At 55.4% G+C, this 134,792-nt stretch overlaps 8 protein-coding genes across 18 annotated transcripts; 6 read left to right on the forward strand and 2 right to left on the reverse strand.

Moving 5' to 3' along the window:
• The first annotated feature begins 13,778 nt into the window (after nucleotides 1–13,778).
• XBP1 (X-box binding protein 1) lies at nucleotides 13,779–15,746 on the forward strand. The gene is given in 6 exon segments (XM_032229832.1): nucleotides 13,779–14,071; nucleotides 14,157–14,253; nucleotides 14,343–14,447; nucleotides 14,523–14,615; nucleotides 14,618–14,731; nucleotides 14,868–15,746. Coding segments are annotated over 6 exon segments (1,209 nt in total). The 5' UTR covers nucleotides 13,779–13,793; the 3' UTR covers nucleotides 15,390–15,746.
• Nucleotides 15,747–16,808: 1,062 nt separating this feature from the next.
• CCDC117 (coiled-coil domain containing 117) lies at nucleotides 16,809–20,105 on the reverse strand. 2 transcript variants are annotated; one of them, XM_032229016.1, is made up of 4 exons: nucleotides 19,716–20,105; nucleotides 19,457–19,624; nucleotides 19,227–19,373; nucleotides 16,809–19,071 (listed from the first exon to the last, which is right to left on the reverse strand). In XM_032229016.1, exons 1-4 carry the CDS (start codon nucleotides 20,090–20,092, stop codon nucleotides 18,816–18,818), a joined length of 948 nt encoding a protein of 315 aa, XP_032084907.1. In that variant the 5' UTR covers nucleotides 20,093–20,105; the 3' UTR covers nucleotides 16,809–18,815. The 2 variants fall into 2 exon arrangements, with proteins under 2 accessions (XP_032084907.1, XP_032084908.1); XM_032229017.1 differs by having other exon boundaries at nucleotides 19,457–19,815.
• A 16-nt stretch (nucleotides 20,106–20,121) lies between these two features.
• Nucleotides 20,122–28,075, forward strand: LOC116516497 (solute carrier family 2, facilitated glucose transporter member 11-like). Its single transcript, XM_032229015.1, has 12 exons — nucleotides 20,122–20,206; nucleotides 22,041–22,139; nucleotides 23,148–23,308; nucleotides 23,659–23,783; nucleotides 23,965–24,094; nucleotides 24,180–24,328; nucleotides 24,699–24,886; nucleotides 25,254–25,364; nucleotides 25,471–25,572; nucleotides 25,781–25,853; nucleotides 26,447–26,574; nucleotides 27,672–28,075. The coding sequence occupies exons 1-12, from the start codon at nucleotides 20,150–20,152 to the stop codon at nucleotides 27,870–27,872; spliced, it is 1,524 nt and encodes a 507-aa protein (XP_032084906.1). The 5' UTR covers nucleotides 20,122–20,149; the 3' UTR covers nucleotides 27,873–28,075.
• Nucleotides 28,076–28,348: 273 nt separating this feature from the next.
• Nucleotides 28,349–30,131, reverse strand: HSCB (HscB mitochondrial iron-sulfur cluster cochaperone). Its single transcript, XM_032229002.1, has 6 exons — nucleotides 29,953–30,131; nucleotides 29,755–29,851; nucleotides 29,584–29,673; nucleotides 29,348–29,492; nucleotides 29,193–29,240; nucleotides 28,349–29,026 (listed from the first exon to the last, which is right to left on the reverse strand). The coding sequence occupies exons 1-6, from the start codon at nucleotides 30,129–30,131 to the stop codon at nucleotides 28,935–28,937; spliced, it is 651 nt and encodes a 216-aa protein (XP_032084893.1). The 3' UTR covers nucleotides 28,349–28,934.
• Nucleotides 30,132–30,183: 52 nt separating this feature from the next.
• CHEK2 (checkpoint kinase 2) lies at nucleotides 30,184–37,106 on the forward strand. Of its 3 annotated transcripts, none has more exons than XM_032229011.1 (14): nucleotides 30,184–30,481; nucleotides 30,596–30,720; nucleotides 30,815–30,962; nucleotides 31,687–31,777; nucleotides 32,067–32,175; nucleotides 32,684–32,740; nucleotides 33,012–33,073; nucleotides 33,507–33,606; nucleotides 33,956–34,042; nucleotides 34,180–34,343; nucleotides 34,730–34,845; nucleotides 35,840–35,925; nucleotides 36,399–36,479; nucleotides 36,961–37,106. In XM_032229011.1, exons 1-14 carry the CDS (start codon nucleotides 30,253–30,255, stop codon nucleotides 37,057–37,059), a joined length of 1,554 nt encoding a protein of 517 aa, XP_032084902.1. In that variant the 5' UTR covers nucleotides 30,184–30,252; the 3' UTR covers nucleotides 37,060–37,106. The 3 variants fall into 3 exon arrangements, with proteins under 3 accessions (XP_032084902.1, XP_032084903.1, XP_032084904.1); XM_032229012.1 differs by having other exon boundaries at nucleotides 32,687–32,740; XM_032229013.1 differs by lacking the exons at nucleotides 35,840–35,925; nucleotides 36,399–36,479; nucleotides 36,961–37,106 and adding an exon at nucleotides 35,077–35,307.
• A 203-nt stretch (nucleotides 37,107–37,309) lies between these two features.
• On the forward strand, nucleotides 37,310–68,855 carry TTC28 (tetratricopeptide repeat domain 28). 2 transcript variants are annotated; one of them, XM_032229377.1, is made up of 22 exons: nucleotides 37,310–37,493; nucleotides 39,264–39,542; nucleotides 52,673–52,820; nucleotides 53,003–53,275; nucleotides 53,640–53,770; nucleotides 54,941–55,448; nucleotides 56,715–58,056; nucleotides 58,270–58,793; nucleotides 59,051–59,160; nucleotides 59,247–59,376; nucleotides 59,616–59,834; nucleotides 60,090–60,252; nucleotides 61,209–61,337; nucleotides 62,119–62,272; nucleotides 62,716–62,895; nucleotides 63,329–64,049; nucleotides 64,379–64,503; nucleotides 64,609–64,840; nucleotides 64,921–64,997; nucleotides 65,463–65,592; nucleotides 65,764–65,871; nucleotides 66,348–68,855. In XM_032229377.1, the coding sequence occupies exons 1-22, from the start codon at nucleotides 37,395–37,397 to the stop codon at nucleotides 67,937–67,939; spliced, it is 7,374 nt and encodes a 2,457-aa protein (XP_032085268.1). In that variant the 5' UTR covers nucleotides 37,310–37,394; the 3' UTR covers nucleotides 67,940–68,855. The 2 variants fall into 2 exon arrangements, with proteins under 2 accessions (XP_032085268.1, XP_032085269.1); XM_032229378.1 differs by lacking the exons at nucleotides 37,310–37,493; nucleotides 39,264–39,542 and adding an exon at nucleotides 46,466–46,564.
• A 461-nt stretch (nucleotides 68,856–69,316) lies between these two features.
• PITPNB (phosphatidylinositol transfer protein beta) lies at nucleotides 69,317–77,744 on the forward strand. Of its 7 annotated transcripts, XM_032229383.1 has the most exons (12): nucleotides 69,324–69,394; nucleotides 69,584–69,614; nucleotides 69,783–69,928; nucleotides 70,300–70,391; nucleotides 70,887–70,894; nucleotides 71,660–71,734; nucleotides 72,312–72,395; nucleotides 73,580–73,657; nucleotides 74,460–74,570; nucleotides 74,773–74,895; nucleotides 76,219–76,311; nucleotides 77,095–77,744. In XM_032229383.1, exons 1-11 carry the CDS (start codon nucleotides 69,339–69,341, stop codon nucleotides 76,264–76,266), a joined length of 852 nt encoding a protein of 283 aa, XP_032085274.1. In that variant the 5' UTR covers nucleotides 69,324–69,338; the 3' UTR covers nucleotides 76,267–76,311; nucleotides 77,095–77,744. The 7 variants fall into 7 exon arrangements, with proteins under 7 accessions (XP_032085271.1, XP_032085275.1, XP_032085276.1 ...); XM_032229384.1 differs by lacking the exon at nucleotides 76,219–76,311 and having other exon boundaries at nucleotides 69,319–69,411; XM_032229385.1 differs by having other exon boundaries at nucleotides 69,320–69,411; nucleotides 76,219–77,744.
• A 12,723-nt stretch (nucleotides 77,745–90,467) lies between these two features.
• On the forward strand, nucleotides 90,468–108,992 carry MN1 (MN1 proto-oncogene, transcriptional regulator). The gene is made up of 2 exons (XM_032228850.1): nucleotides 90,468–94,226; nucleotides 108,599–108,992. Exons 1-2 carry the CDS (start codon nucleotides 90,806–90,808, stop codon nucleotides 108,781–108,783), a joined length of 3,606 nt encoding a protein of 1,201 aa, XP_032084741.1. The 5' UTR covers nucleotides 90,468–90,805; the 3' UTR covers nucleotides 108,784–108,992.
• The last annotated feature ends 25,800 nt before the right edge of the window (nucleotides 108,993–134,792 follow it).

A 134,792-nucleotide genomic window follows, 5' to 3' on the forward strand; every position in this document is an offset into this window, starting at 1 on the left:
CAGTATTCCACTCTTTCCATTTTTAGAAACAAACCAATCACCATAAATATCAGCAATTTTAATTTCTTTATATTTCATTTTCCTCTTTGATTTTTTGGATTTTAACCGCCACTTTTTCCATTTGATGAACATCTTCAACATCTCCGTCATATTTTACTGTTAGATGCACTAAGTAATCCAACTTCTTCTCTATCCTCTCACTTGTATTTGATAATTTCTATATTTCCGAGAGTATCTTTTGCAGATTTAAAACTTCTTTCTGGTGTTGAAATTGTGCCATGTTTTCAAGCTCTAGCTTAGAAGGTTTTAACAAAATTAAGCATCACAATAACATTTCACCTTTCTCTGGTTAAAAATCTATTTCAAAGGAACATCTGTGTGCTTTTCTTCTTTTTATCACTCTCTATAAACAAGCTGTGAGTCCTTGAAGTGCCAGGATAATCAGTGAAAAAAGTATTTCGTTTCCAATACACAAACCTCTAGCCTCCGAGTAGCAGTGTTACAATATTACAATGTTACCATTTGTTTCTTTTTGTATCTTTTTGTATTTCAAGTTTTAAAAAAAGTTTTGATTCTTAAATGAGTTAGAAAAACACCCACAGTAATGAAAGAGGAGAGTTTTAGTCCATAGATTACAGAGAATAGTCAAAGAAAAAAAATAGAAGGAAACCTTAATCCGTTCATTTTAAAAGGCTTGCATAAATTCCATCTGTAAAAATAGCATTTAAAAAATAAGATAACCCACTGTTCAAAACCAGTCCAAATTTAATTCCGCCGCTTATTTCTTCTGTTCTCCAATTTAAATTAATTTTAAGGTTTTTTTATAGACAGTCACTTTTAAAGGTAAAAATTCCTCACCAGCTGAAAACACTTTCTCGTTCCATATTCTTCTGTTTTGAAGCCGCACCGACTTCATCAGCCATTTGGCTGGATTTTTTGTCACCGGCTTGAAGAGCTTCTCTTGGATCAATCAGAGACTTTGCGATGTCCCTGTGAACAGCAAGATGTATTCTTCCTGTTCAAAGTCTCTGCGGGACGGTTTAGGTCCGTTTGGACCACCAGAGACAAAAATATCGACTGCGATCTCAGAGCATTGAGATCGCACGTCGTGTCATTGTGACTTCGGCTCCTCCCATCCGCAAAGACTCTTTTTTGAAGCCCCTGCACAAAGCAGCTTTGAAGGAAAATATAATACAATGATTAATCACTGCTTGCCTCACAGAGCTGCGGACGTCCCATCGCTGGAGGTTTTCAAGGAAAGGTTTGTCCGAGATGCAATAAAGTCTCCTCCTATCTTGGCCAGAGGGTTGGGCTAGAAGGACTCCAAGGTCCCTTCCAGCCCTAGGGAGTCCACGGCAATTTTCCCCCTCATAAAATCTAGGCACAGGCAGAACCTAAACATTTTACATTTCTTGAACGATATGACTTTGGGCATTCGGAGAAGGTGCATCCCAAACCATGTGCCTTGAGACAAAGTTGCAGGCAGAAGAGCTGTGCTTGGAAGTTGGGGTCAGAACAGAGGTGGTATTCAGCAGGTTCTGACCAGTTCTGGAGAACCGGTGGTGGAACTTTTGAGTAGTTTGGAGAACTGGCAAATACCACCTCTGACTGGCCCCGCCCCCATCTATTCTCTGCCTCTCAAGTCCCAGCTGATCAGGAGGAATTGGGGATTTTGCAGGATCCTTCCCCTGGAGTGGGGAGGGAATGGGGATGTTGCAGGAACCTTCCCCTGCCACGCCCACCAAGCCGCGCCCAGAGAACCGGTAGTAAAATTTTTGAATGGCATCACTGGGTCAGAGGCTGCCTGCCTTCTCCTCTGACGCTGGTCTATTTGGGCCCTCGCCACAGGAATTTCCAAGTGGGTAAGACCGGCTGCTGCCGCCAGGGATTCCAAGCTTTGCTTTGTTTTGAATCCAATTAATTCTCAATCGACTTTTTACATAAATGAACATGATCATCCTCGATTGTTTCTGCTTATACAACCTTATTGCCATATAGGATGGCCCCAATTCTTTTCCTCCCTTCCTTTTTGTGATCTTGCTTTGCTATCTAAAGCAGCCCTGATGGCGGCGGCTGTTTGTCCAGAGGGTTCTATCTGCATTTGTGTGCAGCCAACGGACATTCAATTTCCCTTGACCCTTTGGATCAGATGATCCTCCCTTCCAGGCTGTTTCCTTTGCAGCGCTAGAGGAACTTTCGTTCTCTAGTTGCCCTTCCCTTCTCCTTCTCCTTCCTTTTTGAGGTGGTTCTTGAGAACCCCAATTTTTCACCTTCAAGCAGCAGTTTGAAATCATCAGAGCCACCCAGCTGAAGTAGACCAAAGGCCTTGGTTGCTAACTTTATTCTTTCCCATATGGCATTCAGGTTTTAAATGCAGCCACCAATCCCCAATTGCAATGATTCTTTTAGCCCATTTAACTGGCTGGTGGCTTTGCATAAAAAGTGAGATAATGGAAGATTTTAATCTCTAGATCAGCAATTCTCCATCATTTTGAAGACTGTGGGGACCCCTAAGAGCTTTGGTTTACGTGACCTAGAACTATCAATATTTAATGATTTAGAAATTAAACTGAAACATTTTAAAGTATCTATTTATTTGACTTTGCAGACCCCTTGAAAAAGCCTCAGGGACTTCTGGGGGTCCCCATATGACACCCTGCTCTGGGCAGTGACTTCTAACCCTTCCGAAATTGAAACCCTGAAATAACTACATTTGAGTTCCAAAAACTATCAATACTCAACGGTTCAAATTAATATATTTTCCATATCTTTTTTTCAGTCAGTCACTAAAGCTAAGCTGGGAGATAATTTGAAGGAAAGTGGGAAAATGCAGAATTGAACTGGCTTGAAAGCCGTTCTCATCCCTGTCCTCAGCATTAAACAAGGGGGATCGAATCAGCCAAGGCCACCGGTCGCTTTGGATTTGAGCTTTGGATCTGGGATAGGCAGACAATCCCTTCCTTGCCTTGCTTTACAGATTTATCACATACCCTCACACACCCCTCCCCCATCTCACCAGCCCTACCCACTGGGGTTGTCCTCTTCCTACGCCTCTCCCACCAAAAACAGAACCAAAATATTAGACAAGATGCTTCTAGTTCACACCATACAATCACAGTCATTTTGTCTGCCCATCAGGAAACAGTCATGCAGAATGCTGCTCGAAGTCCAAGCCCTCAGAAAGCACATTCGGTTAGAAAAAGGAGTGATTTGCTCTGAAAAGGGCACGCTGTACAATTAATCCACAGGCCATCCTGGATTATACAGATCAAAGGGTGCAACTGAATTGAAGATCACAAGATTCCTAAAGGCTTAAAGTACATTCAGAAAGGACGCACAACTCAGCCAAAATCTAGGTCCAGACTACCTTGTCCTTTGGGAGGTGATACCCCCAGGCAAATATGCCAAATATAGGGGGAAGGGGTGGCTTGCTCTCCTATTTGATAAGCAAGTCTTTGCGGATCAGACTGCAAAAGATGGGAAAACCCCCTGAATAGGCATCCTCAACCACTGTCCACACCCCCACCACACCAGTGGTGGGATTCAAAAATTTTTACTACCCGTTCTGTGGGCGTGGCTTGGTGGGCGTGGCAGGGGAAGGTTCCTGCAAAATCCTCATTCCCTACCAATCAGCTGGGACTCGAGAGACAGGTAATAGATGGGGGCGGGACCAGCCAAAGGTGGTATTTACCAGTTCTCCGAACTACTCAAAATTTCCACTCCCAGTTCTTCAGAACTGGTCAGAACCTGCTGAATACTATCTCTACCCCACACCCTTGTTCCCCAAAGTCCACTGATGGCACAGAAGAAGAGTCAGGGTTTAGGAAGGGAGGAAAGGCTACCTGGGCTTCTCAGGTGTCAACAAAGTTTGTTCTTGAATACCTGTTTTGTTTTTTTTAACAGATTCTAAAATTTAACTTTAGCACAGGGAACAAATACTTGGGAGATATGGCCTGGTAGATGTTTGCTATTTTTTTCTGTGTATTCTGGCAAAATATGTTCAAACCATTAATAAAGCTGAATTATATGCCACCCTCCTGGTACCATTCCAGAGCATGCACACCTGCTATGACCTGGCCAATGTCCCTTCTCCACAAACACACACACCATTCTGCAGTTTGCCAGGTGGTGGAAGAGTCCTGTTATGCAGGGAGGGGGGAGCCAGAGGCACCGGACACCACAGCAAGAAGATGCAAGAGACACACATTTGAACTGAGGATCCAAATCAAAACATTTAAACCTTTCTTTCTGGGGACACCCTTGCTTCACCTTAGAAACCAGGGCTGCAGATGCCCCCGACATAAGTGAGCCAGAAGCAAACTCGGGGCAGAACGCCACCCAGACTGTTCTCTTTCAGGTCCAGCCAGAGTCACAGAAAGAAAAGGCTCCCTCCATGGACCGTCGGTGACTTGGGAGCCTAGCAGGTACTCCCTCCTCCCTGCCCCCTCTAAAGCAAACAAGGATGTCTTTGTCTTTCCCTTTCAAAACCCAGAAACCAGTCTCACAAGCTGCTGTGATTGCATCAGGGAGCGCTCTCTGTATCATTCGGCCTACCTGGCTTTGAAGTGCCTCGGCCACAGTGGCGGCCAGCTTTGATCCCTGCAGGGCAAAGAAGTGGGCGGAGAGCTGATAGCATCTCCTCTGCCGTGGGTACATTGCCTTGGGTGCACCCCAGGAGCAGCAGGAACAGCACCCATCCATTCCTGCCGGCCGAGTCTGGGCCGAATCAAGCTTGGACAGGAGCTCCCCACCTGCAAGTAAGGATCATGGGCCACACGGTGCTTTGGTCTCAATTTGGTAAGGGTGTCAAAGCGACAAGCAACCTATTTGTGATGAAACAAAATAGCTACATTTGTTTCCAAGATGGTGCAGCTGAAGCAGGACCTGTACAGCGACCGCTCTTGTGGAGGGATGCTGGCGTCAAGATTTGTAATCCCAGACTTTCTGAAGCAGCTCCTCTGGACCAGACCCAAAGAACTAAATGGAAATAAGTACTTATACACAAACTGCAGAATTACTGAGATGCCATAGACAAGCTTTTCCAGTACGACAATTTACCTAGGAGCCTTTGAGCTTTAAGCTTTGCATCGCTGACATGTTTCCGTTCTTCGGAGTTTAAACAAGGAGTATTTGAGCTAAGCACAAGGCTCTTCACACACAGCCCAACATGTTCCGCACTCGTTCCTCACATCGGAGGCCTTACAAATTCTATCTGGCCAGTTCAAGGACGCCCCCTTCCGATCTCCAGACAGAGGCAGCTACTGAAAAAAATGAGGAAGGCCAGCTGCAAGTGGAGTTACAATGGTGTCTGCCTGGGGAAGGCGGCAGAAATTCCCTCCAGATGCCCAGCTAGAATAGGAAAACCCCTCAGCTACTTAAGGCAGATGAGGGCAGTGAGGCAAGAGGGCCTTTAACCTCTCCAACGTGGACCCAGATCATGGCAGCCGTTTGCTGGTCTTGCTCTGACTTCCCCACAGTGGCTGAAAGGAGACTGAGCCAGGGCTGAGCCACAGTTTCGCTGCTCCCAGCTCCATTCCTCCCTTCCGTCTGCCAAAGGAGCTTCAAGCAGAGGCAGAAACTGGCCAGTCTCCCTCCCTGTAGATCAATTCGCAGCACAGACACTCCTCTTACCCCGCCAGGACCACCCCAGCAAGGGGGAGGGAGCACCCAATGGCAAAGACTTTGCTGTTCCACCCAATACCTTCTGAACCGAACCAACTTGCCCGTTGTCCTAATCAAACTTTTACTGAAATTCACCCCTGAGACGAAGCTTTGATTAAAAACCTAAAAAAGAGCTGCAGGACTGCCAAAAGCTTGGCCCTCAAAATCAGTTCTTCTCCAACAAAGAACCACAAGCCAGTGTCACTCATGGAAGCCAAGAACAGTCTAGTGGCCACACTGGGCTTGCTGGGAATTTCTCACTATTGTTCTAAGGAACAGCACTGCCTGGATGTTAAAAGAAGGCGGCAAGTCATGGGGGAGCCGAAGTGCCCCAGCCGAAGAAGCTCAGAAACGGATGCCTGGATGATGCCAGCATGTGGGGAGGTCGGGTTGGGCCAACAAGCTTGAAAAACCAGGAGGGGGTACACTGACAGGCCAAGCCACCCCTTGCACCACAAGAGACCCTGCAACCTCTCCCAGCGAAGCCCTGGGGTTTAAACCTCATCAAGAACCAGTGCAGAAGCCAGATCTTCCCCAGAGACCCATCAAAAGAAGAGGCAGGCAGGCTGACTCCCAAAGGCGCTCCATGCTGCTCCCTCCGCAGGAGCCTTGCCACCTCCCACCAATGGGCTTCCCTGCCAGTTCAGACAGAAGAAGAGAGGGAGCCGGAGGAAGGAAGCTGATGCTTTGGGGCGGCAGCATCTGGTTCAGCCTTGCCAAGGGTGGAGGCAGCCGGGAGTCCAGTTCAGTCCAGATTTTCCCCTTATCCACCTCCGACTACACATCAAAGCAGGAGTATTTTTGTACAGCCCAGCAAGGAGCGCAATGGGCCAGCTGCTTGCAAAGCACAGGGAGGAGTTAACCCTTTGGACGCAGGCATCTTCCAACCCTGCCAACACTAGCTAGGGAGAAGTAAAAGCGGAAGGCGGCTGGGGAGCCTCCAAAGAGCCACCCTTGGTGTGGCTGAAAAGCCAAGCTGACTGCCCACGCTCTCACCAGGCTCAGACACTTGAGGTGGTGCTTCAGGAATTTGCTTGGTGACTAAGGCAAGAGACTCGGTTCCTGCAGAAACCCTCTAAATAGCCAGGCTGCCCCCATTCTGTGGGTCCCGTGCCCAGGTCCTTTGGCTGTGCCTCGTGTTGCCCACCTCACCATCAGATGGGTGGGTGGCGAAGATTCTGGGACGCCCAGAGCAAGCCAGGAGAGCTCTGTGTGTCAGGCTAATCTTGAAGCTGTGGGGGCCCTTCCAGTCCAAAGCCAAAGTAGGGCCCTTGCGCCGTGGAAAGGCAGAGAGAAGACAAGCAAGAGGCCAGGCAGGATTCCTTGACAAGGGGAGGCCACATCTTCTTTTGCTAGGAGACCGAGTGGCACTGGAGATCCAGAGGAAGCCCAAGGATCATATGCTACGGTCTCATCATGCAGCTCTCTCCCCTCTCCTGGCAACACGCCAAGAACCAGGCTGACAGCAGAAGATCGCCCAGGAATCAGCTCATCAGTAAGAAGAAGATGCCTTCCTGGGTAACAGAAGCGGGCGGTGCAGGGAGCAAAACTAATGGGAAAAGCTTGCACCAGAAGAACATCTCTCAACAGGCTCTGTCCTTCCTTGGCTTACGGAAGTAGAGAGCTGAGAGGGCTCATTTCCCACCAACTATCTCTGTACTCAAGACATTCTTTGTCCTGCCTTTGGGGGCCATGGAGAACAGGGACCGTCTCCGTCAGTGTAGCATCCCTTTGGCCTTTTGAAGCGCACTGCATTTTCCCCTCCGTCTTCCAAGGCTAAGCACGGCCAGCTCCTGTAGTCTCCCTTCACAGGACTGATTCTAATCTCCTACCCTTCTTCTCTGCCTTTCCCTGAACTGGGGGCAGTTTGTCCAATTCTTTTTATAGCATGACATCCAAAACTTAGTCTGATCTAATCAAAGCAGAAATTATTGTTATTGTTAGTAAAATGATTTACTCCCACCTCAATTTAGGGGAAATCTAACTGATTTTAGAGACATTAAAAGTAATAAGCAATATTAGATTACAAGAATAATAAACAAAATCTATCACTTTTGTATTTTAACTTTTGTATTATGTGTTTCTTTGAATGTTGTACGCTGCCCTGAGTCCTTGGGAGAAGGGCGGCATATAAATCGAATAAACCTAAATCTAAACCTAAACCTATCAATCAATATAGGTACAGTTGTTTCCACAGCTATTATTACTTCCCATTATCTGGAAACTAAACTGAAGGTGGTTGCTGTTAGGGCTACACAATTGTTAAAAAAACAAATAGTCCCAATCCAGAATATGTCTCTGTCCCCAGCATACTGGCAAAACCACTTGGCCCCAGAATTTGCAAATCTGTTCACACCATTAGGGAAACAGATTCCACACCCAGGCCCTCAGGGCTCAGTTTAATTAAGAGTTTTGTGCAGCTCATGGACCCCCTCCTCCCCTGCCTGCTACTGAATGGAGTGAAAATGCCTTTTAGCTCTCTCGGGAGGTTCACATCTATCAGATAAGTGGCTGTGGGGTAAGGTTCGGGCATCAAGTATGGGCACTGGGCACAGACTTCCCAGAACCCCTGTGCAAGTTTCTCAGGATGCTTACCACTTCATAAGGAAACCCTTCATTTTAACAAGTCTTAGCCAGCCCTCTCCCCCCACACCAATGTGTGGAACCACAGTGCATCCAGGGGCTTCAAAGATTCAAGGTAAAGAATTTTAGAAATCCCTGCCTTTGGACACAACCCCAGACAAGGGATTGCTCTGGACCTCGAAGCGAAGACACTGCTGCAGTAGGTCTGCCTCACCGCTACTGGCACAGCTGGTTCTCTTATATTAGATTGCAATGCCCATCTGTCTCGCTTGCGGAATCAGCACAAGCCCCAATACGAACCCCGTGCCGCTACTGTGACAGAATATATCCCACTCCACGCAGCCACACAAGAATTTGAAGAATCGCTTCTCTTGCACACATCAGCCTTGGAGGCCTCGCCGAGCATCTCTGTCATCAGGACCAATGGAAACGGTGAACAAGAAGCCAGGAGGAGGGCGAGGCTGGTGGGAGGCAGCACCCTACACCCCACATCTGCAGCACCACTTGCAGGAGGCACCTGGGCACTTTCCCTCTTCCCAGAAGTCAGGCAGAGACTTTTTCATTCTCTCCTGCCCTGCAAAGCTCCCCACTTCAATCCTTGAACTGTACGTTAGCTCAGTGGTCCCCAACCTTTTTATCGCCGCGGACCAGTCAGCCTTTGATAATTTTACCGTGGCCCGCTGAGCGCGCGCAGGGGTGGGGGGGCGTTGTTTGCGATGACACATTGATTGTTTATATATCACGTGCGTACCAGCGCGGGGCTCTCTTCCCTGGAGCCTTTGCGCACAGCCCAGGAGCTTTTGCGCACGGCCCAGGAGCCTTTGCGCTGCAGCGATCATGGCCCCCAGCCGCTGCAGCGATCATGGCCCCCGGCCGCTGCAGCGATCATGGCCCCCGGCCGCTGCGCGGCCCGGTGCCAGGTACTCCACGGCCCGGCACCGGTCCGCGGACCAGGGGTTGGGGACCACTGCGTTAGCTGATCAAAAATATTGTTCATGTCGGGAATGAAAAAGACACGAGGATATTTGACCCACAGTTAAAAAGTGGGAAGGACTATAGAGTCTAGGCTACACTGGGTTGCTTCTAAGATTTCCTGAGCCACAAATTCTGGCTTACAAGCGGCAACAGTTGAGTTCACCCAGTGTACTAAGTCAAAGACAAACCAACAACATCTGGGCTTAGCTGAAGGGAACTCATGAGCCCAGCCATGCTTCAATGCTCCTCCTGCATGACAACAAGCTAACAGAAAGCTGAAATTACTTTTTCTCCACATCTGACCTGACATGGCTGTTGGGGGAAAGAGATGGATGACTTCCCAATTCAAGCCAGATTCCCAGAGCAGAAAGGGGCAGGGAAAAGTGCCCCCTCTCCTACCCTACCCCAGAAGGGGTCTCTTCCCTGGCACCTCAATTAGAGCAGCCAGGACTTGTGCTGTTGCTGCCAGCCACCTTCCTTGTACTGATGATATTTAAGGGGTCGGCCTCCATTTCCTGGGCTGGCTCAGTAGCAGAGGGGCCTCGTCTGCAGCCCTTTGCCCTCACAGCAGGCCTAGTTAGCCCCAACATTCGCCTTGCCACTGATGCAGCCTCAGGGAAACCCGGGTCAAGCAGCCAGTAACATCAGCTTCAGGGACATGTACATAACCTTCCTTAACCAAGCCCAAAGCTCCAGCAGCCCCTAGTGGGAAAAACAAGGGGCCTTCCGAAAAATCCAGGACTAGATTCAGGCAGCCATGTTACTACAACTCAGAGGAGCTGAGTATCTGTATTCAAACACAGCCATGCTTGCCCTTGCAGAGGATATAGTTTTGAGAAAGCCTTTTGCCTTGTTTTCATCCTTGCCTCTGCTTCCATTTTCCACAGCGCCCAAAATAAACAGCGTTTCCACAAAGGGTTCAAGATGAAAGAAGGAACTTCAGTTACAGTATAAAGAAGTACAGGCTGGAGTGATCTGAGGCTGCCTATAAATATGCAAGATCAAAGCTGGTCCTGTTAAATTAAAAATGCTGTCACACAGATAGGAACTAGCCTCTAGCACTGCTGGCTTCAACATGTGAGCCTCTGATCTGAGGCAGAGCGAAAGAGAGGGGGGAGGAGAGCTGAGCACCCATAGAAGCTGCATTCACTATAAGCAAAGGAGGAGGAGGAGGAGGAGGGTGAAATGAAAAGAAGGTTCGCCAGTAGCAGACCAGTTTTAATAAGACGATTACACGTTTTTCATGCACATTGTTAGAATTTAACCGGCAGCTCTGCGAGGGACACTTCTGGAGCAGCCCTTGTGAAGCGGCCTCTGGCAGTGACTTCCACGCCAAGCCCTTCCTCTGCAGACCTGAGTTCCACACACGCGCGCACGCAGCCCGCGTTTCCTGCTCCCAGGGGGAAAGTTCCATCACGCGAGGGCAAATGCTGCCCATCAGCCTTCGGAAGCCCCCGTGCGGACACCATCGCCGCATCAACGCTTCCACTCTGGCCCGTCCCACGCGCGTCTGCGGGGCTCGCTTCCCTGGAATGGAGCCCGCAAACACACACGCAACTCCCGCGTCCTTGACCCGAAACCCACGTTCAGCCAGGATGGCTACCCGAGCAGAGCAGCAACTACCCGCGGGCTGCCCTCGGCCTTGTGCACTCCCACTGGCCCCATCCTCTTGGTTCCGGACTCCCGAAGGCGATCCGGGGTTCGAAGGGATGGAAGCGGCCTCTTCAGCCCGCCCGCGGTTGAGGAGCAACAGCCTCTGCGATCCCGTCCACGGAGAGGCGCTGCCTTCCTGGATCGGGCTCCAGGTCTCGGGCCAGACCCCCGAGGGCGGCCGAGCAAGCCGAGACCGTCGTTCCCGGGCAGCCCGGGTGATTCTCGGCGGCCCACGAGCCGCCTTCTCCCGAAACGAAAGTCGGCGGAAAGCGCCGGGGAGCTGCCGTTCCTGCCCGGGCGCCACGCGGATCCCGGGCCCGTGCGCTCTGCAGATGCTCAGGGGGCGCCGCCGCTTTCCCACCGTAGCCATTTTGCGCCGCCACCGCCGCCACCGCTCACCTGCACGATCTCGCCCTCGGCGCTGAGCGTGGCCCCGGCGCGGGAGAAGCGGCCCTGCAGCCCCGTGGTGTAGGTGGTGTAGTCGCCGCCGGGGCTGGACTCGAAGAGCACCACCTCCACGAAGGCCGCCTCCCGGCCCAGCGCCGCCACCGCCGCCGCCAGCGCCACCAGCAGCAGCGGCCCCGGCCCCGGCCTCATCGCGCCGCCGGCCCCCCCGCGCCGGCCCCGGGCAGCGGTGGCGAGGGGGGCGCCCGGCCGGGGTCGCGCATCGCGTCGCGGGCGCCGCCGGGCCTCTCTGCGGCTTCTCCTTCTGCCCGGCCTCCGCCTCGGCCTAGCGTCGTCTCCCGGCGGCGGGGCGGCGGGCTGGCGGCAGCTCCCTCCTCCTCCTCCTTCTCCTCCTCCCGGCCCAGCCGCCGCGTCCCTTTCATCCGCTCCACGTGACGGGGCTGCGGCTGTCCCCGCCTCCGGCCGGGCCCGGCCCGCCTCGCCGCCGCCTCCTGGCCGGGCAGCGCGGGACCTGACGGGTGGCTTCGTCTGGGCGGGGCTGGGGGAGCCGAAGCTTCGGCAGGCCCGAAAAGGGTGGACGTGGGGGTTTGCGCCTCCGGGCAGGGTCCTCCAGAGTGAGGCCCACCTGGCAGCCGGTGGCCGGCTAGAAAGCCGGGTAGGAAGGCGGCTTTCGGGTCCCCGCCTCCTCCTGCCCAGGAACTGTGGTCCCCAACCCCCGTTGGAGGAAGGACTCCCGTTCTTCTTCCACAACACGAGAGGAAGAGGAGCTTGCTCGCCGCAGGGTGCGGCCCGCGGACATTCGAGGGGAGCCACTTAAAGGGTTTGGGCGAAGCAAATTTGGATTATCAGAAAGCGGGGGGCAGGGAGCCAAGAAGGGGAGGGAGCTGCCCTGACGGGCGGCCGACTTAAGCGCGAGACGGGGCCCCGGTGCAGTTCTCGGCTCTTAGCAGCGGAATTTGCAGGCTCTCGGAAGGGCCCCTCGCAGCACCCCTTATCCGGCCAGCAGGCAGGAAGCTGGGCTGCAGGCCTTCCTGAGGCCCCGGAGGCGAAAGTCTGCCTCCTTCCAGCGCGGGACCCGCAGACTCCTCCGGGCGCCAGAAGAGCGCTGGCCATCAAACCCGAAGGAAGTTGAGAGGAAGGAAGGAAGGTCTGCGGGCGGCTTGTGGTCTTACACCAATTCTGTTGGCTGCCCGAGTCATCTGCTCCCTCTGCTGGTGGCTAAAAAGGGAGAGCTACCGGCGGAAAGCCGCTCAGGTTGCGTGTCGGCTACGGCTCCGTAGCCCTCTTGTTCTGCCCTGTTCCCTCGAGTAGCCCTGTATGCTCCCGCCCGGAGTCCACTAACACGCGGCGGGCTGTAAATACGTGGAGGAAATATTCGCTAGATAGGCGGATAGCCTAGCAGAGAGCAAGGGCTCTTTCTACAGAGGCCTGGTTGTGCCCGCGAAGGGGAGAAGCGTCATTAGCCGTGTTCAACTGCTTCAAGCAACCAGCGTTGGCTGTACAGTGGCTTCTGCTGTGGGGCTGCAAGATCGCTAGGCAGATTTCCCCGGTCCTTTTAGATTTTGCAAATTTTTAAACCTCCTTTGAAACACCATAAATGGCGGGTCAAATGCAGCAAACCAGAGCTCAGAGGAATACGGGGGGAGTTTCAGTAAAATAGAATCTGAAACAGCTGGCTTAGAATTCAATATGCTTTTGAAGCGGGATCCGCCGCCAATTTCAGACAAATCCCAGGAGCGGCGGTTCAGGACCAGAAACTGGCGACCGCCAAGGCTAAGGCCCTTTTCGCTGCTCTGTCGCTCGCCCGTCGGAACCTACTGCTGGTCGGAGGGCGGAAGGATCCCGGCGCCCGCCCACCGCAGCAATCTGGATCAAGCGCCTACGACTCGTGCCTGTTGCGCTTCCGCGGGTTCAGCCCGAGTCACAGACCTCCCGCGATGACGGCCACCGTCCAAAGCACTCCCTGGCGGCGGCGGGATGCTGCCCGGCAGAGCTCGGGGAGAGGAAAGCGCCAGCACTTGCCGCGCCGAAGTTCAGCGGCTGCGCTCTTCACTGCGCTGCGCTTTCCTTCACGCGCTTAATTTGGGGTTCTCCTCCTTGCTACGCATCGGGAGCTGCGAAAAGTCCCCGGTGCGTAACGAGCTGGAATTCCCCGGACTAAGCCCGTCGCGTCGCTGGCTACAGGGCACCCCGCCCAGCCAGGATGTGCGGAGGCCGCCGCTTCCACGAAGGAACCTGTTCCGCGAGTTCCGGCCGAGCCCTGCTCGACGCAGGGAGGAAACGCTCGCTTTCACCGACGGAACACCCCCCCCCCCAAATCGGCTTCCTCGCCGGCGCCATTCTGCGGCTGCGCGGGTGCGGGCGGCCAGCGTGGCGCTCAGCGAAGGCCAGAGGCTTGCGTCAGGCGCACCTGACGCAATCGCGCCCCGCCCCTCCCTGCCAGGGGCCAATCGGCAAGCGTCCCCGTGGGGGTGTCTCCTGGCGGCACCCAATCAATGAGAGCCACGACGTGAGATATGCGCGGAAGCCGCGGCGGACCGCAAGCGCAGACGCCCGGACGCACCGTCGGAGCAGGTTCCTTTCGGGGCTCGTCGGTGGTGAAGGAGGAGGCCGAGGCCGCCACCGCCGGTGGGATGGCTCCTCTGCCGGGCCCTGCGGCACCGCCGCGGCTCCTCCTGCTGCCGGCCGCATCGACGGCTCCGGCGGCCGCTCCAGGGACTCCCTCGCCTTCCCCGCCGCCCCGTAAGCGGCAGCGGCTGGCGCACCTCAGCCCGGAAGAGAAGGCCCTACGCCGGTGAGGCCGGGACCGGGGGCTGGGCGCTGCGCCCTGCGCGGTGTCACGCGGGCGCCTCTCAACCGCCGCTCTGTCTCCTCCCCAGGAAGCTGAAGAACCGCGTGGCGGCGCAGAGCGCTCGCGACCGCAAGAAGGCGCGCATGGGCGAGCTGGAGCGGCAGGCCGTCGAGCTGGAGACCGAGGTGGGGCGCGGAGGGCTGCCGGGTGGGGAGGGCGGGCGGGCGGGCGCCCTCTCACCGCCTGCCTCTCTCTCTCTCTCGCTCTCCCGCAGAACCAGAGGCTGCTGGCGGAGAACCGGCGTCTGCGGGAGCGCGCCCACAGCTTGGCGCGCGAGAATCACGATCTGCGCCTCCGTCTCGGGCTTCCGGCGCTGAAGGTGAGGGTCGGCAGGCCGAGGGGCCCCACCGGGCCGCCTGCCTCCGCCAGTCTCACCACGGACCCTTCCCCGCAGGTGGAAACGCAGGAGGAGACAGCAAGCATCGCCCCTGAGGGGGCAGAGACCGGGTCTTCTGAGTCCGCAGCACTTAGACTACGTGTTCCTCCGCAGAAGGGACAGGCCCAGCAGTCTTCTGCCTCCCCGGTGGGGGAGAGGAGGAGGAGGAAGAGGACGAAGGCGGCCTCCTCCTGGGCACAGACAGCCTGGCTTCTTCAGATGCTGAGGTGCGTGGAAGTAGTTGCTGCCCTTCCTGTTAATGTCCAGCTAGGAGCAAATGTGTGTGGGGGGGGGGGGGGGGGGATCCTCTGAGTCACCTGTTCTAACCAGCAAAATGGGGGGGGTGTATCTGTTCTCTTACAGTCTGATCTCCTCCTGGGCATTTTGGACAGTCTGGACCCAGACATGTTCCTGCACTGCAGCAGCAGCAGCAACTCCCAGGCAGCCTTCCTGGAGAAGCTGCAGCAGGAAGTGTGTGGAGAAGCAGCTGTTCCCTTACCTGCCTCCACCAGCCCCTCCGTGGGGCCACCCAAGCAAGACGCCATTAATGAACTGATCCGCTTTGATCACGAATACACCAAGCCATTCTTCCTGGAGATCGTATCTGAGTCGGCCACCCAGGAGGAAGTGGTGGCTTCTGCTCCCCTGCCAGCCCCCATCCGTGTGAAGGAGGAGCCTGCAGACACCCTCTTGCCTGACCTGGGCCTCTGCCACCTGCTCTCTCCAGACCAGAGGCCCCCCTCTCTGCTGGATGCCGCCAGTGACTCCGGCTACGAAGGCTCACCCTCCCCCCCGTTCAGTGACCTGTCCTCTCCTGTGGACGCAGACTGCAGCTGGGAGGAGGCCTTCGCCAAGGAGCTGTTTCCTCAGCTGATCAGTGTGTGACACCTGCTTAGCTTATGGACAGGCGTTTTGGAAGGACGTTCCTCTCGAAAGTGTTGCATCAGATCCCCAAGTATTGCTTTTTTTGTATGTCTCCTCTGCCTGCCCACCTGCCTCATCAAGGTGTTCCGTGGCCCTTCCAAGAAACGAAACCGCCATTCGAGTCAGCTTGGTTGGAAAGAAGGGTTCCTGCTTAGGGAGAAATCGCTAATCCCTCTCAGTAGCTTCTCTTCAATGTGTAAATAAAGGCGGCGGTGGGGGTGTGGTCAGATATTATGTAAATATACACACTGCTTTTTTTGAAAGTTGTTTTCCTGCAACCTATTTAAACTTGCTGTAATTAAAATGCAGAGCAAGTGATATCTTTTTCCTACCTTTGTTCTAAAGTGCGAGGGAGGCAGTGGTGGGTTGCAGGCGGGGTGCCCTGGTACAGGTGTACTGGAACCTGCCTGGAGCATCGGATACTGTTCTGGTACGGTGCTCCGGAGGCCTGCCCACCCAAGCTCCTTACCTGTCTTTTAAGGCTTCGGTGCGCACGTGCATGGCACGTACAGCACCTGTGCGACGCTCCGCAGAGAAGCTGGAGTGTCACAGAGGCACTAAGATGCTTGCTCATGCTGCGCACGTCCATGTGGACACCGCCGTACTGGTTGGAACGGGATCCGGAACCCACCACTGGAGGGAGGTAACAGTGGAAGATCATTCAGAAAGAAGGAGAAATGTATTGGTCCATTTAAGGTTCTGCACAAACTCTGCCATTCATATTAATTTGGCAAACTAGTTCAGTTAGCCATAGGTAAATACACATGCATTCTTTGCCCTATTTCAAGCAATAGTTTACATGGCTATCTAACCCAGTGTGTGCAAAATTTAGGGAAGGTTAAACCTTGGCTAGCCATCACACAAAAGTACGAAGTTCTATTCTTCCTGTCCTCCTGCTACTAGCTCCTGAGTGATAGGTAGTGGTTGCCTCTGAATGCTTGCTGCCCAATTGTATACTTGACTGTCCTTAAGTGGGAAGCAGTTCCATTCTTCACTGATGGAATGCTGGTTACAGACCTGCCAAATATTACAGAAGCAGGAAGGAAAGTTCTCATTTGAACCAGGGAACCATAAGAAGCATACAACTAAAGCTTCCACAAGCTGAGCAACAGAAGACTACAGTGCAAAGTTGTCATTCCTGCATGTTGTGTGGCCTTTATCTGCATAGGTGTGGAAAAGGGATTTCCTTGGAGGGTCTCTGTACCCTTGGCTATAGACTAAAATGCTCGATTACATCAGAACTTTCTGTGTTACTGGCAGCTCACAGTGTGTCAAAACAGACCCAGCAGACATCAAAGGGATTTTGTAGCCCCAAAAGTAATCTTAAAACAGCAAAGTAAAAGGTATTGACAAATCTTTAGTACTTGTTAGCAATCTGCATCATTTTACACATGCTTTTAAAAAAAATGTTTATTGACATACAAATTGTGATTTGGCCCAATGGCAGACAGACCACAATGCAGTGTTGCTGGTTTCTATATTAACTATCCAACAGAAACACTCCCAGAATTCCCATCTCTTAAGCCCGTGATGGCGAACCTATGGCACACATGCCACAGGTGGCACGTGAGCCTTTGCCCTATGTCAGCTCCAGCACGCATGCGTGCCAGCCTGCTGATTTTTGACCTCTCTGGAGAGCCGGGGGAGGCAGTTTTGGCTCTCCCCACTCCAGGAAAGCCTCCGGAGCCTGGGGAGGACAAAAAATGGAATTTCCTGGCCTACTGGAAGTTCAGAAACAGACTGTTTCCAGCTTCTGTGGAGGGCCTCCGGGAAGACAGTCCATTTCCGAACTTCCAGTAGAAGTTCCGTTTTTCACCCTCTCCAGGTTCTGGAGGCTTTCTTCACACAATTTTGGCACACAAGGACAGAAAGGTTCTCCAGCACTATCTTAAGCAATTCTTTTTCCACCAATGGGTGCCCATCCATCCCTCAAAGTTACACTTTTGGATACACTCGAAAGATTTTTTTTATCCCTCCATGAGTGAGGGAGGGTGGGTAATTTCAAAGGCCAATCCAACAATTGGAGAGGTTACTTTATGTACAATTGAAGAAACAGACATCCTTTTTTCCTTTCTTATACCAGAGCAAAATCTAACCAACATAAACCTGAAACAGCTGTGATAAAAGTCAGATTTCGGTTTTGCAGATTGTAAGCAAAGCCAATTCCCACCTGTGGTTGCTTGGCACTTGCTGTGCTCTCCCTGGGAGAGCTGGTTTCTGATCTCAGCACACATAAGGGTTGTCTGGCTCCTTCCCTAATTTAAGATTACAAACTTTTAAGAGTGACGCCAGCTTGCTACTCAAACAGAAGAGAGGCACTTGCTAAATGAAAAGGTTACTTAAAAGCAGAGGCAACTTCACAAAGTAGCAATATAAAGAATTGAGTTGTAAACAGATTTGTTGAGATCTGCACAATGTTAAGTTTCAACAAGATTATTAGCTATGAAAGCTAATACTATTAGCTATGAAAGCTAATACGGTTTGGAACCAAGAAAGTATCTGCAGAAAATTGAAAATAGAACTCAAAATGCAGAAACTATCAATTGTCCTTCACAGGGGGGAAAACTTGATGTTGCCTTTCTTGGCTTTCTCGTAGGCAGTGTGTAAAGCTTGAGCTTTTCCTAGAAAAACTATTTCCTATAGATAAAAATTCCTGCAATAATTTTCATTTAGAGTGGTGCTGCAAGAATTTCAGAGCACTACGCTGCCAATTGGCTCCTTGAACACAAGAAGCTAAAAAGTGCATAATATGGCAGCTTAGGCAGTCTGATGTTTAACTGGCACATTACCAATAGCTGTGCTCAGCTAGGTTGCCACAACCATGATCTATTACCCTCAATGCTACTAGTGCCCACTGAGATTCTCAAGAAAGGAACCACAGGGCACAGAGGGCTTTTTGTGAATCACTCCTGACTCAATGGTTCACATTTTCTGTTCATACAACAGTCTGCAAGTCAATGACACCGACTGATCTTGAGTTGGTGGAGACAAATCTGCATCCCCGTGCCTGAACAGACATTTCTTGCCAATAGCTAAACCAAAGGAACCTCAGGCTTGCCTACTCAGCTCAAATTTGAAAGGCTGTAGCAGAATTCTGTATTTGTCACAGGCAATCAAATTTCTTAATCAAAAAGACCCAAACTCTAGACTGGAAACACGGCTTCAGGCTTAATGGGCATAAAGGATGGGACATAAAGTTTGGCATCTCACTGTGTAAAAAGATGACAAGCTGCACACAAAGAACCAGGCACCTTATTTCAGGAGCCCCAAGTGCCTTCCCCACACCTTAGATTTACAATTAAGCCCGTGGATTCCTATAGAACGGCACCTTTCCATCTCTGCTTGTCCCGGAAGTAAAGGTAAAGCAACTTGCTTTGTTCCCTTCTTCTACAGCTCCATCTCTTCTTCCGCAGGCCCACTTGATCCAACTGCCCCGAAGTGGGCCAAGGGCATTTCTGCTTGCTGAGACTGTGTCAGGAATTTGTCTGTCTGTGAGGGAAAGGCAGCTTCCAAGGCTGCTAGCTTTCCAAGGTGTCTTTGTGGGACCGATGGCTTGTAGCTCTTAATACAAGCCGGACGTTCTTTTTCAGGGAGAAATTCAGGGAGAGGCTTCCAAAGCACCAGCTCCATTGATGGACGGCTCCTGAGAGAGAGAAAGCACCAGGGTCAAAATCAATCTCTGGGGAGCAGCCCTTGCCCAGGCTGCTCCTGGCCTCTACTCTACCCAAGAGGGCAGCTGGGAAGATGGCTGGGGTTCCATCCCCCCCCCTTCCCTGTTGGAGCCACTGCTAGACGTACATGGACTCAATGATTTTCTTGGTCAAGATTCCTTCGTAGTCTTGCTTCAGTCCGGTTTGCAGTGTGTGGGACAGGACCAGGGTGGGCAGGTGGCCCTCGGGCCGGCCTGCAAGTCCCTCCTCCTCCTCCTCCTCTTCTTCGGTGATCCTGGCGGGGAAAGGAGGAAGCCCCGTGAGAGGGGCGCGGGTGGAAGGCGGCCTCTATGGCGGGAGGGCGGGCGAGCGGCTCACCTGTCCTCGATCTCCTGCAGCCTCCGACGGGCAGCCTCGCACTGCTGCTCCGCCCCGACCTGCTCCATTTCCTCGCAGGGCGCTTCCGGCGGGCCGGGGGTCGCCCCCGAGCAGCACGGCCATGCCGCCGCCGCCGCCGCCGCCGCCGCCCTCTTGCCCGGGGGGCACCTGGGGAGGAAAAAGCGAAGAGGCTGGCACCCGGCGCCGCGACGGACGCCCCGCCTGCCTGCCTGCCTGCCTGGGGCCCGGCCCCGCTCACCCCTCCGGCTCTTCCTCCATCCGGTGCTTCCTCCATAGGCGAGGCGGGGCGCCGCCCGGGCTGGCCGACGAGGCCCGCGCGCCAAGCAGAGGTCTGGCCGGCCCTAGGGCGGCGAGGCGGCGGGCGCGGGGACGCGGGGCCAGCGGCGGCGGCGGCGGGAAGGCGCTGGGCAGCGGCCCGGAGGCCATGGCGGTGCCGGCCGCTCCGCTCGGGGTGTGTGGAGGGGGCCGCCGCCGGGCGGCCTCGAGCACGTGACCCAGGCGCGCCGCAGACGCCGGCAGGTGACGGAGGCGCGCGCGAGGCTTGCCGGGAGTCGTAGGCGCTGTGCGGGCCGGAGGCGTGGGGGGTTGGGGGGAGGATGGGGGCGGGCCCGGCATAAAGCGCGCTGCTCCCCCGGCTGCTTGTGCGTAGCCCGGGCGGCTCGGAGGGCGAGCATGGAGCGGCAGCCGCTGGTCCGCGGGGCCGAAGCCCGCCGGAGTCCCCGGCGCCAGGTGAGGGCGGGAAAGACTCCCGATACTCCTCGGCGGGACGGCGCTCATTGGGTTTCCCCCGCTGGGAGAGTCTCCGTCTCCTTTGGCTGCGGGTCGCCGGGAGCTTCCAGCAGCCCCGTTGTCCGGGCGGCATTGGAGCCGTCCTGCGGCCCCAGCGTTGCAGCCAAGTCTTAACCGAGGCTGGGGGCTTTTGGGAGGGTGGTGGGGCGGTCACAGCTGCCCGCTCTGTCCCTTTGTCTGATTCTTTACCTTTACGACTTTCTAAGGAACTCAAGGCAGTGAACATACCTAATACTCCTTGCTCCTCCTTTCCCCACCACAACAACCCCGTGAGGTGGGCTGGGGCTGAGAGAGAGAGAGAGAGAGAGGGGGACTTTCCCAACATCACCCAGCCTCCTTTCATGGCTGATAAGATGGGTCTCCCGGTTTCCAGCACCTTCATCCCTGGCTGTTCTCCTGGGTGACCCCCCTGCGCTCTCCAGCCTGAGGGAGGGGGAAAGTGTGCCATTTTTCCCATCCTGGGCATCTTCCTTTCTCCCTCCCTCTGGTACACACATCTCTGATTTGCCTTATGAGAAGGGAAATGCCCCCTGCTCCATTTACAGCCCTGGATGGTGTTTCTTGCCAGTGTCTTTTCTTTCTCTCTCTCAGCTCCATCGTGTATTTCTTCAGTTGCTTTTGCCAGCCCCCTGCCAGGTGGATAGGAATAGTGGTACTTATTGTATTGCCTCTGCATTAAGGATTCCTGGAAAAAAGATCGAGTGACTTTAGACAATCCATCTGCATCATTACAAGCAGGCGTAATGGGATTGTTGTCTGGTCTTGGGAAGATGGTTGCTTGAAATGCTGGTGGGCAGGACACAGAAGGCTTGCTGCTTATCAGGGCAATGATGAAGCAAGCCTCACCTTCAGTTTTGGCTTCTGCAAATTCTCCATGGGGTTCCCTCTGTATCACTTTCCATGAATTAGTCAGATGGAAAAGGTATCAAAATGAGTTTCTTGGGAACAGCTGAAGCTTTGGGATTTTCTAAGGGGGAATACCTCTAACTGTCCGCCTTCTCACCTTTCATCTTTTGAAAAATATTCTAGCAGGCAGTAAAAGGGAGGTTGCCTCCAACCTCCTGCTCTGCCTGCCATCCGAGAACTCTCCCAGCAACCAAAGAGGTTTGAAAAGGCAAAAGATTTGGGTGTCCAACTTTTAGTCTAGACTGATCCAGGAGGAAAGCTACTATGGGATAGAGCGTGAAGGTTGCTGCTGAGTAGTAGTAGTAGCTGAGCTCCCGTTACTTGTCCCAGCTTCTGCCAACTTAGCAGTTTGAAAGCACGTTAAAAAATGCAAGTAGAAAAATAGGGACCACTTTGGTGAGAAGGTAACAGCCCTCCGTGCACCTTCACCATTTAGGCGTGCCAGCCTCATGACCACGGAGACATCTTCGGACAGCGCTGGATCCTCGGCTTAAAAACGGAGATGAGCACCGCCCCTAGAGCCAGAAACGACTGGCATGCATATGCAGGGGAACCTTTATCTTTAATGTATTTTTAAAAAGGTTTTTTTTTTAATTGGCTTTCAACTTTGTAGTTCAGATCTGGCGCTGTTACTGATGGTCCATCCCCAAGCTGTGACTTTCTTCTCCCCATGCTTCTTCCTTGGCTGGGGAAAACAACAGCTCAGAAACAAAACGAAGCCCCGTCTCCCCCACGGCTCACAATGGGTCTGGCAATCTTACGCTCTGCCAAACCCAAACATCTTCTGTTTGAGACAGAATGGGCGCTGCCAGTTGCCAGCAGTCCAGGCCTCCTTGACCAAGTCATTGGGGACTCCCTCTTTCTATAGCTCCCAACCTGGACCCTCCTTGGTACCGTGTGTGCAGCTGGCATTGGAGGAACATTTCAGTACGGATACAACGTTTCTCTCATCAGTGCCCCCACTCAGGTAAGCTCTCCAAAGCATCTTGAAGGGCTGTTTGTGGCTGCTCTGCTGTAGATTCTTCTCTTCACACTTGCCCAGCTCAGAGGAAGCCAGGTAGAAGGGTGCATGAACCAGCACAGACTTCTCATTGTCCGGCTCCATGTGCAGCTGGGCTGAAAATGCCCACGGTCCATTGCCTGACGATGAAGGAAATGGCAGGAGGTATGGAATGGCTGCCAGGACCCACATAAGTGAAGCTCTGCTCGGATGCAAGAGACATGGGATCCCAGAAGGTTTGGGCGCAAATATCTCCCACATTGTGAGGAATACTGTGTGGGCATCACTAGCAGGGCAACTGAACCCGCTTCTGCTATGGTCCCCCATTCTGGTTCATCTGGCCATTTTGGGGGAGAAATGCCAAGCCGTGGGATGCCATCCTTTCGTGGAGTAACACCTACTTCCCCAGCCCCTGCACTACTACTTGACAAGCCTCCCTGGAGTAAAGACCAGAGCAACAAAGCCAAATGGGTCTGGTGTGCCAAGGCAGCTGACTCTTCCAGTCTCAGCTGATTCCCTTGCTAATTAAACTGTGCAAGATTGATTTAATGCAGTGTTTCATGCTTCCTAAGACAATTAAAAACAAAGGCAACCGTGGAGGGGCAGCAGCATATGCTAAACACATGGGTATGCGTAGTTCACACTGAGATGGAGACTGACAGGCTGAGTTGCAGTTCAGGAGATCAATCATAATACAACTGGATGGGATCTTGGAAGTCATCTAGTCCAACCCTCTGCTTAAGCAGGAGAGCCTGCATCATTTCGGGCAGATGGGGAAGGAAGCAAAGAGACGGATTCCTAGCAACTATTTGGCCTCTTTCTGACAAGAGTTGTGCTGCCCTGCTTCTGATTGAGGGTTTGTGTGTAAAACCCTTAACTGGGGAGGCTGAAATGCTTGCCCCATACTGCCGATGGGAAGTAGGCAGCACCACCGTTACCGTCCCCCACATTATTATTGTCCTTTTGGGTTTTCAGCACATCCACAAGTTCCTCAATGATACCTGGCTGAGCCGTTACCAGACCAAGCTGAGTCCCAGCGTGCTGACTCTCCTCTGGTCCACCATTGCTTCCATTTTTTCCCTAGGCGGGTTCTTTGGGGCTCACCTTGGGGGCGTCATGGCTGGTTTGCTGGGCAGGTGAGCGTCGTCATTCCTAGAGCTCCATTCCCTCTTGGGCAATCCCTTCTCCTCCAAAGAGTCAAAGGACGGACGTGGACAGGCTGGTCTTTGCCTGGCCCGGCTTGACTTTCCCTGGGAACCGCCCTGTCCTGGGAGGGAAGAGACATTGCAGGGATCAGTTCCGTGCTGTGGCTGGAGGGAGGAGAGCCTGAGCAAATGGCAGCCATGCACCGGCCCCTGCAGGGAGAAAATCTCTTCTTTGGAAACCCTGAGTCGCCACCCGCTGTTTCTGCTGGCTGACCCTCTCGCAGCCGCCAAGTCCTGCTCCCTTCTCCAGTGGCTCTTCTGACCCCCGTCTCCTTCGGCAGGAAAGGAACTCTGCTGATGAACAACCTCCTTGCCCTCTTTGCTGCCACCCTGATGGGGGCCAGCTTCCCAACGGGGCTCTTTGAATTGCTGATCGTTGGGAGATTTCTGATCGGAATGAATACAGGTAAAGCATTTGGATTTGGTCTCCGGATCCATCCCTGGTTGATGAATGGGGGGCTTCCTGGGAGAGACCGAGCTGCACCAGGTGTGCAGTTCATTGAGAACGGCGGCACTTCTATCAGCGGCAGCCTCTCCGCCACAGGTCCTTTCGGAAACGCATGGGAGAAACCCTCTTGTGTTTTCAGGCATTGGGCTGTGTGTGCAGCCTCTCTATATAGGTGAAGCTGCCCCTAGGCACCTTCGAGGGGCCATGGCAACGGGCAGTTCCATCTTCCTGACAGGAGGTATTTTGACAGGGCAAGTGATGGGTCTAAGGTGAGTGTCGAATTCTGGGTCACTGGGGCCCCAGGGTAGGGGGCAGCTGGGGGCCTGAAAGCTGCCTTTGTGCTGCTTCCCACAGGGAGCTGCTGGGGGGAGAGGAGCGCTGGCCCCTCCTGCTCTCAAGCTGTGGCCTGCCTGCCATAATCCAACTCCTGAGCCTTCCCTGGTTTCCAGAGAGTCCCCGTTTCACATTGCTAGACCAGGGGGACGAGGCCAAAGGCGTGAAAGGTACAGTGGATTCCCGCCTTCGGCAGCCTCCCAAACCTCCAGGAGGGAACTGGGCGCATTCTTTCAGGCCAGGGAGCAGCTCCAAGCCAGCCGCTCCTTCTGCCCACTGGGGTTTTAGCTGGAAAGAAAGGCTCCCAAATCTCGCCCTTGTCTGCAGGACAAACTAGGGGTGGGGGAGCTCTAGGCAAATCAATCCCCATCCAGCTCGGTAGAGTCACACCCAAGGAGGAGAGTAGCAGCTGCGGAAGGTGAACTCAAGTCAGAGGTTGCAGATGCTTCGCCTCCTGCTGGACGTGCCGAGGGGCCTCAGGTGGGCCTGAACCCCTCTCCCCCCCCCCACCCCAGAGGCTGAATCCTGTTTTCCTCCCAGCACTGAAGCGTTTCCATGGCCCTCTGCGCTACCACAAGGAGCTGGAGGACATCCAGAGAGAGAACATTGCCCTCGGAGGGGAGAAGGCAAGGAAGCCCTGGGAGCTGTTTGCCGACCGCAGCATCCGCTGGCAGCTGATTGCAGTCATCTGCCTGACCATGGGCCAGCAGCTCAGTGGGATCAACGCAGTGAGTGCTGGGGCGCCCTTTGGCAGGAGCCTCCGTCCAGCTCCTGCCACAGGCAGGGAGATTCCCCGACAGCTTGGAACCAACAGCAGGATGGGAATTGGCCACGTCCCAGTTGGGTGCCCAGTTCTTCCATGCAACGGCATCTCTCCAAGCAGCTCTGGCCGAGATAATTGGAGGGAGTCGGATCTCTTTGTGACCATTGCAGCAAAGTGCAAAGGCAGAGCTGAGGTCTTTGGTGCGCTGCAATGCAGAGCTGGTTCTGTGGACTCGGACAGAGCTGTTCCCTGCTGGTGGCCCTGTTGGCAAGCGAAACGGGTACCCTCTTGCAGTGTCTTCCCTTCCTCATGGAGTTTTTTTGTACTTTCAGATTTACTTTTATGCCAGTTACGTCTTTGCAGAGACAGGGATTTCCCCCGAGAAGATCCCCTATGTAACTTTAGGTACAGGGATGTGTGAATGCCTCACTGCCCTCACCTGTGTAAGTAGTAGAATTCAGGCTTTCTGTGTGGCCACAAAGGGGCTCTTTTCTCACTGAGTGAGCAAGTGGCTTTACTCTCCCCCTCCTCCTCCTCCTCCTCCTGCAGGGCTTGCTAGTTGAATCCTTGGGGAGAAGAGCTTTGATCCTGGGAGGCTACTGCCTTATGATGCTTTGGTGCATCATCCTGACCATCTCCCTGACCTTCCAGGTAATTGGGGGACCTCCCCTTTTCCAGCTAAGGGGGTGAGCATGTCCATTGCTCACAGCACCCACCTGCAGGAGTTTTTGCAGCAGTGGCTGTAAATGCTGAGCATCACCTACTACTGGCATAGCACTAGAAATGCCGCCACCCCTTGGCTCACAGACTTTTTCCACTAGTTAGGAAATAGGTGACCTGTCCTGTGCTTTCTCCTCAGGTGTATGCATGGGCACCATATCTGAGCATGGCTTGCATATTTGCCTTCATCTTGAGCTTTGGCCTGGGACCAGGTATCCCTTTTATGATTACAGTGAAATTCATACTAGGGAGCCTGCAGGGCCGCAGAGTTGAGGCTGAGGAGGCCTACCTTAAGGAAGCCGTGTTTGCAAGGGGATTGGGGAGGGGGGAACCAAACCAGGAGCTCTTGCTTGTTTTTTCAGTCCGGATAACACACGTATCATCTTGGAATCCCCAACCTGGAGGTACTGCATGCATCCATTTATGCTGGTCTGACTATAATAAATATTTACTTTTGCATGCTTGCCTAAGGAGTTAAGAGGTGGACCTTCCAAGGTGTTCGCTGGCCAGATGGATTTACACAAGGTGTCTTCAGACACCTCAATTCAAAACTTTTTCTGACACGGAGCCCAAGATGGCAACTATTGAAGTTCTTTGCTCCGCTCTGGAATAAAAAATGAGCTTTATCCATCTTTCTGCATAGACCTGAAATCAACTTCCCCCAACAGGCAAACCCATAATCTGTTAGCTTTCTGTTTTATGTTCCACCATGCCTGCCAGGAGGTTGAACTGCCCTATGTTCTCTGCACCATGCCTCTTACATAATTCACCACTTCCTCTGTCTAACAAGGGCTCCTTCCTTCAGGTGGCGTGACAACCATTTTGACGACCGAATTGTTCATGCAGTCCTCACGCCCTGCCGCGTACACCATTGCAGGATCAGTGAGCTGGCTAAGCTTCTTCACTGTTGGCATGCTCTTCCCATTTATTGTGGTAGGTTGGTCCATTTCATGAGACTCTGGTTCCAGCCTTGTCCTTTGGATTATCACTTGTGGTTGAAGCTTCCTAGGAGTGTGAGGGGTTGACAAGATCAAAACACTTCCTCTGCACTTTCCTTCAGAGGAAAGGACACCAGAACAGGGGGCTGGACTAAAAGACCTCCAAGGTTCCTTCCAGCTCTGTGATTCTATGACACTATACTTTCTGGAGATAATTTTAAATTTTTGATCAAGAAGTTGATCAGGTCCAAGTTTAAATAATAGTCAGCCTACAATCATTCGCTTTGCAAAGTTGGGCATAAAGTGAATTGAAGCTTGACACCCGAGAAAAAGGATCTGCTTTGATCCTTATCTCTTTCAAGGGAAGTTTTGGACCTGCCACAACTTAAACCTCTAAATAGAAACGATCCCTGGCTCCATTTGTTGCAAAAGGTATATATAGGTTATTAAAGATCAAGTGTATTGCAGTAGTGCAAAGCCAGAACTTAAAATCTCACACCAAAATCTATATTTTTCTCTCCTTTAACTGTCTCTCGTTGCTTACCGCAGCGCAATCAATCTGGTTCAGGCAAGATGTTTTCTTAATGGACAATCCAAGCATAGTTTGGTAGGTGGACCACTCCTTCCAGCGGCTGGTGACCTTGAGGCGGTTTCCCCAAGCATTCACCCTCCCCACAGTTCATGGCAGTCTGTCACTGCATAGCAGCGAAGCACAAGGAAGCATAATAAGGTGGCATGTGACAGTAGGCCTAAAATAGGCTTTGGTGGAAATGGTGCCATCTGTGGGCATCTTTGACCAGAAAAGTTTTGGTTGTGGGAAAGCCACCTCTCCCTTCTGCTGTTAGAAGCCGCTCTTAAATTCACTATAAAAGTTTGACAAGCAGGTCAATGAAAACGTATTTGTGAAATACTACTGCAGAAATGTGATGCCTCTACATTTTGAGGTGATGCCTTGGACCAAGACAGGAGGCCTGGCTGGCTGCAGCCAAAGGTTATAGTTAACACTAGTCCAACTTGCGGAGGGGGTTGGGTAAAATGGAGTCATTCTGTTTTTTTGTGGTCATTCACATTTTGCTTTTTTGCTCTTTTCAGAAAGGCCTGAAGCACTACTGCTTCATTGTGTTTTTGCTAGAATGCAGCGCAGTGGCCACTTTCATTTTCTGTGTTATTCCCGAGACAAAGAACAAAACCTTTCTAGAAATTAAGAGGGAATTTCACAAGCTCAACTTCAGGAGAGTCAAAGAGCCGGATGAAGAATTGCATGAGAGACAACGGTTTTGCCTAGAGGTCTAGGAGCTGGTTTAGAGTTGGGCAATCAAGATGGCACCCCAAGAGGCTCTCCGACGGCTGGGTCCAGAGGAGTTGCACCTCTCTGAGCCCACCAGCTACCCAGGCAGACCCTGGCGGAAGGCAGGGGAGTCTGTGCATCGAGCATATCCCTCCCCGCGCCTTCTAGAGAGCAGGGCCTGCTCAATAAAGGGCTGCTTTTCATATGCCTCCTGTCTTCACATTGAGAGCATAGCTGAGCCGTGCCGGTCAAGGGGATGAATGCAGGAAGAGCCACTGGGAGTAACGTTGGCAGGGCCGACATGGCAGTTAGCCTCCAAAATACCATTCACCAATCAGGTTTGTTGCACACAGTAGGAACATCGGGGAGAAAATCAAGAGGGAGAGGCTCACCTCGGAGAATACATGTTAGGGAAATAGCACTCCACATATAATATGCTGCGTATAATATGGGAAGCTCTTGGGTAGTTCTCTGGGCATAATTAAATCTCACACCATTTTAATTAGGAAATTGTGAAGGAAACAGAGACTTTTAAAATACGTACAACGTGGAAAAATTAACAGTTGTGAGACCCCCAACAGGAGGGGGGGGCCCACATCTTGCTTGAGCGAAGCCAGTCTTCAGCCCCGGTGTGGCTTCAGGGCTCGGGTCGCTCAAATGGCATTCAGGGGACACTTGAGAAACTTTCCTGAGCAGTTTTAGCCCTTTTATTCCCTGCAACCCCTGTGAATCCACCCCAGCATGCCCCAGACTCCCGGCTGTAGGGAATAAGGGTGGGGCAAACAGCCCCTGCTCCCCTGCCCTAATGCCTACCATCCTGCAGGGCAGTAAAAAGTCTCTCCAAGCACAGTCGGCCCACTTCTGCCAAGAGAGATGCAAGAAGCAGCCACCATCTTGGCCAAGTGCCTTTCTTCCAGACAAACGGAAATGGATCCCCAGAGCGCCTTTATTTTGTTACCGGCAGCATCTCTTCCACAAGCAGAGCACAAAGTTGCTACCACCCCCCCCCCCCCCCATTTCCCTGAGTCTCAGAACGGAGGAAGCGCCTCAGGGGTTGCCTTAAAGGGTCAAGAAGGGCCTTTCTTTTCCTTCACCTTCTCCTCTAGGTTCGCAAAGTATTTCATTTTGCCCAGGAGCCTTTTGGCCTCTGGAAGGTCATCTGCAATTGTAAGACCAGAAGAAGCCTTGAAAGATCCGCAGGGTCCCCTGCGCTACCCGGGAGGGAAGGGGGAGACTCTGGAAAGGAAGCCAGAGGAACCTGCATGGCTGTGTGGCATTGAGCTGGAGTCAGACCACCCAACGCCCCGGCCCAGCTGGCCGCCTACCTCGCTCGAAGGCCCCGCTCAGCTCCTGCACCAGAGCCGCTTGCTTGGCTGGAAGAGAGGAGAGGAGGAGGGAAGCCGCGCATTCGGGCCCCTGGCAGGGCAGCTCAGGGGAGCCTCCCTTCCCGCCGCCCGAGGCCGCAGAGGCTCCCACCGACCTGCCAGAAGGCGCTCCAGCCCGGCCAGGCTGGCTTCGGACTCCGCGGCCGCCAGCTGCTCGTTCAGCTCCAAGACTTCGGCGAGGAAGCCGGGCTCGGCCTCCGCATCGCTGCCCGCCGCCAGCTCGACTCCGCGCAGCTCCAGCTGGGAGGGAGGGAGGGAGGGAGGGAGCACAGGGCGGGTTCAGGGGGGGCGCCGACCCCGACCCCGCCGCCCCCCGACCCCGCCGCCTTACCAGGTAGAGGCCGCGACTGAGCGGGCTGCGGAGGGTGTGGTACGCCAGGTTGACGAGGGCGGCGTGCTGCTCCGAGAAGCCGCGCTCGGCCTGCAAGGGGGTCACGGAGGGGGTCACGGCCCCATAAGCGCCCCCTCCCCCCCCCCGCCCTCCCCTCCGCCCGGCCCCCACCTGCGCTCGGCGGCTGAAGCGGTCCGGGTGCAGCGAGCGCTGCAGGGCCAGGAAACGCTGCCGGAGCCGGGCCAGGTCCAGGGAGAAGCCGCGCGGGCTGCGGGGAGGAGGAGGAGGAGGAGGAGGAGGGAGAGTCAACCGGCGCCGCCTCCTCCTCCTCGGCCCCCCCCCGCCCCCCCACCGCCACGCGCCCCTCACCAGCCCAGCACCCCGAAGAGGTCCGCGCGGGGCTCCGGCGGCTGCAAAGCGCGGCACGAGGGGCAGAAGGCGGGCCCTGCCGATCCCAGCGGGGCCCCGCAGCTCCAGCAGCAGCCGCGCCCCGCCGCCTGGGAGCGGGCCCGCCGCGGGGCCCTTGCGCGCAACGCCCGCCGCCACATCCGCTCCGGCAGCCGGGCAGGCGGGCGCCCCGCCCCCTCTCGCGCAGGCGCAGTGCCTGCCGGGGCGGGGGGGGAGGAGGAGGAGGAGGAAGCGCGGGAAGCGTGCCGGCGCTGCGACCCCATGTCCCGCCGGGAGTCTCCGCCGCGGGCTGGCGGGACGCAGCCGAGCCAGCCGGCGTCGGGCTCCTCGAACAGCGGCTCCTCCTCGGGCACGCTCAGCTCCCTGGAGACCCTCCCCGCGCACGACCTGCCCGCCATCCCCGAGGACCAGGAGGAGGAGCAGGAGGCGGCGGCGGCGCCCCGGCCCTGGGGACACCTCTTCGGGCTGGCCGGGGGCTTCCTGGACTGCGGTGCGTAGGCGGCCCGGGGGCTTCGGCGCGGCGGCGGCTGCGGAGCGCTTGGCTCGCCTCGTGTGCCTTTCCTGCTGACCCGGGCTGACCGGCGCCGCTCTTCTCCCCGCTCAGTCTGCCTGAAGAACGAGTACTGGTTTGGCCGCGATCCGGGCTGCGACTACAGCTTCTCCCGGCTGGATGTGCCCAGGGGCGAAACCTACCGGCAGTACAGCAAGAGGCACTTCCGCATCTTCCGAGTAAGCCCCCGAGGGGGGCGGAGGCTTTGGGGCGCTGGGTCCGCTGCCGCCCTCCGGCCGTTGGGAGCTGACCGAAGTTTGCTCTCCTGCTAAGGAACCGGGACCTCGGGGCTGCTTCGTGACTTACCTGGAAGACCAAAGCGCCAACGGGACCTTTGTCAATGACCGTGTGGTGGGCAAGGGCAAGAAGATTCCTCTGGCCCACGTGGCCAAAATTGCCCTTTCTCTGCCTCACAACAAAGGTAGGCAGAGCTGGCTTGGCATATGCCCAAAAGCAGGAGGCACGGAATACCTACTTTTGCACCCCTTTCAACATTTGGCCAGCAGAGCCAGAGCAAACTCGGAAGCAGTCTTTCCCTCGCCTGGCATGCCTCACCTGCCCAGGGCTGGACATCCACCCCCCTCCGCCCCAAAGCGATACGACCTAAACATAAACGCATGCCACGGGCACCCCAGTCTAGAACCCTGCAGAGAGTGTGCCAAACCCTGCCCTACCCTACCCTCCGAAGTGAATGAGGCAGGGCCTTTGCAAGACCACCCGTTTCCCCTTCAGGATCCCTAGGCAGCAGCTGTTACAAACCATGCTCTGCTCTTCCCACCCCCACAAACTACCCCCTGCCAACTACACTTCCAAACGCCTGTCCAGGAGAGCAGGAGGAGGTTCTGACGAGATACTCAAGGCTTTGGATAGTATTTGTGATCCTCCGCTAGCTTTAAGGAATAGGGGTGAGGGCATGAAGTAGACCTATGGTTAGATATCTGTGGGTAAAAGTTCCTACCAGATGGTCACCATTTGTCTTCAATATTTCTGCATTTTACGGTTTGGATGGGCCCTGAAGGTAGCCTTGCCCTTTAGCGGTTGTCCACGTTCAGCCACATTTGCGGTGTGGCATGGCAGCGGTTGGGTTGTTGTGCAAAGGGGCATTGTGCCATTTGTGACAGGAGTGGCCTCTGCTACCTTCCCAGTGTTTGTGTTCTCTGACCTGGAGGCCGGGCATCAGCTGGAATACCCCAAGGACATGCAGAAGAAATACATAGTCTCAAAGACGCTGGGCAGGTGGGTTGCAGAGACCCCTTGCTTGCGGGGAGGGGCAGGTTGGTTTCAGCATGGATCTCCCTCAGCTGCATCGGCTTCAGCTGCTCTCACGCTGTCTGGGCCAAATACATCGTACCAGAGAGCTACGCTGAAGCTGCCCATAGCTGTCCTCTCGGGAGCTGCCCCCTGGTCTCTGTGGGTCTGCCCCTGAGTCTCCCCTGGGTTCACGGGGGTGGGGGGTGGGGAGTAAGAACAAGGCTGCTTAGGCATCTCCCTCACAGCAACATTTCCTTCCTTCCGTTTCTGTTAGTGGGGCCTGTGGAGAGGTGAAGTTGGCCTTTGAAAGGGAGACCCATAGGAAAGTCGCCATAAAAATCATAAGGAAATCCAAGTTTATGACTGACGTTTTGCCAGAAATGGTAAGTCTTTCCATTTTGTTTGCACTCTGGAGTATTGCTTCCCTGATTTTAACGTATTGGCTGCTCCCTGACTGTTGATGCAACATGTTTGTGCATCATCTGGCTGGGTGTTGGTGGATGTGGTGTAGCCTCAGTGGCTTTACTCTGCACCTGTGTTTCACTAGAGGCTAATGCAGGAGGAAAATGTTGATTGGTCTATTACCTCACTCAGTCCCCTAACCCTTGCCCTCCGCCTTGAGCACTTCCCCTAAACCAGGCGTGGGCGTGGGCAGCATGTGGCACATCCTGCCCTCGGGTTAAGGTTAGGGTACCTTACCCTTTGTAAGACCAAGGGACTTAAAGCTTCATCCAAGCGTGTAATTTTTCAACAAGGCTCTTAAACTGCCCCACTGCCAACCCCCCAAGCACTCAACGGATGGGTACAGCAATTTGAGAATTGCTTCTATTTAAAGAGATGAGTTCAAGCTACAGGGACGACTTTACATTTTGACGCTCTATTGTTTAACAGCAGGACAAGCCCTTTAACATTGAGACCGAAGTGGGAATCTTGAAGAGGATCGACCACGTGAGTGACACTTCCAAGCAAACAGCATATTCTCTGCTGGTTTTGCTCCTCTTCTCTTTTGATTGGAACTAAATTACTGATAAGGTTTCTGGGGAAATTTGTTTGTTTTTAAAAGACTTTGACATTCTTTTTTTTAAGCACACTTAGTCAGGTGACACGCATTTGTATGAATGGATTCACAATCCCTCTTTTTAAAAGCAAAACAAAATTACTGTTTTAAACGCTTTTTGCAAGAGTCACTTCTGAATATTGTCTTTCTTTTTCTCTGCAGCCCTGCCTAATCAAGATAATAGATTTCTTTGAAGGAAAAGACTTTTACATTGTGTTGGAATTGTAAGTTGTAGCTCTGGGTTTCTGTCTGTGACTCATTGCAATTCAAATGAGGATCTGGGATTCCCAGAAACCAGCATTATTTAGAGGGTGAGCTGGTAATAGTATCTCAAGGCCCAATTAACTGTAGGAACTGTAGAGCCCACCCCCTTCTTTGTCCAAGTGCTGCTTGAAGACATATCCTGGCATCTGATTTTGGAGGTCCAGGCGAGGTGTCTGATGAATGATCCTTGATCACAAATGCTTGTGTCTCAAACAACTCTTGAGGTCCAGCAAGCCAGGAAAGTGGTCAGGTCACCTGCAAAGAACCCCACTTCTAATTTCATCCTGAAGATCTTACCTTTCCTGGTTAGCTCTGGGTCCCTGGGTGCATTACCTGTGCATGGTCTTCCCAGGGAGAAAGCAAAGCCCTTCACCTTCCCTCTAATCTTTTCAGGATGGAAGGTGGGGAACTGTTTGACAAGGTTCAGCGACCAGCTCGGCTGAGTGAAAGAACTTGCAAACTTTATTTTTACCAGATGTTGTTGGCTGTGCAGGTAATTGTCACAACACAAATTGGGAGTTTGGCTGGTGGCTCAGCCGTAATATTTTCTATGGCATCTTTGCTGGGTTTGCTGTTAGAGGTGGGTTTATGCTTTGCGTTGCATCAAGAAGGAATGGGGGGGGGGGGAACTCCTAGGGAGCCGTCAAAGAGGCATTTTATGGCTTCAAGCTCAAACAGAAGTTAAGCTGTGAGTAGCAGTGAATAGTAATCAGCAGACCACCAAAGCTTATACCTTAAAAATAAACAATATCAGTTGGAAAAGGGGCTACCAGACTCCCGTCTTTCATCTTTTTAAAGTCTATTTATTCCATGATTCTTCCCCTTTTTGGCATTTTGCAAAGTATCTTCACAAACATGGAATAATTCATCGGGATTTGAAATTAGAGAATGTGCTTTTATCATCGAGGGAAGAGAACTGCCTTGTCAAGGTAAGTAAGGAACTGCCTTCCACTGTGTGCAAATTCCTTTTATATCAAGTAAGATGTACAGTTCTGATGAGACTGAACAGGCACAGAGAAAAGTCTGATTTCAAGCTTTGAACCGTTCTCAACTTTCTTTGTACAAGATTACAGATTTTGGGCAATCCAAGATCATTGGAGAAACTTCTCTTATGCAAACGTTATGTGGCACTCCTGACTATCTTGCTCCAGAGATTCTGCATTTCGCTGGAACAGCTGGATACGGACGGTCTGTGGACTGCTGGAGTCTTGGAGTGATTCTCTTTATGTGGTAAAAAAGTTTAGTATGGCCAATAAAATACTCAGTTTCACATCCCATCTTTCACAAGAACTACTAATGCTGTACTTTGGTGTAAACTCCTTGAGGTTGGAATAATGGGTCTGGGTGAGCTTTCCCCCCAGCCCCTCCCTGGGATCACAGAGCATGGCAGCCCCAGGCCAAAGTACAGATCTCTTTGGCATTGCAACCTACTCTTTCGTGGCCAAAGGGCGGCCTTTGTTTCAGGATTTACGCTACAGTTGTTGTGTTTCATGTGGCAACAGAGGTGCGAAGCCTGGCCAAAGGCGGCTTTGAGGACTACTAGAAGCCGGGCATGAGCTTCAGTTGTCCCCGTTATACAAGGAGTAAAGCAGGACGTTTCTATTCTTTTTGCTCAGCCTTTCTGGCTACCCACCTTTCTCCAAGAAAAGTGCCCGGCTGTCTCTGACAGAGCAGATCACCAGCGGCAACTACTGTTACGTTGAAGAAGTATGGAAGGATGTATCCAGAGATGGTATGTGCTCTCCAGGGGACTGGGAAGACACGGAGGCAGGGTTTCTGTGGGAAAAGAGAGGGAGTTGAACCAGTCAGCATGCCTTTGCCTTCACTTTTGAGGCCTTCCTGGCCTTGGAGTCCCATTCCGAGTGGAGTCCAAGGAAGGACCCGCAGGGGGCCTCTCTGGTCTGGAGAGAGCTGAGCAGGAAGTTTAGACCACACCACCGATTAGTACTGTTACCTTGAGAAGGTACCAAGATGGGGAAGCCTCGTGGCAGGCGAAGGCCCCTAAAGGCGCTGGGGAGGTGAAGCTGAAGGAGAATGGCAAAGGAAGAGCCAGGGTGCCCCTCCTGTGGTCTGCTCTGTCTGTTGGTGGCTTTGGGAAGATTGGCCGGAGCTGCACTTGGAAACACTCCAATATCTTCACCAGGTTTAGTTTCATTTCCACAGCTAGAGAGAGAGAGAGAGGGAGGGAGGGGGAGAGTGGGGGGGGGACTTCCGTGTTTAGGTGGCACAGGAAGGTGCGGAAAAGAAGCAGACGTGTTGCTGTCTCAACTGATGGGGATCCCTGATCCTTTCTCCCCCATTTTGGGCTCGTGTTTACAGAAGGTTACCCATGGTGTGGTTATTTATCTATGCAGTTTGGAGGCCAAATAACTCTGGACAATTTACATTTCAAAAGCAAATGATACAGATGAAACAGAGCGTGTGCACCCGGAGGGAAAACCACATAAGTCCGAAAGCCCCATGGCCTGAGAGCACCGCCAAGCATTCAAAGACTGTCATCGGGGTCGGAGCGGCTGTTCCAGAGGGCCAGACAGGCTTCCTGGGCCCTGATAGATGGCATTGTTTGGCCAAGGGGATTAAGTTCTCAGTTGCTGCCACAGTCCCAGCAGGGGAGAGGGGGGCGATGCAGGGATGCCGCAGGGCCAGGAAAGCCTTCGTCAGCAGCATTTATGCACCATGGGAAGGTGGAGCTTCCCTAACTTAACGGCCTCATTTCCCGGTTGCAGCTTTTGACCTGGTTCAGAAGATGCTAGTTGTGGACCCCACCAAGCGCTTGAGAATAGAAGAGGCATTGGAGCACCCCTGGCTGCAGGTAGGGGCCACGCTGGCTTGCCCCTCTCCTGAGGGGCTTCTAGGGGAGACTGGCGGGCGAGGAGGAGTGTGGTGGTTCTGAAGAGGAATGAGGCGGGGGGTGGGCCTGAACCCTCTCAAATTCTGGCCCAAAGGTGAAGAGAGGTGCCAGCGAGCCAACTATGGCAAGGCAAGGAAGAGCCAGCCTTCCTTTCCTTCTGTGGCCATTCCTCTTCTTGGCTGTGCTCCGTAGAATGCCGCTTAACCAGAAAGGGACTCCTGCTGTTGCTCGGCAAGTGCGCATACAAAGAACAAGACGATGAAGGGAAATGCTGCCTAGGGCTGGGGTCTCCTTTTCCAGTGCTTGGCCTGATGCCCCTTCTCCTGCAGGTTTCGTCCCCTTTGCCCAGCCCTTCGGCATTCTTCATTGGCCAATGTGCATGTCGACTGTCCCGGGGCGTCCCTTAAATCTGTGTTCACGTGTGTTCCTCATAGGATGAACATATGAGGCATACTTTTCAACAGTTACTTGCTCAGACACAGGACGTGAGAGTTAAGCCTGAGCCTCTGACTTCGGTAGGTATTCCTGGGCTTTGCTTTTGTGCTTGAAGAAGGGACCAAGAGGTTCCTCCATTTTAAACCTCCTGTTATTACTTAAATAACAGTAAGTCCATGTCTGGTGCCCACGGGGGGCCGTTGAGCGCAGGCTAAAACGTGCCGTTTCTAGTGCTGGGGAACGTGGGGCCCAATGCAGGCTTGGTTCTGTCCCTCATGTTCTGTTTGAACACCTGAAGACCTTTTGGGGGCTCATCTTGGCCAGGATGGGGACTCCACATCTCCCTTCCCACAAGGAGCTATCACCACTTGCGGAGTTGAAGCCAATGAGGGCGTGGCCTGGTGCCCAGTGCGGGCAAGGAGACCTGGATCCTTCCTGGGCAGCTGTCCTTGGGCCCTCCCTCATCTGGCCAGGGACATGGGTGTGCACCAGCCTCTGTCCAGCAGAGGAGGGGTGGGGGTTGCTCTGCAAGAGGTGACCGTGGCTTCCACCCCTTTCCAGGCTCCCCTAGGCAGAAAAAGGGAAGACTACAATGAGGATGAAGAGGAGGAGAAGGCTGGACCTTCCAAGAGGCAGAAAGTGCAGCCGGGTCCTTCATGACTGCCTCAAGCCCCCTTTTTAAACACTGTAATAAAACTTGAGACCCAGCTGCGCCTTGCTTGCTTTCCTGGGCTGCGCCACTCGGTCAAGCGACCGGTTGAGTCCTCCCGACCCCTGGCGCCGAGGGGGGCTGGCACCGCGGTCCGCCCATTCCCTGGCAGCCGAGCTCCCTTCAACTTGGGAAAACTACGCCAGGAGTTGGGAGGGCGGGAGCGGGCGGGTGGGGCGGGTCCTGCCTGGCTATCCGGCGCGGCGCAAGGCGGCTTCCCCTCCAAGAGGCGGTCGGACCCGAAAATGGCGCGGAGGTCGGCCGGGGGCCGGGGGCGCTGAGGGCCATGCAGCGGCAGGCGGCGGCTCGCAGCGGCTGGAGGCAGCGAGGAGGCGGCGGCGGCGGAAGAGAAGCAGACGGCGCGGGAGAGCCGCCACTCGCCCGGGTGAGCCGCGGGATCGCCCAGGGGCTGCTCGGCCCAGAGCGCGCGAGATCCGGGCCGCGGGCACCGGCGGCGGCGGCGCAGCCCCCCTTCTGGCGCGGTCAGGCAGCCCGGCGGCGGCCCCCGGAAAGCTGGAGCCGAAGGCCCGCGAGCGGGGAAGGCGCGGCGTCTGGCGGCTCTTCCCTCCGGCCGAGCGCGATCCTGCGGGGGCGTCCCCTCGTCGGCTTGGCTTGCCCGGTTGGTTTGCACCGCTAGCCAGGTGCGAAGCCTGCCCGGAGGAGGAAAGAGCTTGCCCGCCGAGGAGGCCCTCGGAGCGGGCGCGGAGAGCAGCTCCATGTAGCCGCTTCGGCCGGACCCCGCATCGGCATTTCTCGGCCGCGGCTGCTTGGAGCCGAGGAGGTCGCTGGGCTCCGAGGAACGGCGGACGGTCTCGGTCCCTTTGCCCCCCGCCTCCGATGCGCCGCGCCCTCTCCAGACCCGAGTTCTTGTTTGGCTCCACAAGCCGCCAGTCCTGGCGAGGCTGTTTCGCCCTCTCGCTCGGTGGGGTTCTGGAAGGCCTGAAAAGTCCTCTCTGGCTGCAGGAGTAGCGCCGCCCTCGCCCACCGCCTGCCGAGCGGTGGCCGGGTCCTGTTCTGAGCAGCCTCGGCGGCCTCTCTTGCGGAATCTGCCCCCTGCCCGACTTCAGGTCGCTGGGAGGGCCGCCTTGGCCCCTGGGGGGCTTGTTGCCATAGAAGCCCCCGTGCAACAGATATGCTCTTCCTTTCCACTCATATTTGGGGAGCCCCAATGCTGAATTTGTTGAAGAAACCCTGTTTTCTCCTAAGGTGTGATGGGAAGGTGGAAGCTTGCAGAGCTGAAGAGCTCAGTCTAAATGGCCTTATTCAATTTGGAGTGAAATCCAGTTGTCATTTCACAACTGGGGCGATGCTCTCCTAATAGTATTTTATTGCTACTCTAGACTGAGAAGAGCCTGTCTTAAGCAGCTCTCTCTCCAAGGACAGGAACCCCCACCCCTTATCTATGTAATCTGGAGGGATTAAAAATTCAACAAAGCCAAGGGGAGGGAAGGAGTTTTTCTGGACTCCCTTCTCACCTGCATGTAACTAGCCTTTCTGGATCCCTCATTTTGATTTATCTGAAGCAAACTATCTGGTCTGCGACACAGTGGTCCTCCCTTGAAAGATTTGTTTCAACTTGAGGGAGTTCTCCCAACTGCTACCAATTTCAGCTTTTCATTCATCATGCTGCCTTCTCCTCCTGTGGGAACATACCTTCTCCTCTTCACTCCGTTACTAGTTTGACTCGGGAATTTGCTGCTCCCTCTTCCAAGGTCCCTGTGCCCAAAGAGGGAGGAGGAGGAGGAGGAGAAAGCTATATTACAGCTTTCCCTTCATCCAAGGAGTGCCAGAGGGAAGGGCCCAAGGGACACTGCTTATGGGGTGAGGGGTGGATACCTACAAGGGCCTTGTAAGGTGGCTGAGAGATCCGCTCTCTTCCCACTGCGGAAGATCTTCCTACAGAGATAGAATAAGGGGAGGGATCTGCGCTTTCAGGTCCCCGTGTCATAATATTAGAGCGCCAACGTGGCAGTGATTCCCTGGAGGACTGTGGTTGGAGGATGGGCAGCGTTTAACTCTGAGTGTCTCATTTGGGGAGGTTAGCTCCAAGGGAAACCCAAAAGGGAGAGGGCACATGTAAGGTTCTGCGCCCCATGGCTTCTGTGTGCTTACCGATAGCACCTTCTCTAAGCGAATGCCACTTTCCCCTTGTCAGATGACCCTCTTTGGGTCAGAAAGCCTTGAGGACGAGGGGTCCGGCGGGCCCACCCTGAGTAAGGCTGAGTTTGTGGAGAAGGTACGGCAGAGCAACCAGGCTTGCCACGCGGGCGACTACCATAGAGCCATCCTTCTCTATGGTGAAGCCTTGGGGGTCGATCCCCAGAACTGCATACTCTACAGCAACCGCTCTGCGGCGTATATGAAGATCCAGCAGTACGAGAGAGCTCTGGACGACGCCATCAAGGCCCAGCTTCTGAACCCCAAGTGGCCAAAGGTAGGGATGTCTACGCTTAAGCATGTCTAGGGAGGTGTGTGCGAGGAATGGGGGGGTGGGAGCCCCACAACTCCAGCTCAGGGGATAGGAGCATCCTACCAAGCTCAGGGACCTGAGGGTGGGGCATGGCAGACCCAGCTGGCTCCACATGGAGAACCATCCGCGCCCCCAGCCTCCCTGCCTGACGTGCCTTCTTTACCTCGAGGTGGACACCCTCGGGTTCCTGAACCAACAGTGATCCAGCTTCTGTCCCATTTTGGAAGGGCACCAAAATGGCCTTTGGGTTGATCTCTCAAAGAACCCGATGAAATTCCTGGGAACAGATGCTGCCCCTCCGTTCAAACTCTCCTGTCAGAACTTCCCTGAAGAACTCCCACAGAGTGGCTGTAATTCACCCCAGAGTGTGTGTGTGTGTGTGTGTGTGTGTGTGTGTTTGTGTATCTAAGTCCGTGTGTTACTGGGCAGGGGCCTTCGGGAAAACATGCTTCCCGCTTTCTCTCCAGAAAGCGGCTGGGACAAGGCAAGGCTTCCCAGCAGGAGGTATGTGGTGCTAGCAAGCCCTGCACATGGAGCTGGAAGCACAGCTAGAATTCTGCTTCCCCATTGTGCACGTTTCCCCTTAATTGCAGCCTTGGTAACTCCGCCCTTCAGGAGCAGAGCAGAGAATAGCAGACTCTCTCATCCATTGTGGCTTGTCCCTCTGCCTTCCTGGGCACCCTTTCGTGGCTTGCGTGGCTTGGTTATTTTGTTGATCTGCACATGTACGGTGCCCAGCGCGTGCGCTTCCCTCCTGCAAAGTGGAGGAGCAGCCAGCGGAGGAAGGGGGAGGAATGCTTGTAAATTGCTCAGAGAGAGAGAGAGAGAGGCAGAGAGAGAGGGACAGAGACGGAGGCTGTGGTGGTGGTGGGAGGGGTGGGTGGATCATGCGTACGTTGTCGGGCAGCCCTGGGAAGTCTCTGGGATGTGAATCCCGTTCTGTGCAGACAGCCATTTTCTGCAACTCCCTGGCTGTAGAGATAGCCAGAAACAAAATGGGAAAGGGATCTTCAACTAGGACATAAATGGGGTGTTTTCTGGGGGGCGGGGGTGTCCAGTTGTAGCTTCCTCCTCTGCAGAATTCGGGGGGGTGTTGCTTTTACCATTATAATGTATTTGACCACTGCTCGGTCCACTGGGGCTAAGCTGCATAGGAACTCTCTCGTTCAGTAGAGTCCAGAGGTTTGGAGTAACGGTGTGCCAGCCGCGATGCATGGAGAGAGCAGAGAAAGTGTTGGACCCCATTGCCATTTTCTCTTCTTCCAGCTGAGTGGAAAAGGGGAGGCCTTTTCAGCCCCTACAGATCTTTGTCCCTTGTCCAACCTTGGGAGCCTCCTTTTGTTGCTGATGGGCTACAGGGCAGGAAGTGCCTTGCTGGGACAATGCCAGCCAAAGACCGATCCCCTTCGGTTGGCATCTGAGCATTGCCCTTCTGCCTGGACTGAGGGGGGCAGGAGGCTGGCAACTTCCTTCTGTGGTTTGGCTTCCTGGGATCTCAGATGGGGGGGGGGGGGGCAAGCTTCCTTTTCCATGGAAGGCATTCTCCTGCCTCAGCCAGAGGAAGTGGGCAAGACAGCTGGGATAAATGCCTTCCAGGGCGACCTGAGCCTCCGGGGTGGCCAGTGCTTGGAGAAGCAACCCTTCTGGCGAGGGGCCTCCCATTTTCTCCAGAATACTGAATGCTTCTGAAATCTCAAAAGAAGGTTTCTGAATGGTGGTAACCACTATCGCCTAAACAGAAGACGGATGGTTTTGGAGGCCTCCTGTTTAGACTGTGCTATTGCTGGATGCTTGGTTTTGGCCTGCAGATTTTTCTTTGGAAGCTGTTGGCCAGGATCCAGGTTGTATAAATAGCAGGCTGCATTAATATTTTATGTTTTGAGAAAATCATCAATGCTGGTAGTCAAAGAATCCTCGGTGATAGTTGTCCAGTTGCTGAGATGATGGATCCTTTGGCTCTTGTTGCTTGCAGTTGAAAGTCTCTGTTGGATCTCAGATTGATGCCAAACACAGTGCCGGGAGAGCTTCCTTCCTCAGGGAGGCAACTCCATGCCTGGGGATACCACCCTACAAAAGCCACCCACCATCCAACCGGAAGGGGACAAAGCTCCGTCCCGCTTGGTGGCTTTCTTCCCTTTCCATTTGGAGTCCAGAATGATCAGGATTTGCATCCCGAAACATCCCCTTGGGCTGAAAATGGTTTTGGCCCTGGAAAAGGGGAGGAATTGTGGTTAAGAGCTGTATGTGAGCCAAAGCGTTTTGGCCATTCCTTGGCAAAAGGCTGTCAGAACCCCGGCAGAAAATTTATCCTGACGGCCCCAAGTGCCTTGCTTCTTTCTCTGCGTCCTTTTGTAAGGCCCAGGGGGACACCACCTGCCCCTTTGCCTGCCCCCCCCCCCCCGAGGTTCAGCAGGCGCTTTGAGAAGGGAGGTGCTTTGCCCCAGGAAGGGCCTGGCCGCCCAGCTCAACCATGTTCTCCCCAAAAAACACCCTGCTTCCTCCGGGAAGAGTGGGGAGAGGAGGTGTGTCTTGCGGCCCCCTGCTCCTGCTTTGCCAGCTCTGCACCTCCGGTTTTGTCCTGTTCTGCTGAGGCGAGGGTCCTTGGTGAGCCGGCCCAGGTGGAGCTTCTCTTTCTGAAGTGCCAGAGAAATATTTTTTGGCAGTGAAATAGAACTGGAATAATGCTTTCATGGCTTGCACACGGGTGCCGAAGAAAGAAGTGATGGCTTCTTGGGTCAGATACGTACTGACTGTGTGGACAGAAAAAGGAAAGGGAAAGGCTGGGCCTGGGGGCGGGGGGGGGGTTTCTCCCTGTCTCCCTGGTGGTGGGACTGCATCTAGGCAGATAGAATTAATGCCCTTCGTCTCCCCCACGGATCTGTTCCACCAGGTTCCTTACCAACTCCTGTCTCCCCATTGCATAAAACCATGGCTTCCTGTCTTGGAAGGTGAGCCCTTCCTGCACAATCTCCGGGATCTGATGCGGCTTCTTGCTAAGATTGGGAGTCTATCCGGCAGACCTGTGGCAGCCGTGCATGTTGAAAAGCCAGGGAAAGAACAGCAAGTAGGCCAAGGGAAGATGGGGCAGTTCTCATTCTGCCCCTCCCAGTCCCAGCACTTTAAGATGTTCTTTGGAAAATAACATTTGAGCTTTTGTGTGGCTTTTTAGCTTCCTTGGTGCCTCTGGGTCTGCACTAGAAAGAAAGAGGTGCCGTTGGCGCTTTGGGGTTCAGAAATCTCTGAAGAGCAGGTAGTTTGTGGAAAGCCCCCAAGAGCTGGATGCACTTGCTGAAATGGAGCCGGTCAGGTTGACTCCGGCCATAGAACAGTAATATTCCCCCTTGTGCTGAGCCACTGAAGCTGGACTGGCCAAGCTGTCATAACTCATGCCTTCTGTCCTGAATGGACGGGACAGGTTGGCTGGGGCTGCGGCTTCAGATTTCTGAAGGGGACAGTGTGAAATGCATCGGATGGCTTTCAGGCCTGATTGGAGCAATCAGAATGACTCTCTGGTGCCAGCTTACTTAAAAGTCATCTGGACATGTCCTTCCAGTGATGATAGGTACAGCGAAATAAAAATTGATAATGATAGCAATGTATACAATGTTGAGCTGTTATGATAAGTAATAATTGGATATGAGAAGGGAAGGTTAGAAATATTTTTGGACTATATATAAAGATTATTATTAACAATAATAATTAAAAAAAACAAAATTAGACACAGTCAAGTTTTAACTAATAGGGGGAAAATGTTATACAGGATATAGTTAAATAAATAAAGGATAATAAATTATATACATGGAGGATTAGTAAAATTTTGGTATTAAATATTATGGATGTTTAGCTAGAACAGGATATGAGGATTTAATGTTAATGGAGGATTTTACAAATAAGTAAATGAAATGCCAGCATGTGGTTATGTATTAAATCTTGGTATATTTTAGGATGAAGGACGTTTAAATAACTATAGTCAAATAAAAGTGGAGGCATGATGATGGTAATATAATAAATATTTGAGTTAAGATATTTGAATTAATATGAATTATATTTGATGACGGTGGAAGAGATGCACAAAAGCCTTTTGTAACCAGCTGATACACTTTCTACAGTATGTAAAGAAGGAGGAGTTGTATGTTTGTTTGGAAAATAAAATAAAAATAAAAAAAAAAAGTCATTCGGACATGTCCAGAGTGAAACGGACTGCAGCGTTGCCAATGCTGGCCAGTTGCCTTCCCAGACGGCATCTGTCCTGCTGGCAGTCACAAGAAGTGCTAGAATAAAAAAATCCAGAGGAAGCGGGGTGGGGTGGGGTGGGGGTGGGATATCTTAATTCAGTAACGCTCTTCCTCTGCCGTAGCTTCTTTGTGACCTGCACAAGGTTTTTCTGTAGTTTCCAAAGACTGACCTGCTTCCCACAGTGGTTTTAGGGCAGTTTCCTTCACCACTCAGGGAGCATCTGAGCCTGGGCAAAAACACCTTGGTTTGCCTCCCAAGAGAGTCTCTGGACCCTGGACTGAGGGACAGAGCTGGGCCCAGGACAGGCTCCTGCCATTCTGCGTTGCTTCTACCTCCAACGACTGTGCCAACTACCCTCCGTCTCCCAGGAGGATGCCCCTGCGGAGTCATCCCAGCCCAACACACACTCTCTGTCCAAGAGCCAACAGGAGAATATGTCCAGCAGGCCTTGGGTTGCTCTTCCGTGAAGAAAATATGTCATGAAAATGTGTTTCACTGAAATTTTAACAAGATCGCATTTTGCTTTTCTGTGAAATCAAAAACAAGATCACCGAAAGGAATTAAAACAATCAGTGTAGACCAAATATTGTGGAAATGCTTTGAAAGCTTGCTAACTCCAGCAAGGTGGAAAGGTGGAGAATGAAAATCTCTCCATTTGGCTTCCTGTTCTACTCATCTCCAGTGTTGCTGGTTTTGTCACTCTTTCAGGTGGAGGTAAAAGTGGTAGAGACTTCCTTTCAGGCCCCAGGAATGCTGAACTGGCCATCAGCGGGTCTGGGGCCCAGGAAGAAGAAGACCCCTTCATTTTGTTGCCTTTGTCTGGGCTGGGTGATATTCAGAGACTCTGAAGCAAAAGGATGCACTCCCAGTGCTCAAAGCTTGTTTGTTCCTTTGGCCTTTTGTCTGTCAGGAATTTGAACACCCTGCACAGTCCCTTCTGCCAGCCGGGCTGTGGTGGGCTCAGGCCTGGCAGTGACTCTGCCAGGTTGCTGCTGGTATTTCCTGGCATTGCATCTTGAACAAAGACAGTCCTCTGTGCTCCAGAAAGGCGGATCTGGGGCGCTTCCAGATGCGCCTTTCATTGTGTAATGACCCTGCCTCAAATACAGGGTTTGAATTGGGGTGGGAACTATTTTGTTTGTGGGGAAAACTGGTTAAGGTGGAAATGGCTGGTGTGAGGCCAAGTCAGGGAGCAGCAGCTTTTTCAGGAGAAAGGCAGCAGCAGGTGAAGACTCCCTCCCTTAACCTGCCAGTGGGGTTTCTGTTGTGCTATCAGCACAAGTGCTGCTCCTTGCTCTGCCTCTCTCTTGGCTGAAGAAAATTCAAAACCGTGACTGGGTCCTTCCGCTTTGGCCCCAGAGGTCGGTTGTTGAGGTGTTGCGGGAGTTGTGTTCAGTCCAGTAGATGGGGGTGGGGCTGTGGGCTGTGCTGCCCCTCCCTTCTTAGCATACAGTTGATCAAGGATGTGTGAGAGTCTGTTTTGGGGGGGGGGTGTGGAGGCATCGATGGTGGGGGCATGGGGGAGGGGGAATACCATTTTTTGAAGTAGTCACCCAGAAGAATTTGCTTGGTGCCGTTAGCCGTGAGTTGGTCTGAAAACCCAGCCTTCGGTTTGCCCACACCTTGAAAGTCCTTTAAGTCCAGTTTGCTGCTTCCAAATGATATGGGCCGGGGGGGGGGGGTGTTTGCCATTGTGGCCTTCTTCCGAGGCTAAGGGAAAGGGACTGACCCCGAGTCATCTTAACCTTTGGCTTTGGCCTAAAGCAGCCTTTACAGGCCACCTTTTTTGCTGCCGGTCAAATACTTTAGCCAAGAGCCCCTTTGCTGCCCTGGAAAGGTTGAGGTCACAAGAGAGTTGTGGCAAGAGAAGGGAGATGCCGGGGGGGGGGGGGGTTGTGCTGGTGTGGCCCTTCTGGGCACAGCTCAGTTCGGAAGCTTCTTGGCTGGAAGGTCAACCGGGAAGGCCAACCCGAGTTGGGGCAAAGGCTCTGGGAGAAGGCAGGGCAACTTCAGGAGCTGAGCTCCGGGCTAAGAGGGCTTGGAAGCAGGAGAGAGAAAGGGCCCCTTGCTTGACCACCAGGAGTGGCTCCCAGAGGCCGCGGGGGCTTCCATTGATCGGCTCAGGGGGAGCCTTGCGGGAGCTTTCTGCCCCGGAGGGGCTTTGAGGAGATCCGCGCACAGCGGCCCAGAGAGGATGGACTCTCCGTGCCGACGCTTCGGCCGTCCATCGGCGGAGCAGCCCCGGAGGACCCAGAGCAGCAGCGCCCCTGCTCTCGCCAGGCTGCGAGCCGGGCAGCGGCGGGCGCTAGGGCCGGGCGGCTCCGGAGCGGGGCCGAAAGAGGCTGCTTGCCTGGGCGGCGGGGGGCGGGCGGAGGAAGTCATTAGTGCGGCGGAGGGAGGAGGCGCGGCCGAGCCAAGAGGCGGCGGCGGCGGCGGGGAGCCGCGGAGCTCCCTCTGGTCGCGCTCCGGCTGCCCAGCCTGCCAGGCGCCCGGCCGCCGCTCCCGCGCGCCGCTCCCTCCGCCTCCCGTGCCGACCGAGCAGCGGCAGCCTGCGGGCGGGAAGGGGGCGCGGCGGCGGGCTGGGAGGTGCTGGGCGGGCGCGCTGCTGCCGCTGCCGGGGGCGCTGCTGCCCTGAGCGGCGGGCGGCGGCATGAGCGGCGGCCCTGGCGAGCCTGCGCCTGCCCCCGCCGCGCCTTGATGCCCCAGCCCCGCGCTCCACAAATATGATGAAATGGCAGCCCCGGAAGAAGGTGAGCCCGCCCGCCCGCCCGCCGCCCCTCCGCCCCTCCGCCCGGCGGCTCCGGGCCTTCGCCTTATAAGGCCGCTTTGTTGCCAGCGCCGCAGCCGGGCCGTCCCGCGGCTGGCGCGCCTGTTTCCCGGGCGGCTTCTGCGGCGTCTGGGCTGCGCCGCCTTTGTTAGTCGCCTGAGCCGGTTTCCGCCGACGGAGCCAGAGGTGGGCAAGGGAGAGCCGCGCTGGGGGCCGGTGGCGGTGCTCCTGTCAGCCTTCGGGTCCTCCTCCTCCTCCTCCAGCTCGGGGGAGGCGCCTCGCTTTCCGCCGGGGCTTGTGCGATCGGAGCCGCTTCCCTCCTGCTCGGCTGGCGCGGCCGGGGAAGCGACTGGACAGCGCCGCAGGTGCCGTCGGAAGGTGGGTGGCCGGGCGGGCTGCGGGTCCTGTGCGCTGACCTGCCCGGAGCCGGAGGAGGCAAGCAAGCCGGTCCTCTGCGTTGGTGGCAGCCTTCCCTGCGCTGTTGGGCAGGCTGCTTAGCCGTCGCCGGTCGGGGTGCCCGTTGGGCGAGCTGCGCTCTGGCGCTTTCTGGGTTTATCTCTCAGTCATCCAGGCCGTCGTTCCCTCAAAGGTTTCGGTTTTTCCCAAAGGAAACGGCGCTATTTTTTCCTCCAGGAAGAAGTTGGGATTAGGATAACGTTTATTGTCATTTTTTACGCTGGGAGCACACTGGCACACCTTAAAAATGAAATCCAGTTCCCTGTTCTCAAAAGAAAATATATATATCTAGCCATACACCTCCATACATATATCTATATATACCTTCGCCCATCCTCCAAGGAGAAAACAGTCCAGTTGCCTTTGAAAAAACCCCTTTGAAACACTTTCTGGGTGGTTTGCTCTGACCTTTGACGGGTTTACCTGATTAATTTTGTTTTTTCTATGGGCGTGAGAGGAAAATAGGGAATTACTTTTTCTCTTCTTGGAGCCAGACTTCAGGAAACATCCAGATCACCCTGTCACGCCCACCTGGAAGCCAACCTGTGTGGCTGGGTGCAATTCCCTAGGGCCTGTGCCCGTTTTGGGGAGCTGACTGTCCTGGGAGGGACGGTCTTGGCATTGCCTCATAGCCCTGGGTTGGTTTTTGCTGAAACAGTTAGGTTGGAGCCCCCCCCCCCCCCCCAGTATTCATATGGGTACCTTGTGGTGATTTCAAAACTTGAAGCAGTGCCCCAGTTTCACTTTTGATGGAACTTCTCCCGCTCTCTGATCTGCAGCTCCCATAAAAAGTCCATCCAGCATGCTCCAAAGATTGGTGTCCAGGGTGCCTGTTCCCCACAGGTGCTGATGACAAGCTGATTCTGGGGCACGGTCTCTTGCTGAAACACTTCTCTGGCACCCAAGAGTTTGGGCTGAGAGTGGGCATTGGAGGGTGGCTGTTGCTGGGCCCCTGTTGGTGAAAGAGAGACCTGTGTGACGCATGGGACTCTGGCAGAAATGTTTGCAAGTAGCACATTGCCAGTAATTAGCCATCAGAAATCCAGAGCCGAAATCTATGGAAGGATCCCTAGCTGCCCCTTGGCTTCTGCTTGCTTTTGACTGGGGGGAGCTAGATCTCTCTCGGGACCTTCTTGGTGGTGGTTGGGAGGCAGGAAGCAAAGCATCTTGACGCTGCCTTGCTCTGCAGCCTGGAGAATTCTGAGCAGCTAGCAGAACTTCCTTCCTTCCTTCCTTCCTTCCTTCCTTCCTTCCCTCCTTCCTTCCTTCCTTCCTTCCCTCCTTCCATCCATCCTCCCCCCCTCCCTCTTTCCCTCCCTCCCTCCCTCCCCCCCTCCCTCTTTCCCTCCCTCCAGCAGTGAACAAGAGTGCCAGAGGCTTAATGGAGGTGTACTCACGTGCATAGATTGAACATGAGCAGTTGAGCATAGAGGAGGCTCCAACTTCTGGGGACGTTTCCAGTTTTTGAAAGAAAAGAGGTGTCCTTGGAGTGTGGGTGGAATGTCCCCACCCCTCCCTCCTGTAGTTCCTGCTACTCTCTCCTTCATGGTGTTGCCTCCTGGCAAGACCCCCCCCCTCCCCAGGATCTCCATTGGTTACTAAGAAGCACAGATTGAGGAAGGGGTGCAGGAACCTACCTTCAATGAGTTTGTATCCTGCAGCTGAAAATTTGGGTCAAGCAATAGGGGGAGGAGGAGGAGGGGGAGGAGGCTCTTTCTCAGCTCAGCATTTCTGTTTTTCAAAGGCAGGTTAAATTAGCCCAGCTGATTTGTGGCTCATAGTCTCTGCCCTGTAAGAAATCTGGTACGTCCAAGCTCTTATTTTCTTCAATCCCCAATTTTGTACGATCAATACCACCAGTTTGCAATGCTGCTGACAGGAGTGGCTATGCCCTCCTTTCCCCCCCTGAAAGTGTAGGAGAGAGGGAGACCTTTCCTCATTCCAGAATAACAAAATGGGCCTTTAACACTACACTGAGAAGCAACTATTGTCCTTCCAAGACAGAGGTAGCAAAATTGGGCTCCCCCCTTCCATCTTCTGAACCAGTTTGAATGACTGGCTCAGGAGGCTACAATCCTTTCATGTCCCGGTGACCTTCACGAAGACTTTCCAGTCTGGAGCCTCTGAGGGCTCAGAGGCAGAACCTGCCCTGGCCCCCGTGTGGAAACGAGGAAATGAGCCCAGGGCAGAAGGCTGGCAACATTTCCCGTCCTCCCTATGAGAGACGGTGTTGACCTTTTCCTGTTGACGTCCTTCTATTTGGAAAGAATTGTTCTCGTGTTTGCAGGCAGCAACGGCCAGAGCTGGGAACCGTCCTGCCTCCTCTCGAGAGGAGCGATCTTGACATGCAGCAGAGAACCTGGCAGCCTCGTGCAGCCGGCCTTGTGCGCCGGGCTTCCTCCCTCTCAGCATTTCCTTCCCCATCAATTGCAGGAGCTCCAAACCTGACGCACTTTCCTCCACGGCATCCCATGGAACTGCGCTAATTAGGGGGGAATCGCCTCCAGGGCCCAGCTTCAGGATTTTGCGGTGGTTTCCGTCCCAGAGGTCCACAGCAGCCGGGTGGTTTGGTTTCCTTGGGATGCATGCGCATTCAGAGAGGAAGAAGCGAAAGGCTGAGCCTGCAGTTGGAAGAGAGGCCGTGGGTTTGGTCAGGAGCCCGAGGAGGAGAGCGCTCTGCCGTCCACTGTGGCCTGACGGCTCTGCCTCTCAGGACCCCAGGTGGGAACAGCCCTGGGCAGAGTGGTTTGGAGAACCCAAGTGGGTGGCCCCAGAGAGGTGCCAAAGGTCATTTGCATGGCTGGAAGGCCCGGTGCTCTTCTGATCGGAGATCTGGCGAGGAGGAGGAGGATGGCAGGTCTGCGTCAGGAGAGCCTCCCTGTGAAGAACTCCACTCACCTGGGTTACTGGCACCCTCTTCTCCCCATCTGCTCTGCATCTTTTGCTGGAGCCAAACTAGCCAGGCATGCCTGTTCCAAGTCCCCAGCACTGCAACAGTCCCCGCTTCTGCCTGGTGCTTTTTAGGAGCAGAAGGCCGGCTCAGGAGCCGCAGGAGGATACGGGCAGAGCAGTTCCTCCTAGGAAAGCCTCCCTCCCTCCTTGGGGCTGGCCCGTTTTCTCTCTGGCCAGAGAACAGAACTGTGCAGCTCCTTGGTATTTTGCTCAGCTTGGCACACTTGCTGGGAAGGAAGGCAAAACTGGCACCTCCTGCAGTCCTGGGTGACCTGACCTTGCTTGCACAGCTTGGACTGCCCCGCCGGGCAGACACTTTGCTCTTCGGAAAAGAAGTGGCGGCAGTCGGTCCCTGGCGATGAAAATGGAGGTGGTGATTCCTTTGGGGGACGGACGTCACAATTCTGTGTCTAACCGGATTTTGTGGCACGGCTCTGGATCAAAATAGCAGAGCTTAAAATGTTCCCCATTTGCAAAATAAACGATGCCTTACGTGGCACCCGTATATATGCATCCGAGGGAAGCCCTGGACAGAATATTTCTGAAACTGATCAGGGTTGATTTTTTTTTTTAAACATAGCTCATTTTGCCTCCAGCAGCATTTGCAGGTTTATTGTGTCGTTTTTCTGTTTGGACTGTTTGTGGTAACACTTGAGCTCCCCAGAAGGAAACCAGGAAAAGATGTTGCTTGGACCCTTCCCTCGTTCCTGACATGGAACCTGGCCTCTCACCCAGTGGGCAAAGGGCAGGCAGGCCTGTTTCCCCCCCTACTTGGTATACGTGAATGAGTTAATAGCAGTGACCCTGGACTCTCCAGAAGAGCAAGGAGAGGATCCCCAAGGAGCTCCGTCTCGGGCACTGCCGTCTGCTGCATTAGGGGTCCGCACCCCTCTACCCCCTGCGGTCTGGCAGATGAGAACGGGCTGCCCAGGGCAAATGAGCGCGCCCACCCACACCCCTGTGGCAGAAGCGCACGTTTGTCCACCGGCAGAAAGAAGGGTTTCCTCCTCTTCCGTGGGATGCTCCGATCCTTATGGGGGAAGCTTTGTTTCCACCCTCCAAGGCCAGGCCAGGTGGGGGGGAGCTGGGCAAAGAGGGTGCAGCTGCAGGGCAGGCAACCCTGAAATTACACCAGTGTTTCTAGGAGGGTGCTGATAAAATCGCACTTGTGCTCCTGAACTGAGTGTGAGGGTCCGTGGCTCTGCAAGGTGGTGGACTCTTCTGCCGCGTTCCCCCCTACTCGGTGGGCCTGTGTGCCTGTGTGCGGGTAGCTGGTCAGAGTGCAGCCTTGAAGGGTTTTGGAGTGAATGCCTAAGAGGAGGCGACGGGCCGGCTACCTTCTGGGTGAAGCGCCATCCTTGCAGCAGGGAGACCAGCGCTCAGGGGCAGCTCTTGGTAAAGAAAGAAAGAAAGAAAGGCTGAGTTATTGTAATTTCCCTTCAGCTTGACCTCAGATGCAGCTGCCAGACTGGCCAGCATAATGGGAGCCCTGGTAATTGCTGTGGTAGCTCCTTTTATAGATCAGACCTCTTGGAATAAATTTAATTACTTGTAGCTGAATCCAGCAAAGACCCTATTTTCCCAGAGCCTCTGTGGAGCCCAGCAGAGGCTGCCTCTCCATAGAGCAAAGGCTCCTTTGTGCTACATGGTCCCGTTTATTTCCATCCCGCCTTTATTATCGTTTTTTTATAAATAACTCAAGGTGACAGTCCTGTGAGGTGGGGTGGGCAGAGAGAGGGACTGGCACAAAGTCACTGAGACGGATTTCCTGCCGAACCGGCCAACCCTTGAAGGTCTGGGGATTCCCAGGGCCTGAAAGCAGAGATAAATCTGCTGACTGGAAGCTTCACAGAGACGGAGCCAAGCTTGAAACGAGGAGGAGGAGGGATTTCCTGGCGGTGGGAAGCCTAAGCAGTGGAGGAGCCTGAGTCGCAAGGCTCCACCTGAGGGAAGGCCGAGGAGCCATTGGTCTGGGGCGGCAGGAGGATTTCTGCCCCGGGGTTCGGGCTCCCTTCCGGCCCTCAGGTTGGGTGTTCTGCCCCTCCTCAGCCAGGTGCCATCTTGGGACAGCAGCAAGCAGCAGTGGGGGCGGTCAGCCTCTGTGCTGGAGAGTTTCTGCTCTTCCCAGCCTTGCCCCTTTCTGCCGGCTTTGCCCCCTGCACAGTGTGTGGAATTAAGCTTCTTTGGATGGTTGCGAGCAGGAATTTGCACATTTCTCTCTTGTAAATTTTTCTACCTCTATTCATTTGTTTAGCTTGTCTTGACACTTCAGCACGACGCTGCAGTTAAACAGCTTGGTAGTCTGCCAGTCCTTCTCGCTGGCATGGGGGAGTTGCAAGTAGAGGGGGGGGGGTTTGTCACCTGGAACTCACCTTTCCCCAAAAGTAGATGAAAAGACCTATTTGGAAGCTTCTGACCCAAGAACCGCCTGGAGGGGAGAGGTCCATGTGGGCTCATTGCTGTCAGGTAGACTTCGGCTGACCCGCCCGGCATCCAAGCATCCAGCCTGGATGACAAGCACGGGGGGTCTATAGGACGGGGGGGGGGGGGGCTGCTGCAGGACAGCAGTGCAGCTCTAAAGCATGAGGCCTCGAACGTGCTGGCACAATGGCAAGAACCTCTCCCCAGGTGCCAGCCCTTCCGCTTCAGGCTCCCCAGCTGATCTCTGCTCATGTTCTTGCAGGCCTACTTCCGGCAGGGGGTTGCCCTCCAGTATCTTGGGCGCCATGCCGATGCTTTGGCAGCATTTGCCTCCGGCTTGGCTCAAGATCCCAAGAGCCTGCAGCTCCTGGTGGGCATGGTGGAAGCTGCCATGAAGTCTCCCATGCGAGGTAAGAGGGGGCTCTTCGGGCAGGGTGGAGGAGGGGAAGCGTTGGAAGGCCCACAGGACCCCCTCGTGTTGGGTGGCTGCTCCCCTGACTTTGGAACACGGGCTGTGTGGTTGGGGGATTTGGGGAACCGGATCCTAGGTTCCCATCCCAGTGGTGCGAACTGGCCTCTGCTTTTCCCTTAGAGTCCCTGGAGCCAACGTACCAGCAGCTGCAGAGGATGAAGCTGGACAAGAGCCCCTTTGTGGTGGTCTCCGTCATTGGGCAGGAGCTGCTGACAGCCGGCCATCACGGTGCCTCTGTGGTGGTTCTGGAAGCGGCCTTGAAAATTGGCACCTGCAGCTTGAAACTGAGGGGCTCCGTCTTCTCTGCCCTGAGCAGCGCCTACTGGTCTCTGGGCAATGCCGAGAAGAGCTCGGGCTACATGCAGCAGGACCTGGACGTTGCCAAGACCTTAGGTAGCCACCTGATGCCGTGTGGGTGGGAGGGCAGTGCCACTGGGGCCTGATGGCTGGTGGTGGGTTGGCCCGGGTTCCTTCTCCCCAGGACGTTCAGGGGTCTCTTTGTGCGTTGCCACAAGGAGGATTGCTTTCTGGGTGCTAGGAAGTCACGCCCAGGGCTCATCCCCAGGCAGCACTGTAGCAGAGACGGTGGGCCTGCCAGGACAAGCAAAGGGGCTTGGGTAGGACCCAGAAAGATGGTCGGGGACGTAGGCAGCACCCCTTCTTGTTGCCCCAGGCTGAACCAGGGGATGGAGTTTACCCGGCAGCCTTCTGAAGGCACCTCCCAGCTCACCCTCGGCTTTGCCTGCTTCTCCTCCAGGTGACCAGATGGGCGAATGCCGCGCTCACGGCAACCTGGGCTCTGCTTTCTTCTCCAAGGGAAATTACCGGGAGGCCTTGACTAACCACAGACATCAGCTGGTGCTTGCCATGAAGCTCAAGGACAGAGAGGTAGGAGAGGAAGGCAGAGGCACAGAGGGAGCGTTGAGGGATCTCTTTGCGGTGAAAAAGGCGGCACCGCAGAGCTTTGGAAAGCCGGAGCTGGCCTCGGAATGCCAAATCTGCATCAGGCTTGGTGAAGGCAGCCTGGCAGAAGAGTTCAGGTAACCTGGGAACCCACTGGCCAGGAATCCCACAGCAGTGCCAGCCCTGACATGGGTGCTGGGAAGACGACCAGCTACCCTGTGCAGAGCTACCTCTTGTGCAGAGGTGCCGAGCAACGTGGCCTCCTTGGCAAGGAGGAAGATCAGGGTTAGTTGTTGGCATCTTTCGCTCACTGGTGAAGCAGGGTACTGCCCAATCATCGTCTTCTTTCCATTGATGATTCCTCTGGGTTTACAAGTAAGATCCATTGTCAACACACAGCCAAACTCTCACCCTTTGGGGAAGCTGGAGCGTGATACGCCCCATTCCAGCAGCTCCCCAACTGCCCAGTTCTTGCAAATGAGGAGGAGAAAAGCCCAGCGTGTTCCTTGGGAGGGGGTTGGTCCATCCGGGGACACACCCTGCCTCTTGCGTGGCTCTGCAATGGCCTTGCCCAGGAGCCTTGCCCGATTGCCTCTGGGGTGGTGCTTGCATGGGCTACCAGCTGAGACCACATTGGAGGATAGCCCAGAAACAGATGCTGGGAGTGGGGAGGGCCTCACTCACAAGCGAGGGTACTAAATGATGAACAGCTCCCACCGAAGGGTCTGCTGCATAAATGGCAGAGCTCACAGCCACAGGGAGCCTGAACCAGGAGCGGCATTTCTAATAGACACACGGTGACTCAGAGCTACGGAAGGGGGGAGGGTCCCTGGGTGGGACAACCACAGGCGGTGGCAGAGGCCTCTTTGCCTGTTCTTCCTCTCTACCTGGGTTGCCGTAGTGGGCCAGGTAGCTGTGCCAGGAGGCTGGCAGCCCTGCTCAAGGTGGTTTCCGCAAGACCTGTGTCCGTGTGGGCAACTCTTGGGGGCTCTGTGCCTGGGCTCCCAAGTTCCAGAGTGGTCCTCCTTATATCTCCTTGAGCAGGTGGCCCTCAGGGGCTCGTGCCTCAGTTATCAGGGCGTTCGGGTGTGCCTTGAGGGCTGTCACTGCTGCCTTCTGCAGCTCCCTGAGGCCCCTCTTGGCTCTTCCCTGCAGGCTGCCTCCTCCGCCCTCAGCAGCCTTGGCCACGTCTACACTGCCATCGGGGACTACCCCAACGCCTTGGCCAGCCACAAGCAGTGTGTCCTTCTCGCCAAGCAAGGCAAAGAGGACCTCTCTGAAGCACGAGAACTGGGCAACATGGGGGCTGTCTACATCGCCATGGGGGACTTTGAGAATGCTGTGCAGTGCCACGAGCAGCACCTGAGGATTGCCAAGGCCCTCGGCAACAAGCGGGAGGAGGCCCGGGCCTACAGCAACCTGGGCAGCGCCTATCACTATCACCGCAACTTTGACAAGGCCATGTCTTACCACAACCATGTCTTGGAGCTGGCCCAGGAGCTGGAGGAGAAGCCTATTGAGATGCGAGCGTACGCTGGGCTCGGTCACGCTGCCCGCTGCATGCAGGATCTGGAGCGGGCCAAACAGTATCACGAGGAGCAGCTGCACATCGCAGAGAGCCTTCAGGATCGAGCTGCAGAGGGCCGTGCCTCTTCCAATCTAGGTAAGAGGATCCTTTCAGAACGAGCTTTCCTAGGCCACCACCACCCCGTGCCAGAGCCTCAGCCTGCATGATCAGCCAGGACCCCTCCTCAGGCAGCTGATCGAGCCTCTCTCTTGGCAGCCTGGCACAGGACCCTCTGGGTACTGAGGGGTCTTTGAACAGAGCTGTGCAGCAGGCGGTGGTGGCTCAGCTGCCTTGGCTTCCACCCAAGTTGGGTTTCTTGCTCCCTTCCCCCCCCCCCCCCCCCCAGGCTTAGCCTTGTCAGTTTGAAGAAGAAATTCCCTCGGCTAAGATTTAAACTCCGAGCCGCATGCCAAGGCTCCGGAGGGTGCCCTTCCTCTCCTTTGCTGAAACAATAGTAGAGAGCCCACAAACCAGGCATACAGCTCGGGCAAGGTCCCGGGGCTAGGTATCCGTGGGGACCTGTGTGGGTACGGCCACAAAGCATCATGGAAATTTCAGTGGGCACCCCGGGACTCAGCTCGGGGGAGACTCAGAAGCTACGCAGTGCAAGAGGGCAGCAGGGACTTCTCTTGGGAAAGCAGAGGGGAGAAGCGCAGAACAGGCTCCTCTGCTGCCTTTCCTTCCTGACATCAATTCCGGCCGCCTTTATGCCAGGAGCGAAAGGCCCTGCGGCCTCCTTCCAAAGCTTTTCCTCTCCAGCTGCCTCGGGGGGGGGGGGGGAATCCTTTTGCACATGCTCTGTGATGGTGCGTACACCTCTCAAAGGAGCAGTGCGGTTGTCCTGAGGCTCGGGCGTGTGCGTGCAGGCCTGCGCTCTGTAAGACCAGAAGCCGGGTAAGGCTAGGCGGCCCAAGGAGAAGGACTCCCTCCCCCCTTCTCTCCTTCAAGCCTAAGAGATCCCTTTCCCCCTGGCTGTGACAGCCGCTTTGCATGGCTCCCTGAGCACGCAGATGTGATCCCAAGTTCCTGTGGGATGTTGGGGCCCAAGAGGCTGGTTCCGGGGAACTAGCTGTTCGTTTGCCTCCCGCTCTGCATCCAGAGGCTGCCTGTGCTCCCTGCTCTCTCTCAGACCAGAGAGGGAAGGGGAGGGGGGGGCGCTGGCTGAACTGCTCCCAGCTGCTAAGAGGCATGTAGGGCCACCAGCTGCCAAGTTATTCTACTGGGGATCTGGTGGGTCGGGTGCAGGAGATTCCCAGCTGTGTCTTTTCCTCCTGGACTGGCAGAGTCCCGCTTTTTCAGCTGCCTCTTGGCCTGGGCGCATGTGGGCTCCGGACAGACGCTGCTCTTTGCTGCTCCTTGCAGGGATCATCCACCAGATAAAGGGGGACTACGAGATGGCCCTGAAGCTGCACAAGGGGCACCTCTCCATTGCACAGGAGCTGAACGACTACGCGGCCCAGGGGAGGGCCTACGGCAACATGGGCAATGCCTACAATGCTCTGGGCATGTTTGACTGTGCTGTCAAGTATCATCGTCAGGAGCTGCAGATCTCCATGGAGGTGAACGATCGGGCCTCCCAGGCCTCCACTCATGGCAACCTGGCTGTAGCCTATCAAGCTCTGGGGGCCCACGACCGGGCACTCCAGCACTACCAGAACCACCTCAACATTGCCCGGGAGCTGCGGGACGTCCAGAGTGAGGCCCGGGCGCTGGGCAACCTGGGGAACTTCCACTGCTCCCGGGGAGAGTTCGCCCAGGCAGCCCCATACTACGAGCAATACCTGCAACTCTCCCCGGAGCTGCAGGACATGGAGAGCGAAGGCAAAATCTGCCACAACCTAGGCTATGCCCAGTACTGCCTGGGCAACTATGAGGAAGCCGTCAAGTACTACGAGCAAGACCTGGCCCTGGCCAAGGACCTGCATGACAAGCTCAGCCAGGCCAAGGCCTACTGCAACCTGGGCCTGGCCTTCAAGGCCCTGGGCCACTTCTCTGAAGCGGAGGAGTGCCAGAAGTACCTACTGTCCCTCGCCCAGTCCCTCAGCAACCCTCAGGCCAAGTTCCGGGCCCTGGGCAACCTGGGGGACATTGCCATCTGCAAGAGAGACGTGGGCAGCGCCGTCAGGCTCTACGAGCAGCAGCTGAGCCTCGCCCATCAGGCCACAGACAGGAAGCTGGAGGCCAGCGCCTACGCGGCTCTCGGCTCAGCCTACCGTCTGCTGCAAAAGTACGACAAGGCCCTGGGCTACCATACGCAGGAACTGGAGGTGTATCAAGAGCTGGGAGAGATGCTGGGGGAATGCCGGGCACACGGGCACCTGGCGGCGGTCTACATGGCCTTGGGCAAGTACACCATGGCCTTCAAGGGTTACCAGGAGCAGCTGGAGGTGGGCCAGAAGCTGAAGGATCCCGGCATCGAAGCCCAGGTCTACGGCAATATGGGCATCACCAAAATGAACATGAATGCCACGGAGGAGGCCATTGGCTTCTTTGAGCAGCAGCTGGCCACCCTGCAGCAGCTGAGCGGGAGCGAGGCCGTGCTGGACAGAGGCCGGGCCTTTGGCAATTTGGGCGACTGCTACGAAGCACTGGGGGACTACGAGGAAGCCATCAAGTATTACGACCAGTACCTGTCCGTTGCCCAGAGCCTCAGCCGCATGCAGGACCAGGCGAAGGCCTATCGGGGCCTAGGCAGCGGGCACAGGTGAGGGGGAGTTCTCATGAACACGCTGAGGGTAGAGGAAGGCGGAGAGAGATGAGGTTGGCAGAACGGCTCTGTTGATCTTGCTGTGCCCCACTGCTAGGTTTGGGTAGCCCGGGCATGCAGCATGAGCAGCTGTTGCTACAAAGGGCGGCTCTCTCATGCGGGGGGGAGGGGGGGCAAAAGAAGGGTAACCCTGGCATTGCCTTCCCATAGGGCAATGGGCAACCTGCAGCAGGCCCTGGTTTGCTTCGAGAAAAGGCTTGTGGTGGCCCATGAGCTTGGAGAAGCCTTTGATAAAGCCCAGGCATACGGCGAATTGGGCACTCTGCACAGCCAGCTGGGCAACTTCGAACAGGCTATCTCCTGCCTCGAGCGCCAGTTGGGCATTGCACAGGATATGAAGGACCAGGCCCTGGAGGGCAATGCAGCTTGCGGCTTGGGCAATGTCTACCAGCAAATGGCAGAATACGACACGGCCCTCCAGTACCACCAGATGGACCTCAGGATTGCAGAGGAAACTAACAACCCGGCTTGCCAAGGCCGGGCGTATGGCAACCTGGGCCTGACCTATGAGTCTCTGGGCACTTACGAGAGAGCCGTGGTCTACCAGGAGCAGCACCTCAGCATCGCAGCCCAGTTGAATGACCTGGCGGCAAAAACTGCCTCCTACAGCAGCCTGGGCAGGACGCACCACGCCTTGCTGAACTACCCCCAGGCGGTGATGTATCTGCAGGAAGGTGAGTAGCCACGCAAGGCCTGCAGCCAGGACACGCTGGAGGCGGGACGTGGCTCCCAGGGGAAATGCCTCTCCTTGGATGGGGAAGGGCTGGGGGGGGGAGCAGAGTCCTCCTCAGTGGTGTGGGGATGGGCAAATGGAGCCACCTTCTGGGAGAGGTTGGCGAAGAGATGTGAAGAAAGGGGGGGAATCTGGTGGCGAACCAGAGCGCAGCAAGAGGCCGGTGGGCCCTCAGATCCCCCCTCCTCCCTCCTGCAGGGCTGAGGCTGGCTGAGCAGCTGGGGCGCAGGGAGGACGAAGCCAGGATCCGCCACGGCTTGGGCCTTTCGCTTTGGGCGAGTGGAAACCTGGAAGAGGCTCAGCATCAGGTGGGCAGTGGGCGCCTACGGGGACACCGCTGGCTGTCCTTGGCTGAGCGGCAGAGACTGACCCCCGGCGTTGCTTCCTCTCGCAGCTCTACCGGGCGTCGGCCCTCTTTGAGACCATCCGGCACGAAGCGCGGCTGAGCATCGACTACAAGCTCTCGCTGTTTGACCTGCAGACCTCTTCCTATCAGGCCCTGCAACGGGTGCTGGTTACGCTGGGTAAGAGGAGGGTGGATTTGGCGGGAGGGGAAAAGGGGGGTTGGGTGGGGCGACTTCGGCACGTGCTCGGGGCAGCTACGGGTCGGCATCTGTGCAGTCTTGCTGGCATAGCCATTGGCTTAAAGGGGGTGGGGGGAACAGGCAAAATCAGCTGGTGCCTGAGAAGCGGCTGGTCTGTAGCTCCCCCCCCCCTTCCTGGGCCACAGCTGAAATGTCACGGGGGGGGGGGGCTTTTGCAGGCCATCATGATGAGGCGTTGGCGGTGGCCGAAAGAGGTCGGACAAGGGCCTTTGCTGACCTGCTGGTGGAGCGTCAGACCGGGCAGCAGGATTCTGACCCTTACTCCCCTGTGACGGTGGATCAGGTCCTGGAGACAGTGAATGGCCAGAGGGGGCTGGTCCTCTACTTCTCACTGGCAGCGGGATACCTGTACTCTTGGCTCTTGGCTCCAGGGGCAGGTAGGAGTAGGAGGCTGGGCACACGCTCTTCCTGGGAGGGGCCATGCTGCTCTCCCCCCTCCGGCTTCTCCAGTGTCTAAGAAGAGTCTGCTGCTTCTGGATGGGGGGGGGGGGTGTGGGGGGTGGAGGTGCATATCTCTGACCATCTTCTTGTTCTCGCCGAGGGTTTTGCCTGGCAACCTTTGCTGTGCTGGGGAGCCTGTCAGGATTCTGCCTGTGGAGTCTCCCTGCAGTTGCTCTGCTCTCTGCTCTCAGGGATCCTGAAGTTCCACGAATGCTACCTGGGGGAGGGCGCAGCTGGGCACTCGGGAGACTTGCAAGACAGGAGCTCGGGCCTGCAGTCACTCGCCAGCTCAGCACTGGAGCAGCTCAGCTCCAGCGTACGAGAAGCCCTGGGGGTGGACCCTCATTTTGTGAGGTGAGTGCCTGTCCCTGCAGGTGTGGGGTCCGAGTGGGATTCTTGTCGCAAATGGACAGCACCTCCCCTCCCCCAGAGGCAAGCAGATGTCCGCGTGCGTGTGCCAGAGGTGGGAAGTCAGCTTCCTGGGCTCAGAGGACGTTTGAGCAGTGGAGGAGATGCCGAGCCTGGGCCTTCAGGGGCAGCGGGTGAATGAAGGCTGGTCCATTAAGCCCAGGGCTTGTCAGTCAGAGCAGAGGCTGGTCCACTTCCACCAAGGGCCTGTCTGCTCCCTCCCATCTACCTTGGGAGCAGGGCGGCCTCCTCCACCATCCTGGCTGGGGCTCCAAGCACAGCGGCCCCTGAAGTCCTGCCCGAAGGACAGGGCCGCCAGAACGACTGTCGTGTGAAACAGCCTCCTACGGACGGTCTGTGGAGGCCCTCAGTCCTCCGGGTCAGGGTTGTCCCCAAGGGGCCTTTTTCAAGAGCCCACTGGAGCTTCTGGCTTTTCTTGGAAGAGGTTTTGATTCTCACTGAAGAAGCTTTTCAGCTCTGAAGGAGGAGAGTGGAAGAAGCTCCTTGGATTAGAAGTGAAAAACCAGAAAGTCCAGGGGCCTCTTGAAAAAAGCACCTCTGGGATCCCCGATGGAATAGAGACAGATTTTGAATGGAGAGGGAAGATTCCCATCCCAGAGAACTGGCAGGGGGGCCTGGACGGTTGATTCCCCCTCCCCGCTTGTAGTCCCAGCAGGGCGCCCCCATCTTGGAAGGGACCGTCCGGATGAGGCTCTCGGGAGCCTCTCCCTGCGGTCTCCTTGGAACCTTAACGGGGCAGGGCAGAGTTTAGCAGGGATCTATTGGGGCCTTCCGACCCCCGGCCCCGTCTTTGCCTTACTGTGGATGATGGGCAGAGACCGGAGGCCGTACTGCTCCCCACCCCACGGCTGGCTTCCACTGAGGTCTCTTCCCTTTGCCAGCAGTGAGACGGAGAGCGAAGCAGGAGACCTGATGGACCAGCCCCCCGAGGAGATGAGCGGCAAGCTGAACTCTTCCAATGACCCCACTGGCTTCTTGAGGATGGTGAGCAGGAACAACCTCTTCAACAGGTGAGCTCCCGGAGGCTGAACGGGGTTTGTGTCCCAGGGGCTGTGGGGGCCGTGGATGAGGGAGGGAGGGCCACAAGGCAAGAGCCGGTTCCCCTGAGCTGCCCGGACATTGCAGCAGCCTCCGGGGGAAACGGGGGCTCTGCTCTGAGGCTCGTCCTGAAACACTTTTTTGGGGGGGGGGGAGGGGAAGCCTGAGGCCTGCAGGAAAGAGGGGAGGTGCCCAGTTCCCTCAATGGGATCATCTCCTCGGGATGGACGTGGGGAGGTCCCAGAATGTTATTGGCACAAGGCAGCTCACCCAAAGCAGCAGGGGAAGGGGGGGGGGGCGGAGGCAAGGCTGGCCCAGCCTCTATTCCTGCCTGGCTCCGGAGACTCGCCAACGCTCCAAGGAGGCAGCAGTGTTGACAATGCTGAGGGTGCCACTCCCTCCCCCCACCCCCCAGCAAACCTGAGGACCAGACCAACCTTGTTAGCTGAATGAATCTGCCGGATCCCATCAGGGAGGACAGGGAGATGGATTTCATCCCAGGTGTTGGCAGCTGCACTTTCAGAGCCGGAGCTGCAGGCCGATGGTTGGGGGGAGAGGGAGGGGCTGGCAACTGGAGATAAAGCAAGCCCCAACAGGGAGGGGCTGCCTGGGTGCGCTCCAGATGGACGGCCTGCTGCCTCTGTGGCTTCAGGCGAGCGGTGGGGGGGGGGGAAGGCTCGGCTCTCCCATGGTGGGGAGCTCCTCCTTAGCCTTCCCCCCCCCCCCCTTCATGCCTTCTGTCTCCCTCTGCAGGAGCTGCCAGAGCACCAGCAACCCCTTTGCTGGCCCTGCCTCCTCCACAGCCAAGGAGGAGGGCCTGGCATCCTCCCTCCCTCGACGGCCCGACTCCTGCAGCAAGTCGCCCCTCCGGGTCCTCTACGACATGCTGATTGGGCCATTGGAAGGGGTGAGCTGGGGCCCAGATGCTGAACCCCAGACGGGCCCTGCGGAGCCCAGGTTTTTCCCGTGGGGAGCAACCAGACGGGCAGGGGCTCAGGAAGAGCTGCAGAAGCAGGGGGGGCTGCTTTGGAAGGAGCAAACTTTGGAGGGGGGGGGACGAGTCCTCCGTGAGACCTTTCCCGGCCTCTCGTGCTGCCTCCTCCTGGGCTGACACAGGAAAGGGGCGCTTCTGGGTTGCTGCAGCACTCAGGGCAGCTTGGATCCGCCTCGCAGGGAGGGAAGCCCCTTGACAGCCCCAGGAAGCCAGGGGGAGGTTTGGGGGATCATCCCCAACAAAGAGTCAAAACAGCTGGTGAGCGAGGACACGGAGGGCGTGGCGGTGGCTCAGATACAGTTGAGGGGGTTGCAGGGTCTTTCCTGAACGCCCATTCAGCTCTCCTCCCTTCGCAGGGCCTGATGCACTCCAGTGGCCCAGTGGGGCGTCACCGGCAGCTGGTCCTTGTCCTGGAGGGGGAGCTGTACCTCATCCCCTTTGCTCTCCTCAAGGGCAGCTCATCCAACGAGTATCTCTACGAACGCTTCAGCCTTATTGCGGTGCCCTCCATCCAAGCCCTGAGTGCCAGTGCCAAGGTGGGCAGCGTGGGTCTTCTGCCCCCAGGGGAACACCCCGCTCTGTCACAGGCTCCCTTGGTTCTTCCCCTGCTTCTGTTGGTGGGATTTTGCCCCAGACCGCTCTGCCTCTTCCGTAAGGCTGGTCTGCCCAGGAGCCACTGCTCCAAAGGGGGAGCCAAGGGAAGAAGCCCCTCCGTCCTCAGAGGGCTCTGGAGACCCCGGGCTCGCCTGCGTGCGTTTCTTACCTTCCTGGAAAGACGGGGCTTCCAAACAGGGCACAGAGCTCAAGAGAGGCCCGGGCAGAGCAAGCAGACACGGCTTCCTTCCAAGGGGCAAGGAAGTTCTTTGCAGGGCGGCTACACGTGACCAGGGAATTCTCCTAGTAGTGGCTGGTAGGCAAGGACCGTCAGTATTGCTGCTCTTCCCACTGAGGATGAGGGTTCTCTTCCAGGGCCAGGCCAAGAGGAACTCCTCCGCTTACGGCAGCTCCTCCTCCACGGCCGCTGTCATTGGCAACCCGAAGCTGCCGTCCTCCGTGATGGACCGCTGGCTGTGGGGGCCCATGCCCTCTGCGGAAGAGGAGGCCTATGCGGTATCAGAACTGCTTGGCTGCCAGGCACTGGTGGGCAGTGCAGCCACCAAGGAGACCGTGATGAGTGCCCTGGCACAGGCCGAATGTGTACATTTCGCTACGCACGTCTCCTGGAAGCTGGCTGCTCTGGTTCTGACGCCCAATGCCGAGAGCATCAGCTCCGGTCGCAAGGGCTCCTTCGGAAACTCTTACACCATCCCAGAGTCTCTGCGCATGCAGGACGATGCAAGCGATGTGGAAAGCATCTCCGACTGCCCACCACTGCAGGAGTTTCTGCTCACAGCAGCCGACGTGCTGGAACTTCGCTTGCCCGTCAAGCTGGTGTTCCTGGGCTCCTACCAAGAGTCCAACAGCAAGGTCACCGCGGATGGGCTGGTGGGGCTGACACGGGCCTTCCTGGCTGCCGGTGCCCTCTGTGTGTTGGTCTCCTTATGGCCCGTCCCAGTGGCGGCATCCAAGACCTTTGTGCACACCTTCTACTCTGCCCTGCTGAACGGCCTGAAGGCCAGCGCTGCCCTTGGGGAGGCGATGAAGAGGCTGCAGAGCAGCACGCTGTTTTCCCACCCCTCCAACTGGGCAGGTGAGGAAGGGCTAACAAGTCTTGGACGGCTTGTGGGGAGCCAGTCCCAGTCTTGCAGGAGAAGGCGACTGCTATGAGGTCCCCTGGGGGCTTAGGAGTCGGGGGGGGGGGGAGACACTGGTTGCCATAGACAGCAGTGGCCTTGCCGCTGTAACTTTATGTGCCTAAAAATGCTGCCTTGTTCTGCTACGAGGCGACTCGGAGTGAGAAGAGGTGCATAAAAAGTACTCAGAAATGTGAAGCTCTGCAGGGACCAAGGGCAGCCAAGCAGAACAGGGAGAGCTTTTGCCCGTGTCCTGTGCCCCAAGGCTCCCCTTTCCACTCCACAGGCTTTGTGCTGATCGGCAGCGACGTGAAACTCAACAGTCCTTCCTCCCTGGTGGGGCAAGCCTTGACTGACATCCTGCAGCACCCGGAGCGAGCACGAGATGCTTTGCGGGTCCTGCTGCATCTGGTGAGGAGCATCAAAGACTCGGCCACCTGTCGCTTGAAGCCACCAGGGTGCCCTGGAAGGGCCTCTGGAGCACCCAGGCAGCTGACGCCCTCGCCTCCCTCCTAGGTGGAGAAGTCCCTGCAGCGCATCCTCAGTGGGCAGCACAACTCCATGTACACCTCTCAGCAGAGCGTGGAGAATAAAGTGGGCGGCATCCCTGGCTGGCAGGCCCTGCTGGCCGCGGTGGGCTTCCGCCTGGACCCTCCGGCCAGTGGGCTTCCAGCCGCTGTCTTCTTCCCCACGGCGGACCCCGGGGACCGGCTGCAGCAGTGCAGCAGCACCATCCAGTCTTTGCTTGGTGAGTAAAGGTTGGGCCCCTTGGGCACCCTGGGCTGCAGCGACCTTCAAGGTCCTTCAAGTTCTGCCTCCCCCTCGCAGGTCTGCCCAATGCTGCCCTGCAGGCCCTCTGCAAGCTGATCACCGCCTCTGAAACGGGAGAGCAGTTGATCAGCCAGGCAAGTATTGGCCTGCCTTCGTGGCAGTGGGGCAGGCTGCCTCTGGAGGCCCCAGCTCCAGGCATGCCCCCCCCCCCCAGCAAACGCTTCGCTCTCCCCCTCTTGCTGCTCCAAAGCATCACTGAGCTGCTGCCCTGCATTCCAGCCTACCTCTAAATGTTTCTCTCTCTCTCTTTTTCCACCCCCTCCCCATCCCCCGCCTGCCTGCCTGCCCTTTCTACTCCCCAAAGGCTGTTAAAAATATGGTGGGAATGGTGAGTACAGGATTCCCCCCCCCCGGAATCCCCCGGGGCCCCTTCCCTGCTTGAGCAGAGGGGCAGGGCTGGGTGGGCAGGGCTTCCTCCTTTCTCCCTTGCTGCTTTTGCACCCCCATTTCTTCCCCGGTATTTTCCTGGGGCAAAGCTGGAGGATTGGGCAGGAGGATGGGCTGGGGCCAGCTGACTGGCAACTACTCCTCCTCCTCAGCTCCATCAGGTTTTAGTGCAACTCCAGGTTGGAGACAAGGAGCAAGATTTCACCCTGGCCCCCATTCAAGTCTCCATCAGTGTTCAGCTTTGGCGGCTGCCCGGCTGCCATGAGTTCCTGGCCGCTCTTGGTAGGCAAATGTCTCTGGAACGAGACAGGGAATTCTGGGGGGGGGGCTCTCTTCTTGTGCTCCCCAAGAGGCCCCCACAGCTTGTCCTGGGCTGGAGACAGGCAGAGGGCCTGTGCTGGGGTGGGGGGAATCTCACGGGGGGCTCATCTGGCTCTGCTTTGCTGCTTGCAGGGTTTGACCTGTGCGAGGTCGGGCAGGAGGAAGTCATTCTGAAGACGGGGAAACAGGCCAGCCGCCGGACGATGCACTTTGCACTCCAGACCCTGCTGGCTCTTTTTGGTGAGGGTCTTCCTGAGGAGACGGGGGGGGGGGCACGGGGGCCTTGGGGGAGAGCAGCTTCTTTTCAGAGCTCCTGGGCTGGGGGGGGGTGCAGTCACTAGGGAGGAGCGATGGCAGAGCCACAGCCATGTCCCTTGGCTTTTGCTGGGCTTCTGGTTCCCACAAGCAGTGCCACATCCTGCTGTGGGGCTTCACAGCTGGTATCTGAAGCTCTGCAACCGCTGTAGCCCCCGAACCCTGAAGCCCAACACTGCCCAGGGCAACCGCACTTGGCGCAGGAGAGCAAATGACACCCCTTACCACGGGGGGGGGGGGGGGAAGAACTTAAGAAAGGTGGGGGGTTCTAGCAAAGGACCCTCTGAGAGAGAGGACAGTCGTGGGGACTTTCATGGGCCTCTTGTGAGTGGGAGGACCTTACACCCGTCTTCCCCAGTCGTGCTGCTTTAGAATTAATTTGCTGTCCCATTCCTCTCCAGATTCCACAGAACTTCCCAAGCGCCTGAGCTTGGACAGCTCCTCCTCGCTTGAATCACTGGCCTCGGCCCAATCCCTCTCCAATCCTGGGCCGCTCCCTGGCCAAAATCCCCCCTTCTCTCCTACGGGCCCAGACAGCCTGGCCTCAGACGCCATCTCCGTCTACAGCCTGAGCTCCATTGCTTCTTCCATCAGCTTCGTCTCCAAGCCTGAGGGCACGTCTGAGGTAGGAGGCTCCAGGGGGCACCAAGACTCGGAGCGGTCTAAGGCCATTTATCCCCAGAGGGTCTCCTTACCACAGAGTCATTTCTCGGCACAAGCCAGAGCTGGCCCCAGCAAAGACGAAGAGGAGTACGAGGGGTTCTCCATTGTGAGCAATGAGCCTCTGGCGGTATATCAGGAGGCCCCAGGCATGTTTTCCACAGAGCACAGCCTCTCCCAGACTGGAGAAGTCAGAGGCTCCGTTAACTTCAAGCATAGCATCAGTTCCCCAAACTCCCCGGGCAAAATGACGCTCATTCCCAGCCCAAACTCTCCTTTCCAGAAGGTTGGGAAACGAACGGGTTCAGATATAGGTGAATCAGACCATTCCAGTACTGAAACAGACAGCACCGTCAAATCCCAAGAGGAAGGGAATGGCCCAAAATTGGATCCTCAGGAGCTGGCCCAGAAGATCCTGCAGGAAACGCAGAGTCACCTCCTCGCCGTGGAGCATCTCCAGTGTACCGGCAGCAGTCGCTGTCCCCACCAACCTGGCCGAAGCAGCAGCTTGGACGAAGGGACCGCCTCACCCTCCAGAGTTGCCACCTTCCGGTCCTCAGAGACCAGTGCCTTTAGCAGGCCACTGTGCTCCAGCACCAAAAGTCAGCCTTCTCCCACCCCGGTGAGGCCTGAGCTTCTCCTAAAGAGTCCCTCCCTGCAAACATCCAGCTTTGGAGACAACAGCCCTTCTCCCTCCCAGATGTCCACCAAGGAAAGTGCTAGGCAGGTTTCCCCCAGCCTGGACTCTTGTGGGCCTGCGGCAGATCAGCCAGTCTTCAGGCTGAAGTACCCCAGCTCTCCATACAGTGCCCATATATCCAGGTCTCCGCAGAACATCTCCCCCGGCTCAGGGCATCGATCCCCAGCGGACAGCACTCCCTCCCCAGCCCTCTCCTATTCCTCTGCCAGCTCAGCCCGTTCCAGCCCAGCCAACCCACCTGCCCTCGACAAGCTCAAGATGGCGGCCATCGATGGAAAGGTGCAGGCCATTCACAATCTGAAGATGTTCTGGCAAAATGTCCCCCAGCAACCCCCCGGGCCCATGAGGAGCTGCCCCAGCTCTTCTGGGAAAGCCTCCAAGCGAGATGTGCTGAGCCTGCTGAACTTGTCTCCCCGGCGTAGCAAAGAGGAAGCCACCGACAAACTGGAGCTGAAGGACTTGTCTGCTCCCCGGGCTCTTCTTTTGCAGAAGAAGGACTCCTCTGCCAATGGGCGTAGGCCTCCAGCTGACTCCAGCAGCGCTCTGGAGCCCAGCTACCCCATTCGGATCCCTTCTGGCAATGGCTACAAGTTTTTGTCACCAGGAAGGTTCTTCCCTTCGTCAAAGTGCTGAATCTCAATTTCCTCGTTTTTTTGTTTGCCTGGGTGGAGTTTCTGGGCCCTTTTTCCTGTCCCCCCAGCTTGAAAGATGCAGTACGGTGGGGGGGGGAGCAGGTTGGGGGGCTGGAGCCCAGCAAGATGGATTTGAGCAGAGGCCGGGCCTGTGGGTCTTGCTTAGTGACAGACGGCCCTTCGCTGCCTTCTTAGTTGCCACACTCAGTGGTGCTGGGTGGGGGAGGGGCGGCAATTCTATTAGGCAGCGCACACAATTTTTTTGTGTAGAAATACAAGCCATTTTGTGAGTGCTTCCAGGAAGGGTTGGTGGGAGGCAGCTTCCCACCAGCAGCCGGCTTAGGAGGAGAGACGGCTGCTTCCACCTCAAGGGCCAACCCAGAGGCTCTCTCTCCTGGCTGTGCCAGGCAGGTCTCCCCCACCGCCGTTTGAATCCCTGGGTGTCCGGGGGAGGGGGGGCGGGCTTCATTCTGTCCCGTGTGGCGACCTTTCCTTAGTTTGCATGTAGCCGGGCATCGACCACGGCCCCTTCCCCCGCCCCGGGTTTGGGGGAGGGGGGGGGAGCGAGGCGCCTCCTTTCTGGGCTGGAGCCCGTGGTTGGGGAGGCCCGGCTTCCCCGCTCGCTTCGGGGCCAAGGAAGAGCGCCGCCGGAGCCGCGCAGGGTCCCCCTCGGGGTCGCTCCCGCCCTATGCAAGGCCGCTCCGGAGGCCCCGTCCATCCAAGCCGGGAAGGAGCGCCGCCCTTTGGCCCGAAGGACTTTTTTTGTAACCGCGCCTCCGTTCCCGGGCGGCGTCCCGCGTTTTGTATTCCGAGTCCGCCTTGTACTACAGAGGAGTCCCTATTTTTATGGCATTTGCTGAGGCCGCCAGGCCGCCCTTTGTGGTCCCCGTCTCTTATTAAAGCATGAGTTCTCTCTACGCCTCCGGCCCTCCCGCCTGTTCCTTAGGAGGGGGGGGGGAATGGGAGGAGGGGCGGCTCCGTAGGTCCTCCAGCTCCCCCGGTGAGGGGGAGGTTCTCGCGCCAGCGCTTCCGGTGCGCAGAGGAAGAAGCTATGGCCTTGGCCCGGAAGCAATTCTCCCCATGACTTTTGCGGGGGGCGAGACCCGGGCCGCCCCGCTTAACGTGCCCGCGGGATTTCAGGGGCCGCCTCTAAAGGTTTACCTTTTCCTAGATTTGTGGTCATCCGCGTGACTTTCCTCACTTTCGGGGGCGGAGCTATAGTGGGGCGGCGTAAGGACCCCCCGTTATGTCACACCCCCGTTGGTTGGGGGAGCCGGATCCGTTAGCTTGTCAACCAATGACCGGTGACGCACGGGCGGCCCCTCGCCTGCTGCGCTGTGATTGGCTCCGGCCGAGATGGGGCGAGGCTAAGATCCCGGAAGTGCCTCGCGCTGTGTCCTATGGGTAGGCGGCCCCGGCAGCGCATGCGCGTTGGGCTGCTGCCTGCGGGAAAATGGTGCTCATCAAGGAATTGTGAGCGGCGCGGGGGGGCGGGGGGCTCGGTTCATCCGCGGGGGGGGGGCGCTGCCTCCTGGCGAGGTGGGCGGGGGGTGTGTGTGTCCCGGCGGGCCGTCCAAAGGGCGAGGCGGGGGGGGGGGGTCATGTGGGGCCTCGGCTGACCAGCCCGCTCTCTTCTCCTTTGCAGCCGCGTGGTCTTGCCCTGCTCGGTGCAGGAGGTAAGTGGGGTTGCCCCCCCCCCAGCCCCCTCCTGGGGACGCAGTCGGGGCGCGGGGAAGGGCGGAGGGCCGAAGCCCGGCTTCCCTCGGGAAGGGAGCTCCGGCCGGAGCCTCGCCTGGCGGTGCTGGGGGAGGGGAGGTCCCAATCCCGCCGCGGTCTCCTGTTAGTACCAGGTCGGACAGCTGTACTCCGTGGCCGAAGCCAGCAAGAACGAGACGGGAGGCGGAGAAGGCATCCAGGTCTTGACCAACGAGCCCTATGAGAAGGACGGGGAAAAGGGCCAGTACACGCACAAGATCTACCACCTGAAGAGGTAGGACACCCTCGCCAAGCCCTCGTGCCCGGAGATGCGCTCCGGCTGCTTGCCTGCTTAGCAGGGCAGCCCTGCAGGCCCGGGGCTCTTTCTGTAGGGAACCGTGCGGGAGGCCACCGGATGCCAGGTTGACAGCCACAGCTGTATTTCTGGGGAGGGGCCGGGTTAGGGGTCAGCCTGGGACACGCTGAGAATGTGGCGTATACTTTCAAAAAGGAGCAAGCGATGATTGGGGGGAAAGGCATCATCCGTGGTGCCTTTGCACTGAGCGATGAGATAAATGTGTTTTCGGAGAGACTGCTAACATGGGAGTGAAAACTGTTGGTCTTAATGTTTGGCAAACGTAAACCTGTGACTCTGCTTCCTCATAGCAAAGTGCCTGGCTTTGTGCGGATGTTTGCTCCAGAAGGCTCCCTAGTATTTCACGAAAAAGCCTGGAATGCCTATCCTTACTGTAGAACAGGTCAGTGGCTCTTCCCTTTTTGTCAGGGCAAGCATGCTCCCCAGAGCGCAGAGGTAAATGCTCAGGTAGAGCCAGAGAGGACTCCGTTATCTAGAACCATCTGTAACTGCAAATTTAGTTGCTGCTCACTAGAGCGAAATGCTGATAAGTAGAACTTTAAGACTTAGTACTGATTCATTCAAACTTATTTCTTGGTAGGCGTGTAAGGAAGGGATGATTTGTGAACTGAAGATCTTAATCACCCTAGCTGTTAGCTGCGAATGATGGGCACCATTGTCTGATATCTGGTGGTTAGGAGGGACCAGTATTTGTTGTGCTGAGATTAGAAGATTGTAAACATGATTTTACTAGCTGTTTCTTTGTGCGCTTTCAAATGGGGCTCTGTGGCCATCCTGTTTGCATTTAATCTGGATAATATAGAGTGAAGTTGTGTCCTGTTACAGTGCAGTCACTTCTCTTTGTCTCCTTCTCTTTCCATAACGTCCTGGTGATCAGTCGTGACGGTGAGTATTTTCTCTTCTTACGTTTGTCTTTGCAACCTAGCAACAATTCACAGGCCCTTGAGTTTCAATGTTAAGGGTCCTCTCTTAAAGTGAAAGTATGCAGGCTGGCAGGGAGCTAGGTGGGGCTGGCCTGCAAAGGGAATGAGACCCTCCCCCCCCTTCAGAGCAGCCCTTGAACTTTCCAGCACAGGAGTTTTGTAGAAGGATGTTGAACCAGTCTTCATTCTAGTCTTCTGCAAACCACACCCCCTGCTTGCATGTTGGACCTAGATGCTGGCAACATGGGTCACTTCCATCAGAGAAGATTGTGCTGGAATTTGCATATTCCAGTGCTTTTAGCAGACCTGTGGCCTCCACTGCTAAACATGTCCCTCACACTAATCCTCTCTTATCCTCCTTCCCACTGAACTTTCCAAGAAATCTTTGGGGGGTGGGTGTATCTCTGCGCAACAAACATAGCAATAGCAATAGCAGTAGACTTATATCCCGCTTCATAGGCCTTTCAGGCCTCTCTAAGCGGTTTACAGAGAGTCAGCATATTGCCCCCAACAATCTGGGTCCTCATTTTACCCACCTCGGAAGGATGGAAGGCTGAGTCAACCCTGAGCCGGTGAGATTTGAACCGCTGACCTGATCTAGCAGTAGCCTGCAGTGCTGCATTTAACCACTGCGCCACCTTGGCTCTTCACCATTTTTTGCCCAGTTCTCCCACCCAGGGTCTATCTTTGTCTTGAGATGCACTTCCATTTGCTTTTGTTTCCATAGAATGAATACATGAAAGAGGATTTTTTTATCAAAATTGAGACTTGGCATAAGCCTGACTTGGGCACGTCGGACAATGTAAGTTGGCCTCAGACAGCTTGTTTCTGGGTCTGCCCCTTGCTCAGCATAGCTTTGCGTGGCTCCCACTGCCACTCAGGGGGGATCGGCAGTTTCCTGCGTGGGGTTTGAAGATTAACGTTGCTTCAGTGCTGGGACTGAGTTTTTCTTCTGCCTCTAGACTGTGTTCGGTGTTTTAAAACATTGGTATGCTTTCTGATCAGAGTGATTTAAACAGTTTAAGAAAATTAAAGAGAAGAGTAGCGATGGATATGGGTAAAACAACTAGCACATAAAAGCACAATTAAATGTCCAAATTCGAAATACCTAAGCTGTAGAAGGTGGGTGTTTTTATTTTAAGTTTTATGTTCATTATTGTAGCTCACTTTAAGAATGGGGCCCGTCTGTTCCCCTTTGAAACAATCCCCTTAGTTTTCCTTGTAAATTGGCAGAGTTTAGCTTTCCTGGCTGCCTTGCCAAGGTCTGTGGGAAGACCTCCCTGATGCCGCTGGGCGTGCCTTGCAAGCAGGTATTCGCCCCTGTGCAAAGGGAAGCAGCGGGGTTGGCCCAGTGACCAGTGGCGCTTTCTCTTCCTCAGGTCCATGACTTGGATCCCAATACATGGAAAAATGTGGAAGTTGTCCATATTGATATAGCAGACAGAAACCAAGTGGAGCCTGGAGTAAGTTGTATTCACGTCTCTCCTGCAGCTTGATGTTTATGCCTGTTCATAAACGCTACTTCAAAAGAGGAGAGAAGTGGCGATTCCATCTCTTGGCCTCCTCCCTGTCTCAGTCAGTCGGGAGTTGCTTGCCTCTCCTCCCTCTTGCAGAGGGATTTTATCTCTGTGGGTTCACATTCTGGTGCTCTTTGAAAAGGCACTTCCTGCCGCTGTAGGCCCTCAGGTTTCTTTCTGGAGGAGGACAAGATTCAGCCTGTTCTCAGATGTGGTAGCAGAAGCTTGGCTGAGAAGCAGGCGATAACCTTGTGAGTACAGGGAAGGATTGGCTCCCACCGGCAGGCCCTTGTGCCATGCAAGCCCTCGGCCTGAGTGGACCCTGGCCAAACAGCCCAGCCGTTCTTTTCGATTCTAAACACTGATCAATAAACAGCCTGGCTCCAAACTCTGCCTGCTCTTGGAAGCCATAATGAAACGCAGATGCCAGCCCTGCGTTTCCCCAAATGTATACAAACGCTCGAGCTGGCAGTTGCAGCTAGCCTATGGTAGAGGTTTAGGCCTGGTCCCTCCTAATCAGCTCCAGAGATTTTGTCTAAGCAATTTTGCGTGATTTGTTTACAAAAGTCACTTCCCAGGAGAGGAAGAATTGTTAAACTGTGAGCAGAATGAAACAGACAATTAACTTCGGAAAGAGATGCAGCTTGAGAAGAAATTTGAAAGAAAATAAGCAGAGTGAAAGCAAACAAATTGAAATCAGCTTGGTAGCTTTTTCTCTGCTTCAGATTGAAAGCAGTGCATGTTGCCTCTGGCTTTCCCTTGCATCCACAAATCCTGAGTGGGTCATAGAAGCCCTGTGGTCTCCCACCAGCTTTTGAGTAACTTGCATCCTCTTCCTGTCAGCTGCTTTAGACTGAATTGCAAATAAAGAACTCTTGTGAGCCCTTCCAGGGAACAAACGTTTTGGACCCAGTGGGACTTAACCTTTGAGCTGAATATGCATTACCCACCAAGAGGGCTGCAGAAAGGAGCTTGGGGCCCTGGGAGTGTGGCCTTCAGGGCAGGAAGTCTCTTTCCCCTCTTCCCAGTTTTTTGTGGGGCTTCGTATACCCAGTGCAGGCAGCTTCTCTTTTCCAAGCTTCTCCCATTCTCTTCCCAGCCTTAACCTTGGAGTTTCTTTGAATCCACAGGACTACAAAGCTGATGAAGACCCTGCCTTGTTCCAGTCGGTCAAGACCAAAAGAGGCCCTTTGGGGACTGACTGGAAGGTAATACGAGCCAAGGAAGGAAACTCCGAAGCGGCTTTGAGAGGTTGCCAGGGCCACATCAAAAAAGTGGAGGGATCTCAGGGGGGGGCTTACACTGGGGCCAGCCTGAGCTCGGGAATTTTCCCCTTGCCCTACAGGTACCCTTCAGGGTAGTGGAATCGCTTGGCAGTGAAAGGGAGCTGTGGGCTAAGCTCTTCCTTGGTTATGGATTGCTGAGAGCTCAACAAGAGGGATTCAGATAGACATGGCCTTGGGTTCGAGAGATACTCTCTGGCTGTTAGATTTCCATCTGAGCTAGCAGCCCATTTGTGTTTCCCTAACTGGCTGGGGAGAGGTGTGTGAGAAACCCCTTCCTCTTTGGTCCCCCATTCAGTAGCTTAATCAGATGACTGCCTTTTCTTCCTCCTGCTTATTGAGCGATGATGCACCAGAAGCCCCCTCTTTCTGGACTGCTGGTAAAGCTTGTCTTACGAGGCAGCTATTCATTTGTTCCCCTGGGAGCAGAAGGAACTGAAAAGACTTGGGAAGCGCAGGGAGGCTTCGGGGAGAAAGAAGAAGGGCCTTCCCAATCACAGCATCCTCGCTTCAAGGAGGGCAGCGTGGCCAAATTGCCCATCACAGGGCAATCTCCCCTGGTCTTGTACCAATTTCTCGCCCTTCTGGGCATTTGGGCCCACCCTGTGGCTGGCACCGGGTGCCTCTCTGCTTTCCCCTTCGGCTGGGACTTTCAGACCCCTTGAGGAGAGGCAGCTGAGAGCGGAAGGCGCTTAAAGGCTCGCTTTTTATCGATTCCTCCCAACAGAAGGAGTTGGCAGCCGCTGAAGATTGTCCCAAGATGTGTGCTTACAAGCTGGTGACCATCAAGTTTAAGTGGTGGGGCTTGCAGAATAAAATTGAAAACTTCATTCAGAAGGTACGCAGCTGGGAAGGACTGTCCCTTTCTGGGGACAAGGGGCCCGGTCGCCAGGCTTCCAAGTGGGGGGGGGCGGAGAGGCTGCCGTCTCGGGCCAGGCCACCCCCGAGCTCGGCATGGCTCCCTCCTTCCTTCCTTCCTTAGGAGGCAGCGGAGCCTCTGTGTAGGACTTGGGTCAAGAGCTGCCTTTTTCTATTTAAAGCAAGAAAAGAGGATATTCACCAACTTCCATCGGCAGCTTTTCTGCTGGATTGACCGATGGATTGACCTGACGATGGAAGACATCCGGCGAATGGAGGATGAAACCCAAAGAGAGCTGGAGGCGGTAGGAATATTCAAGCCTGTGAGGCCTGGTGTGGCCGGAAGCTTGTTGGGAGGGAGCAGGGGTCCATTGGTACGTCACGGGGCCCTGGAGTCCCAGGGGGGAAAGTGGGGCGCCATCCTCCCCTGGAGAATTACAGAGAAAGGACGACTTCCCCATTTTTGGGGTGGGGGAGGGGATCTTTAAAGTGAGAGACTTTAATGTTCTCCAGGACATTTCTTGGCTCTTGCTTCTCCTAAGAAGAATGCCTGCCAGAGTCGTTTTTGTGATAAATTTGTTTGTGTGTATGAATACTCTCCATGAAAACGTGTGTGGTCTTTTCCCTAGGATGCGGCCCTATTTCCTGGTGATGTGTGCATGCATTTCCCTTGAATGTTTCTGAATACTAACTCCACCCGAAGTCCACCTTGAAAGGGAGAATCCAAACAGCCAGTCCTCCAAAGAGAGCGAGGGGTTTAGTCAGAGCCCCCTCCCTTCCTAAGCTCCCTCAAGCCATTCCTCGGGCCAAAAGGGCTTTCGAACAGGAGGCTTTCCATCTAGAGGGCCGTTGGCTTCTTCCCTCGGGCTGAGGGTCGTCGGCTGCCAGGAGAGGGAGTTCTCTGCGGCTGCCCTTCTCGCCAGGTGCAGCCTGGCTGGGTCCCTTTGCAGAGCAGCTCCAGGGATTGCAAAGTGTTCCCTGGCCTGAGTAGGTCCTCTCGAGGGCTCAAAAAAGTTATTTTTTTCTTCTACTTATTTGTAGCCTGCCTTTATTATTTTTAAAAACAACCCAAGGCAGTGAACACACCCAACACATCTTCCTCTCTTCCCCACAACAACCCTGTGAGGTGGGTTGGGCTAGAGAGACAGAGGGACTGGCCCAAAGTCGTCCTCCTGGCTGCTAATAATTGAGGGAGGAGAAACTGCAGGGAGCATACATACTTGAGATTTCCTCTCCACATAAATGCTTCACCCGGTCCTCTCCCTTCCTCCCTGCATTGGATGGGTGGTGGATGCATCCCTCATAAGAACCAGAGAGGAACTGAGCTGCCATTCTGCAGCCCCTTCCCTCGGAAGACTCCGTCCCACAGCACTGAACACCCGGGATGGCTGCCCTTCCCGTTACCTGTGGATCCTCCCTTCTCCCTCCCTCCCTCCCTCCCTCCCTGGATAGCCCAGCAGAAACCAGTCCGTTAGCCTCGGTCACGTGCCAGGTGACTGTCCGGGGACAGCGAATGCCCTTCGGGGCCTGGTTCCAAGGCCTCAGCGCCACACGGCCGTTCCAACCCCTTCTTTACTAACACCTGCTGACGGACTGCCTGGTGGCTGACAGTTTTATTTTGCACCTAGATGCGTAAGAAGGGTTGTGTCCGAGGAACATTGGCTGCCAGCGCCTAGAGGAAGCCCTCGGTAGGGTCAGAGGCAGGCAAATAATCCCACTATGTAAGTGACCGCCCTCTTCTGGTAAAGAAACGCAGGTTTTGGTAATGTCCGTATTGGCTCCCGCTGGTCGTGGGCTCTTTCTCACTCTCTCTCCCCCCCCCCCCCACCCCTGTTTTTCGTTGTGGGGCAGAGCTCTCAGTGTTGCCTAAGAGTCTCCCAACTTGCTCCTTTCCCAAATCCGGCAGTTTGAGGTTTGGATTCAGAATTAGGCTCCCGAGCAGTGGGGCTCCCTGATTCACACAGCAGTTTGTGAGCAGGAGAAGGAGCATCCTTTGGCAACCTCGTGGTTTAACTGGGGGGAAAGGCTGGTTATTTCTTGCGGCTTTCATTTTTTCCTTCTTTGTCACCTGTGTCAGAACACATTGCTGTAATCTAGACGGGTTTTCTCAGGCTGGCCCTGGCAGAAGTAATTCCAAGTAAGTTCAAGGACAGCCTCTTCCTAAATAAGTAAGCACCTGCAAAGCCCCGTCTTCTGTCCTTTCCTCCTCCTCCTCCTCCTCCTCCTCCTCTCCCCCCAAACATCCCTCCAGGCTCTGCCACGTCCAGCATTGCTGCTGCTGCTGCTGCTTGCAGCCTCAGTTCACTCCTCTCTGCTCGAATTGCTACCCGGGTCATATCACAATATTTCTTTTAGGAGGAGGCCGGAGCTGCTGATGGTCGCATATCTTCAGGCAAAGGCTCTGCCAGGAGAAATGGGCAAAATAATCTCTAATTCTTTCATTTAATCCTCTTTTATTTGAGAGCCACCACTGAAAGTGATTGATCTTTCTCCCCCTCCCCCAGCTGCGCAATCAAGGAGAAGTAAGAGGGACAAGTGCGGCTAATGACGAATGAAGAAAAGCATCTGGTGTCACGATCCACCCTTGCGGTGTGAGTGGGTGCACAGTTCTTTACACATTTGTGCATGCATGCACACAGAAACATGTACACATACACACTGGGTGCACCCTCGTACTGAGCCGCTGCTCCAAGGCACCGGGATTTCCCCAAGAGGCCCTGCCTTTCTGCTGTATATCCAAAGCTAATTAAGCCCAACCAGTGTCAATTAATGGAAGAAGAGAATGAATTATATCAATTGGAACATTTTGAAACTACAGATGCCGGACCAATTTACTATATCTTTTATAATATACACGAGAGATTCTCCTTGCTAAGACTCAGTTATTCCTGTTTAGATTGTTAGATGTGCATCAGCAATTAATTTTCCAATTTGTTTGGTTCATTCATGATTTGGTATAGACATTCTGAATGTATTTAAAGATATTTATTTCTGAATTATCTCTTGAAATCGGATCATTTCTACTAGTAAGGATCAATTTCTTGCTATTAAGTTTTGTTTTTTTACAACAAAACATTTTCACCCATTTGCTGCGAAGAGATCTATTTTATTGGAGTTTTGTATATAAAGAGCTGAGGGTTTCTTCATTAGAATTGGCAAAATTTAAAAAAGCTTGCCAGTAAAAGGGAACACAAAGGGGAATATGGATCTTTGTTTTTTTAGAAGTGTTGACGGACTCAAATCCGGCTGAAGGAATGACGTTTCATGACAGCCCCATAATGCTGTCTTCAGGAGGCTCCTGGGTCTTCCGCTGTGTCATCTAAGAAACTGCATAGGCTCCGTTTTGCCTCAACTATAGAAAAAGCTGACATCTATCCAGTACCCTTTGGAAACTGATATCCTGGCTTGGGAAAACCCTTGACAGATTTCTTAAGAGAGGATCCCGGCCGCAATGTATTGCAGGCCTAGTTAAGTGGGAGGGCTGTCGGTTTGGCTTGCCCCACGGGATTGACGGGCTCTGATTCCCCAAGGGCCAATGCAAGGGCTGTTTATCCGTCCCTTTTCTGGAAGCGAGGCTGGTGTGTGCCTGAAGTTGGCGGTTCAGCGTCTAGCTCTGGCCACACAGGAAGGCTTGCATGTTCCCCCATTGGAGAATTGGCTTTTGTAGATACATATTTGTAGAGAGCTTGGTCATTTAGGCTGCGGCTAATTCAAGGGCTTGCTGTCTTTAGTGCAGGAATCTGCTCCCATCCGTACCAAGGAGAGCACCAAATGGCAGGCTCTGTGCCTAGTTTGGGGCAGGAGTCGATGTGAACATGGAGAGGACGGTTTTAGTGAATGTAAAACGATTACTTCTGCAGTTTCTAGTTTTAACTGCTTTAAGACAATTTAAATAAATTTGCTTATAAAATATCCACAGCTGTTGCATTTGGATTCAGTTCAAGTGTTTGGGGGGGGGGGGTATTGTGCACTGAGGCAAAGCTGGGGGTCAGGAACACACAAGAGATAGAAAATCTGCCTTTTTTCTAGAAAATCTGCCTCTCCCCCCCCCCCCAGATGGCTAAAAAGCTACAACTCCCCAGGAGAGAGGGGTGTTTTCAGCCAGAAGCTGCAGTCCAGTTGTGGTTTCCACAAGCGACTGATTTATGGATTCCAAGATCTTTTTTCTCCCCCTTCTAAAATCTTATCTGGTAGTTTTATTCTGCCATTCACCAAAATATTTTTGAAAGTTTGTTTTTAAAAGTTGCCTCATTCTTAGCCTTCATATTCAGATTTGTGTCACAGTGCAAAGCGTTCTCTCATCTGGTTGTTTGAGCCTAGAAAAAAGGGGAGCAACTTTCTGGCAGAATTTGTGGCTGGAAGGGTTAGCGTTCTGTCCTCAGTGACCTTCGTCCCAAGACTCCTGCAGTTTACCCAGGACAAGTATGACTGCCCTGAAATGTCCCAGCTCTTTCCCAGTGCTTAAAATGTTAAACGCTGTACATCTCCCAGTCGAGCAGGTTAGGTAATGGCAATTATTAGGTGGCTACATGAAATTTTACAGATGCTCTTTTATGAACGTTCAGCTGTCTATTGCTTAAACCTAGAAATATATTCATTTTTAATCAGGGGAATTAGCCCCGCAGCCTTTTCAAGGAAGAGAAAAGTCAATAACTTGGTAAAACTGCCGTGTTTAACGAATCTACTGATGGAGTAATAACACCAACGTTGGCCGAAGGGTAGCAGTTTATTGCTCCTGGGCTTCTGAATCCTTTAATCGGAGTACTGAATTTCTTGTTCCCAGTTTTTGTATGGAAACATCCAAATGGGAGCGAGGGCCCTTTGTTCTGCAATTCGATTAAAGGGGAGCGCCAGAGCCTGTGGATTCCGGGGCGCCTCCAAAGCGCCCTTCCCGGCCCAGGCCGTTTGAAGCGGAGACGCAGACACCTCCCTCTCGCGGCCAGCAGGTGGCGGTGGAGGACGCAGGAACTCCCCAACCCCGCAGCGCCTGGCCCTGGGGTTTGGCTTCCTTGCAGCTGAGGCGCAGCCCTCGCCTCCTCCGCGCCCTTCCTTAATCCAACGCAGCTGCCCAAAATGAAACGGGGTGAAAATACAGACGTATGTTTATAAAATGGGAAGCCGTTCAATTGCGCATAATTCCCTTCTCGCATCTTTGCAAAGAGACCGAGGGCATGTGGTGCACGTGGAGAATTACGATGGCTTCCTTCCCACCCCTTTTCCGGGGCTGAAAAAGCAGCCGGAATATCGGGAAATCTCTGCTGCCTTTCCTGTGGGTCGAAAGCGGCATCGGGGGCTGCATCTGAGGCGAAATGTTGGGGTTCCCAAGTGGCTAAAAAAGACACATTCGTGCTCAGGGCTTCTCCTGCAAGCAAGGCCGCTGGCTCCCTCCTGGTGGCCTCCCAGTTGCCTTCATGAACCCTTTGGAGAAGAAGTCAAGAACCAGAGGTTTTCCCTGGTTTATGATCAGCCTAATGACCAATCTGTAAATCTGTGAGGAGGGGGAGGGGGGGTCAATCACTGGAAAGTTCAACAAATGAGGCCAAGAACCATCTAGGCAGAAAAGTGACCAAAGGGAAGATACCAAAGGCTCTGTGGCAGGCCAAATAGCTCTTGGATTCTTTAGTTCACGAGTCCACAGTCATCAAATCATTTTGCACTTGTTGTTACTCACACTCCGGTGATGCCTGCAGGGGGCAAAACCTTGTTTACAACCAGCAACAAGGAGTCCGTATTTGCTGAAATAACATTTCCCAGCATCCCTGCCGGCTGTGCTTTCTGGGACCACTGGGATTTGTAGTTCAGGATCTGGAGAATCCCGACCCCTATTTCTGTTTAAAAGCCTACTCAGAGCATGTAACACCCACCACCTTGGCAACTCTTAATTAAGAAGGACTACCTGCATTGGCACCTCCTCCTGGAAGGGGGCAGGGGGAGAGACACAAAGCATTTCCGTAATTCAATAGCTTGGATTCCACATCTGCCTCTGGTGTGCTTATGCACGGCCCTCTAAGACCTCTTAGGAATGGGGTAAAGCCGATAGTAGGCAGTCTAAGGTTAAAGTTTTGGGAGTTGGGATGAAACCACAGTCAGGTAGTGTATTCCAGGCATTGACAACACCGTTGCTGAAGTCGTATTTTCTGCAATCGAGTTTTACCATACGGTTTACCGTATGTTTGTATGTATTGTGAGCTCCTGTGTTGTTGTGGTTGAAGCGGAAGTCTTCATTGACAGGTAGGACATTGTAGTGGATAATTTTATGTATTATGTGTAGGTTGATCAAAGACGGCGAAGTTCGAAATTGTATAAGGCCAAAATTTCAGCTCTGGTGGCATAAGGGATTCTGTTGCAAGCAGAGGAGCAGAGGCAGGGGTGAAATGCAGGCTTCCTTTCCCAGAAAGAAAAAGAAAGAGAGGGAGGGAGGGAGGGAAAAAGGAGAGGAAGGAAGGACTACAAACTTGGCAGTAAATGCAGCTTCAGAGGATAATCCAGGGGTGGGAGGGACCTGGAGATCATCTAGTCCAACCCTGCTCCAGCAGGACATTATTAAAAGTGAGTTTTGGTCCCCCAGTTACATGACTACATAGTTACACGACCCCACCAAGCCACACCCCACCAAGCCACACCCCACCAAGCCACACCCCACCAAGCCACGCCCACAGAACTGGTAGTAAAAAAAAAAGATTTCACCACTGAGTGGAGGACTCTTCTGGTGAAATATCTCTGGACTCGTTCGATCGTATTTCTGTCTGATAAGCAGTGTGGGTTCCAGACAGATGAGCTGTATTCAAGAATTTGTCTAGCAAAAGTTTTGCATGCCCTAGTTTGCAGTTCAATATTACCGGAGAAGAAGCTACGCAGGATTAGGTTAACACTTGTGAAAAAAATATTGGGGAAAAAAATAAAAGATTGGCTGGAGGAGATTACCACACACCAAATTGAACTAACACCAGAATTATTTCTGTTAGGAATTATAAAAGGAAATTATGAAAAAAATATTAGATACTTGATTCTACACACAATCACAGCAGCGAAAATTACATTCACACAAAACTGGAAAAATAATTACACACCAAGAGAAGAAAATGTAATTTTAAAAAATTGGAATGTTCAGAGATGGACAGGCTCACGAAAGAATTAAAAGAGAAAGGAGAATCTGAATATTGCTCTGTATGGGATTTATGGTATAATTGGCTAGTGGAAAGGGGGGGGAGCAGAAAAGCAAAAAAGAAAGGAAGAAAGATCAACAAATTAATAAACAATTACAAAACTGGAAAATGATTAAAAGCTATAAATATGAAATAGACTGTAGCAAATAAATAATAGGAAATGGATACAAAACAACTCAAATGTAATAAAGGTTGTTATACATAGAATATATAGAATGTTATATATAGAAGAAACAAGAAGTATGAAATAATATAAATGCACATATATAAAGTTATAGAAGACTTATTTGTACAGATAAAAGAATCACAACAGATATGTAAAAGAAGTGTAATGTGTTGAAAAGATGTGAAGTTTGTATAAACAAAATAAAAAGTTTTTTTTTAAGATTAGGTTAACAATTCTTAATGCCTTTTTGGCAATGCTGTTACAGTGAGCTCTGGCACTTAGATCATTTGAGATGAATACTCCAAGGCTCTTGACAGTGTTGTTGTTGTTGTTGATTATTATTATTATGATTGTTATTGTTGTTATTGTTATTCTCAACAACAGAATTGTATCACAGCAGCCAGTTGTTTCGCTGGATTTGGCATTGATTACTAGTCGGGCCCCACCCAGGGGCCTAGGACGTCATAACGTATTTTCTTAATATGCGAGCAGATCCAAGCAGTGCGGCTTTTTGCATTTGACTGATGGTGATTTTGTCAATTTTTAACTGTTTTAAATGCAATTCCAGTGCTTTTGGAATAGCACCCAGTGTGCCGATTACCACTGGAATTACCACTGCTGGTTTGTGCCATAGTTGTTGAATTTCAATTTTTAACTCCTGGTATTTTGCAATTTTTTCATGTTCCTTCTCGGCGACCCTGCTATCACCTGGTATTGCGATGTCTATGATTGTGACCTTATTTTTCTCAACCAGTGTGATGTCTGGTGTATTATGTGCCAGTATTTTGTCCGTTTGTATACGGAAATCCCACAAGATCTTGACCATCTGATTTTTGGTGACTTTTTCAGGCTGATGTTCCCACCAGTTTGTTGCTGTTTTAATATTATAATTTTTGCACAAATTCCAATGGATCATTTGTGCTACTGAATTGTGCCGCAATTTATAATCAGTCTGCGCGATTTTTTTACAGCAGCTGAGTATGTGATCAACAGTTTCATCAGCTTCTTTACAAAGTCTGCATTTGGCATCATCAGAGGATTTTTCGATTTTGGCCTTAATGGCATTTGTGCGGATAGCCTGTTCTTGCGCAGCCAGGATTAGTGACTCTGTTTGTTTCTTTAATGTACCTGTTGTTAACCATAACCAAGTTTGTTCACTGTCCACTTTATCTTTTATTTTTTCCAGAAATTGGCCATGCAGTGCTTTGTTCTGCCAACTCTCCATTCTTGATTTTATCACATGTTTTCCGTATTCTTGTTTTGTCTGTTGGGTCTTCAGTAGTTTTTTGTTCTTTACTTCAATTAATAGATGTTCTTGACTTTCTTTTAAATAATCAGCCAGTGCATGTTTTTCTTCTTCAACTGTTTGCTTCACTTGTAATAATCCTCTGCCACCTGATTTTTGGGGCAGGTATAGTCTATCAGTATCACCATGTGGATGTAAACTGTAGTGCATTGTCATTAGTTTCCTGGTTTTTCGGTCCAAAAGGTCCAAATCAGCTTGTGTCCAGTTAACTATACCAGCTGTGTATCTTATAACTGCTATTGCCCAGGTATTTATGGCCTTGATTGTATTTCCACCATTCAATTTAGATTTCAAAATTTTCCTAACTCTGTTGGTGTACTCTCGCCTGACAATAGTTTTTACTTCTCCATGCTTGATATTATCCAACTGCAGAATGCCTAAGTATTTGTAGGCTTCATTTTCGTTGCATTTAATTAGTTGGCCATTGGGCATTTCAATTCCCTCACATGCAGTGATTTTGCCTCTTTTTATGGATACAGTGGCACATTTTTCCATGCCAAACTGCATTGAAATATCGGTGCTGAATACTCAGACTGTGTTTGTCAATGATTGGATTTCTATTTCTGACTTTCCGTAGAGTTTCAAATCATCCATATATAGTAAATGCGAAATTTTTCAGCTTCTTTGGCTGTTTGGTAGCCTAATTTCATTTTTTTTAAGATTACTGATAGTGGGATCATTGCGATGATGAAGAGAAGAGGTGAAAGTGAATCACCCTGGAAAATTCCTCGCTTGATATTAACCATTCCGTAGATCTTATTCCCTACTGCCAACTCAGTTCTCCATTGTTTCGCCTTTTCAGTAAAGGATGTAATATTTTTGCTAATGCCAGTTGTTGTTGTTGTTGTTGTTGTTGTTGTTGTTGTTATTATTATTATTATTATTATTATTATACAATTGTATCACAGCGGCCAGTTGTTTCGCCAGATTTGGCATTGGTTACTAGTCGGGCCACACCCAGGGGCCTAGGACGTTGTAACGTATTTTCATAATATGCGTGCAGATCCAAGCAGTGCGGCTTTTTGCATTTGACTGATGGTGATTTTGTCAATTTTTAACTTTTAAATGTAATTCCAGTGCTTTTGGAATAGCGTGCCAATTACCACTGGAATTACCACTGCTGGTTTGTGCCATAGTCGTTGAATTTCAATTTTTAAGTCCTGGTATTTTGCGATTTTTTCATGTTCCTTCTCAGCGACCCTGCTATCACCTGGTATTGCGATGTCTATGATTGTGACCTTATTTTTCTCAACCAATGTGATGTCTGGTGTATTATGCGCCAGTATTTTGTCCGTTTGTATGCGAAAATCCCACAAGATCTTGACCATCTGATTTTCGGTGACTTTTTCAGGCTGATGTTCCCACCAGTTTGTTGCTGTTTTAATATTATAATTTTTGCACAAATTCCAATGGATCATTTGTGCTACTGAATTGTGCCGCAATTTATAATCAGTCTGCGTGATTTTTTTACAGCAGCTGATTATTATTATTATTATTATTATTATTATTATTATTATTATTATACAATTGTATCACAGCGGCCAGTTGTTTTGCCGGATTATTATTATTATTATTATTATTATTATTATTATTATTATTATTATTTGAAACTCCAACTGAACATTCAAAAATGCATCACAAATACCATGCTAATGGTTGATAGGGGTTGCTGCCATCATCCTAGGTATCAGCCAAGTACTTTATTAAAATATACGATGTTCTGAGTAGCAGATTTTTGCATTTCTGCTCGTGTTGTTGCAAGAAGTTGCAATTTGTTGATGTATCTTATAAAATTCTTTGACGAAGTACCAAGTGCCCCAATGACAATGGGTATCACTGTTAAATGTCTCATCCATAATCACGTAGTTTTGATGGCCAGATCGCGGTATTTTGTGATTTTTTTCCAGTTCTTTTTCTTTGACTCTGGCATCTCCTGGTACCGCAATATCAATAAATTGTATGTTTTCAACAACTATGATATCTGGCATGTTGTGTTCCAAATGACGATTCATCTGTATTTGAAAGTCCCACAAGATCTTCACCACCTCATTTTCAATAACTTTTTCCACTTTATAATCATATTTTTTTACATAATGGGGTTTTTACATAATGACCAGTGGATTAATTTAGTAACTCAGTCATGTCTAGCTTTGTAATCAGTTTGTGTGATTTTGCTGCATTCACATATTAAATGTGAAACAGTTTCAACTTTGTTGTTGCAAAGTTGGCCTTTTGGATTGTTGGTGGATTTTTGTGTCTGCTTTCATGGCAATTAGTTTGCAGTGCTTGTTCTTGAGCAGTGAGTATTAAACCTTCCGTTTCTTCTTGATGGCTCCCATCTTAAGCCATGCCCATGTAAGGTTGTCATTACATTTCCCTTCAATCTTTTTCAAGTGTTGTCCATGCAAAGCTTTGGTTTTTCCATCTATTTAATCTGTCATCCAGCTGTTTTTCCTTATATTCTGCCTTTGTTTCTGTTGTTTTTATAATGTTCTCCGTTTTCATAGCCTGCAGCAATTTTTCTGTACTTTGGTTCACATAATCATTCAGACTTCAGTTTTCTTCTTCTACAGTTTGATGGATTTGCAATAGCCCCCTGCCCCCTATTTTTCTTGGCAGGCACAATCTGTCGATGTTACTTCGTGGATGTAAAGCGTGGTACATATTTAAAAGTTTGCACATTTTCCTGCCCAAAATTTTCCAGTTCAGCCAAAGTCCAGTTGATGATTTCAGTTAAGTAGCATATCACTGGAACAGCCAATGTATTAATGGCTTTAATTATACTTCCAGCATTCAGCTTTGATTTTTATTTATTTATTTGATTTATTATTGTTGTGGTCGTTAGATTTATTATAGTGTTTATTATTATAAGGGTTTATTATGAGAAGGAGGCAATCATTTTGTATTTTGCATTTTGTAGTTTTTGTAGTTTTCATTTTGTAAACCAAGGGCAAACAGACCACGATTACACACAGCACAGTGCTAAGTTGAAAAGGCCATTATTGCTGAGAGCGGATGAAAGGCCTTAAAGATTTCCCTTTGAAGAACAGCTGTGCTGTCCAGCTGTTTTTTTAGGCTGAACTGGACACGGTTCAACATTTTCATGTATGCCTTCTTTCCTGCCTGGCTTTTCTCTCCATCTTTGGGTGCTTCTTGCTAAGTTCCTTCCTCCCTGCAATCAGCTGAATCTGCCTGGGATGCCAGCGAGCATTCAATGTTCCAGGAAGCGTCAGGTTCTTTCAAGAACCCGTTTTCCACACACCGGCAGCTCCTAACTGCCTCTGGGGTGAACCTGGAGGTTAAAGCCAGTTAATCCAGGTTTCTCCTAGATGTGACAGGGGTCCCAGCAGCAGTGAGAAGACGTGTCCTCAGGGTCTTCTCAGCTGCACTATTCAGCTGTGAATCAGTTGACCCTTTTCTTCAGAAGAGTGCTCCCTTCCCACATGGGGGTCCCAGGAAGCCTCTTTCCCTGGACAGGGATTGGACTGGCAGCCCCCCAAGGTGTCTTCCGTAATCAACTAATGAATATTGCTGGTGTCTTCAGGGAGAAAGGGTCTCTCAACATTTCTCTGGATAACACCAACACGCAAGTCTCCTCCAAAGGAGGAGGGAGATGCAGATCTCAACTGCACCTCAACAAGCAACAACTATAAGGTCCGATTGATGTGAAATGCAAAGTAAGCCTCCCCATCGGCTGTTATCAAGGAAAACAACCCGATAATGAATCCATGCAAAACCAGAGCTGTAAAACCAGGCAGAGACACATAGAGAGAAAAGGGCAAAGAGAAAGTACCACATAGCAGCCCCATGCGCTCCTGAACCCCCTGCCCACTGCTGAGTTGGGCTTGGAAGGGTTGGGCTACTTCTGACCTTCCTGTTTAATTGATGCCTTTCACCAACAGCACAAACACAGCAATTATTCTCTTTTTTTATTGAAAAGTTTTAATAATTTTTACAAATATTTCCCCTTCCACTTCTCTACCCCCCCCCAACCCTCCAACCCTCCCTCCCCCCAACCTCCCAGAGCAAAATACAGGGTATAAACATTTAATAATCATACACTAAGATAAGCTAACTAACTATAGCATCCTACCTCCCTCTTGCACTTTAACTCCCCTTTTAACTAAATTTAGATAAGTTATAATATTCCTTGTTCATTCAGTAGCTAATTGAAATTTCTTAGTCCTGTATTTATTTTGAATGTAATCTATCAATCATCTTCTCCATTCCAACATATTTCTCATCTGAATAGTCCTTCAGATATGCTGATATTTTGGCCATCTCTGCTAAATTTATTACTTTTAACGTCCATTCTTGAATAGTAGCCAATTCTTCCTTCTTCCAGTACTGCGCCACTAACAATCTTGCTGCCGTTATTAAGTTCAGTATCAAATTAGTCTCTATAACTGTACAGTCTTTAATTATACCTAGCAAGAACAACTGAGGAGTAAACTTTATTCTCTTTTTAAGAATATTTTGAATAATCCACCATATTTTTATCCAAAATGCTTTAACTTTTTTACAAGTCCACCATACATGATAATACGTAGCGTCAACACAATCACATCTCCAGCATTTGCATTGTAAATTCGGATACATACAAGCTAGCTTTTGGGGATCTAGATGCCAAAGTTTTGAGCTTGCGTAAATGTTACATTTCTTACCCAAATCTTTTCCCATGTTTCCATCAATATTGGTTCTTAAAAGTTTTCTGCCCAGTTTATCATACAATCTTTAACTAACTCTGTTTCAGAATCTATTTCTATTAATATATTATACAACCTTTTTATATGCCTTTGACTCTGGTCCCTAATTTGTTTTACCAGATTTTCCTCATTTTGTATGATACCAATTTTCTAGCCTTTTTTCCATCTAGCCTGTAACTGTCCATACTGAAACCAGGTTTGAATTACTCTTTCCTCTCTTAATACATCCAAAGGCTTTAACTGTAGTCCACCTCTTTCTATACATCCTGTTTTTGTTCTATGCTTATATTCTCTATCGCGTGTCTCGGTACAACCCACGTAGGTATCTTGTCATTTAATTTATATTGATATTTTTTCCAGACACGCAATAGAGCATTCCTTAATATGTGGCTTTTAAAAATCCTGTCCACCTTCTTATCATATAGTAAATAAGCATGCCAACCATATACCAAATCATATCCCTCAATATTCAATATTCTGTCCTCTGTTAAGTTAATCCAATCACTAATTGTTGATAAAACTACTGCTTCATAGTATAATTTTAAGTTGGGCATTTTCAAACCTCCTCTTTCACGTACATCTTGCATTATTTTAAGTTTTATTCTCGGTCTCTTCCCTGCCCAAACAAAGTTATTAATACCTTTCTGCCATTCTTCCAAGTCTGCGTCTTTTTTAAGTATTGGTATCATTTGAAAAAGAAATAAAAACTTAGGCAAAACGTTCCATTTCTACCGCTGCTGCTCTCCTTCCCAGCAGCAGCAGCATCGATAGCAGCAATTATCCTCAACTCTCTGTTAGTCGGTGCTTGTTGCAGGAAACTCAGCCGTGGGGATGGTTGCTCAGCCATGCATTTGGATTGGCCTTGCCTTAGTAGGATGTAGGAAACCAGACAGTCCCCCCATAAAGCATCCTTTGTGGCTTTGTGGCCTTCTGTAGGAAGCGGGGTGGCTGGGTTTGGGGGAACAAAGGCTCTATTTGCTGAGTGGAAAGAGCAAGGGCAGGCAGGCGGAGAGGCCTCCAGCCAGGGGACCTTAGGGCAGCCTTAGGAACCGAGAGTGATGCTGACCCAGGCGCTTGCCTAAGATTACTGGCTGTGACAAAGGAGAAGGAGGTCCTTCTGGTTGTCCTCATGTTCTCCATCAGGCAGGCAGAGCATTCAAATCAAATGCGGTCCAGTGTTTTGAGCCTCAGTTTCTGAGCAGCTTTTCTGTCAGTGATGCGAGTCTGTGACCTTAATTAGTGGATTAATACCTCTGGCCACTTTGTTCTTGCTCCCTGAAATTGACACGACTTCAGTCAGTTACCTGCTGAAGGCTTCTGCCTCCTTAAGCTCTAGCACATTCCTGCAATTGAAAAAGCAGGCTTTTTGATCCTGGAAAAAGTAATCTCAGATGTACTTAAGCCCAAGTCTGCCTGTCTGTCTGTCTCTCTTCCATCTCATCATTTTTTGCTACCCACTTCCCAGTTCAGTAAAACAGTAGCGTCTCCCCCCCCCCCCCACATCCCCTTGTTCTCCTTTCCAGTTCTCTGTGTCCCCCTTTCTCCTCCAGATCTCCAGGAGCCAGTCCCAGGCTCCCCAACTGGCCGTGCCTCTCCTTCAGGAGGGGGTCCTGGGTGCCTTCTCGGGATCTGCCTCTCAGCTGCTGCGGCCAACCTTCCCCGTCTGTGGCAAGCCGAGCAGCCCCGAAAGAGCAGCCAAGTGAAGCGGCCAGCGGAACGGCAAAGGGACGGCTGCAGCGCTCTCGGCCTCAGCACCACTTGCGGGCGCACAGCCCTATGGTCTTTGCAGCCTTCCCCCGCGGCTGGACCGCACCGACCAGACCAGCGGGACTCCCGTGCTCTCGCACGCTTCCAGGCGCTTCCAGGGAGAGAGGCGGGAGAGGCACGCGAGGGAAAACCAGAGCTCGGGCCAGACCCGCGCTAGGGGAGGGAGGGATGGGGGGGGGGCGACGTGGCTCCTCTCCCTCCCGGACTGTGGTTTGTCCTGTCCTGACTTCTAGTACGGCCAGCTGGGCGCCCTCAGGAAGGGGAAGAGCGCGCAGGAAAAGTAATTGCTCAAAATCAATACTTAATCACAGCTCGGCACCCTGAGCCGGCAGCCCCCCCCCCCTCAGCGCCCTCCCCGCCCAAAGCTGCCCGAGCCTCTTCTTTGGGCTGAGGCTGGAGAGGGCCGGGACTGGACGGCAGGAAGAGAGCGGTCCCCTCTGTGCGGTTCCCGCGCCAGGGCCGGAGGGGAGGCGGACGCCTCGGCGGGGAGCGAAGCTTTCCACGCAGCGACGCCGTTTGACTCGCCTCGGGGCTCCTTGAGGAGGGGAGTGGGGAGTCCCGCAGGCGCTGGGCGACAAGGGCAGCCCGGCGCTCGGCTCCGACGCCAGGAGACCTCCGCGGCCTCCCGCTCCCCGCTCGGGGCTCTCGGCAAGCTGGCCGAGAGAGCTCGGCGGCGGCGGCGGCGGCGGCGGCGGCGGCGGCGCCACCTTAAGAGGGAGCCCCGCCCCGCCGGGCCGCTCATTGGCGCAGCTCTAATGGCTGGACGGCATCGCTGAAATGCAAAACTTGTTGCTGCTTCCCCGGCGCGCGGCGAGAGCAGAGCCAGGAGCCGCCCGCCAGCCAGGCAGCCCAGGAAGCGGCGCCCCGGCCGCGCAGCCCGGGAAAGGTGGCCAAGCCCGGCGGGGTCTCCCCTGCCGCCACTCCGGCGCCGGACGGCAGCCGCCGCGCAAGATGTGAGTTGGGCGGGCGGCGGCGGCGGCGGCGGCCGAGCTCTTCCCTGCCTGCCAGCCAGCCGGTGGCGCGGACTCTCTCGGCCGGCCGGGATGCCTCGTTGAGAATCTAGTCAGCCGGGACTGGAGCGACGGAGTCGCCGTCAGCGGCGGGATGTTCGCGCTGGATCCGTTCGATCCCCACGGCGGCGGCGGCGGCGGCGGCGGCGGCGGCGGCGGCTCAGGCAGGAGCGGGGTGCCGGGCGAGCGGGGCGGCGGCTTTGGGCCGGGCGCGGGCTCCCAGTTCAAGCCGTCGCCCTTTCACGGCGGGAGTAGCGGCGGCGAAGCGGCGGCCGTCAACGCCCTGGGCGAAGCCTCTCCGGCCCTGCTGGGCATGAGCCTCACTTTGTCCGGGGACTACGGCGGCTTCCACGCCCCCCGCGGCGGCCCTCCGGAGTTGGGACAGGCCCAGCCCATCCACGGATTCTTCGGCAGCCCACCGCCTGGCCCGGCCGCGCACCACCAGACTCAACCGCCGGTCTCGCTCTTCGGCGGCGGCGGCGGCTTCGGGCCCGAACCCAGCGCCTCCTGCCTGCACGGCGACCGCCTCCTTGGCTATTCGGGAGCCCAGCAGACGTTCGCGGCGGGCGGCGGCTACGAGCAGCACCTGGCGGACGGCCAGGCGGGAGGGGATGGCTTCGGACAGCAGAGGGCGGGACCCCTCCAGGACTTCCAGCCGCCGCCGCCGCCGCCGCATCACCTTCACAATCCCGGCGTGCCAGCCCCGTGCCTGCCGCTCGACCAGTCGCCTAATCGCGCTGCCTCCTTCCACGGCCTGCCGGGAGCCGCCGCCTCAGAACCGCACGGCCTGGACTCGCAGAGGCGCCTGCCCAGCCAAGGGGCGGCCGCGGTGGAGGCCCTGGAATACAGTTACCCCAACAGCGAGAGCCATTTCGACTTGCCCGTTTTCTCGTCGTCGGAGGCCGAGGGGCAGCTGCCGCAGTACGCATCATCCGGACGACCGGCGGCTCAGCCGGGAGGCGGCAATTTCCCCGGACACTCCGCGGCCTTGCCCCGGGCGCCGGGCTCCCTGGGGAAGGTGCCCGCCCAACAGTCCCCGCACGGCGTCTTCTTCGATCGCTTCGGCGGCGCTCGCAAAATGGCCCTGGGGCTGGAGCCGGGCCTGGGCGCCGGGAGGCACCACCTGGTTCAGCAGCCCCCGCCGCCCCCGGCGCTCCTGGCCAGGCAGAATTCCTGCCCGCCGGCGCTGCCGCGGCCCCAGCCGTGTCCAGAGGGAAGCGCCGCCAACGGCAACCTGCAGGACGGCGGCGGCGGCGGGCCGATTTTGCAGGCGCAGCACGGCCAGTTCGAGTATCCCATCCACCGGCTGGAGAACCGGGGCCTGCAGCATCACCCGCACCTCCCGCAGCAGCAGCAGCAGCAGCAGCATCCCCCCTACGGCTCGGGAGAGCCGCTTTTCAACGTGCCCCACCAGCCCCAGCAGCCGCCCAACCAGCGACTGCAGCACTTCGACGCGGCCCCCTACGTGAACCTCCCCAAGAGGCCCCGTTTCGATTCGTGGAGCGGCGGCGGCGGCGGCGGCGGCGGCGGGGGAGGCATGCACGGGGCGGCCGCCTTGGAGAGTCATCTGTCGCCCTCCGCCGCCTATCCTGGCCTGCCGGGGGACTTCACGCCGCCGGTGCCCGAGCATTTTCCACCGCCGCCGCCGCCGCCGGGTTCGGATCCCCAGACGGCTCTGCAGCAGCGCCAGAACGCGGCGCTGATGATCAAGCAGATGGCGGCCACCCGCGGCCAGTCTCAGCGCCTCCGTCCGCCCGGCCTGCAGCAGGTCGGCCACCACCAGCACCCCCACGCCGGCGGCGGCGGCCACGCCCATCACCAGTCCCCGCACCAGCACCCGGGCGAAGCCGCTTTCGAGGCGCAGGAAGGCGCTTGGTTCCCGCCGCCCCATCCTCCGGCGGGCAGCGGAGATTTGCTGTTCCGGCCGGGAATGGGCGGGATGCAGGAGCCGCCGCCGCCGCCGCCCCCGCCGGCCCTGCGGATGTCCTCCGGGGGCGAAGGACACGTCCCCTCGCCCGGCGGCCTGCAAGGTCAGTTCGGCTTGAGCCCCCCGTCGGAGCGGCGGCCGAGCCACCCCGACTTCGCAGCGCAGAGCTTTCCTTTTGGGGCGCCCAGCCGCCAGGCCACGCCGCACAGCGCCTCGCCCGGGTCCTTTGGGCCGCCGACGGACTTCCAGAGCTCCGCGCCGCCCCCGTCGCAGCCCCGGCCCTCCCCGGCCAGCAGCAAGCTGAGCGCTCTCTCGCTCGGCTCTTTCCCCAAAGGGGGCGTCGGGGCGCCGCCCGGAGGCCCGGGCCCCAAGGAGAGCAGCGGCCTCTTCGGACAGAGTTGCCTGGCGGCGCTCTCCACCGCCTGCCAGAACATGATCGCCAGCCTGGGCGCGCCCAACCTCAACGTCACCTTCGGCAAGAAGGGCGCGCCCGCGGCGGTGGGCGGTGGGCCCGGCGGGGAGGGCGTCAAGCGGAGCAAGCTGAGCCCCGCAGAGTCTCCCGAGACAAACGGCGCAGGGCCCCAGCCGTCCCTCCCGACCGCCACGGTTCCTGCGGGCGAAAGCGGCCTCTCCCCCAATTACTCTCCTGGATCGGGCCCCGAGGCCAAAGCGGGAAACGGACGAGGCCGGGGACGCAGGAAACGAGACAGCGGCCACGTCAGCCCAGCCGCCGGGACGACTGGCGGCGCGGGCGGCTTCTTTGAGAAATATGGCCCGACGGCGAGCGTAGAGAGCGGCAGCCCCGGACAAGGCGGGGAACGAAGCGGCGGCGGCGGCACCCCTCATCTTCACGAACCCCCCAAGGCGCTGAGTTCCCCGCCTTCTTCCTGGGCCAAGGGCGGCGGCGGCGGCGGCGGCGACCTCCTCCTCCAGCCTCCTCCAGACAAGCCCGATCTCCTTCCCTCCCTGGACCAGGCGGAATCCTGCTCTCCGCGCGGTGGCGGCGGCGGCGACTTCCCCGGCGAGGCGGAAAACGAGGACGAGGTGTCTTCCAGCTCCGACAACCAGGCGGCCAAAGGGTGTCCCGCCGGGCGCAGCCCGCTTCAGCCGCCCGGCCGCCCGGCCGACCACCCGCTCCTGAATGGACAGAAGGCGTCGGCCCTGGCTCAGCTGGGCCTCCACGGCGGCGGCGGCGGCACCGCTACCTCCAGCCCCGAGAGCTACGGCGCCGGCCCCACCGGCCCGGTGCAGGAGGAGATTCACCCGCTGGAGATCCTGCAGGCGCAGATCCAGCTGCAGCGGCAGCAGTTCAGCATCTCCGAGGACCAGCCGCTGGGCCTCCAAAGCGCCAAGAAGGGCCCCGAAGGCTCGGGCGGGGGCCAGAACGGCGACAGCGGCGAGCTGAGCAGCTGTTGCGAGGGTGCCGGGGCCAAGGGCGCGGTGAGCACCATCGACCTGGACTCCTTGATGGCCGAGCACTCCGCCGCGTGGTACCTGCCCGGAGACAAAGCCCTCCTGGACGGGGAGCCCGACGAGAAGGTCCTGGTGCCTTGGGAGAAAGCGAAGGCACCCACGCCCGGCAAGGAAGGTAGGGGCGTCCGCCGCCGCGCTCCGCTAGGGCCAAGCGTTACTCCAGGACCCGGCTTCCCCTGGGCGCACACAAACCCTTTATGTAGGGAATGAGGCTAGAGCCCCCACCCGACCCCCGGGCCCGAGGAGGGAAAAGTGGCGCACACGGGCTGCCGCGTGAACATTCAGGACGAAGCCCCCTGCGCAGGAGCGGCGCTTCCGTAGAAGCCGCGGTCTGGGCTGTCCCGCTCCCCGGGAGGGAAAGAGAAGGTCTTGGGAAGCTGGAGGACTTTTTGCCCCATTTCACCTTCCCAGGATTTCGCGCAACACAAAGACTTCGCGGAGCTTGGTGGGGGGTGGGGAGACTTTCAAGGCAAGTAGGATATTTTAGAGAGCCTTAAAGACCTCGGGGGTCTCTTTGGTTGGTCCACTAGGGACCCGCGAGCGGAGTCGATGCGGTTGCAGCCTCTGAGAAGGCGCGCATTCTGCCGGATGGGATGCAAGGAACTTCCCTGGCAAGCCCCCCCCCCCGAGGAAAGAGAGGATGCCTAGGAGGGGTGGTGGTGGACCCGTCCCCATGGGAGGCGGGGGCTCCTTTCCCGGACAGCCTTCCTTGCATTTTCTTTCATTGACACCAGATCTGACCGGATCAATAGCTTATTCGTGCCAATCGCAGCTCCCATCCCCCGCATCTTGCAGGGCTGGCCCAGCCAGGCTTTTCCTTTGGGGGAGCAGGAAAGTTTCCACTTTGGCACCTGAGGTTGGTCTGGTTCAGGAGACCCAAGAGGGACAGCGGGGGTGGGGGTGGGGGGGTGTGCGCCTGTTCTTTGCACTGGGAGTGCAGGAACTTCTGGGGCTGGGAGAAAGGAAAGATTAGAGAGGCAGAGTTGAAAGTTGCATTTCAGCACCCTGGAGCTTTTCAAAGGGGAGGAAAGTGATGCAGCCTCAATGCTGATAGTTTGTCCAAGGTCACCAAAAGGGTGAAGATCAGGAAAGGGAAAAGGAAATGGTTGCATATTCCTTTCTCTGAGTTATTCTGCTCAGCTATATATTGTGCTCTCCTTTTAGGTAACTTTTTGAAATTGCAATTGGCTGGTTCTGATTTGAACAACATGTGGGGTGCGAGCGGTGTGATCCGATGTGACCCCATCCGTGCAATCCTCTTTCCTGTGGAGTAATTTCATGGGGTGGTTCCCAAGTTGTTTAGGAGATCCCTGGCTCCCTTTCCACAAGTGACCCAGGGGGATCTCTCTTTCCTGTGGTTCTGCTCACACTGAGCTGTACCATAAACAGAGCAAGAGTTACCTCTGGATAAATGTGCCAAGACCTGCACGGCTATAGAATAAGGGTTGAAGGGGTTCCCATGGGGAAGGGGCTCTGGGGGTTCCCTTGAGCTGTTTCCCGGCACTTGGACTCTGAAACCAATGTGTTTCCTCAGCGATTGCAGAGAGAGAATTGCGGGTGGGCACCCTCCTCCCCCCCCTTCCACAGGTGGGCAAGAGCAGCGTTCTCTGTCCTTTGAGAGGGGCAGAGGGTCCCCAGGGGGCTGCTCCGTAGCAGCCTCCTGCAACCTGCAGCAGCAGCAGCAGCAGCAAATGCCTTTGGTGGCTGAAAGGCAAAAGGTGGGAGGCTGTGGTCCAGCTCCTGTCCTCCTTCCTGGGCTATTCCAGGACGCTGGTTTGGTTACCTGTCACAGAGCTCATAAATCTGCCAGTGGAAGAAGCTGCCGCATGGGATGGTGTGAACATCAACATTCATGGAAGAACTGCTTCAACGTGGAATGTTGATCTGGCCACACCAGGCTCTTCTGTCTCTACCGGCTCTTCCCGCATTCTGCCTCTTTGGTGCTTTTTAAGCTGCTGACGGGCTGTGAGGTGGAAGTCTTAAAGGGCTGGTTTTGAAATACCTCTGGTTGGAATTTGAAAGATGGGGAAAGTGTGGAAATTGCTTTCTGGCATCAAATGTGGGCTGGAAATCCGTTAGAGGCGGTAGGTGTTTGTTCCTCTAGCAGCACCCCTTGTCCCTCTGGCGCAAGAGGCTCTTTGCCGGCCTTCGTCCTGGCCTGAAGACCTGGGATGCATAAGGCACCCAGAACCAAGGATAGGAAAGTGGCCCATCACTGCTGGGCTTAAGGACAAAGGCTTTTAAGGCAAATGAGCCTTTACCAGCTGAGCAGAGCCCAGGCTGCCTCCTTGACAGGCATTTTCAGGAAAGTGTCTTCCGATCTTCAGTCGTCTTTCTGAATGCCTCTGAGGCTAAAGTTCCCGTATCGGTTGCCATTAAAGGCTGGGGCTGGGTAGACCAAATGCTGCTTAAGCTCTTTGTTATCCCTTTTATTCATCCCCCAAAAAGCAAACCGGTCCCAACATTTGTAGGGAATCCCACCTGGTATCCCTTGCACATGGAATGGAGACAGGTGTGACTGCTGAGCCACCGTAGCTTTGTGGGCTGACCCTTTGTGGCCCTTGTGGAATGTTATGCCGGGCTGACTCGTACCCTCCTGTATGGTCGTAAGTCTTTGCAGTTGATACGTTTACTTTTTATTCTCTTAAATGGTACCTGTGCTTTATATTCTCATGCATTTTTTAAATTAATCCTGTTGGTTGTGGTCAATGTTCCAGTTTGGAACTGTGTATTTTAGAACACAAAAATTAGATATCATTTAATATTTCAAAATTGGCTTATAGAATTAAATATATTTATTAAATATATTTTCCTTTGTTTTATCTTCTGCTGTAATTTCTTATTCTTTTTTCCTGTGCTTTGTATAGTGTTTCTTAGCCAGGAAGGCAGGAACATGATCCATAAATTCCATGAGTTTATTTATTTATTTCATAAATAAACTTCCTAAGCAGTAAAAGAAAATAATTGCACAATGCTAATGGGGGGGACTCAAGAGTTGCAAAGGCGGCTTTTGTATAAACAGACAAAACCTCTCCTTAAACCATCCCGGAACGCAGTCTTGCTTTTCTTGAATGCCTTTAGATAGCTGTGCCTGAAGACTCTCCGCGTTGCAGATACACCTAGGGAGCCACGCAGCCTCGTCGCAGGGGAATTTGCAGTTGCACACATGACAACCCCTTTCACAAACAGTGTTGTTTTGTCAACTCAACCTGGATGTCTGAGAATCTTCATGGACAATTCTTGCTGCTGTTGTGGGGTTGGTTGAATATCTCTCCGATGGTGGGTAGCCTCCCTCGGCCCTGGGCCCCGGGTCTAGGCGGAAGCACAGCGTGGGTCTTTTGGCCTGCGGTTGTTGGCTTGGGAATAGGAAACTGTTCTTTGCTTCTCCAACCAGAGAGGGAGAAACTGCCCGCCGTCTCTAGTTGGCCATCGAGGGCCTTCTTCTCTAGGTCTATGCAGCCTGAATTTGAGTTTAAGATAAGAAAACCCGAGTCGTCCCGGAAGGTTCCTTTGAACAGCAAAGTGGAAGGAAACAGGATGGCTTTTCATCTTTTTAAATTAAGCATCAGTTTTGGGCATAAGAATTGGAGAGGAATGTCAAGAATCCCCCTGAGCAACAAAGTGCTAGTCAACACCGTATCACCTGGTCCTGGACTACAGTTTGGGGTTAAAGACGAGAGGGCCTCCTGGCCCGTCTTCTTAATGGCAGGTCCCCGAGAGGCAGCCTTGGGGAATATCCAACGGAGACACAGCAGCAGAAAGAACGGGCCTTGAGCCCCCCCCCCTCTCTCTCTCTTAATGGCATCCAGGCTCATTTTTGCTGAAATATACTTGTCGTTCTCCAGCAGATTTATATACTTCTAAGATTATGTAGTGCAGATTTTCCGAATTGGCTAAAATCTTAAATTAGTGGAATTTGCTAGTCGGAGGGACTATCTATTAATTTTGGCCAGCTGAACTTCTGTATCCTTTACAGGGAATAAGTGGGATGATTGTATTGCCTAAAAAAAAGAGGGGAAACACTTCAGATAAAAGAGATGTTGCAATTTTAATTGTGTGGAGCTGAGCCTCCCACAAGAGGGGAAGGATACAAATAATAGAACCACCAGCCGGTTGTCTCTTTGGCTAGAGAAGCATTGCCAGGTTCATTCATGCATTTGAAGAAAGAAAAATGTACTTCTTTCAAAAGGACAAAACGGTTTGTTTGTGAGATGGACTTAATTTTAATTTGGTAAAGGATGTGCATCAAATATCTGATGAAGGCGTCTCTGTCCAATAACTTTCAATATACCCAGAATAATTTCTTAGATTTGGTTTTATAATGAATTATTAATTATTTTAAGACTTTACCAAATAATGTGTAGATTAATAATAGCATTCAGTATTAGTCTGACTATTCAGTGCTAAAATATTAGAATACTACCTACCAAATGTAGATATTTTCTTACATTTTCAGAAGTGAAAAATGTGAATTGAAGAAAATACTGTTATTATATCCAGTTGAAATAGTCTTGCTAATATCAAGATAGCTTAATATTCTTATTGGTTATTGAAGACAATGTTATATGCAGGTTTACTCATTGGGAGGTCCCAGCATGGCTCTTACGTGCATAAATACAGATAGAATTATTGTGCCTTCAAATAGTAATTTTTGGCCAAGAATTTCTGTGACCTCACTCCTATGCATTCTTGCTTGGAATTTGGGGAAATTTGCTTGCAAGGACTTAGGTTCTGCTCATTCAGTTGAGGCTACACTAGGACCAATATTTAGTACTCGCTATGAATTAGGAGTTCATTTACTGTTTTGCAGTTGTTTTTTTACAAATGATTTTGTTATGGCTCAGATATGTTTAATTTTACATCTCTGGAGTTCTTCCAATGACCTGCTGGAGTGCCACCATAAGAAAGGCACAGAAGGACCAAAAATACAAAAGGCACAAGGATATCCCTCCCCTGAGTTTTTGCACCATCCCATCAAGTCTAAACATAGTATCAGAATTTGGATCCATGAAAGTATTTCCTTTGTTCTTGGTTGGGCCTGGAAATAACTATTCACCCATAACAATTTGATGTTGGAATCTTTCCCGCCACCCAATAACTTGATGCAAAGCATACCTAGGTCTGAACAGGGGGGTTTGGAAGCCGCAGCCCTCGTTGCTGGGCTAAACTCTTCTCTTGCACTCCCTTCCCAATCCCTTTCGTGTCCTGCCAAAGGAAAAATCCGCTGACAGCAAGGCAAAAGCCGAGGCTGCTGAAGGGAGAGCGGGTGGGTAGAGGATCCGTTTTCTCATTTGTTTTTCATGGGAATGGACGCGGAATTCTTCGGGCCCAGCTGAACATCTCTGGCAAAGCAGATTTAACAGCTGAAGTTAGTTTGACTCGATTTGTGACTTGAAGCTCTGAGAAAAGTAGTTTTCAGCATTTTGGAATTCTGCATTTCATGAGGGAAAATCTTGCTGCCAGTTGATGCGTCTCCTTCCCTTCCGTAGTCTGTCCCCTGGTAAGACTATAAGGAAAGGGTCTGGCCAGGCGGTGTTGATTGCGTCCGTGTCTCAGAATCCCAGGCAGAGCGGAGGGAAGCCTTCGGGGGAAACCTCCGTCTCCTTGCTTCTCTACTGTTAGACAAGAAGCTGGATGTTTGCATCAGACCACGGTTCGGAGTGAATGGTCTCTAAATCTGACAATTGCAGATTGCAATTTTTGTGGTGAGCTTCCTGCTTGTCCTAGAGGACAAATTGTCTTCTCTGTTCCTGATCAGGATGGAATTGGAAAGTGTGCTGGTTTTCTCTCTTCTCCAAAAGAAAAGCGTGCCTTGCCCTCTGATCCAAACCCACACAGGAACCAGAGAGACCCATCAGCTATTTGTTTTGAGCCACAAGCGATGGCTTGTTCAATGCTTCCTGGATAGCTGCAAGGTGGGCTTTGAGCTCACAACCGCTTTTCTTTGAGAAGGAGAGAATCTGTTTATTTGGGACCCTCTTCCCTGGCTTCTTCAGCCTAATCCTCCACCACTTTCTGTGCGGAACAGCCGCTAGGCAGAGCCAGGTGGGTCGTTGGCAGAGGACGGCCCCGTTGCTTGCTCCCGAGTGCTTTGAGAGCAGGGAGAGAGGTGGCTCTTCTCATCCAGCCAAGCACGCATTTCAAAGGCAGCCTGGGCCTAAACCTTTTTCAAGCCCTCCCCAGGAGCTGAGCAATGGCCCTTCTGGAGAGCTGAAGGGGAGTCCATCCCTGCTGGTCGCTCTCTACACTGGCCACATTTTCACTTCTTCAGTGGTGACTTGGTGGATGACTCTGTAAGACTTCATGAGCTCCCTGCCTGCACGGCTCTGCCTTTCAGGGCTCAGGAAGGAGACCTTTCCATGGCCTGCCCAGAGATTCTTCCGGTGGCTTCCGTTTGGGGACATGTCCTCCTCTCTTCCATGCTTGATCCATAGTAGCCTGGAATCCGGAGGCTCATGAAATCCAGGAGATGCCATGCGTGCTTCTGAGGTGAGGAGGTCAAGAACAAAAGGTTGACCCCTGGGAATGCAACTCATGCTCGCTCAGGTGTGTTTAGTGCTCGCGTTGGTTTCCTGGAGCTGCAACTCTGAATCCCGTCATTTGGTCTGTTTCAGGAAACATCGCGATCTATGTGAAGGGCCGCAGTATTTCTCGTGAGGCTTTGAAAATACCCTTAAAACAAAACCCCACGTGGCAGTTTGGGTTGGCATTTGTCACCCTTTGTTTTGTAAGTCTGCTTCATTTGCTCACACAGGATTTTGGTGGAGAATTTCTGGAAGCAAAGCAAAAAAGGGAGCATTCTGATTTCGAGTCATCAGAGTTCCACAAGGCTGCAGGATGCAGGGAGACCCAGGGCCTTTTCCTCCTTCGGCCTGTTGTCTCTGCCTTCCTGGGGTTCCTGGAGGAGCAAGGCCAGGCTGGGGGGCAGAATGGGCGGAGGAGGCGCTTGTGAGTTGATGCAGGGATGCACCCACTAATTCCAGAGTGGATTTGTCTATGAGGCAGCCTCACCCGTCCTTGCAGAGGTCCTAGGGTGCAAATCCCTTGGCCTTAAGGCACTCACGAAGGCCGCCTTGCTTCCCTTGTCTGCTCCTGGAGCCACATTGTGCCATGTTGGTCTGGGGCTGGAGAGGTTTTAGGCGGCTGTTTTAGGAAATCCTGCGTTCACAGTTATTCTAGTGCTCTGTTGCTGAAGAAGGCTCACTTTTGTATGTGTCTGTGTTTATATTTCTCTATGGTTTCTTTTTCTGGAGAGGTGGAATGTGCATCAGTTAAGATATGATTGGTGGCTAGGCATTCCCATTGTTTAAGAAGACCCCACCCTCCCCAGTCCAACAGTTTGGCCTTATGATTCCCAAACAGGATCCAGTCAGCGGATGGAACGATCGCTTTGAATCGGAGGGGCAGCAGCTGCCTGGGCGAGGGACCAAAGAGTGCCTCCACTCGGACAGATGATGTGGCCAGGGGAGTGGTTGGATCTGGTTCTGCCATCCTTCGGCCTCTCCTCTGGGACACTGAAGCCTCCTCCTCCTCCTCCTCCTGGCTCCCCAGCCAAGGGCCGCTGCACGTTTGCCCTCTCTGGTCCACCTTGGAGGCATCTTTGGGGGATCAGAAATAATTGCTGCAACACACACGGCCCCCAAGGGTTGCGGAGGAACATTTTTTCTTTACTCAAAGTAGCCCCGTGCTTGGAAATGCTGCCAGCGCTAAAAGAAAGAGTTGTCAATCATGAGTTTGGACCTTACATCGAAGAGGTATTTGTAAGCTACCCAGAGTGACAACATGGGGGGGGGGGGGCATTACCTTTTTGAATAAATATGTACACAAATCTACCAAAGTAAAGAGAAGGCAGCAGAAGCGCAGAAGGCCGGAGGAAACAGCAGTGCGAAACACGGCGGATGCGGGTCAACACAGACAAGTGTGAAGCCAGGCAGAGTTGGCATGGAGGGCAGCTCTGGAAACCCCCTCCCCTTGTTTGCTGCCCCAGAGGGGAGGGGGCTTTGCACAAGCGACCCTCTTCCCCGTGCAGCCTCAGACTGCAGGGCCACAAGAGGGAGGGGAAGAAGACCGGAGACCCGGCTGGAGCCTTGTGCTGGAAAGACCCCCTCGCTGGGGGGTCTCAGCCAAAATCTCCCAATGCAGGGCACGAAGATTCCTCCGGCTTGATGAATGCACTGGGCAGTTGTGTTATTGGTGCCTCTCCTGGGTGGGTTTGGGAAGGATGTGGGGGGCTGCACTCAGTTCCACTGGGACTGAGAGCTGGGCTGCTCCACTTTCTCCACTGCCCCCCCCCCCAGCTCCTTCTTTGCTCTGGGTGGTTCTTCGTGTGGGGGAGGGGGCATTTGGGACCAGCGATATAAGTGCCCTTTCGGGTGGCCCTTTCGGAGGCGGGCAGTGCCACGCGCACTCCTGGCCTTAGATCAGGAGTGTAAAGAAAAGGGCACTTGGAAAAGGGCTCCCTTACAGAGCTAATAACCCCCTTTGGAAGGCGTGACTTCCTAAATAGGCAATCTATGTGTTTTCCCTGCCCAGAAAATCACTTCATCTAAAGCTGTTATAGAATCCTTTCCCTTTTCATATTTTTCCTCTAGGCTGAGTGAGATATGCTGAAGATTTTATAAAAACAAAGAGTTACTTCATTTTGACAGAGGGAATCTGTTTAATATCACCTTTTTAAAATCCACATTGTGACATTTCCATTAAATACGTATAAATGGCTCAGCATATTTAGGATGTTAAATTGACTGGGCATTTTGTTCTCTCATGCTCCATATACCGGTATGTGTTGGACATATTGCAACGCATGAGCACATGGCTTCCTCAGGGTGGTAGGAAAGCTCTGCTGGGCCGAGCTGTGTCCAGCGTGAGAGTCCAGCGGGGGATGCTGGAGGCTCTGGCAGTTGAGAGGACAGGCTGCGTCTTCCACCTGGATTTTTACTCCCCCAATTCTGCGTTGTTTCCTCCTTCCCTTCGTCCCTGAAAATCTTGCAAACCTTTAGACTCCGTTTTTACTGGCTAAGAGAGGTTAGGTAAACCTGATTATCCTACACAACTCTCCTTAAATTAGTAGATGCTAAGTTGTTACCTGGGTTTATAAACATCTGTTTGAATTGTAGGTGGTTGCACTTAGTTTGCTGTGGTTTTAATTATTTGTTTATTGGATTGGCTCTTATGTTGTAAATTAATTGCATTGTATAAATTTAATTGCTTCTCCCCCTGAAGAGTCTTGGTACGGATGCATCCTCCTCCTCGTCATCTTAAAATCGGGAATTTGGGATTGACGCAGTTTAATTCTTATAAAGTGGTCAGGATTTGGTGGCTGATCAGGGGATGACGCTTCGGGTGATGGGCAGCAAGGCCTGAGCAAGCATTTTCCCTGGCACTGGGGCAGTTTCCAAGTGGTGTTGAAAGAAAGGGGGCAAAGGGCTCAGCTCCCACCGAGGGGGGCAGGGACACTAACGGGCGGGGCTCTGCGTCCCAAGCCAGCCTCCAGGAGCCCACAGCGGCTTCCCCAGGGCCTACTACTTGTAGCTCACTGTTATTAAAATCACAGCTTATATTTTAGTCTGGGATCGACATTTAAAACACAATTGAAATGCTGTTTTCCGATGGGAAGGCCGGAGGCCTCCAGGGCTGAACCCCGGACAGGCAGAAGAGGGCGACTGGAGAAGCTCCTTGGGCACAAGAGGCCGGTCCTGGCCAGGGGCTTGGAGGAGCCTCCCTGGCAGCGTTCTCTGCAGACAGAACCGCTTGGGGCAGGGGCTCCGCAGGGCCAGGACGGAGAAAAGGCTGTCCAGACAGGAAGGGAGAAGCTGCGTGGCCACAATCCTCCAGGGAAGCCAAGAGGCCCAGTTCGGGCAAGGAGAGGCTCTAAGGGGAAACCTTCCCTTTTGGTCCCTGACGCCTTGGCAACCGGGCTCTTTTTGGAACTGGCAATGCTGGTTTTGAAATCGGCTGTCCAAATGCCCCAAATAATAACGACCTACCCCTCAACTGCTAGTGACATTTCTGCAACACACACACACACACACACACACACACACACACACACACCCTTTTCGTGCACACGGAAGGGTTATAAAGAAGTCAACAGGGAGGTTGCACCATCCGCAGCCTATTTAATCTGTGAATAATTGCTTTAATTATTCCCGATCAATATCTCCATTCCATAGCTAAATTTATTTCCTGAATGGCAGACACACCTTCAGTTACCCAACGGGCGGGCAGCCTCCTAGCCGGCCACCGTGGTCTCTGTTGCTGGCTGAACAGAGTTTAGGTGGAAACGAAGATGAAATGCAAACAGGGCAGAGAGAAGCTTCTCCCTTTTCCAGGCAGGACGTTTCTTCTTGCTGCCCCTTTGAGCAGGAGGCTCAGGTGAGGCTCACGCCCGCCTTCCCCCTTCCTGGACAGGGCTGGCCCAGCCAAGAGGCCACAGGCTCTCTGGGGAAGAGCTCGGGGGAGGAGGGAGGGGGGGAGCAGTGCTGCCCTTCTCTTTCCAGTAAGCCAGAGAGAAGCCAGGGTGTTTTTGGCCGTCCCTTCTCAGCCCAGCTGGCCATCTTATGAGGTGACCGGCCTGGTTGGCAAGGGCTCCTCGGTGCAGGCTGCATCGGAGAGGCTGCTCGGACTCCCCTTGCCTCTTTGTCCTTACTTGCCATGGGATGGTAGAGCTGGCATGGCTTCGGGAGGGCACTTTGGATTCCGAATGGGGTAAGCTTGGACAAGACGCAGGTGCCAAGCAGCCCCGGGTGGCGAGTGCCAGGCCCTTGTTGAGAAGCCGGCCCCAGCTGGGAGCTTCTCTGCCTTCTTGCCCCTCCTTGGTGGAGGGCAGCTTTCCTCCTCGTGGGCAGGGCGGACCTTGCCCAGAGACAGGGCTCCTCTGCCAGGCGGGCAGAGCAGTGGATCAGCATGGGCGTGCCTTTCTCGGAAGCATCCCCACAGCCAGGCAGAAAGTCTGAAAAGGCCAAGCGTCCGTCCTGGTGGCCCCAGTGGTGGGGAGAGGTTGGAGCATCTTTACCTTTTGCCATTCGGCTGACGGGGGGCGTTTCCCCCCTCCCCAAATGCTGTGACTATGGCTGCATTGCCGCTTGTGGAGCTGCAGAGGACAGTCTCCCTGCCCCACGGCTGCCAAGCATGGTGCCCGCTGCTGTGAGAAACCGAAAGCCCCCACAGCTTGCCTGTGTCCCTGCTCCCCCCCCCTGGGGGGGGGGCTTCCCCAGCTGCAGGCTTTTCTTTCAAGACTCACGGTGGTGCCACCGCTGGTTGGCGTGGCAGCTGAGAGAGAGCCCGGCTGTGCTGACAGCCATCCGTTGGGCCTGATTCAGAACCGCCAGAGCCAGATTTGGACGCAGCCTGTTCCTGGGGATGGATTCCTTGTGGCAGCCCCCTGGGCTGTATTCTCAGCTGCTTTGGCTGGGAACATGGAGGGATGCAGATGCTCAGAGCTGCCGAGGTTCACTGCACAGCCGGTCTTTTAAAGCCCACCCCCACTGAGGGACTCTCCCCCCCCTCTGCCTTCTCTGAGCTGCACCAGCTCTGCTCAGAAAGGGACTTTGCCGCTGGCCATTTGAGCACTGGGAGAAGCTGGCCGTGCCCAGGGTCGCTGCCCCCTGTAGCTGAAGGAAGAGGCAGGGTCTGCTTTCAGGGGAGGGGCTCCTTCCTCCTTCCTGGCCCAGAGCCCTGGGACAGAGAGGGGGCCTCAGTCAACGCAAGGGCAGCCGGCCGCTGGAGCCCCTCACCCACAGGGTGGCTGCGGTTCCTTTGACTTGAGCTCAGCTCCAAAAGATGCATTGGGCCTTATTCGTGGGTTGGGTCTTATCTCTGGGGAAAGGTGGTACTGAATGCATCCATCTGCCTGGCGATCTTCACTGGGGCTTCTTTTGGGGGTAGGGCGTAAATTACAAGCACCCTGAAAAAGTCGCTCTAGGGCTTATTTTCCAGTTGGGTCTTATTTTTGGGAAAGCCGGGTATTTGCAGCCTCCCCTTGGATCTATTCACACAGAGTCAAAGTGGGATCCATGGGGAGAGTCAGCAACCCTTTTGATTCCTGGTGTGGGACGGAAGCCCAGGTGGTTGCTCTGAATGAAGAGGGAATTGCCGGCCAGATGAATCCTGGAGCTTCTTCCCTGCCTGGAGGCCAAAGGAGGAGCCAGTCTGTGTAAGGGACTAGCCTGAGCAAGCGAGTCTCCCCCTTGTAGGCCTCCCTGTGCTTGTATTTGTGGCCAAGGTCTTGGAGCAACCTCCCTTCAGCCTGCATGCTTGTTCTTTAATCCAATCCCTTGAAAAGGTGTTTTAAGGGGGCCGCGGGGCTCTTGGGATGGAGAAGCCAGCTGTCAGGAAACCAGCCCCTCCCTTTTCCTTCTCTGGGGAGCTCAGTGGGGCTGTGACTCGGCTCACCCCTTCCTTCACACCTGGGCCAGGGACCTCCACACTTACGGCGAGCAGTTGGTTTTGCTGCCCTGGGCGCAAATGCGAACAGAATCGACTTCTTTGTGGGGTGACGGGCGCTGCTCTTTGGGGGCAGGCTGCCTTCCGGGCCCCTACCTCCTCTTCAGAAGCCGAAGGTCAGGAGCCCTTGGCACAAGACGGCTATTCAGGCGCCAGGGACCCAGACCAGCCCCCTCTCTCGGGCACCTCAGTCAACCCCCTTGCCAGGAGAGAAGGGCTGGCCAAGACCACAGGCGGATTTCCTGCCCTGCTCACCCAGGAGCGCCTGGAGGGCCTTGGGAGAGATGGCGACTCGCTGAACCCAGAGGGGGGCTGGGTGGGGAGGAAGTGGCGGCACTGGGCACGCGCCTCTTCTGCCCCCGCCGCCTTTGTGCCAAGGGGCGCTTCATCTTCAGCGGCTGAGGGGGAGAGTGCCTTGCCGGAGACCTTCCTTTGGCTTTCTGAAGGGGCAGAAGTGGGGTGGCAGGGGGGCCCCTGCCTGCGGTTCCCTGGCTGTCATCCAGCAGCTCCAGAAAGGGACCCTGCTTCTAATTCAGCTCTCGTGGGCAGAAGACAGGGGCCTGCTTGCAATGGGGAGGGGATGCAAGTGCGGGCTGGGATCATATCCGTTGCCAGGAGCCAAGCTAACTTTGGCTGGCACAAATCCCTGGCAAAGCAGCGTCGACTGGAAACGGTGCTTGGCCTGTGGATTGAGAGCACCGCTGGGGCGAGGGTCCAGGATCAGGCCCCCGAGTGGGAGGGGTGGCTTGCGAGGGAGGCATGCAAAGGCCGAGGAAAGAGGGTGACCTTTGGGGGAGTGATGGGCGCCAGCCATGTGCCTGCTTGGTCTGCCCTCGAGCGTGCCCACATGGGCCCCTGCCACTCTCCTTCCCTAACGCCGTGGGGCAAAGTGCTTTGCTGACCAGAAAGCTGGAGTATGTCGCCTGGCATTGGCGCCCCGTCCTCGATGGCAGGCCTTTTGCGGGAGTGCCCAGGCAGGTGTCCCGACTGGTACGTCAAACTGTCAACCGGAGAGAGTAGCTGGAAAGGATCTTGCCCCCCAGGGGCGTTTCCAACTCGGAGGTGCAGGTGAGGGGTGTCCTCATAACGGCATGGCCCAACACCCATGGGGACAGACGCCCGGGGAAGAGGCGCCTTCAGCCTTGTGGCGTCTTTGTGGTTGGTTGAATGCTGAGGGCCGTTAGCCTTGGACCAGGCAGGCAGGCTGGCAAACCTCAGGTTTTGCCAGGGATCGTGCCAGCACTTTGGCAGAGGTGTGGGATGAGCCTCTAGGTCAGTGGCTTGTGAAATGGAGTGGACTCAGGTAGGCTGCCAAGCACCGGGTTTTAGACAGATGGGCAACTCCCCGGGGTCTGTGTGCCGTATTTTGCCCTTTCAGCAGCCTGGCACAGGGAGAGGGCTTGAGGGGAAGTTGGGGGCATGCCACGTTCTCAGCTCTGCAGTTTGCCACGGCCCTGGTGCCTCTGGGAGGAGGAGGAGGAGGAGGGCAGCGTGGCATCCAGCCCCTTGGTGCTCGTGAGTCTGCCCTGCTCCCCAGCCAACCCTCCTGGTCTGAGTTCCTTCTGCCTTCTGGGATTTGCCCCATTGCCCCTGGCACCACTTTTCCTCCTCCTCCTCCTCCTCCTCCTCCTCCAGGTGAGGGATCTGCACAAGAGCTCCCTGGTTTCTGATGGGTGATCTTACTTGTCTGTTGGCGGGCAGTGGATCCCCTGCCCTGGTCCCATGGCTGCTTTTGGCATTTCAACCCCTGAATGCTTGGAATTTGGGGGAAACCTCTGCAGACCCTGGCAGATGTTCTGGCTGCCAGCAGTTCAGGCTCAGGACAAGCAGAGGGTTTCCTTCTGATGGGGCCTCCTGGTGGAGAGCTCTTCAAGGGCGACTGAGAGCTAAGCCTAAGCCCCCCTCTTCCCCCGACCCCCTCTGGGGCCCCTTCCTGATGCTCGGCCTCCGCCTGCCCCAGAGGAAGCCCAGGCTGAAGGCTGCCCTTGCTCTCCTGGCCCCTGGGTGGCCCCAGCCTAACCTCTTTCTCTTCCCCCTTTGCAGCCCACGACCTCCCCCCAAGCAAGGCCTTGGCTCCAGCACAGACGGGCAGCCACCTGCAGTGTCTCTCTGTCCACTGCACGGACGACATGGGTGATGCCAAGGGCCGGACTGCGGTGCCAACGTGGAGATCCCTGCACTCGGACATCTCCAACAGATTTGGGACTTTTGTGGCTGCCCTGACTTGAAGAAGGAGGAGGAGGAGGAGGAGGAGGAGAGGAAGAGGAAAAGTTGGTGGTTTCTTCTGTTCTTTTTATGTTTAACCAGCTGCTGCTACTAGTTGGACAGTTTCTCTAGGTTGGTATCTGTTTAGCGGCATACGGACTGGCAAGGGTTAATTTAAAACAAACTCAACCTTTTTAAAAAAGAAAGAAAGGAGGAAGGAGAAGAACAGCTGCCATTTCTCCTGCGGAGGAGGAGGAGGAGGAGGAGGAGGAGGAGGAGGAGGAGGGTGGGGGAGGCGGGGCCTTCTCCAGCAGGGCTGGGTTCAGGAGTTTCCCCCTCCCTTCCAGATGAAGTCCAAAGCCCTCAGAGGGAAACTGCTCCCCAAAAGCCATCCAAGGGACCCCCCGAGCCTTTGCCTTTCCTGCCCACCGCAGCCACACCATAAATGCTCAGCCAAGGATTCAGACAGCCCTTTGTCTCATTGGAGAGAGAGGAGGAGGGCGGGCGAGGAGGGGGGGGGGATGCAAGCTGATCTCTTCCCTCCCCTCCCCACCTCATTCTGCTGCTGCTGCTGCTGCCGCCTGATTTCTGCTTTCTGGCACAAAGCTTCACATCGCCTCTTTTCCTTGAGCGTGTGTGAGTGAGTGTGTGTGTGAGTGCGCGTGCGTGCGTGCGCTCAGTGGCAGCTCTGCTCTCGGGGTCTGCCGGCTCCACTTGACAGCTGAGTGCCTTTCCTGGAGGGGGGAGGGAGGGGGCCGCATGCCCCCAGCCAGCAGCCCAGCCGCCTGGCTCCAGCGGGGTCCTCCTGCCCTGCCAACAGCCTCCCATTGTCTTCCTCTCCTTCCTGCAGAGAGAGGCCCCTTGCGAAGAAGGAGCGGGCCTGGGGAGGGCAGGGGGCTCCGAGGCAGCAGCCGGGTGAGGCTTCCTCCTCCTTCCTGGAGAGGGCTGGCCGGCTGCTGCTCTTGCTGCAAGGGCCGCCGGGCGAATGAGCTGTGCAGGTGGGAGAAGGCCAGGAGAGGTGCCAGCCTCGCCAGAGGAAACGGGAGAGCCAGGCAACCACGATGGCTCCGGGGTGGTATTTCCAGCCTCAGGTTGGCATTTCTAGCAGCAGTGCCCACTGGTGCCTCCGGTGGGTCCTCCTGCCCAGTGCCCAGTCCCGGGGGGGGGGGGGGTGGAGCAAGGCAGAGCAGGCCCAGGTCCTGCCCACAGCCACCTCCCCCCCCCCTTTTTTTGCTTTTTCTTGTCTGGAATCTGGGAAGCGTCTTGAGGTGCTTTTCTTTTTTAATGTCCTGGGTTTTTTGTCGACTTTTTCTCCCCTTTTGCGGACAGGCGACATTCTGATCCGCCTCCCCTGTCCTGGCTCAGAGGGGGCAGCAGCCTGATTCTGCTCCCCCAGCAGAACCCCTGTGGAGTTTTCCCCTGCCCTCCCCATCTGGGGACCCTCATCCTGCCAGAGGTCTGCCAGGAGAAGTGAGTCAGGTGGGGGTTTTTATTCTGTTATTTTCTGAAAATAAGCTTTTGTAAGAAGAAGAAAAAATCAGCACAGAATAATAATGGAATTGAAGCGCTAAAATAAGAATAACAATCATAAAGATAATCCTAAATAAAGAGCAACAAGGTTAAAATGCAAACTTTAAATTCACAGCAAACTCAAAACTTCATTCAGGCAAAGAGAAAAATATGTTCAGCTGATGTTTAAAAATGACTGGAAATGCAAAACAATAAAATAAAAATAGTCAGAAATTATCAGAAAACTGCCTACTGAAAGCATTTAGCTGAGTAACATCCTGCACCCAGCAGAAAAGGCAAGGAGGAAAACCCTGAGGATTGCAGAACTGTTCAGGCGGGGGGGGGTCATGGAGTCCCCCCAAAATCACTGGAAACCTGCTGAAGACACACGCACACATACCCACACACACACACACACACACAGAGAACACACAAATGGGTCTTTTGTGGCTCGAGGGCAGTGCTGGTGCCCTCCTCTGCTAATCTGGGCCGCAGCCACTGTCGAAGCGTGGGGCGTGGGGCACCCAAGGACACCTCTTTGGGGCTCAACCAGGCCAAGCTTTTCTGAGGGCTCTGCAAACAGCCCCCCTTCTTTGGAAAGGTTTGGGGAGGGGGGGGGGCTCCTCAGCCAAAGATCCAGAATGCTCCGCACAATTACAGCAGCTTCTCTGATGGGGAAAAGCAATCTAAAATAAGCCAACTATTTTCACCAAGATTTTAGGATAAAATTAAGTTTCGGGGGACTTGCCAATTTTTGTTTTCTTGGTTTCATTCCTGCCAGAATTCCCCAGCCATCGCAGCTTTAAAAACAACTCCTAAAAGAAAAGGATGTCCTTATTTTTATTGTGCTGGAAAAGAGCCCCTTCCCCTCCCCTCCCCTCCCAGCCAAACCCCTCTTGCTCAGCCGAAAAAGAAGCAAAGTTATTGCACATGTAAGATATTAACAAGGAGGGCAACTTGTAATCTCCCCTTCCCCTCTCTCCCCCTGGCCCATCCCCTTTCCTGGGAATTTAGTTTAAATTGGTTTCTCAAGGCTTGGTTGGAAGACTGTGACAGAAGCTCATAAAAAATGAGTGTTATTTTCTTTCTTTTTTAAATATGTAAAGTGCAGTCTTCTCTATTCACGCATATTGTATATATCTGTATATGTTTTACTGAGCAACTAAATAACAATAAATATGATGTTAATGGTGGTTCTTGTACCATTTCGGTTGGGTTCTTCTTCCTTTTTAGGGTCTTGAAAGAGTGTTTCCCGGGAGAGAAGATGGGGGGGGGCTTAATGAGGGGGTCCCCGTTTCTCCCAGGGGTCGGGTGGGGTTAATCAACCCAGCTCTTTGGCCATTGGCTCTCTCAGATGGTTTTGCCTTCTCTGACTCAGTGAAGACCCTGAGCTGCAGCATTCATCATTCTGGCTGGGAATTATGGTGCCCAGGCAGGCACCCCAGCTAGGAAGCCTTGTCCCAAGACAATCGGCGGCTGCTTCAGGGAGTCCTGGGCACCTGTCCAAGGAGCCCCCTAAGTCAGGGCTGCAAAGGGAGGGGCCACCCAGGAAGGTCACCTGTCTCCCCCCCCCCTTAGCTCCCCCTTGGCTCTGAGTGGATCCAGACTTCCTCCCCCCTCCCCGGGCTCCTCCCCCCACTCAGTTCCTACCTGGGTTTGTGCTGAAGCCAGCCCCCCCCCCCAGCAAACACCCCCACAAGCTGCTCTTGGCAGAAAACTCCTCTCTCGCCAGAGAGACCACCACACTATGGCGGAAGAGGGGCTGGGGGGGGAGGGGGCGGGGAATTGGCACAGCAGCATCTCTGGAGGTTAAAGACAGAGAGCAGCCTGGGGGGTCTTTATCCTCTGCAGAATGCAGGGTGTCCCCCCCACCCCCCCCTCCCTCCCTCCCTCTCTCTGCTTCCTGGAAAACCCTGCTCTTTGTTTAAGAGCCCTGGTGGGGCTTTCTAAAGGAGCTACACCCCCCCCACACACACCGCTCCAAAAACTCTGGTATTTGAATGCATTCCTTCCAAGGGGCCTCCCTGAGCCTCCCCTCTGCAGCCTTCTTCAGGGGATATCCCCCCACACACACACACACACCGTCCCACCCTCCCTTGTCTTCCCTCCTGGGTAACCCAAAACAGGCATCAGGGAGGGGTTCTTTTTGCTGGTCCAAGAAGAGGAAGAGCTTTTGGGACTGAGCAATGTGGGAGGGGGCTGGGGTGGGTTCAGGCACAACCTTTTAAAGCAAGGCCAGGTGGACATAATGGGGGTTGGGGGGCGGGGAGATGGAGGCAAAGGCTGGTCTGCTGGCCTCTGAGGGCCCCGCTTGGTAGGAGAGCAGCTGAGGCTGGGCTGCCACTGAAGGGCCCAGATGCCCCCCCCCAGGGAGCCAGAGGGGTTTCTTGGAGGCTCCCCTCCCCCCAGCCGCTCCTCTTTCCTTTGGGTCTCCTTCACAGGGCTGAGACTGACCCCAGGGAGGACTTTGCGATGGGCTCCCGCTCCCCTTTGGCTGAGGCACAGCTTCCCGCTCTCAAGGGATGTGGGGCTTACACCCAATCCCCCCCCACACCTCTCCCGGGATCCCGGCTGGGCGTCTCCTGCCTGTGAAGGAGACAGAGAAGCCCTTCCAGAGGCTTTGGGGGCAGCCAAGGGGGCCCAGCATCAAAGTCACTGAATCCAGGGGCCACCCCAAGCAAAGGGGCCCAATTGGGAACCGGCTGCAGAAGGGCCCCCCCCCAGCCATTTTGAGGGGCTGCTGCAGCTCAGCTGATGAGAGGCCAACCCTCCTCCCCCCCCTCAACAAAGAGGCCATTGGTCCGGAATAGGGAGCCGTGGGAGCGACCCCTTCCTCCAGCAGGGAGAGGAAAGACCCCCAGGCCTTCCAGCCAGAGGGGAAGCCCAGGATGGTGAAGGGCAGCTGCTGTGCGCAGCCCTCCCCCGGAAGGCCGTCCTCCTGATGGGGGTCCCTCTGAGAGCGAGGCCACGAACTGCTGAACCTCAGCCAAGGTTTATGAGGCAGACATGCAAGAACGGCGTAAAGTTATGGAAAATGTATTTATTACAAGGCTTTTCATGGGCAAGTTATCATTCTGTCAAACTTTATTAGGGAAAGTAATTAATGGGCTGTAAAAGGTGCCAGTGCATAGCCAGGGAAAGAGGGAGGCCCCTGGGAGATTTATGTCCCCCTGTCCCTTGGGCAGCAACAGGTGGCTTCCGTGGGCCAGAGGTGGGCCTTCGGAGCCCCAGGCCCTCTCCTTGTGCAGGGGGGACTGTGGGGGGGGATGCAGCTGGCATAATTGAGCTCCTGCTGGTGCCTACAGCCAGCCTTCCTCTTCCTCGGCTCTGAAAGCTTTCAGGAAGGGAGAGCACAGGGCTAGCTGGGAGCTGGGGATGTGGCCTGGAAGAATGGCGGCTGGCAGAAACGGGAAGGGAAACCCTCCAGTGGGCACCAACGGGTCTCTGCGCTTGGCTGGGCTCTTCCCAGGCCACTTGCCCTATTTTCCTGCTGTAGCTCTGGCACTCCTGTCCAGCTTTGGCTCAGCTTCTTCGTGGGTGAAAGGCTGCCGGCATTTTCTCCTGTGGCTGCTGTTCCTGACGCTGCCGCCATCGATTCCCCCAACGTTGAAACTTTCTCTCCTGGTGCCTTATTGCGGAGGATGCCCTGCTCCAGAAGAGGGAGGGCCGGGCATTCACCTGCCCCCTTTGGGGCTGAACCCCTGCCGGGCTTCCCTGGGCACACAGACGCCCTCTCTCTCTCACCCACACCAACTCCCCAGTCTTGCCAGCTTGAAACACTCCTCCTTCCCAGGATATAAATATCCCGCAGCTGACGACCCTGTGAGAAGCCGCCCCTCTGCGGGCAGAGCTTGGCAGCTGTCCTCTGACCGGCTCCTGGGGGTTGGGAAGACGCCAGGGCTGTTCTCTCAAAGAGCAATGATGCCAAGGCCTGACACGGGGGCAGGGCGGCTGGCTGCCCTGCCGGGTCCTTGCAGACAGTTACCGGGAGGACCCATCGGCAGCACCTGGGGGCAGAGCCGGCCAGGGCATCCAAAGAAGAGGACAGTGTGTTGCACTAGGTGGCTGCGGCAATCTGGAGCCTCACAACCCAACCTTAATTCTGCCCAGGCTCCTTGACTGAGTGCCCCCAGCCCTTCTGGGACCAGGCTGCCAATCAAGCAGGGTGGGAAGTGCTGGGCCATCTGTTATTGGGGGGAGGGGGTGCAGAATGCAGGCAAAGCAAGGGCCCCCCTGCCTGGCAGGCATCAGAGGGAAACACCAGCTGGATCAGGCCCGTGGGGGCTCTGCCTCTTGTGCCTCTGCCTTGCCCCCCCCTTCAGACAAGTGACCTGCAGAGCGTCCCCTCCTGAGCTTAGAGGACAAAGAGCAAAGTGCCCTCTGAGCAAGCTCAGAGGCAACCTCTACAGCTCTGCCCTTATTCTTCCGATTGCCTGTTGGCTTCCCACCTCCCTCCCTTCCTTTGGTTCGTTTCTTTCCCCAGGGAACTGGTTCCCTTGTTTGGCGCCACCGATGGCTCCCTCCCCACTGTTCAGGGCCAAGGGGCCCTGGGTCTGGGGGGGGGGGGGCTGCATGGCAGCCAGCGAGAGTCAGTGGGCTTCTAGCCCCCCCTCCTCTCAGGGATGCCCCCCCCAGGAGTGGCTGAAACATAATCTGCTCCTTCAAGCACCACCAAGGCAGAGTCGAAATTCTCATTTTTGTGGCGCTCCCCTCCATTAATTTTCCAGTTGTAGTACATTACTCATGGATAATTAAGAGTGAGCTATTAATACAACGTTTAATATTCAAGTGCAGCCAAGAGGAGAGGCCGATAAGTCACGAGATTTAATCCTACAAGGCATTTGGGCCCCGTGATGAGATCCCCCCCGGGTGGGGGTGGGGGGGGCTTCAGCTATTGGAGCATGCCGAGCGTCTCTTCCATTGATGGGGGGCCCTGGGAACCTCATTTATTGATAGAATACAAATAGGCCATTAAATCAGGGGAAGGGAATGTGAACTGCCAAGCATAGAGGTGGCCGGCACCATCCGTAATTGGAGTTATCTGGGGCAGGAGAATGATGGGCGATTCTGCTAGGGTGAGGGTCTTAAAATTAATGAATCCAGAGACCGTCTCAGAATGAAAGGGAGGCTGGAAGCAGGGACACCAGGAGGGAAGGAGCCGTGGTTGAGGATGTGCAGAATGGAGGGGGAAGGGGGGGGGAGGAGGAGGAGGAGGAGGAATCCCCTTTCTTCCATGGAGGTTGGCCAGAGATCTCGTGCCAGCCAAGAGGCCCAGTCACTCCCGTCTCCTCCTCCATTGCTTCTGGCACCAGAGGTTGCTTTGGGATGCCTTGGGGGGTGGGAGGGGGGCCTGGGGGCCTCCTTCTTTGACTCACTGGCCTGCTTTCATCCTGAGAAGCCGGGGGGGGGGGGTGGCCTCCCTTGCCTCTGCCCCGTCCTCTCCACAGAAGCCTCCGCAGCCGGGGAGTTGATGGGCTCCTGCCCTCCAGAGGGGGGAACTACTCAGGGAAGCTTTCTGAGAGCTCTGGGACGGCCCTGAGCCAGCGGTGGCCCTACTCTGTGAGCCCAGACCGGCTCGCTCTTCCTCAGAAGGGTCCTTGACCAGGAAAGCCGCCCAGCCAGGGATCCAGCAATGCCCCCCCCCCCCCGGTGCTCAGGTGGTGGAGTGGGAGAGACCCTCCCGGCGAGAGCCCGTTGGGCCAAGAGGCAAAGCGCCCGCCAGGCCCTGCTCTCCAGGCTCAGCCCCCGCCTGCGAGCCCCCCCCCCTCCCGGCACCTGCTGCTCCCCACAAGGCCTCCTTTGTGCAGGTAACCGGATGCCCTGAGAACCGGAGAGGGATCCCCTGTGTGCAGGGGAGGGCTGGGGAGGGCTGGGGAGGCTCCCGGAGGGCCCTGGGCATAACAAAGGCTGGGCAGGGGAGGGCCTTTGCTCTCTGCCCCATTGAAATGCAGGCAGAGCCCCCCTTGCTACACCCACCGGCTGACAAATGTATTCCAGGAAGTAGCCATGACAACCTGGGGGGGGGGAGGGGGGAGGAGAGGCAGCAGCTTTCTTCCCAGGGCTCATTGTGCCCAAGGAGACCCGTGGAGAGGCCAGGACAAAGCTGCCCTTGTGGGGTTGCACGGACAGCCTGGGGGAGGAGAAGCCCCTTCCCCTCGGGGGTCCGGCCTCAGTTTCAGCTTTGGGGTGGGGTGCCCTGGCCGCCTGGCTGGGCAGCGCAGCAGCTGTGACTGAAGGCCCGGCGAGGGGTGGGTGCCTCATAGGGAAGCCCCCCATGATGTGGGACCAGGGTGGGGGCACCTGCGGGGGTTCAGGAGGCCCAGGGTGCAGGCGGGCACCATCAGCAACCCCTGGGCAGCTGTTGCACACAGAGGAAGAGGGAGGGGCCTGTCGTTTCTGGCAAGCCACCCGGCAGGGGACCATCCGGGTCTTCGCTCTCTTCTGCAGGAGCCGACGGGCCCCCGATGGGTGGGAGTGGAGCAGCCCGGCAGAGGCTGGCACCTACTCAGGCTGCCCTGTCCGAGTCCGCGGCTCTCCCTCTGGCTGGCCTCTCCAGGGGGCCACAGATGCGGCCCAGGGAGGGGGGACAGAGCCAGCCAAAGGCCCCCAGCTGCCCAGGATTTCTAACAGCCGCCTGGATAGGCGCGCCTGAGTAAGTGAGGGGAGGGGCCGCTGCTTCTGTGCCCCTCTGCAGTGGGTGCCATAAATCACACTCCCTGTCATGGGGCCTTTCATGTCTTCAGGCAAAGCGTGCCAACAATTAACCGGAGCAAGCCAGAGAGGATGCGGAAGAGGCAGAGCCCTCTGGGTAGGCCAGCTGCTGGGAATGCTGGCGCTGTGCCCGTGGCTTCAGACTCCCCTGGCAGTCGGGGCAATTTAGGGGAAGAGCATCCCCCCCTCCTCTGCCAGCCCTCCTGCAGTCCCCTGCTCCTCTCCACACCCCGAGGAGAAGCTAAGCCCCTGGCCTGGCAGGGGGTTTTCCTTGAGGGGGCTGCGCCTGGTGTTCCTGCTCAGGGTGGCACAGGGAGACCCTGCTGCTTCTGCTCTGCTGGGCAGAGAAAGAGGTTGGCCTTTCCCACCTGACGGCATCCGTTCTCAGGTGGGGGCTGAGCCCTGGAGGGCAGGGCCTGGGGGTGGGGGGGCTCCCTGCCTCTGGCCCAACTGGCTCTTGCTGGAAGGGTCTCTTCCACTCACCCCTTGGGAGCGGGTGGGCAGAAAGTCCCAAGGCAGCGTTGCAGAGAGCAGCTGGCAAATAGGGGGTGCCATTCAAGGCTGACCTGGGGCCTCGTCAGCAACCCCCTCCCTGCACCAGACTAGATCCTGTCTGTAGCTGGCACTAACAAACTCTTCTGCCCTTTGAGCTCCAGAAATGCTCCTGGTTATTTGCGACTGGCAGTGGGGAGGGCAGCGGAGGCATTTCGCAGGTGCTCACAGAATTTAAGCTTCTGGTTTCCAACCCTGGTTTGGCATTTTGCACAACAAGCTATGCTGCCCGCACGCCTTCCAGACTCAGGGGGGGCTGGGATACCCTGGGGTAGAAAGGCAGCCCAGGAGGCAGCGCTTGGCAAACTGGTTGGCAGAGACCCTCCCGGTCCCCCCTCCCTTCCTCCCGCTTGACCCGCGTATCCCGGGGTCTTGAAATGGGCAGTTTTCCCCCCGGGACAGAGCTTGAATGGGAGCCCCCTCCTCCAGGCCCCGGTCCTGCTAGGGCTGCAGCCAGGGGTTGTCCTAACCCTAACCCAGCCGAAGCCCGTGGGGGCGGGCGCTTCCCCTGCTGCCCCCAGCCGTGCCATCCCCTGCTCTCTTTCGAAGTGCCGCTTGCTGTCCCAAAGGCTGCAGCTCTGAGATCAGGAGGTGACAGGCAGGAGGGGGGGCTTGGCACTCCGCCCGCACCTCTGTTGTTTCCAGAAACATCTAATTGATGAGGCTATAAAGCAATGTTATGTTTCCCTGACACAACAGCGGGCGTTCCTTCCTGTGGTATTAATTGTCAATAAAAGTTAAATGAGGATGCTAGCCGAGATTGAGTGGCACTTGTGTGCCTGTGAGGCCGGTGGCATGCTGCGTGTTGGCATCCCAGCCCTCCGTGCTCATGAGGGTTGGGGCAGGGGAGATGCAGCCCTGTCCTCCGCCCACGCCAAGGTCCCAGAGCAGGGAGCCTCCCAAACCCTGTGGGCCTTGCGGGGCTCGGGTGGTGGTGGGGACCAGGGGAAGGGTGCCCCGATGCCTCCTGGCTCTTCAAGCCCAGCCCTTGCCTGATTTCCAGGGTGTCCTTGATCAGGCACCCTGCCGTTTCAACAAGGGGGGGCAGCATAGGGTGGGCAGGTGGATGGGAGGGGCTTGGTGAAGCCAGGGGGCTGGCTGTCCCACTATGGGCTTGCTTTGGGCCCCTGGTCTGCAAGGGATGCTGAGCCAGGAGCCGAGGGCTCAGACCGCCTGCACTTCGCCAGTCAGGAACAGCGCCAGGCCCTTAGGCGAAGCTTATAGAGCGGGGGGGGAGGGGGCTTGCTGAGGATGGAGGAGGGCAGTGCCCCTGCCTTGCAGAAGAGGGAGGGGCCAGGGCAGGAGGGGCAAAACTCCGGAAGAGTTACAGAAGGGGCTCATCGGGGGATAAACCAGGCTCAGCTGGATCAAAGGTTCCGTTTAGGTCCCAGCAAAGGGGTCGTCACGATGGGGGCTGAAGAAGACGGCCAAGTGTGGGCCAGACTCTGCTGCCCTCGGACGGAGGCAGAGCCGGTTGGAGGAGGGTGCCCAGCGAGTCCAGCCCAGGGCTCTTGGGCACTCTTGCCAGCAACTTGGATGATCAGATCTACTGGACGCAGGCCGGAGGGGACCGACCCAGAGTCAGGACGGTCCCCAGCCAGCAAGGAGAACGCCATGCTCAGCCCTGCTCTTGAGGAGGACGAATCAGGGGCCAAGGGCAGGACTGGGGGAGCCATGGGGGGGGGGGGGGAACCAGGCACTCTGCTGCCTCGGTAGCTGCCTGGGAGAGTAGCTGCAGCAAAGGGGGAATGCTGTGTAGGGGAGACCCCCAACCTGCCTCTTAGCCTTTGATGATTTATAGTATCAAGAGAAGCCTCTGGAAGTCCAGAGTGACTTGCATTAAGCTTGTGGACAGGGGCTGTTTCACACCAGGCACCGATAATGAAGTGGACATTTTAGCCAAGTATCTTGTGCAAATCCAGCCCATGCAGTCAGCTTGTGTTGTGCAAAAAATTTGAGCTGGGGAGTAAACCATGATTAACTTAATGATAGATATGTGTCACGCCCACACAGTCAGAATACGGGAGGGGAAGATGGCCTGAGCTCCCAGCCCGGGTGGGCTTGTGCACAGGCGTCCCCCTCTGCTGTCCCAGGGACCCCCAAGGGCTTCCCTCTTTTGACCCGTCTGGGCTGGCCAGCTCAGCATCAGCCCTTCCGTCTCTGCAGTTGTGCGAAGGCATCAGCCCCTCCTCCTCGCCCTGGGAAGTGATGCCAAGGCGGCTGTTGGGGGAGATTAATTGGGAGGTCGGATTCACCAGAGCTTCGGTTTGAGAGAGAAGCCGTTTCGGCAGCTGCCTGAGGAAGAGACGTTACAAAGGGCGTTTGTCCCTTCCCTGCCATTGTGGGGGCTGCGGGAAGGTCAAGTGACTTCTCCTATTGTTAAGTACGGAAGGGAGAGGAAACCCGGAGCTTCCCTGAGTTGAATGTCCCAGTTAAGACGCCATAATTTGCAGCCCCTGATTAGTCCCCCAAATATCACCATGCTCGGGGGTGGGCTGTTGAATTGGAGACCTGGCAGAAGCCTTCCTTGGCAGGGGCAGCAGTGGGATTCAGCGGAACCAGATGTTAACTTTGCAAGGACCGGCTGGCCCCTCCCCGCCCTCCCCTCCCTTCCCAGGAGTCTCCACGCGGCCCGTTCGTCAGGCCAGGTAAGTGCAGGCACCGTGCGGAGGCTCTGGGAGGGCAAAACAACGGGTCTCCCGGAAGCCTGGAAACGGGCCTGTTTCTGGCTTCCGGAGGGCCTCCAGAACCCACGGGAGGCCATTTTCACCCTCCCGGAGGCTCGGAAAATGTTTCCAGAGTCTGGGGAGGGCGAAACACCATGGTGCAGGTGGTCAAGTAGGCCATGGCCATGCCCACCCAGCAACCAGGCAGAGAACCGGTTGCCACCATTTTTCAATGCCACCGCTGGGAAGGAAGATTATCCTGGGCTTCACCTGCCCCGGACACCCTTGCCCGGCTGACGTTGTGCCAGAGGCCGTGGGTGGGGGATAAAGAGGAGAGGTCCCCAAGAGGAAAGCAGCTGGGGAGATGGCCTGAAAGGGGGTGCACATCTGCCCTTGTGATCCGCTGCTGCCTGGAGAGACGCATTTCCCTTCAGGGCCCACAGTTTGGCTCCGCACCTCATTCCCCGAAGAGGGCAACACTGCCAGGGCCGCATGGGGACACGGCTGTCGGTTTCCGCCAGGGATGGCCGGGAACTTTGAGACAACCGTTGGAAGTTCACCGGGGAAACTCCCTCCATGCTGACAGGCTCCCTGGGCTTGCTTGGAAGAGAAGGGGGCTGCGATGAGTCCTCTGGTCACTGCACAAACCTCTTGGGTGCCCCCCCCCCCAGGCCACCCCCATTCTTTACCTTGCTAATCTCCAAGGGAAGCCTTGTAATTTAAATTCTTCTGGAAAGATTGGAGTGGCCCACCGACCATCAGCCTGGCTTACCCCCTTGGCTGGGACAGAGACACCACCCGCCTCACAAGGTCCATTATTGATGAACTTGGCGAGAGCTGCTAACGAACTGCAAATGCCACACCACAAGACACACACACACACAGCCAAATAGGCTGCGGCTGCCACTGCCAAGAAAATGAAGGGACCCCCCCTCTTCTCTCGGGCCAGGGAGGCCTCCACACCCTGGCAAACTTTAGGAGGGGCCTGAGCTGCAAGCAGCGGAAGAGATGGGCAGCAGCTCAGCCCGTCTCCGGTCACCGGGGGAATCTGTGTTCTGCAGGGAGGGTGCGTCCTCTTAGGGCTGCAACCGGCCGAAAGAAATTTCCCTGTGCCCTGACTGTCCTCCCTCCCTGGCCATTGACCCCGCTCCGGGAGAGGGACACCCACCCCGTTGGCACCGCAGGCCTCTTCCGAATGCCTGGGCATGTGCAACTCCTTTGCTGTGCCCGAGTGCCCGCCCTTCTGGGCCCCTCAAGCCCCAGAGCAGGATGAGGTGCTCTGCTCTGCACCAGGCCTCCCCGGGCGGCCGTGAGTTATTCAGCTCCGGCATTCATAAAAGGAAATCACCCTTCACGGGTGAAGGAACCAGCATTTCTACCACCGTGGCAGAAAGATTGATGGGCTGTGCAATTAAAAGCACAAGATCTGTGGCTGTCTTGGGGACTGAGGGCGGTTTGCAATAAAGGGGAAGCTGAGACTCTTGGAACCAGGCGCCCTTCCTTGGCCGTGGCCTGAGGAAGCGCTGGGAGCGGCCCCTGGGAGGAGCGGCATCCTGAGAGCCCGGAGAAGGCCTGGAGAAAAAGTCCTTCTGGGCAGGAAAGGGCCACGGCCGTTGACCACGACTCCTTAAGAGGAGCTCCCCCCCCCATAGGTGGTCTCTTTGGGCTCCGACTTGCCCTCCCCTTCTGCTGCGCCCGAGGGGCAATCTCTGGAGGGGCTCAACCTGCCTACTCTGCTGGCCAGGAGGAGGAGAGAGATGGCCTGTGGCATGCAGCCGTCTTGGTGCCCTCAAGGACGGGTAGAGGGGATGGCCTGACCAAGACTCAAGAGCCAGGCTCCCCAGGGGGGGCAGGGAGGGGGAGTGCTAAGGCACCCGTGCTGATGGGGCTGGTCTCCTTCCTGGAGGCTCCTTTCAACCTCCCTAAGAGCGAGGGGTGGCATGGGAGTGATGGCTGCCCAGGAAGAGGATGCCCCTGGAAGCAAAGAAGGGATTCTGCTCCCTACAGGGGAGCAGAAGTCTTCCTTTCAGAGTCCCTGGTGTATTGCGCTCCTTCGAGAGGGGGCCCCTAAGGAGGGAGGCATAGGGAGGAGGAGGAGGAGGAAGAAGCGGTGGGACTCTGGTGATCCCTCTCCTGGCTGCAGGAGGTGCTTTAAGGAGGAAGAGATCTGGACGGGGGGGGGGAGGGGGGGCTTCTCACTGAAGAGATGTAGGACTAAGCAGCATCTCGCTGTCCCTCTGGCCCAAGGTTGGCACTCCTCTGAGAAGCAAAGGGCTGCCCTTCCATCGGCTGACCAGAGTGACTCCTGGGGGGGAGGGGGGGGTGTTCCAGCCCAACAGCTTTACCCTGACTGGATCCTGAGCCCTTCAGAGGAGGCCTGAGCACCCCCCCTCCCAAGGTGGCATGAAGGATGGGACGGAGCCTGGCTCAGTCCCTCCAACCCCCAAGTGGCAGCGGGCATCCATTAGGCGATTGCCTGCACCCCGGGGCCTGGCTAGCAAAGGGAAGGCAAGAGTTTATGGCCCCATAAATCAACCCCCTTTCAATTAAACAAGTGGCTTAATTACCCCTGCTGTTCCCAGCGCCTGGCCTCTAATGGCAGTTCGCTGGGTTGGGAACCCCACCATGAATCACCGGCTGCTCCCTTCCTGAGTGACACGGAGGGGGCACGGAGGGGGCACGTCCACGCCGGAAGAATTCATGGCATGGAGAGCTGCCTCCTCACCTCCTGCAAGGCCCCCGCAAAGCAGCCATTCCCTGCCCGGGAAGAAGAAGGTCAAGCGAGAAGGTCACTTCAGCATCCCTGCACTGACTGGCCAAGGTGCTCCTTCGCCTCTGCCCCCCCCTTTTCTTTCCACAGCAGAGGGGCTTCAACTCCCACCTTGGGCCCACGTGAGGCCTTCCTTCCTCTGTGCAAAGCCCCCCGGGGGTCGTGACTGAGCCTTTCCACTTGCAAACGGCCTGCTCAGGTACTTCCAGGGAACAAAATGGAGCTGCAGGTCTGGATGAGAAATGGCAGCAAAAGGGGGGGAGGTGTGAAATTGTGGCCCTGATACCCCCGGCCTTGACCGGGTGAAGGAATTGCCCACCTGGACAGGAGAAAAGCTGCAGGGATCACACCAGTTTTGGCTGCAAAGTCCTCCACAGAGGCTCCAGAGGAGACGCATAACTGGACCCTCGGCCAGCCACCCAGCCCAGCCTCGTCTCCTTTAGCCTCTCCGCCCCAGGAGAGGACCTCTCTTTGGACGGGCAGTTTGGCTGGAGAGACCCAGAGGGGAAGCGGGCAGAAACGCAAACAGCCCCTTGCCTGATAATGCCGACATCAACGAACTGCCATTTCTGTTCAGTTTGACTTTTAAGTGTTTTTATGGCCGTTTACCAGTCTCTGCTTTGAGATGGGTGGCTATGCGCATTAGCCGAAGAGACGGACAAACGGAAGGCCCCCCCCGCTTCTCCTAGCTGGGGGAGCATCCCTGGGGCAGCAGAAGAGCAGAGCCCCCCCCCCGCCCGCGGCCTCTTTGCAGCTGCTTTCTGAGCAGGGCGTCAGCAGGAGGAGGGGGTGGGGTCTCTGCAGTTGCGACTATTTTAGCATTCCATTCAGTTTTCGTCATTTTAAGGTTCACGCGCTCCTAATTGTTATGAATACCATAGTAAAATTAATAGTTCTATGGTTGGTTTATTACATTTAGTAAAATTATGGGCATGTAATGTTTGCCAAGAAAAGACACTGCACAGACTTTAATCATGTAAAGATGATAATTTAGTTGTTACACTTGTTGAAATGATGAGATTATTTTTTTAAAAGTTTGCAAACTGTGGGAAGAGGAGAAAGTCTTCATACAGCCAGATAAGGAAGAGCCTAAACACCAGCTCTTTTCACCCGGGCTCGTGCCTTGCTGGATTGGACCCCTGACCCATCTAGTCAAGCAGTCTGTTCTCCCAGGGGCCCACTCCTCTCCCCGCCAATTCCCTCCAGAGGCTAGTAAGCCTCGGGCCCCAGGACCAAGTGGAGCTCTGAAACTGGCCCACGTTTTCAAGAATAGAAACCTCCGGCCGAAATGAAGGCAGCTGATTCATCAGACAACCTCGGTCCCTCTTCTCTCTGCGGGACACGTGTGCAAGAGAAGGAAAACCCTTTGCTTTGCACACCAGGCGCAAGCACGGCTCCACCACCGGCAATCTTCTTCCACTCCACAGGACAGCAGGAAGAGCCGGAGGGTCTCCACGGGGCTGGCAGCCAACGCACCCGCTCTCCCTGCTCGGGCCACTTTTGCTGGAGCCCAGGAGGAAGCCTCAAACATGGCCAGTCCTCCAGGCAGGCCAGCCCAAAGGACGGCAGCACTCTGCCCAGGCGGATCGAGGACGGAAGGAGACCCTCCTCTTTCTTAATTTGCCAGAGTTGCCCCCTTCGTGGGTGCCCCACGTCTCCCTGCACAAATACAGGAGTTTGGGCAGCCATGATTGGAGAAGTCCTCGCCTGTCAGCTCAGCCCGAGTAAATAAACTTTCCGGCGTGGGTGCCGGAGCTGCCAAGCCTGCAAATGGCTCTGTCGGAAACCGTTAGTGCCTCCTCGGTGACAGTAGCAGGCAAGCGAGAAATGGGCCTGCCGCCTCACATTTGACGGAGAGGGAGGCACTGGCTGCAGCCTGCCAGGAAGGCAGGGATGGCTGCTCCAGCAACAGCCCTGGAGTGCCTGGCTGATTGACCCAGACAAAGGGCATTGCCCCAGCCGGGAAGGCAGGCCAGGCCCAGGGCCTTCCCACACCGGGTGGGAGTCCCACTCCCTCTTCTCCTCCCTTCCAGTCTTTCTACTGCTGGAGCTGGGGAAAAGGTTGATCCTGGCAGCAAAAGGATCCAGGCCGAGGCATGCAGGGGGGGGGGGGGAGCTTCCCGCTCTGGCCACTTCTCTTGGGGTGAAGCCTGCAGAAGGGGAACGACTGTCCCCCTTGGGGGAAAGAATGATCCAGGCAGGCCTGGAGGCTCTCCATCTCAAGAGCAAGGGGACTCTGGGGTGAATCGCCACTTGGCGATCCCGGCTGCCCTGTTCCAGGAGCCGAAAGCTTAAATCACCGGGATTTGAGCTAACCTGGAATCTTGGGGAGGGGGAGAGAATGCACAGTCAGGCAGGTCTCTTTTGAAGGGGGCTCACAAGCAGCAATCTTGTAGCCATGGCTAACGCTGGAGACGCAGCGGAAGTCCATTCTTCCTTCCATGCACAGAGCCCTGTGTGGCTGATCAGCCAGGCGTTTCATGGGAAGGGAAGGGGGGCGCCTGCTCCACAGGCAGCTCCCTCCTCCAATGGGGGCTTCACTCCCGGGGCGTCTTCCTGCTCTCCCGGCCTCCAACGCTGGACCTGAGCCAGGGCGACCCATTCCCTGGGGACTGGGACACCCCCTTTGCTTTCAGAAGGCCCAGCGGTCGCAAACCCTGGCCCTTCCCCCCAGGGCTGGCTAGGGGGGGCTGGGGGAACATCCCCTCCTGCACCAGGCAGCCTGAGCCCCTGTGCCAGTTGGAGGCCATTCTGGGCAGAGAGGCCAAAGGCCCAAACTTCGGTCCAAGCTGCTTCGGGCTGCGCCCTGCGGCGGAGTTCCTCTTTCGGAGGCGTTTGATCTTCTGCTAACCCAGAGCGGCTGTCCTGCTGTGGGGGCCTTACTGGGGCACCCAAGGAACATCAGGCCCCACCTCAAATCTTCTCAGAAGTGGTTACCCAGCCTGGCCTTTTTCCTTCTGCCCCCGCTGGCCCTGCCCTGGGCAGAGCAGCCACCGTTTGTCTCGGGGAGGACGAGGGGGAGAGAGAGGAAGGGGAGCCCCTGAGCCCCCTGGACCCCTTTTAGAGACAAGAGAGGAAAAGGCCGGGTTACGTCTGGCTGAGGCGGCCCTCATGCTTGGAGGCCCAGCTCTGCCATCTGCGGGCCTTCCGTCTTCTCTGTGATGGCCGGCTCAACATTTTAATTTTAATTGCATCTCCGAGGCAAACAGCTTCGGGGAAATCAGCTGGGAAGATTGGTAGAGAACATGAATGATTTATAAGGTTCCGTGGCAGTAATCAATATTGCTTCTTATTACAGGCCCTGTTCCCAAAGCCTCTCTTTACGGCTCATTTTTCTAACCCTTCTAATTTGACCTAAAGTTAATTGATTAGGCAAAGAGGGAGGGGCCCCTCCAGGAGGCCTCCCCTTCCCAGCCTCTGCCTTGGCTCCCGGAGCCCCTTCCCGGCTGCCCAGGGGGCTCTGGAGGCCTCTGCGGGGGTCCGCTCAGGGCCTGTCAAGATGGTGCCCACCCGCCCTGAGGAGGAGGAGGAGGCCTGTTGGCAGAAGGGGGGCAGAGTAGGACCATCATCCCTGCAGAAGGAAAGGGAGCCTAGGGAGTTGAAGCAGGGCAGCCCCCACCATCCCCTGCTCTCTTCTGGGCCTAGGTGCACCGGGGGGGCCCCTGAACAAATGGGGGTGCTGGTGGATGACCCCCCCGCCCCAAAGGGAGGAAGAGCCAAGGCCTGGGGAGCCTCCTTTGTACCCACACTCTTTCAGCTCCTCTCCCAACTGGGCCAGGGTCCCCACCAGCATCCCGGGACCACTCCCCAACGGGGCCTCCGAGGAGCCGGGGGGGGGGGGGAATCCCAAGCAGCCGGGGAAGCTGCCACCGTCCCAAGCAAGATAGAACGGGGGTGGGGGGGCTCCTGGCCCACTGAGCTTCGGGGGGGGGGGCTTTCTACCTCCATTCATGGATTTCATATCATAAAATGACTGTGGTTGCCATGGCAACCTCCAGGAGCAGATCTGGTTTCAGAGGCCCAACCACCAGATTTCCTCCCAGGGATTTCTTCTTTTCATTATTTCCCTCCAAAGGTCAGTTATCCTCTGAGGGGGGGGTGGGGGGGGGAAGGGGGCTCTGGAAAAGGTGAAGCATATTCATGCCCAATTCCCCAGGTGGAGTTTCGCCCCCCCTCCCCTCCTCCCTGCCTGCTGCCAGCACTTGTCCAGGGTTAACCCTTTCGGACGGGCTGGCCTGGCCATTCCGGCCCACGGCTGAAGCGGCTTCCAGGCATCGCAAGCAGGGAACCTGGCTTTGACGGCAGCCCCCAACGCAGGGATCCCCCCTTGGGTTCCGGGCCCAGCTGTGATAGGCCAGCCCTGCGCAGGAGAGGAAGCCTTGCAAGGCCCTGCAGGCGGCCTTGGAGCTCCGGCTCTGCAGCCTCAGCCCCTTCCGTATTTTCCCTGGCCCCGGAGGGGGCCCTGGAGAGGCCCTGGAGAGGCCCAGGCAGGCTGCCCCTTGGTGCCCCAGAGGCCTGGGGACTCTTCCCGCAAAGAGGGGCCCGAAAGCCTGCGGGAGAATCTGGGTGAAGAGCTTCCCAGCCGGCAGCTGCAGAGGGAGGGGGGGCTGCCTGGCCATGGGCAGCAATGGGGGGGGGGGGCTCTGAGAAGCTTTGCAAGAGAAAGAGGGGGGCCCACTCTTGGGACGGGGCGTTTGATGCTGACATCGGAGGATCCCGGGGGGGGCGGGGGCTGTTGGGGGGTAGTTTGGAGAGTCCTGGGTTCTTCGTCTTGCGAGGATAACATCGCAGGAGGAAAACGGGCGCGCAGTGCGCAGCCAACGGGAAGGGAGGTGGCCATTGAAGTGCCCATCCGTGCCAAGGAAACGGTCGCCCCCCCCCCTTTGAACTGTGAGCCGCCCTGAGTCCCCCCAGGGAAAAGGGCGGCATACAAATAAAGGGAAAACTAAACTAAACTAAACTAAACTCTGGGCAGGCCAGGGGCCGGCAGGAATGAGACCGCCCTGCCCCCTCCCTCTTTGCCAGCCCCAGCCGGGACAGTTTCCATGGTTTCCAGGCGCTCTGCGGTCTGGGAAGGCTGCTTCCGGTCCCCGGCGGGGCTGGAGGGCAGCCGCAGCAGCGACCACAGGGTGGCCTGGATGCCCTTGGCAAAGGCCGGGGCTGCCCACCGCCCCGGGGCTCTCGAGAGGCCCCGCCCGGCAGCCACCCTGGCCGGGGCCAGTCTTCTCGGGAGCAGAGGCGGCCCAGAGGGGGAGGCCGAGGGGGCTGCTTTCACCTGACCTTGGCAGCAGTGGGCAGGGAGCGCCAGAGGTGGGCAATGCCAACGACCCCTTGCCCTGGTGGCTTCCCCGGCTGTGCCCACGTGGCATAGTGATGCGAGTTGAGCGGTGGGCTGGAGCGGCTCCCCGGCTGGCAGGGGGGTGGCCCCAGCCACGCTCCCCCCACTCCTGCCCCCCCCGGCCCAGGTCCGTCTTCTCCTTGGTCCGGTTGGTGGCCACTGTCCTTGGAGAGCGGAAAGGGAGGGAGCCCCCCCGTCTGTGGCTGAATGGAGCCCGCAAAGAGGCAGCAGGGGCTGAAGAAATTACAGCAGCGGCAGGGCAATGAAACGCTATTCAGGAAACCAGAATCTCCGAGAAGCAGCCGATGGAGATGACAGCCCAAGAACCGTTTGCTGAGCACTGAAAGGGGCCCTTTCGCAACCCCCTCCCTTCTGTTGACAGTTACCTTTCAATCTGACAACTGTGCGGCCTCCGCCGGTCTTTATTCGGTGCTCTATTCACCCAGAGTATTAATGAAGGGGAGGGGGGGATCGCAAGAATAGCCTTCAATGGGCTGATGGACAAGGCCCGCACTCCCCTCCCTCGCCGGGGCTTATCAGGGCCTCGCAGGATGGCTGGGGAGACCCCGGGGGACCCCGGAGGCCTCTCGGGGCCGGCAGAGAGATGGCAGCCAAAGTGACCCTCGGGGAAGGAAGGCGGCTGCTCTCGGGGCCCAAAGGTGCTGGCCCAGCCCAGGGCTTCCCGTTCCAAAGCACCAGGGAAGTGGAGAAGGTGGCCTGGGGGGCAGCCTTCCTTCCCCCGGGAAATGCTCTGCCACCATCGTCTCCCAGTTGAAGCCCCCCTCCCCCCAGCCAACGCAGAGGAGTTTCCGTGGCTGGAGGAAGGGGTCTGGCCGCCAAGAAACCCAAGGAGAGGGTTAAGCCCGTGAGGGAGTCCCGCAGGAGGCCTGGCTTGCTTGGTGTGAGGCATGTTGGCACCAGGGGCGCCATGAATTGCTACCCGCGTTTCCTTTGTGCCCCTGGGCAATGCCGCCCTGAAGTGCCTCCTCCTCCTCCTCCTTCCTCAGCCGCAGGGGCCCCCCCAGGGCTGGCAGAGGAGGCGCTCGCGGCCCCTTCCGTCGGCCGGGCTCTGACTGCGCGCAGCCCCACAGGTGGTGGGGAGAAAGGGGTCCCAGGCTTCCACCCCAGGCAAGCCTCTCCCCCACGGCTCTGCCTCCCCAGCGGAAGCTGTGCCACCCCAGAGCCAAGGCGGCAAAAGCTGCAGCCTCAGCAGTTGAGGGGGGGGGGCTGGAAATTGCATACCAATGAGGCGCCAGCGCATGGCCCCCTTCGGAGGCTGGGAAATGGCACCTTATTGTAAGAGTTCTTGCTTAGTTAACAGAAAAGCCTCGCAATTAAGTCTGAACTCCAGATTAATTCCCATTAGAGGGAAGAAGGCAGATTTGGCTCCAGCCTTTGGTGGTGGTGGGGGGGGGGCACAAAGGGCCCCCGGGTAAGGGCACCCAAGGCTGAAGCGCTGGGGGGGGGAGGGAGAAGAGGCTTGGGTGACCCACTGCAGAGTTCAGCCTGGCCCCTTCCCATGGGACTCCCCCACCCGTGCTTCCCCTGGAGGCCTGCCTCCCTTGCGGCCTCCAGACAGGGAAGAAGGCGGCTCCCGGCTGCCCCACTCCGGGGCTTGATGAGCTCCCTTCCTGGACCCCCACTAGGTCCCTTGGGGCCCCCAGCGGTGGAGCCCATGGCGGAATTGAGGGTGCTCTGGGGGCAGGAAACCTTTTCCGGTATGAGGAATTGAAGCCAAGGATGGGCAGCCCCAACGGACTTGGGGGAAGGGGGTGGCGGCAGATGGGGTGGGCAGGGCAGGGGAGACCCAGCCAGCTAACAGCTCTCGATCTGGTGCCAGCTGGACGGCTCTGCCTGGCCTCCTGAGCATTTGGTGGCCAATGGATGGCCACGTGGAGCCCACCATGGCCACCGCCCCATGCCTGCAATAAGCAGAACCTCCTGCTGTCTCAGCTCCTTCCTTCACTCCTTCCTTCCTTCCTTCACTCCTTCCTTCCTTCCTTCCTTCCTTCCTTCCCCTTCCCCTCCTCTCTGCCAGGGAAGGATAAACACTTTTCTTGTGCAAATAAGAATTGCAGAAAGAGGCCTGTGGATAAATTATTATCGTGACCCTCACTCCAGTGTGAAAAATTCTCTCCTCCTGCCACAGAGGGAAAAAGTCAGAATTTGCATTTAAATAGAAAGCCAGGCCTTGGTCACATGCGGCAGCCGGGATGCCTCTGGAAAGAGGAAGGGGAGCTGCCTGATCCTGGGCACCAGGAAGGGAGCAGAGCAGCTGGCTGGGGAGCCGGAGCAGGAGGCCAGGGAAGCCCAGTCTCCCCCCCCCCCACATTCTCAGCAGAGATCCAGCCGCTTCTTCTGTGGCTCTCCAGCCCCTGGGATGGCAGGGGGAGAAGCCAGTAGGGCCCAGCGGGGGCCAAGAGGGGAGTCCCACAAGGCGCCTTCTGGCCCAGGAAAAAATGTCTGGGGCACGGAAGAGGCTCTCCAGTGCCAGCCCCAAGCAGGTGGCCAGACTTCGACTGAATCCAGGGGCCTGATGGAGACCCCTCCCCCTGATTGCCGGGGGAGTTACCCCCACAACACTCCCCTACCTAGATGGGCACAGCTTCCTCGGGTTAAATGCCACCCACCTTAGCCCAATTCTCCCAACGGCTGCTTCTGGCTCTGCCCTAGAAGTCCTGGGCATTATTCTCGGCTAGGAGAAGAGGCTGGAGGGAAACCCTTCCACTCCAGGGCTTTGATCGTCCAAAGGACTCTTGCCCTGAGGAGGTGGTGGTGGGTGGGGGGTCTTTGTGCACAGGGGGGGGGGAGAGCCTCGCCTGCCTCCTTCCAACAGTGGAGGAGCTCAGGGTTTCCTTTCTGGTCTGCCGAGCCCTTTGGGCCCCCGGCCTTTGCACGGAGCCCTCAGCCCACGGAGCTCGCTCCCTTCCACTTCCCGGGGACTCCTGGCATGCAGCTGCTGGGGGAGGGGGGACAATGCAGGGGGGGCCCAGAGGGGGAGGACCACAGAGGCCCCTGAGAAGCCTGCTGGCACCAGGGAAGGGCAGCTGCATCCCACAGCATGGAGGTTCTGGGGGGGGGAGGTTGTGGGAGCCAGATGTGGGGGGCCGGAAGGAGGGGGCATCTGTTCACAATTACCTCTGCTTCTGCTAGGCGACTTGGAGGCTGCAGACAAACAGGAAAGAAGCTGGCCGGCAGCTACGGAAATCCATGGCTGCCATGCTGGGGGCAGCTGGACAGACCCCGGAGGGTCTCCGTAGCCCCTTCCCCTCCCTCCCTATCCCTGCCTGTCTTGGGAGCAGCTCCAGCCCCCTCCCTCCCCCCTTCCATTCATGCCTTCTCTGCAGAAGAGCCCAGGAAGAGTCGGAATGGCTGAACTAGGTGGGCCTGTTGGGGTGGAGGGGGGTGAGCAATGCTGTGGCATTGGGGGGGGGGGCAGAAGAAGCACCAGGCACCCAGCACAGCCACCCCGGAAAAGATTTGACACCACCACCACCAGGCCAGATTGCCCCAGGCCTTTAACAGGCACAGACGGGGGGGGGGGGGGGAGGGAACAAAAACAATCAAGGGGGAGTGGGTGCCTCTGCTTTGCCTCAACCCTGGGGTCTTCTCCCACCGGCCAGAGCGTGGCTACGTCCACCATCCTTCCTGCAGCCACAGATGGGCCACCCTTGGGGCTTCTCTCCAAGCCCCTGGCCTCTGCACCCTGGAGCCGTTCCTTTGGGTTGCCCCCTTGGGAAAAGAGGGGCAGGTGGGCAATTGTAGGAAGACCCCAGTTCCCCAATCCTGAAACTTCAGGTCGCGGGGGGGGGGGAGCTGGGCTTCACCGGTGGGGGGGGGCTTCCACACTGGCGGGATTGCCCCTCCCCTGGAAGTCCCGGGCAAAGTCTGCCAAGGAGGAAGAGGACAGCCCCCCCCCCTCCAGCAAGCCAAGAGGAACCCACTGAATCTATGTCACCTTCTCCTTTCAGAGGGAGGGTCCATATGTTCAGATTTAATTAGCGCAATTAACAAGTAATCAGATTAACAAAATGCTGCCTTTGAGATAAAAGGATCTCTCCTCTCAGAGTTGCCCTCTAGCAGATGCTCCCCCCCCCCCAGGAAGAGGCACAGAGGAGATCAGCAGCTCCTTGGGGGTGGGGGTGGGGGAGCAGGGCTTCCACTGGGGAGCCTCGGCCCTCCCTCCCACGGCCCCCCCAGCCCCTGGCCTGGCACCTGCCTCCTGTGCGTGGGAGGGGCTCCCCTGCTGGCCCAGTGGGTGGAGGAGCTCCTGGGGCTTTGAGAAGCCCAGCTCGGTCTGCCCCTCTGAGGCCGACTCCCACCGGAAGTCTTCTGGGAAGAAGAAGCTGCCCTTGAACCGAGCAGCCATGAATAAAGTGGTTTTCGGGAGGACACCCCCAGGGGTCCAGGGAATGGTATGGGCCAGCAGCAGGGGCTGAGCTCCGCCACTCAGGGAAGCTTGCAAAAACTCCCCTTTGTGCCAATCTCTCATGAACCCCACCCACCCCCATTATCAGCCGAACCGGGCCAGAAGGGTCTTTCCCGCCATTTGGGGGCTGGAGAGGAAAGAGAGCCAGGCCAAGAGCCAGAGCTGCCTCCCCAGTTGCTGGGGCTCGGTGGCCCCAAGAGAGCCCCTTCTCCCTTGGAGCACTCAAAGGGCCTCACCACTGGGCATTGCTTCCCTCCCCCTGGACCTCCCCGAGGGCGGAGGGAGAGACCCATGGCGTCTCCGTCCTCGCCCCTTGGCTCAGGTGAGGGGTGCGTGCGAAGAGGTGCCTCCCCCCCCCATTGCCCAATTTTGAGGCTGAGTAAGCGACGTCTCCACAGAGCCCCCCGTTTATCTGCTCTTCCCCTGGCAGAGCGATTTCACAGCAGAGCCATCAATGGGTGCAATTTACATAATGGCTTATCATGGGCTCCAATATTTCTCACACAGCCCATTAAACACCGGCGGCTGCCTTCCTTTGCCACTTGCCTCTTGTAAACTTCTCCGGAAGCCTCTCCGTCTGTTAATCATGACCACCGAGGGGAAAGCCCCGCCCAGCCCCTGGCACCTTCCGGTGGCAGAGTCCCCTTTCGGAAAGAGGCCCTTTGCCCGCCACCTTGAGGGGTGCACGGAGACGGTCCTTCTTCTCCCTGGCTTTGCGCCCCAACAGAGGGGCTTCTCCCCCGGGTGGCTCCCCAAGTGTTGAGCCGGGACAGGGAGGCCTCTGCCGAGGGAGAGCTCGTCGAAAGGAGCATCAGCAGGCAAGCAAAGGAATCCCGGGGGCAGGGGGGCATCCGGGCACCTGAAACGGAGTTTCCCTCCCAGGTGCTTGGCGGCATCTCGTGCGCAGAAAAGCCCCAACTTGCTCAAGCAGAAGCAACGAAGCCCGAGAGACCGGCTGGCGTGCCACTCTTGTCTGCCAGTGCAGAGCGGCAGCAGCCCAGTGCCAGGACCCGGGAGCCAACTGGCAAGCAAGGGCAAGGCTGGCGCATCTCCTGGGGGGAGCCCAAGGACAGATCTAAGGCTAAGTTCAGCAAAGGGCAGAGGAGTCCCAAGACAGAGGGACTGAGCCCGGAAACACCCCCCCCCTCCCGTGTGCCAGGCAGCCTCTACCTGCGTGGGGGCCTTCCTCTTAGGGAGGGGCTCTTGCTGAGGCCAAAGACACAGCAGGGCTCAGTCTACACAGAGCCGATTGAGGGGGGGGGTTCGTTCCTGAAGAGGTGAACCGGAGCTTTCTGGGGGCAGCCCCTGTCATGTTGCAGGCAATTAACGGGGGCCTTTCCAGGGAGTTTGCGTGCGCACTCTTGTGCATGCGTGTGGGCTGATTCACAGGCCCACAGGCCCTGACTTAGCCCAGGAGCAACACCGGGGTGGGGGGGCTTTCACCTTCTGGCAGCCACTGGGTCTCCTTCCCCCCTCCCCTCCCATTGCTCAGAGGACGAGAGAGGGAGGGGCAGGAGGAAGAACCAGAGGGCCAAGGAAGAAGGGGCAGAAGGGGCAGCCCTTGTCTGCCTTGGACCTCCTCCGCAGAGGGTTTTGAGGTTGTCCTGAGCCCCCCCCCGGCCCCCCCGGCAAGGCCTCTGCCGGGCAAGAAGGAAAGGGCTTCCCTCTGCAGCTGGAAGGGGTGCTGCAGCCGACCCAAGGCCCCCCCTCCTGAGGCCCTGGCTGCAAGGTCGCCCTCCCCCTCTGCCCGGAGGGAAGGGTCCTTTCTTTTTCTTCAAGAAAATTTTATTTTTATTAAACAAACAACATACACACACACACACACACAAATCATCATCACACACAGCCTGTCGTTTGGTTACAAGTGTTTTTGCATCCATGTTCTCAAATAGCATTTACAATCACAAATGTTTCATCTAGTATAACTAAATACCTCACTTTCATTGTACAATATATATTCAATTACAATTACTATTATTATTTTTTCCAGTAAACCTGATTCCCTTACATTCTTGATTGTCTATTTAATAACAGTGAACCTTTATATAATCACAGAT

The sequence above is a fragment of the Thamnophis elegans genome, chromosome 13, assembly GCF_009769535.1.
Source record: "Thamnophis elegans isolate rThaEle1 chromosome 13, rThaEle1.pri, whole genome shotgun sequence".
In the NCBI taxonomy this organism is placed as follows: Eukaryota; Metazoa; Chordata; class Lepidosauria; order Squamata; family Colubridae; genus Thamnophis; species Thamnophis elegans.

Bases quoted from the DNA above. Each gene is read 5' to 3' on its own strand.
- TTC28 (XM_032229377.1), top strand. From the start codon at position 37,395: ATGCAGCGGCAGGCGGCGGCTCGCAGCGGCTGGAGGCAGCGAGGAGGC. The intron at 55,449-56,714 runs GTAAGAGGATCC...TGCTCCTTGCAG, and splicing joins CCGTGCCTCTTCCAATCTAG to GGATCATCCACCAGATAAAG. The intron at 64,050-64,378 runs GTGAGGAAGGGC...TCCACTCCACAG, and splicing joins CCACCCCTCCAACTGGGCAG to GCTTTGTGCTGATCGGCAGC.
- CCDC117 (XM_032229016.1), bottom strand. From the start codon at position 20,092: ATGCCGGGCCCGCCCCCATCCTCCCCCCAACCCCCCACGCCTCCGGCC. The intron at 19,374-19,456 runs GTGAGCCGCTCG...TTTCCCCGCCAG, and splicing joins CTGCAGGAGATCGAGGACAG to GATCACCGAAGAAGAGGAGG. The intron at 19,072-19,226 runs GTACGTCTAGCA...TCTCTCTCTCAG, and splicing joins AAGAAAATCATTGAGTCCAT to GAGCCGTCCATCAATGGAGC.
- HSCB (XM_032229002.1), bottom strand. From the start codon at position 30,131: ATGTGGCGGCGGGCGTTGCGCGCAAGGGCCCCGCGGCGGGCCCGCTCC. The intron at 29,674-29,754 runs GTGGGGGCCGGG...ACCCCCTTGCAG, and splicing joins GCTTCAGCCGCCGAGCGCAG to GCCGAGCGCGGCTTCTCGGA. The intron at 29,493-29,583 runs GTAAGGCGGCGG...CCTCCCTCCCAG, and splicing joins TCAGTCGCGGCCTCTACCTG to CTGGAGCTGCGCGGAGTCGA.
- MN1 (XM_032228850.1), top strand. From the start codon at position 90,806: ATGTTCGCGCTGGATCCGTTCGATCCCCACGGCGGCGGCGGCGGCGGC. The intron at 94,227-108,598 runs GTAGGGGCGTCC...CCCCCTTTGCAG, and splicing joins ACCCACGCCCGGCAAGGAAG to CCCACGACCTCCCCCCAAGC.
- LOC116516497 (XM_032229015.1), top strand. From the start codon at position 20,150: ATGGAGCGGCAGCCGCTGGTCCGCGGGGCCGAAGCCCGCCGGAGTCCC. The intron at 20,207-22,040 runs GTGAGGGCGGGA...CTCTTTCTATAG, and splicing joins GCCGGAGTCCCCGGCGCCAG to CTCCCAACCTGGACCCTCCT. The intron at 25,365-25,470 runs GTAAGTAGTAGA...CTCCTCCTGCAG, and splicing joins GCCTCACTGCCCTCACCTGT to GGCTTGCTAGTTGAATCCTT.
- PITPNB (XM_032229379.1), top strand. From the start codon at position 69,339: ATGGGTAGGCGGCCCCGGCAGCGCATGCGCGTTGGGCTGCTGCCTGCG. The intron at 69,929-70,299 runs GTAGGACACCCT...GCTTCCTCATAG, and splicing joins AAGATCTACCACCTGAAGAG to CAAAGTGCCTGGCTTTGTGC. The intron at 71,735-72,311 runs GTAAGTTGGCCT...TCTCTTCCTCAG, and splicing joins ACTTGGGCACGTCGGACAAT to GTCCATGACTTGGATCCCAA.
- CHEK2 (XM_032229011.1), top strand. From the start codon at position 30,253: ATGTCCCGCCGGGAGTCTCCGCCGCGGGCTGGCGGGACGCAGCCGAGC. The intron at 32,176-32,683 runs GTAAGTCTTTCC...ATTGTTTAACAG, and splicing joins CTGACGTTTTGCCAGAAATG to CAGGACAAGCCCTTTAACAT. The intron at 33,607-33,955 runs GTAATTGTCACA...CATTTTGCAAAG, and splicing joins AGATGTTGTTGGCTGTGCAG to TATCTTCACAAACATGGAAT.